Source organism: Delphinus delphis, chromosome 1 (assembly GCF_949987515.2).
Source record: "Delphinus delphis chromosome 1, mDelDel1.2, whole genome shotgun sequence".
Taxonomy (NCBI): domain Eukaryota; kingdom Metazoa; phylum Chordata; class Mammalia; order Artiodactyla; family Delphinidae; genus Delphinus; species Delphinus delphis.
This window is the reverse complement of record NC_082683.1, coordinates 47,041,321-47,183,174: the sequence shown is the minus strand read 5'-3', so window position 1 is coordinate 47,183,174 and position 141,854 is coordinate 47,041,321. Positions and strand designations below refer to the sequence as shown.

At 43.7% G+C, this 141,854-nt stretch overlaps 1 long non-coding RNA gene across 1 annotated transcript; it reads left to right on the top strand.

The window, feature by feature from the left end:
• The first annotated feature begins 20,443 nt into the window (after positions 1-20,443).
• On the top strand, positions 20,444-72,583 carry LOC132432385 (uncharacterized). The gene is made up of 3 exons (XR_009520888.1): positions 20,444-20,503; positions 70,428-70,628; positions 72,331-72,583. It is a non-coding gene; the product is annotated as an uncharacterized lncRNA (long non-coding RNA).
• The last annotated feature ends 69,271 nt before the right edge of the window (positions 72,584-141,854 follow it).

Sequence of the window (141,854 nt, the reverse complement as noted above, 5' to 3'; positions counted from 1 at the left end):
TCTATAACAAAGTGAATCAGCTATACATATACATATATCCCCATATCCCCTCCCTCTTGCGTCTCCCTCCCTCCCACCCTCCCTATCCCACCCCTCTAGGTGGACACAAGGCACCGAGGTGATCTCCTTGTGCTATGCGGCTGCTTCCCACTAGCTATCTATTTTACATTTGGTGGTGTATATATGTCCACGCCACTCTCTCACTTTGTCACAGCTTACCCTTCCCCCTCCCCATGTCCTCAAGTCCATTCTCTATGTCTGCATCTTTATTCCTGTCCTGCCCCTAGGTTCTTCAGAACCATTTTTTTTTTAGATTCCCTGTATATGTGTTAGCGTACGGGAGAGTCTAGAAATTCTATCCCTACTTTACAGTGAGGACACTGAACTTGGACGGACTTGTCCAGGGATCCACAACTGACACAGAGCTGAGGGGCAGTGGAGCCCGGATGTGGAGGCCCCTGGCTGGGCACCGTCACCCTCGGCTGCCACAGGGAGTGAGGTCGGTGTGCTTCAGCTCCGGCTGGATCTGTTCTGGGTGGGGGGAGCTGCAGAGCGAGTGGGATCCAGGGGCTTAGAGGCCTCAACTTTGGTCACTTTCCCTGAAAGTCTCTGAGTCACCTTTGGGATTTTCCAGGCTATAACCTCCTGAATGGTTGACAAAAAAGCCCAACGTGTCATAAGTTCTGAAACCAACTTGCAAGTACAAGTTCTGTTGGCACAGACATCCATCTGAGGAATACAGGATGGAAAGGGAGAGCCCCAGGCAGTGAGACCAGAGGGGAAATGAGCCTTTAATGTGCCAATGAAGAGTGACAATAGTAATTCACCTAAGGTTCATAAGAACATTTTTCCAGTTCTTATCCAGTGGCAAACGGTTCTCTAAGAATGCTCAGCGTGCTGCCTTTTGGTTGGCTGCATCTATGTCTTTTGTCCTTGTCGCTGGACATTCTCATTCAGCTTCTGAACCCTGGACCCCAGCTCAGACACACCAGAGGAGCCCCAGACGTGACTGTGGATTGATACGAGAATGGGTCTAGTTTTCTTGGTCCTCACATAACTCTGTTTTACAGATAAGGAAACTGAGATTCAGAGGGGTTAAATGCTTTGACCAAGGTGACACCATTAATAAAGGGAAAGACTGGAGTGTTGAGGCATTTCCCCCAGGAGGTGTAATGGAGAGCAGCCACCAGACCAGGGTTCATAGTCCCAATCTGCCAGCTGCCTGCTGTGTGATTTTGTATAACTGACTAAACCTCTCTGAGCCTCAGGGGGCTGTGTTGGTGAAATGGACACGGTAGTAGTAAATACTTTATTGAGTTGTTGTAAGGATTAACACAATGCGTGCAAAGGGAACTGCAAATTGGCACAAAGAACTCCGTAAGTGTTGATTACTGTATTTGTTCTTATCGTCCTTTTTAATTGCTATTATTTCTTACTATTATGTAAAAAAAAAATACTGCAGTGTTAGTTCCTTTTATCATTGAATACATGCCTGGTATACAGCTGAACTGCAACAAATTAGTTTCTTTCCTTTCTGGGGGTTAGTCTATGGTAGCCTCTACCCTAACCGGCCCCAGGACTGAAAGTTTGCAGGGGGTTCACGAAGCCTGACTCTGACACAGGTTGGGGGGCATAGACAAGGGTGAAGAGATTGAGGGTGATGACCTCGGAGTACCTTTGCTGTAGGCAGGTGGATAGAGCCCCCTCCTTCTAAGCGAGCGTGGAATCACTTCACATAAGCCCCAGCTCACCTGCGCTTTTCCTGCCCTGCTTGCGTGATGTGACTATGAGAGCCCTTGCAGGGGCTTTCCAAGGTTTTCTTGAAGCTTCTTACTTCTCCCAAACACTCCCACACCCCCATCCCACTCCCAGCCTCTCCCTAGTGACCGACATAAACTCTTTTGGTGTCTTCTTAGATGTTTTCCCTCTACAAAGACAGCTCAAGGACAAGCTACTTAAACAATATTTATTTATAATCCAACCAGGAGCCAGGTCATCTCTCCAACACAGAGAAACTATTCTGAGGGGCCTCTGTTGTCTCACATTTATAAACCTGGGAGGCCTTTTCATGATGCAGAAGGGGAAACTGACGTTGAGAGAGGCAAGTGGTTTGCCCCCAACCACACACCAGTTAGTGGCAGGGTGAGGAAGAGACCCAGACTTTGGGGCTCATTGTCACCGAGGGGTGTAGGGGAGTGGGGAGCGAGCCTGGGCTGTGGCCCGGTTCTGCTACTTACTGCCTTATGGCCTTGGCAAACACTCTGATACCTGGAACCTCTGTTTTCTTACCTCTGAAATGGGCATAATTATATCTTTCTCACAGGAACGATAGAAGGAACAGAGACGATCCTGGAAAGGAAGTCACCTAGCACAGTGCTTGGCATAAAATAAGTCCCCTTTCCCTCCTGCCTCCCCCTTCCTTCTGGAAATGAGCAAAGGCTTTGGAATCAGACAGTCTTGGGCTCAAGTTATGTGTGGACTTGGGGAAAGTATTAACTTCGGGGGTCTTGATTTTTCTTGTTTATAAGATGGCAACAGGAGTGACCATACTGAAGGGTCTTTGAGGAATTCAAAGGGATGATAGATGTAACATAGGAGCCCCTTCTAGACAAAGCTGCTCTCTTCCTTCCACCTTCCTCCAGGACTCCCTCCACAGCGTCACAGATTTGGGTCCCCTGGCCCTAAGCTACAGGGGCAGGAGAGAGTGGGTAATTCCTGCATCCCCTTCCTCCAGGCGAGAGCAAGGCAGCGTCAGGCTCGGGGTTCAGCCAGCAGAGCTGATGTTTCTGGGGACAGCAATGCTCCCTCCCTCCCAGCCCTCGGGCCACTTCAGGACATGGATCCCTTGCGGGAGGGGGCATCAAACCCAAAGAGGGTCACTGAAGCAGCTTGCAAAGGGGGTGTTGGGGACTGGGACATGTAAATAACCCCGGGGCAACAGCCCCTTGGCACCCCTTCCTGGTCAGGAGTAAACATTACGTTATTAAGAGAGACACTTAGGCTTCAAACCACTTCATATTTAATCAGCAATCATGTTCCATTCCAGGAAAAACATCAGTTGAGTTTTTGACAAGAAACAAAGCTTTCTGAAAACTTGCGCGTGCAGCCCAGGCCTCGAGGGACAAACTCGTGGCCCTGTTTTGAGCCAATGGTGGCGCCAACCTAGGACACTGGGGCCCACGCAGTGCACATCTGTCTAGTGTTCCCGCTGTCCTGAGGAGCAGAGGTGGAAGGTTCAGGAACAGAGGGGCAGACGTGGGCTGTGAAGACGTTAGGCCTCTGTTTGAATCCCACATCTTCCTTCCATGCCTGTGTGTCCTTCATCAAGACGCGTGACCCCTGAGAGCCTCGTGTTCTTAAATGTAAACCAGGAATGATTATGCCTACCTGGAAGGTTGTGCTGAGGTTTCCATCAACGACACCGATGGATGAGGTTGAACCATATGAAACTGCCACTTCTGAAGGTCATAAAGGGTTGAATACTGACAGTTTCAGACGCTTCGTGCTACCGTGTAAAGTACGTGGCACATTTGAATAGCGCCCAAATTGGGTTAAACATTTACACAGTGAGTCTCAAAACTTAGTAAGCGTAGGAGGTGGGGAGCGGGCATGAGGAGTGCGTGCAGAATGTCTGATTCTGAAGATCTGTGCGGGGCCTAGGACTCCGCATTTGAACAAACTTGCAATCCCTCACTCCAGGTGATTTGGATGCCGTGACGCTTAGCGCTCAGCTGAGCTAAGCTTTGAAAAGAAAAAAACCAGGAGAGGAGGGAAAGGACAGGCTAGAAAATGGCAATTCCCTCTCCCAAGCCCTTGTCGTCTTCTTCCTCTTTTTGTCCAGGTAGGTAACGGGATTACCTTGGGGGGTGTGTGTGTGTAAAAGAGAGTGGGAGAGGGGTTGAGACCCTTCTGATTATATTAAAACCCTAATCCTAACACTGGGGTCCTGTCTCCCCTTTTGAATTACCAATGTCCTACATCTTTGCACCATTCTGACGTGGGTGGTTAGTCCACATGAGTTTTACCCTCAGTAGCTGCCTCTAATATTCTAAAATTCTGGACACAGTTTCAGCTATTTTCAAAATGTCCTTAAAAATTGGAGCAACAGGAGTTAGCCAGTGGAGACATGTGGACATCAGACTTGCAAGTATGCTGTGAGTTCCCCGATCCAGCCTCCTCCCATGGCAGGCGAGGGAGACGGCACCTCTCAAGGTCATGCGATGTGAGTCTGGGCAGTGGCGGAACTTGAACTTGAGTCCTTGAGGGCTAAACATTTGCTCTCCTGGGAATTCGTAACTAACTTTTTTTTTTTTTTTTTTTTTTTGCGGTACGCGGGCCTCTCACGGTTGTGGTCTCTCCCGTTGCGGACCACAGGCTCCGGACACGCAGGCTCAGCGGCCATGGTTCACAGGCCCAGCTGCTCCGCGGCACGTGGGATCCTCCCGGACCGGGGCACGAACCCGTGTCCCCTGCATCGGCAGGTGGACTCTCAACCACTGCGCTACCAGGGAAGCCCCGTAACTAACGTTTTACTTTCGTCTCCTTATTGCTGTTGTGACTTCAACCCAGGCCAGCAGATTCTGAGTTGCATCAACGTGAACCTACATGACTTGTCCTAAGTGCTCCTTCCTGGTTCAACTGATACCGCACACACACTGCTGCCAGGGAAAGCAGTCCTATTAATTCATCTGTTCATCCAGTACCTAGAAATCAGCCACACTGAGGATGCAGTGATAAGCACATTAGACACACGTCCTGCCCACGTGAACTCCTCAGCGTCCGTGTTCCCACTGTGTATAATTATAAGAACTAGAAGGAAAATGCAGTGGCACTTTGAGAACATATAATAAGGAGGCCAGCTCTGGTCGAGGCTGGTGGGACTTGCCTGCTCCTTACTTTCTGATGGGAACCTGGTGACGAGTCCAGGCTCCAAAAAATATGTGCAAATTTCTGTGAAATCCGTACTAGGTCCAGACACCATGCTGGTCTCCATGGCTATAGCTATTGTTCTAGAAGAAAGGATGGTGAAGCCGGGGAGAGTACCGACGCTCAAGCCGAGGTGATGTTGGCAACTGCAAACACCTCACAGTGTTTGGGCGGAGTCCTCCTACTTCCTTGGGGAAGCATTCCTCGGTCCCCATTTCACCCACAAGGAACGGAGCTCAGAGACTCTGCCTGTGTTGCTTGATCTTGGGTTCTGTCCCCACAACTGCAAAATGGAGACAGTAAGAATCTCTACCTCACAGGTGTCGTGAGAATTAACAGGAATAACATACGGAGGTGCCCAGCAGCAAGCCTCATCTTGTAGCGCCTGAGGAATATTGACTTGTTTCTTCCAGGAAATTTGGTCCACACCACTTAGGCACTACATGGCATGGGCCGGGCTTGCGCTAGGTGTGTGTGACTCCTAGAGGCTGGAGCCGCGCCCCCATCCCCCCGTACCATGAGCTTTCCTTGGGATCAGTGGTGGAAAATTCTAGAAGACCTTAACTTTGTAAACGTCATTCAAGACCCTGAATTTGAACTTCATTTGGGAGATATGAGGAATCCACTCAAGTTCTTTGAGCTGGGAGTCGTCGTATGACAAAGCTGCTTTTAGGTGATGAAAGAACAGGGTAAATATGGTGCTCGAGGATGGAATGAGGAATAGAGGTCGAGTCTATTTTGGCTCCTCTGTGAGTTCAGTCCTAGAGGAATGCTCCACTCCTGAACGGGGCAGGGAGAGGCTGGGCAGGACAGATGGGAGAGTGGTCATCTCCCCCACCAAAGCATTTGGCGGTTGCCTGTGTAATACGAGCCTGGCTCTGATTGAACCTATGTGGCCCACGTGCTGCCTTCCCAGCATCTACCTCTGTGTCTGCTTGCCGCAGAGCTGGCTGGCGATTACACCGTTCCACCCTTTGAAGAGGCGGTGGCTTCAGATGCCAAGTTTAAATCACTACCATTCCAAATTAAAGTAGGAATCATGCTGCCAGTCGCCCACCAGGAATAATGTCATAGTTGCTCTTCATGCTAGGAACTTTCCAGATAGTATCTCTCATTTTCCCAGCTACCCTGAAGAATGGGTGTTATTATTTGTACTTTATAGAAAAGGGAGCTGAAGCTGTGAGGTTCCCTTAAATAACATGCCAAGGAAACACAGTTTACTACGTGCAAGACGTAGATAATGAACCTAGCCTGCTCTGAGTGTGAAACCTATTCCTTTCTTTTTAATCACTTTTTTATAGATGATCCATTTTTTCCAGATGAGGAGACTGATGCTCAAAAGAGCTATGTGAGTTGCCCAAGATCATGCAACTACTACAACAGTTAAGGAACAGCTAATTACAGAATGTTCACTATGGCCCAGACAGTGGACTAAGGGTCTACTATACACTATCTCATTTAATCTACGTAACAGCTTGCCTTATGTCACAAACAAATGCCAAATGTATTTGTGATCGCGTCTACCTGCCTTCAGAGCTTTCAACTGCCCAGTTCTGCTGTAAGGAGACTGATGGGGGTTGATATAAATCCCAAGACTTCAATGGAGGAAAGGTAATGTTGGCTAAGAAGACACCTAATCAGAATTTCTGGGGTGTAGCTGCTACAAGCCACCTCTTCCTCTGAATGCAAGTCCTGTCTATTCCTAAGTGACGGATAGAAGCCTGAGCACCAAGGATCAGGAATGTCTGGCCTCACATAATGGGCATTTGAGTGAAGGGCGCCAGTCACTTGCTACAACCAATGAAGAAGTTAAACCCCAAAGACACCTGGGGTGGCTGATATTAGATGGATGAATGCAGGCTGCGTCTCTGGGATCTTTCTTTCCCAAGGAAATTGATGGAACATATGTCGGGCCTAGCTCACAGCATTCCAGCCCAAAGCAGCAGCTGTCCAAAGCCCGCGCGTGTCCCACACCCAGAGGTGAGGCGGCTGGGGAAGGGTCCTGACGGCCTCTGACCTAGTCCTGGAGACGAGGTACTGTCTGCTCTGTAAATACCACAGACATTCCTGGGGGATGAAAGACATGTCCACAGGCAGCATCGTAAGCCCCTCCAAACTCCAGACGTGCACTGGTCATCCTGGCTGGCTCCCTCTTTAAACAGCATTGGAAGATAAAGGTATGGCTGTGAAGGGTGTGGAGGCTGGAAGCCAGCAGGTGTTTTGGGGCCGTGCTGAGCAGCTTGCGGGATCCTAGTTCCCTGACCAGGGATTGAACCCGGGCCCCCAGCTGTGGGAGCGCGGAGTCCTAACCCCTGGACCGCCAGGGAATTCCCCCAGCAGCTTTATCAGGAGCACAGTTTATTTTCTTCATGCAACCCCAGGAGAGCCACTGCATTGTGGAGTTGGAAAGATAATCATAAAATGAATGGACTTTAGTGGAAATTTTTGGAGTTATATCGAGTGCTTGCATATCAATAATCTCTTTTCTCTCTTCTAACAGCCCAGTGAGGAGTGCGGTGTTACTCCCATTTTTACGAACGAGGTGACTGAGGCCCGGAAAATGTAAGTCCTTATGCCTCAGCTCCTAAGTAATGGAGCAAGGTCTTGGGTCCAGGGCTCCTAACTCTGGCTCACATTTTTCTTACCATGTAACTCAGAGACCACCTGGTTTAACCTTGCTGCCTCCACTAACCATTGGGCAGATGGATATCTCACCTCTGCCTGAACATCCAGCATGGCCCGTTCCGTGCTGGACAGTCGAAATTTAGTGTTAACAAAATAGTGACCGTTTTTGAGCCCCTGCTGTGCACCAAACTATATACTAAATGCACGTCACCTCTGATCCTCAGATCAACCTCACATGGTTTAAATTTGTGGGATCTGAGTTTCACAGAACACAAGTGACTTGCCCAAGTTCATACAACCAGTAAGTAACAGAGCAAGGATTCAAAGTGAAGCCCATCTTATGTCAAACTCATGGCATCACACTTTCTTCTTATATTGAATGGAAATCATCTTGAATTCCCATATAGATGTTTTAGTTCTGCCTTCTGTGGCTGCCCAGGACAAGCTTGCTTGCTTTTTCACCAATCGGCCATCCTGACCGATGCTGGATGACATCTTTGCTTTCTAGGTCTTAGCTCCTCTAGGTGTAGAATTCCTGGGTCCTCCGACTCTTCCTGATGGGACCTGGCTGTCACATGGTTCATGTGTCTGTTGTTCACCTTGTGATATCAATCACAGGGGAGTAGAAAGAGCATTGGGCTTGAGGTCTAAAGAAGTGGGCTCTGTTTCAGTCTGGATTTACTAGCTGTGTTTCATCTCTGGCCTCATCTATTACATGCAAATACTACCCAATTCTCAGGGTTCTTTTAAGAACACAGAATATGAACTAAGGATGTGATATGTCAGTAAAAGGTAGATAAAGTACTTGGATGTCCAAGGCAGCATTATTTATAACAGCCCAACCTATAAAAGAAAAGCCATTCATAATAAAACAGACAATAGTATACCTACTTAAACACTCACCACAGGAGAATGGGTAAGTAACAGTGATACATCAGTTTAGTGGAATGTTATGCAGACATTAAATTTTTCTTGAAAAAAATGTCTATGATAAAATGCTAATTAAAACAAGCAAGATATGCCAATTATACATCAATAAAGCTGAAAAAAGCAAACAAGATATAAAACTTTATGTCTAGTATGATCTTAATTCCACAAGAAGTAAGATTGGAGTAAAATACACCCCAACACTAAGAACAATTATCTCAACGATTATCTTAAGATGATGGGCTTATGGGTTGTGTGTGTGTGTGTGTGTGTGTGTGTGTGTGTGTGTGTGTGTGCATGCTTCTTTACCTTTTTCTGTTTTCCACATTTTCTGTAGCGAGCATGGGTCACTTTGAAAATCAGTGCAAAATACAGGGCTCAGAATGGAGCACAAAAAGCTACCCCCAAATAGGGCCTCACCGGCCTAAAGATCAATTAGTACCTTTTCAAAACCCTTTTTTTTTTTTTTCCTGCTGTGCCAAAGTGCCACTTCAGCATCTGTCCTCTGCTCACTCATCTCTTTTGGCATCACTATCTTGATACGACTGGACTCAAAGAGGAAGCAAATACAATAGACTAAACCCAGTCTGTAGGAACTGCCCGGGCTCACGTTGCAAATAGGATATGCTGAGACAGTCTTTACAAAACAACCCAAACCAACAACTTCTTTAGTGTCTCATTGAACAACCACATGGTGGGAAAGCTACTTGAAAGATGATATTCTGGCCTTGTCAGCTGCTCCTGGAGGGTCAGCTGTCCTGGACATGCCAGGGCCAGACAGGGCAGGGGAGGGTGCCAGATGAATGAATCTGGCCTGAGATACCATCGGGTGACCTGGGCACCATTGAGTCCTATCAGGACAGCTCCCTAAGTTATGTCTTCAGAGCCTGATAATATTGTAACTGATGGCCTCTAGGAAAAATGCTGTCTCTCGCTTTCTGGGGAGGGCGGTAGGGGAGAGGTAAGGCAGAGAATGTTTTCTGGAGGTGCTTCAACTAGATGTTCAGAGCAGCAGCAAGACGCTAAGTTCTCTGTGAGCGTTGGTGTGGCTCGTTCTGAAAATGGCAGGAGCTTAGCCTCTTTCCTGCCCTACTGTTGGAGTGGCAGGAGCTGGAGACTTCATTTCTCTCTATTTATACAACAGAAATATGTGAGAAGGAAAGGGATGTAGACATTAGGGGGTGCATCCTCTATGCTAGTACCAAGGTCTTGCCAAGGTCGTCCAGGCAGCAAGGCAGGATTAGAACCTAGGGTGCCTCATGGCCCACTTTGTCCATTAAAGCACATGAGAGAGAGCTGGTGGTCTTTTACCCCACAATTCTCCCCCGTGATACTGATGCCCATGATTCCTGACATCTAGTCAGTGTCTGCTATGTGCCAGGCATCATGCAGACATTTAGAAACATTATTCTATCTGTCATGGGCTGAATTGTATTCCCCCCAAATTTATAAATAAATAAATAAATAAATATATATATATATATATATATTTTTTTTTTTTGCGGTACACGGGCCTCTCACTGTTGTGGCCTCTCCCGTTGCGGAGCACAGGCTCCGGACGCGCAGGCTCAGCAGCCATGGCTCACGGGCCCAGCCGCTCCGCGACATGTGGGATCCTCCCAGGCCGGGGCACGAACCCGTGTCCCCTGTGTCGGCAGGCAGACTCTCGACCACTGCGCCACCAGGGAAGCCCCCGCAAATTTACATTTTGACGTTCCCCCCCGCCCCCCCCCCCCCCGGTACCTCAGAATGTAACTAATTGGAGATAGGGCCTTTAAAGAGATAATAAGTTAAAGTGAGGTCATTCGGGTGGGCCCTAATCCCATAAGACTGGTGTCCTTATAAGAAGAGGAAATTAGCACAGAGGGAAGACCATGTGAAGACACAGGGAGAAGATGCCCATCTACCAGCCAAGGAGAGAGGCCTCAGAAGAAACCAATTCTGTTGACACCTTAGTCTCAGACATCTAGCTTCTAGAACTTCCAGAAAAAGTTTCTGTTGTTAAAGCCAGTCAGTCTCTGGTACTTTGTAATGGCAACCTGAGGTGACTGATAATAAAGACACCATCCTAACTATAACCCTGCCAACAGGGAGCCTTGGTTCCAAGCGACAAATGAGGAAATTCAAGCTCGGAGTAGAAAAATAACTTGTCTAAGGTCACAGTTAATAAGACTTGATTAGAACCCAGTCTCACCGAAACCTAGGGCTTGACCATTGCTCTTAGAAGAAATGGGGCCATTTTTGCGACAGTGCTTTGCTAACTGTACGTGGTTGTTGAATGAACACAGCATTAGGAGGCATCACTATTACTTTTGCTATGGTGAGGGACAGTCCCTTCATAGGAAATTTCAGATCGAGCCTGGTCCTCCGGGGGGCCACTTCCTGGGGATGCTTTGCTCTTCAATCCCAGGGCCCCTCCTTTGGGCTGGAGAAGGGTCTCCCCGATCTGTCTCACAGTTGCAGGGCATTGTGAGGTAGCAGACTTGGAGCTGGGGCCCTGGGGCTCCATCTCTCTCCATCTGCTAGAGTCCTGGGGGTGACCTTGGGAAAAGTACACAGCCTCTCTGACGTCCACATGTTCCGATTGCTCTGCCGACTCCTGCTGCCAGGTTCTCTGTGGGCAGTTTAGGGTGGAGGCATTGATATTTTCCCATAGGCAACCCAATCATAGCAAATTTTTAGTCTTTCTGCCTCCTGCCTCTTGCTTCCTAATGCTGGCTCAAACCTTAGATCTTGGCTCAGCTGTCCTTTACTCAGGGAAGCCTTCCCAGCCTGGACTAGTTTCTCCTGTTATTAGCTAGGTTATCTCCATAGTGGACACATAGTTCCCTGATGTATCCCTCCCAGAGCCAAGACCTCTGCTGGGCATACAGACAGACATTGATGCACAGGTTAATATGCTCTTTTATTGCCCTGCCCTGTGCTTTCCCTTATTAACACTTATCATCATTTTAGATTATGTACTTGATTAATGTCTGTCTCCCTGGCCCTGGCCACAGACTGAAACTCCATGAGGGCAGGGGTTTTGTTTCGCTGACCGTTCCAGTCTCAGTACCCAGCCATGCCCTGAATGGAGGAGGCACTTTAAGAATATTAGTTGCATAAAATTCAGTGAAGGAGATCCAGAGGTCAGAGAGGTTTTGATTCATTCAAAAGACATGGTCCCAAAGTGAATTTCCAGGCCTTAGGAGAGCTCACTCTACACCATTCATTGCTTTATTCATTCAACCAACGTTTACCCCTCCGTCTCCTCTAGGGCTAGGCAATGCATTTACAAAATCGGTAAGAAATTGTCTGGGCCTCCATGTGGTCACAGCCTGCGGGGGGGAGGTCGTATTGACAGTGGTCGTAATAATTCAATGTAAGCAGTGCTGGAACTAGAGGCGGGAATTGGGTTGGTGCAAGCCCACAGCAGGGTGTGATGGACCCAGGCCTCAAAGGGTCACGGAGGGCAGAGAGGAGGCAGCTTGTGAGCTGAAACGCTGAAGCCTGAGTCAGTGCACTTAAGGGGAAAGGAGGAGATGAGCATGTTAGAGGAAAAGCTTGAGGGAAGGCCTAGAACGGACAAGAACATGGCTGGCTTGGGGGAGGGCAGTTAGGCTGCATTCCTGGAGCTGTGCAAGGTGGGGGGGAGGCAGGGAGCTGGGGGGTGAGGCTGGAAGGTGGGGTGGGCCCCTAAGGATCTACACGCACGCCCCCAGACCTTTGTAACCGGAGGAGGAGGAGAGCTGGCTGTCATTCTTATCAAGCTGGGGCTCAGCTTTTGTCCCCAGTCCAGGCCCAGCTCTCTTTGATCCCAGCAAGGCCATTGTTTCCCCAGCGCTGGCCTCTCTGCTTCGTAGGGGAAAATGTGATCTTTGTTCTCCTGAGACTTTGTATCCAAGTCCTGCCCTGGTGGGGACAAGCCGGGAGGGGCTCCATGCGAGGATCTAGTCCCCGCGGCTGAGGGACAAGGGCCACCCCTGTCTCCTGGCCTCCGCCTCGTGTGGGTTGCACTCGGCTCCCAGAACCCTCTCACTGGCACAGGTCATGCTGTGTTGGGGGTGGAGAGGGAACACTGGGCAGTTTCAGCTTCTTTATTTTTAAAAATTGTCTTTGTTGGCATTTCCAGCGTGATCTTAATATAAATCAAATGCAGTGAGGCATTTGGTGAAAACCTGGATTTGAATCTTAGCTCAACTATTTACTTGGTGTGTCAGCCTGGGTAAGACACTTCATCTCTTGGGGTCTCAGTTGTCTTCTCTGCAAAATCAGGAAAATGAAAATATTTATCCTACAGTATTGCCGTGAGGTTTTATTCATTCATTGAATGAATAAGCACCTACATGGAATCTGTTAAGCACCTACTCTTCACCAGGCACTGTGGTCTGTGCTAATGAGACAGACTTGATCAAATCACTCCTGAAGCTTGCCAGAGAAGAAAGACATCCAACTGACATACGTGTGAGTTCTACAAGAAGAAATGCAGATTGCTAAGCGAGTGTGTACCAGGGCTTCACTGAGTCTTGGGGGTCAAGAGAAGAGCCCCCAGAAAAGTAACGCTAATGCAGAGATTTGATGCATATAAAAGGAGCCTGGGATGTGGGATGTGGTTGAAAACATTAGTTCCTGCCCCCTCTGCCTGGGATCAGATCCCTCACCAACACCTGCTGGGTTTGAGTGGGTTTAAGAAACTCCCCCTCCCGTCTAGGGAACGTACTCAGCTGAAAAGAAATGGACTCTGGGAACTGCTTCCAGGGGCCTGGAAATTGATGAAGACGTATACAAGGTTACAAACACAGGGCCAGCTGTGACATTTTCTGTGTGCCTTAGTGAGAAGTGCTGGGGCTCTTCTACTGGAAGCTGAACTCTTGGCCCAGCTCGCCCGCTGGAGGAGAAAGGGGAGGAGCTGGCAGACTGCAGTGCTTTGTGAGGGGAAAACAAATGGGTCTGTAACTTGATCGAGGTGGCCAGGGGAGGCTGCCAGAGCTGTGGGGATGAAGAATAGCTTCTCAGACGAGTGTCAGGGGGAGGAGGTAAACTCCTCCCCTCAAGTGAGGGGATGTGCAGAGCAGGGCTGACTCTTCAAGTGGCCTCAAACCCCCGTGGGCGGGGCAGGGGTGGCGGTGCCACTCTGGGCATCCTTGAGCTGCAGTGCTCACCTGTACGGAGGACTTTCTATAGGGCAGGGACATGTACAGAAAAAATGAGGTTGTCCTTGCAGCAAACCCATCTGATGGGGAGTATTTTTACCCCAGACAGCTGAGGCTCAGAGAAGTGAAGTAACTTGCCTGAAGCCACACAGCCAGTAAGTGGTGAGGGTGAGGTTTATATCCATTTCTGTATGTTTTTAAATTCATATTTCTTCCTCTATCCTGCTGCCAGACAATTTTTTCAGACAAGGTTTCCTTCTAGATTTTCCACATCTAATAATGATAGTAAGAATCCCTTTTATGTAATGTTTTATAAAGAGTACTCTTGCAAATACCATTTCACAGGGTTTTTATAGTGCCTGCCCTTTAAGATGAAGTGTTGTTATTCTCTTATTTGAGATGAGGAAATAGAAGGTCAGCCAGGCAGGTGGCTCCCCTAAATGCCACTCAGAAATGCAGTCCGGGAGCCGAGCCAGGAGATGCCAGATCCCATGCAGTTTCCACCATTGTCTTGAGACCCAGGTCAGCTCCTCAGGTATCTGCTGATATCCAAACCATCTCCTAATCCTTCAAATGAAAAGCCCAAGCACAAACAGTTTGTTTTTCTAACAAGCTCAGAGCCTTGACTGTGTTTCTAACTCTTGATAAAGCCTGCAGCGAAAATCTGCTTTCCTGGGGCCCCTCCTCCTGAGAAAGGGATGATTGGCCATGTGTATTTTTCACTGGGGTTCCCACAAAGAATGTTGCGTGTAATATGAAACATGTGTCACTGGAGTTTGCTGGAGTGCCCCACCCTAGGCCCTTCCCTGCACAGTGGGAGCCCCTCGTGCAGCAGCTGGTGCAGGGGATGGGGTGGGGGACAGAACCCTACACACCTTGAGGGGTTCCCCCCAGAACTGGAACTGCCCCCTCCTGCAGGCAGAGTGGGAACTGAGCTCTGTCAGCTCTCCTGTCTCGCTTCCCCATCTGCCTCCTCGCCTCACCATGTTTCCATTCCTGACTCACCACACTCAGGTGTGTCTGAGTTCAAGCTGGAAACGTACACGACATGGGCTCAGGAACATCTGTGGGGTCAATTACAGAGTGAATAGGGGAAGAACCATTCTGCTTTCCATCTCCATGCCGTCAGTGTGCTGGGATGTTGCTGAAGGAAGGAATAAGTGCTCTGTGATGGGGACCTTCATGTGGATGTGTTTCTAGAGAACTCTGCAGCTAAAGGAAGAATATCACTACTTCATCCTTTCTCTTCTCAGAAGCCAGGATTGCTGGAAGCGCTGGTTTTTGAACTTGAGTGTGTGTTAGAATCACCTGGAGTCCTGTTAAAGCAGATTGCTGGGCCCACCCCCATGGGTGAATTTGCATTTTTAACAAGTTCCCAGTTGATGTGATTGTGCTGGTTCAGAGAATTGGGAGCCCAGGTGGTCCTTGTTCCAGTGGGGTGAGATGAAGCCAAAAAAAAAAAACAGAAGAAAGAGAGTGACTATCTTGTGGTGTGGTTGTCTGGAGACATTCTGAGGGCACGGGATCAGTGTAGACTAGAGCCATCAGGATGGGCTTCCTGGGCGGGTGGTTGTGATGCATGGGGAGGATTTGGAAGGTAGAAGGAAGAAGGGCGAGCTTTGGGTGAAGGCAGGCACAGCGGCAGGTGAGGACGCCAGCCTGCAGAGATATTGAGGCGCAAACAACCTTCCTCATCAGGGTTGCCTGCAGTTTACGCTCTACAACCCCTCTGCACGCAGCCCGAACACACAGCCCAAACAGCCTGGCGGGGCAGAGGTCACCTTCTCATCTCCAGGGAGAAAACCAGCGTAGGGGGTCATGGGAATTGCAGGAGGGAGGACCCAGGGCCGCAAGGTTTGGCAGTTTATTCTCTTGCAAGGGGTTGACCTTTGCCCTGCTTTAACAGCTCTTTGCAGCTGCTTTACCAGGGGTGAACAATGCAGGATACTCCTTGGCAGCATACTGGTTTCTCTCACCTGATTTTTTCCTGTTCCCGTTTGCACTTAAAAGTATCAACACAGGGGCTTCCCTGGTGGCGCAGTGATTGAGAGTCTGCCTGCCGATGCAGGGGACACGGGTTCGTGCCCCGGTCCGGGAGGATCCCACATGCCGCGGAGAGGCTGGGCCCGTGAGCCATGGCCGCTGAGCCTGCGCGTCCGGAGCCTGTGCTCTGCAACGGCAGAGGCCACAACAGTGAGAGGCCCGCGTACCGCAAAAAAACAAAAAAAAGTATCAACACAGAAACCACTCTTGCCCTCCTTAAGCCATTGGCCAGTGGCTGTCTCCTCTTCCTGGTTCCCTGAGACCTATGCGGTTCACCCCACAGCCCTGCGGAAGAGGAGAGGAGGAAAAAATCTGGACTGAAAACTCACCGTGTTTCAGGGCCACGCTGGGCACGTCTATACACGAGATCTCAGTGCATAGCACTGAGGGCTAAGGGCGTGTATAGACAAAGATGCTGAGGGTGAAGCTCAGGTTCAAGATGAAGCCCCTGGCCTGAGAGCATGTTATTAGATGGTGGAGCTGAAATCCAACCTCCAATCTGTTTGAATTCAAATGAACTAAATAAACAGCACTAGCTCATTAAAAGAGCTCAGAAACCAGAGCCCTACCTGAGGGTCAGTGGACAGCAGGAAAATGTTTCCAAAACACCATGTGCTCTTTTGCAGGTTCATATCTATGCACAGGCTGGCCTCCTTCCTGTACTTTCCAACCTCCTCTGCCCACAAGCTCCTGTTCATCCCTGAAGCATCCCCATGATGCCTCTGAGATCCCCTACCTGCAGCAGGTGCCCCTCTTCGAACCTCCCCTTTCTTTGCATTTATCCTTAACATGGCATTTAGCACAATCGATCATGATGGATGTTTTCCTGGGCTTTTTTCCATTGATTATAAACTCCCACAATTTATGACTCTCTGAATCCTCAATGCCTAGCACAGCACTTGGCACACAGAAGGTGTGTCAGGAGATTCTTGTTGAATAAATGAATGAACAGCTGAAAGAATGAATCTTGCCCTCAGATTCATTTCACCACAGTTAATCTAGTAGTCCCACCTCCATCTTAGACCAAACGAGATTCAGAGAGATGAAGTGACATGCCGGAAATCCCATGGGTAGCCAGATGGAAGCCTATAAAAACTAAACAAAGTGACAGCCGCCCAAGGTCCCCTGTCCTCCAATGCTTTGCAATGATCAACTGCCCAGGCCTTTTACCCAGAACTCGTGTTACTCTCTGATGATTAGCCCTGGAATTGTAGCCGAGATTGCTAGCTGCCTGTCCCAATACTCATTCTCTTTATCTTGCTTACTAATTTAAGTGAATTGGGGGTTTCAATATGCCTAGTTAAAAAGGACATTTCCCAGCTTCTTTAGCTGCAAAGTTTGGCCCTGTGACCAAGTTCTGGCCAATGAGATATAAGAAGAAGTTTTGGGGTGGGATGTGGGGAAAACTCCTTAAAAAGGGAAGGAGGTATGGGTATGACAGGTAGAGGTCTTTTTTTTTTTTAAATTTTCCCTTTTCCTTTTAGAATGACATGATGATAGAATTGCAGAAGCAATCTTGGACTATGAAATAACTTTGAAGGTGGACATATACTGAGGATGGAGGAGCAGAAAGACAGAAGGCACTTGGGTTCCTATAGGCCATGGAGCCCCGAGTTGCTTGCTTCTAGACCTCTTACATGAGAAAAAAATAGACTTCTATTTTGTTTCAGTCGCTCTTATCAGTTTCTGTTTATTTATGGGAAGATGCAGCAAGGAAAGTAAGGGGTCATCCATTCTGGGGCTGGTGGGCTAGGCTGTTTTCAGAAACAGAGTCCAGAAAGCTGCCAGAGGTGCCACCAGGCTGCATGGGTGGGCAGAGGGCAGTTCCCAGCTGTGGGGTCCTGGTTCTCTTGCAGCACCACCTCCCGCCCAGCTCCACCCAGTAGGGACAGGGTAGGACTTGGAAGCTGGGAAGGGGGCTCGTAGCCACCTTGGGCTGATCTCAGCGTTGCACTTGGGGGCTTGAATGGACTTTGGGGATCCAGAGTCTGTGTCAGACCTGAGGGACGTCTGCCTGGCAGCCATTTTCATGACGGTTTTGTTGTCAGAACATGGATTTTGTTGCTCGATATGGTAATTCCTTTTACTTTTTCCTGACTTGTTTAGATAAGGGACATGAGATCACCCTCCTGCCCCTGCCCCCCGTCATGAAATACAAGCGGCAGGTCTGGGAAAGTCTTCCATATCCTTTTCTTAAGAAGAAGCCCAGGACAAACACTGATCTTGTCTTGCCTTTGGGCATCATTAAATAAGGGTGTGAAGCCTGGAGCCACAGGAGTCATCCTGACACCATTAAAAAATCACAGGGACACTGGTTTGTGGCCCTGACACCTTAGAGGCACTGTAACACCCAACTTGGGATGCCCACATCTGGACTTCTTGCTATGTGAGATAACAGATAACGTTACTGATTATCCCTTTTTTCCTTGCAGCCATACGTATCCTAATTTAAATAGAATCCGACCTCTTTATTTGACAAAGGGGGAGGATGAGGCTCAGAGAGGGAAAGCAACTACAAGAGTGGCCACCTAGAATCCTATCTTCCTCTCTGATGATGGAAAGATTTTTTTTCCTGCACAACACATGGAGTTACCTCAAGAATAAAGTGAGATTCCACACGTGTTGGGAATACATGGAGACCATCTCCATGGTTCTGTTCTTTCTTTCTAGAGCTGGAGGAACAGACATAGGACAAGTCCAGTTCTACGACAATGAGCATAGTCCCTCATGACAACAAAAAGAATAATTGTTCTTCAAATTTACAGAGCACTTTATCATTTATATAGCATGGCAACACTTGCCAAAGTCTTTCACATCCATAATTTCATCAGCTTCTCACAACACTGGGGGGTGGGCCAGACAGGGATAATTATTCCCATTTTACAGATGAGGACTCCAAGAGTCAGAGAAGGCTACCTGATCTGCTTGAGTAAACTAGACCTTGAAACACATGTGAGTGGTTAACGTGCAGGCCTACAGCCAAGAGTTACAATGTCAGTGCTCTTTACTGTTTGCAGTGCCCTGCTTTCCTCCAGTGGTCTAGGTTAAGACCCACAGGGACTTTGCAAGGTAGGCCAAGTGAGTGTCTATCCCCATTTTACAGATGAGGAAGTAGAGACTTGGAGAGGTAGATGATGTGTTTAAGGTCACAGAGCCAGGTCATTTTGCTGATAAGCTGTCATCTTTCCACGACTCCATAGCCTTTTCTGTTATCATTCCCAATACAGGTATCTGACCTTGTGATGAGTAGGGCAGATATGGCCACCCTATGAAAGTAACATGTCACAGGGCAGAGAGAAGTCGAGTGACTTGACTGAGATGACGGTGCTCAAAGCAAAGATCTGAATCTGGGCTTCCTGACTCCCTGTCCATTGCTCCTCCTTCCTTCCTACTTCCACGGCCTTACTAATAAGGTGATAATGGCTTATGTCACCTCTCCAAGGAATCATATACCAAGGAATATGCTTGTCTTATCCACTGCTGTACGCTAGTTCCTGGAACAGTATCTGACTCAATAAATATTTGCTGAATGAACAAATGAATCTATGAATAATTCCAAGCAAATATTTATGGATGGCCTGATGGGCCTTGGAAAGAGGTGAAAGGGCAAACTCAGCAGTAACAAAACACATTTTGGAGTCCACCTTTTAGTTTTCGCTGTCCCCACTGTTCTATGTCCTCATGGGCCCGTGTGATATCCTAGGCATGGCTCAGACCTGAGTTGCTCTGGGCAGCCCCAACTCTAGCCCTTGCGGGGCTTAGAATAGGCATGGCTGTCAAGGTAGCCTAGAAGTCTACTAACTCAGTTTATTAACTCATGTGTTCATTCATTCCATCCATTCATTCACTCATGCAACAAGCAGACCTGGTCTTGGATCTGGGGGATGCTAAGAGTTTCTGCCCATGAGTTGCTTACCATCGGTAGGGCCACAGGTAATGAGCAGATATCAAAACAGTGAGGTAAATGGCAGCTACAGGTGGCTACGTGTAAGGCACCGTGTCTTTACACGGTGCTCTAGGAGTATAGAGGAGGGGCAGCTAAGCCAGTCTGGGGTCCACGGAAGACATGACTACAGCTGCCATAATTGAGAGCTTCCCACACACCAAGTTCTGTGCCAAGCTCTTTACATTCATCAACCAGTTTACTTCTCAGAACAACTCCCTGAAGAAGGTGTCCACACTCCTATTTCACAGATGAGCAAACTGAGGTTCAGATATGGGAGGTGACTTTCCTGAAGTCACACAGCTCACTTGTGCGAGTGCCGAGGTTCAACTCTAACGTCTGGGCTCACCACTCTTCCGCATGCTTCCTGTGTAGACTACCTCCCTCTCGTGAGGTCACACTTGAGTCAGATTTTGAAGGGTATGTATGAGTCAGCCACGCAAATTGGCTGTGGCAAGGCTGGTGGTTATAGGAGTCACAGAGTGTGAGGGTATGGTTTGGAGGATGGGCAAAGTCATTTCAGACAAAAGGGAACAGCACGGCAAAGATACGGAGGTTGAAAACAGCAGGCTGTGTCTAAGTGGGGAAAACGAAATGGGAGGTGGGTTGTCCCCACCCATCTTTAGGGAGAGTTTATACAGGGGATCTTCCTGCATATTGGAGTCAGGGATAGATTATCCCATGGCCCTGACAGTTCCATAGGAATCGGAATCTTTGGGTGATTGGTTGAGTCATTAAACATCATCCAGGAAAGTCCTGCTGGAAAGGAAGAAAACCGTAACTGGGCTTTGTAAATTTTGTAGAGTTTTCGTCAAGGAAGACTAAGAAAATATCTGGACCTTGTTCTCAGAGGGGGAAGCAAGAATATGAGCCTGCCTGGCACTGAGTGTGTAGCAAGATTTGCTTGGTGAGTTACTGCTGTCGGGGAGGGGGACCTGTTTCTTTCTCTCCCCTTCTCATTTTTCTTCTTGCTTTTCCCATGTACCCCCTGAAAATCCACTGTGTGTCTGGTTTGGTGCCATGGTAGCTACATGGATGAATCACACACCTAGTTGCTGCCCTCAGAGTATCTAGTCCAGGAGGGGAGGTGGGACACACGAGTGAATGATCCCAGGCGGGGCATCTGTTACAGAGTGTTTTTAGTTTGATAAACATTCCCAGGACCCCATGTGTGGCCAGGTGTGGGAAAGCGAAGATAAATAACCACAGAACCCCAGTTTCTGAGAAGCCACCGTTACAAGGAGAGAAACTTAAAGGACTGAGTGTTAAGATGGAAGCAGGTGCAGGACGCCGTGAAGGACAGAGAAAGGGGGGAGAGTGAGGGGAGCCACAAATGTGAGCTGACACAGGAGCCAGGCCTTCGCCCCAGCCAGGGGCAGTCGCATTCATGTTTCCTGCACGTTCTCTTTGAGGAAAAGAATGTGTGCGTTATCTCAGAATCCTTCAAGACTCTGTGAAATCTCTCCCACAAGCTCTGTTTCTCTGTTGAAGCAACTGAGGTTCAGAGAAGTGAAGTAACCGGCCCAATATCACACAGCTGGCAAGTGGCAGAGCTGGGGGCACAGCTAGACTTTTTGGCTCAGGATTTTTTTCAAGACACACTGCTGCCTCTACCAATAACACAAGGGAGAGAGTGACAAGTGTCATGTGCCCATGTGCCGTCTACTTTTAGTTTCTTCATTGGACGAAGGCCCACAGAGTGTCCCATTGTGTCCCACCTGTTCAAGGCTGCGGCTGGTCTGTGGGCTCGGGCTTAATCCAGTAGGAGGATTTAGTGACACAGGTTGCCTGGCCTCACAGTAGGAGAGCTGGTTAATCCTCCCAAACTCCCTGTTCCAGCTCCATCCTTCCGTCACACTGATGGGATGGGGCTCAGAGCCCCATCTTGGAGTCTTTGAAATGTCAAGGGCAGCGATCGCTCTGAAGCGCTCCCTGCAGATGTGTGGAAGTTCAGGTCATAAGTGGGGAGTGGGGCAGAGCCGCCTTGTCCCGGGCACTGAGGCAGGCAAAAGCGAATGGGGGGCTCTTTGAAGCCGTTGAAAGAAAAGGGAAGAAAACGCTGAGTTAGCACACTGGGCTAACTGTTTTGTATACATCTGAGAGGAAGAAGGCACTACTCAAAGCACCGAATGTTCTTGCAGCAAACTTTGAAGGCCAGTGTAGGTGACGTAGCCCCCACCTTGTCGGTTTTCCTGCTTGGGTAGCAATCGCTTTCGGATGACATAGGTAAAGGCATCCTGCCCTGCCCCACCTAGAGTCCTATTGCTCCTGTTTTGCAGATAAGAGCAAAGTGACCCAGAGAAGTCAAGCAGGGTCACAGACTGAGTCACTGGTGCAGCAGAGACTTAAATTTAGGTCTTGGACTCCAGGACAGCACGTTGGAAAAGGGAACCCTTCTAGGCAAGTTCAGCACCACTGAGCACCAAGGAGGAGTTTGGAGGTGTGACCTATCCATGGTCATGTTTGCTGAATGCATGAAATCCAGAAGAGACGGCTGGGGAGCAAAGAGGCTGGTGTTCCTGTCCCCAGGCCCTGAAAGCAGGCTCTCACAGACAGATGCCTGCAGCTCCACTCTTCCCAGAGGAGCTAGTGAGATCCTAGCTCGGGAGGGCAAAGGCCATTCCTCTGAGAGAATGATCTCTTTCTCTCCCGAAGCTGCTCCTTTCAGAACTGCGGCTACCCCAGCCCCAGACACTGAATGCAGCTGTACCAAGAAATCAATGCTTCTCACGGCCAGAGGGATGCTTCTACGCGGTTTAATTTGACATAATTATGTTTCCTCAATATGTTTTATGATGTGCATTGTTGTTTCAGCAAAAAATTGTTTGGACACAAAATTTTTTATCATTGAAAAGGAAAGGGAATTTTTTGCAAGTTCTTTATCATCCCTTCTGGCTGGTTCTCCCCTACATTCACACACTTCCATGATAGGCTCAGTCTGGGGTTGCTTTTTCCCTTTCTCTCATTTATGCTTTGGAGGGAGAGGGAAGCCTAAATTATATGGTATGATTCTAGAGGCTGTGAAGGCCAAGGGATGGCCGGGTCAATGGGGAAGGGGGGGAAGGGTGCCTCCTGGAAATGGAGATGACCTCAGGCTCCCTGAGCCAGGCTGTCTGTGGCCCAGGAACCTGGCACACAGACCACCCTGCAGCCCCCCGGGAGCACTGGCTTGGGAGTCTGCTCGTTCAGGACTCAAAGCCTGGATCTGTCACTTGCTATCTGTATGACATCAGACGAGTTGCTTAACCTTGTCCCTTCTATTCAGTTTGCTTCCCAAACTGAGGTTCAAAGATTCCTGGAAAGAGCATGTCACTGTACTGGGGTGGGGAGTAAAACCACCCAGCACAGAATTTCTTCATGAGCCACCAGTTTTTATCAAAATGGCTGTGTGTGTGTGTGTGTGTGTGTGTGTGTGTGTACTGCAGCAATAATAATATAATATTTATATAAAAACAAATACTGCTAAGTAGTGGAGGAGATATTCACATGCTCATGAATTTTAAGGCTGAACAGGGAACCTTGAAGATATTTAATATTTGTCTTGGCCGGCTTTTGTCTACCCATTCTCTCTTAGTTCTTACCCATTCTCTTTTTTGGCCTGTTTAAAGATACCTCAGAGAAAAGTGTGACAGACAGCCATTTCTCCCGTAAAATAGGTGTTATATTCCTTGCCTAAGAGCAGTGGTGTCATGATTACCTAAGAGAACTGTTTAAAACCATTCAAGCCTTGGTGCTGAGTTTCTAGACACAACACCAAAGGCATGGCCCATGAAAGAAAAAGCTGGTAAGTTGGACTTTATTAAAATTAAAAACTTCTGTTCTGTTCTGTTCTTTTGACTATTACGATAGTCAAAAGAGCCACGGAATGGGAGAAAATATTTTCTAAACGCATGTCTGACAAGAGATTTAAATTCAAAATATACAAGAACACTTAAAACTCAACAGTAAGAAAATGGGCGAAAGATCTAAATAGACTTCTCACCAAAGAAGATCTACAGAAGGTACATAATCACATGAAAAGATGATGCGCATCATTTGTCATTAGGAAAGTGCAAGTTAAAACTACAATAAGGTATCAGTACACACCACAAGAATGGCCCAGATTTGAAACACTGACACCACCAAATGCTGGTGAGGATGTGGAGCAACAGGAACTCTCGTTTATTGCTGGGGGGAATGTAAAATGGCATGACCACTTAAGGAGACAGGTGGGCAGTTTCGTACAAAGCTAACTATAGCCTCACCATATGATTCAGCAATTGTACTGCTAGACATTTCTCCAACTGATTTGAAAACTCATGTCCAAACAAACCCCTATACACTAGTGTTTAGAGAAGCTTTATTCATAATTGCCAAAACCCAGAAAGCCCCCACCCCCTCAAATACCCAAGATGTCCTTTGATAGATGGAGAAACTGTGGTACATATATGCAATGGAATATTATTCCACAATAAAAAATAGAGCTATTAAGCCATAGAAAGATATGGATGAATCTTAAATGCGTATTGCTAAGTGAAGGAAAGTAGTCTGAAAAGGCTGCATACTCTATGATTCTAATTATATTCCATTTTAGAAAAGGTAAAACTATAGTGGAGGTAAAAAGACCAGTAGTTGCCAGAGGACTGGGGGGGGGGGGGAGGGTTGAATACGTGAAGCATAGGGGATTTTTTTAGGGTGGTGAAACTATACTGTATGACACTGTAACTGTGGATACGTGACATTATGCATTTATCAAAACACATAGAACTTTAGAGCAGAGTGAACCTTAATGTATGCAAATTAAACAAATCATGTAGGAGGTCAAAGGATCCCAGGATGGAATACAGAATGTGACCAAATCATCTAACTGTATTACAAATGTATGAGGCAACTTTAAGTGAAGGGAGTGGAGGAAAAGATTGCTAACCTAAGTAACTTTGGAAATGAGTGGTGTTTGTAAAACTAAAGGCAAAAGAAACTGTATATGAGCACTGTACTCTAGTTAAAGGTTGCTTCCCATGGAATATGAGTTACCAATTCTGATACTGTTATACAAATATACTGGAGTTGAACAATTAATTAAATGGATGGTGGGAGCCAGCTTTCTTACTATTGGAGTGAGAGTACACACTTGAGCAAGAGGAGGAAGTTAGAATGATCCAGGAGGTAATGGATCAGAATGGGAGACATCAGTAAGAACTATGTTTAGCTTAATATAGATACAGATGGTTACATCCATATATATATATATATATATATATATATATATATATATGTGTATATATATATGTATATATATATATCCATCTATATATATCCATATATATATCCATATATATATATATATACATGGATCATTGGTTACTATATATACATATATTTCCTTGCTCTGTCAGCTGATGGGTATGTCAAAGCGATTCAGGAACCAACTGAAAGAACTCCCAAAGGCCAAAGCTGGAACAATCTGAGCAACAAAATTAATAAGCTAATATTCAATTATAACACAAAATATAAAATAAATATCCATGAATCCATGCTGATATAAACAAATGATTGAATAAATAAATCAACAAGGGAGAATATATAAGTTTCCCATCCAGCAGAACTCCAAATAATTTATGTAGATACCCTGCCATCAAGGAGGTGAAGCATATGTCCCCACCCAGGTTCAGACTTCACATAGTGGTTTCCTCCCAAAGAGTGCAGTATGAAAAGGGAGAAAAAAAGAGTAACTCTGCAGTGGAGAAATCTGACAAATACCGCCTTGGCCAGGTGATCACGGTCAACGTCAACAATGTTAAGTCATCTTTGATATGCTAAGACCAAAATGATACTTTACCTCTGTGGTCTTCCTTCCCAAACCTCAGTCTATCTAATCCTATGAAAAACATCCGACAAAGCCTAACTGAGGGACAGTCTACAAAATACCTGAGCAGTATTCCTCAAAACTGTCAAGGTCATCCAAAACAAGGAAAGTCTGAGAAACTGTCACAGCCAAGAGGAGCTCAGGAGAAAAGATAACTAAATAGAATGTGCTACCCTGGATGGGATCCTGGAACAGAAAAAAAGGACATTAGGTAAAAATTAAAGATATCTGAATAAATATGGACTTCAGCTATAATACTGGCATGTTAATTAAATAAATAATTAAAAATAAATAAATTAAATAAATTAAATAAAAAACAGACCACATTTACGAACCATGTTGATAACGGGGGAATCTTGAGTGTGAAATACTTGGGAGCTCCGTACCATCTTTGCAATTTTCGTGCAGAGCTAAAACTAATCAAAAATATGAAGTTTATTTAAAAAAGAATGGAATAATGCCATAAAAAGTCATTTGGTCAATGGTTGCTATTAAATGGTAATAAATGATAATAAGACAGAAATTTTTATCTGCTCAACGGCCTACAAGGAAAGCACTCAGAGGAATGCCCCCATAAGGGCTGTTCGTATAGAAACTGAAATTCCAAGGGCATGGATACTGGCTGACGCCAAGATTTCAGAGAAGGGGTACCATTATTCTTCATGAGACAAGGAAAGGTTTTTGTTTTTTTTCCTTCTGAAAGGGAGGAGGAAGCAGAAAAAACCAATAATGAACATTTATTTGGTACTGAACTATGTGCTATGTGCTTTATCTGTTCTAAGCGCTTTATCTCATTGAATCTTGGTGAGGTGGGTACCACTATTCCCCTGGATAGAGGGAAAAAGAGGAAAAACTGATGCCCAGAGAACCTGCCCTCCCCAATAACGTATGGCTAATAGGGGATAGAGCATATGAAGCAGGATTTGAACCCGGAAAGCTTGACTCCAGAGCCATCTCCATGAGGTTACTCGCCAGGAAATATGACCCTGTGACCACTCAAATCCACTGCAATGTTTCTAAATTCCTGGAACGTGCTGTGTGAGTGTATTTTCTGTAGAAACAAGAAAAGGACTGAATTTTCTATCTTGGATGACTTTGGACTGTCAAAGGCCAGTGAGAGTTTAGGTCAAGTTTACTTAGATCTCTGAGCATCAGGACAAAGGGGTGTGGTGGGAGCATAGTACTTAGCTGACACTGGAGAACACTATTATTATTACCACTGGTCATCCCCTTCCTGCCCTACTCCCTACTCACCCCTCGCTCCAATGCCCTAGAGGCTCCTTCAAGCTGAGCCACTTCCTCAGGGGAAACAGGATGTCTTCTATAGGCTTGGGCAAGGTCTCTGGCGTTCAGGGTGGGAAGAAGCTCTCTAACTGTTTAACACAGAGCTAGGCACCAGAGAGGAAGCAATGTTTCCGGGAGCTGAGGAAACTGCCGTTTCCTTCTCCAGCAGGAAGCGGCCTTGGCTATTCTCAGCACCCCGTGGCCGGGTGGAGCGATGGAAATCACAGCCTGACGGTGTCTTGGATTTGCCTCCTGCTGTTTAACCATCTCCCAGTCAAAATAAACTGGCTCCTGAAGTCTCCAGGGCATGGTTAAGGTAATAATTGAGAGAGAGAAGCCAGAGGTCTGGCTGTAGAGCAATGGCGTGGAGAGACTTTTAAAATATCAGGCTGGTATTGGCTGCTTGTGCCTCATTAAAGCGGTTTAATTAAAGCATTGTGTAGACAAACAAGTCCAGAGATTCAGTTATGGTTTCGCAAGCAGGCAGTCTCCACCTCTTGAGAATCTGGACTAACGGGGATAGGGGAGGTTGTCAATCCTTTAAGCATATATGTAGATAACTTTTCAACAGGAAAGCTGCATGATTCAGTAGAGAGGAACCTGGAACGTGAATCAGAGAGAACTGGGTTCGGATTTGAACTTCACCAGACATGCTATTTTGAGACGGTCATAATATGGCTGACCTATGCTTTCCTCATGCGGCAAAACCCACCCTGTTTACCTCACAAAGTTACTCTGAAATCAACCTGGATTCCTCTTTCCTTTATCTCCTCATGTCTACCAGTTCCAGAGCCTTGGAGATTCCATCCCCCATTCCTTCATTCCTTTCATAAAAGTTTACTGAGCACTTAATGTCTGGAAGTGGTCTTGCCTTTGGGGACTCAACAGGGAATGACATAGAGTTTACATTCGTTTGAGGAAGCAGATAACAGATCAGTAAACACAAATACATGAGATAATTTTGTATTATGATCAGGGTCACGAAAGAAATGAGCATATGCCTTGACAGAAAGTGGTCTGGGTTTGCAAGGCAGAAATAGAGACACAGACGTAGAGACCAAATGTATGGACACCAAGCGGGGAAAGCGGGGGTGGGATGAACTGGGAGACTGGGATTGATGTATATACACTAATATGTATAAAATAGATAACTAACAAGAACCTGCTGTATAGCACAGGGAACTCCACTTCGCTGTACGGTAGAAACTAACACGACGGACATTGTAAAACAACCATACCTGAATTAAAAAAAAAAAAAAAAGAAAAAGAAAAAGAAAAATTACAGAGGAAAAAAAAAAGAAAGTGGTGGTTTAGGGGGAGGGGTTACTCTACACGAGGGGGTTCACATTTGAAAGATGCCTCGTGAGGAGACTGAGCTGGCCCTTTAAGGGAGTGGGCCTCTGACTGGGTGGGACAGGGCAACTATTCATTCATTTATTGTGTATTTACTGGGGGATTCTTGATACCAGAGATGTAGTGGTGAGCTGACAGTCAAAGTCTGGTCTCATGGAGCTTATGTTTTAGAGAGGGGAACAGAGAAAAATAAAATCAGTTATTGGTAAACACTGCAGAGAATTAAGTCAAAACTTGGTCACAGAGACAGTAACTGGGTGATCAGGCAGAGGAAACAGCAGGGCAGAGGGTCTGAGGCCAGAGGGGGCCTGCTGGTTAGATAAGCAAAAGGAATGGACTGTTCCTCTGACCCACACCTGGGCATTCCCCATGCCCCACTGGTCACATTCATCACTGCCCAGATCACAGTGGCTCTGAGTCCCCTCCCAGTTTACTTGTGAGAATTCCAGCCTGTTCCAGAGGTTCTCCTTCTGGGCGAGTGCTTGCACACTCTGCAGTTTGGGCATTTGCTCGCCCAGAACTGCCGCGCCCCCCCTGGAGGTGATCTGCTTGACGACACTGATGGAGGAGCTGGATGTCTAATAAAAGTGCTGTCTAGCAAAATGCAGCCCACTGGCAGAGAGGTGGGTCCAGCATGTGATTCAGTGGGACCCCAGCAGGACTCCCTGACTCTGGGAAGCATATAATGTACTAGAGAGAGATCTGGGTTTACTTGTTAAAAAAAAAAAAAAAATTAGGGTGCCTGCTGTGTGTTAGATTGATGGAGGGACTGGTAATACCAAGGAAAATGAAAGTCTAGCCCTTGCCCTCGCCGCTCATTGATCTTAGAGGTTAGCAGGCCTTTAATACCAAGGTAGGGCATCTGGATGCCATTCAAAGTACGACGGGAGGTATCTGAATCACCCGGGAGACTTTCTGTGGCAAGTTCTAGAGGGCCTAACCCACGCTGGCATGGACAGTAAAGAGGCTTTTTTGGTTCACCATAACTGAAAGGTTGAAAGGTGCAGAGGTTTCAGATGTGGTCCTGCCAGGGCTACAGCTCTGGATCCCCGTGATTCCCCTGGCTCCATTCTCCTCTCACAGGCCAGCACCTTTGTCACACTGCTTTCTCTCCAGGTCACGAGATGGCTGCCAGCAGGCTCAGAGGCTGTGCTTTTTCATTCATCTTCTGGAAAGAGAGTGAGAGCAAGAATGATAGCAGAGTATTACTCCGCACCACCGCAAACAATATTCAATTCTGAGCTGATGACTTCTCCTTGTAGCCTGCCTAATGTCCGCAGCTCCATCTCTGTGGCCAAGAGAATGCAATGCCCAGATAACCAACTCCTGCGTCAGGGTCAATGGGACTCCCAGGATTGACCAAACCACAGGAAGATGGGTGGGCAGGATGGATGCTGGGAAATAGCAACAACACCTATCACCATGGAAAGATTTCAAGCAGAAGGTTGGTATAACCTGATTTACATTTTGAAAGATCACTCTGCATTGCAGGAGGGAAAAAAAAAGGAAGCAGGGAGATCCATTCTGGTGCTTCTGCAAAGAGTGATGATGGTGGCCGGGCCCAGGGTGGGAGGCAGGGGAGACAGAGCAAAAAGACCAGGTTGGACTCCTGTCTCTGTCACTTAGCAGTTAAGTGGCCATGGCATGTGCCTTAACTTCCTGCCATCATTTTCCAAATTCATAATATGGTTGTATACACTTTTAGCTTTCAGGATTAGAGAGGGACATTAAACCAGTCTGCTACAATGAAGGTCCTCAATAAGTGGCAGTATTAGTATTAATGTCCAAACTCCTTAGGGTAACATACAAGGTCCTTCATGTTCTGGACTCGGATACATCTGGGTGGGGCGTCTCTTGGATTCCACTGACACAGGTGCTCTTCCCATCACATGGTGGAACCTTCCATAATGGGATAAAGTTATCCTATAACCAGTCATGAAACTTCAGTTTTGTTCCCAGGGGATTTTGTCTCTAGTCCTATCAGTTAGTATCCACATCTTGACCAGTACAGAGGATGGTTTGTCATGGTTTTAGACCATAAATACTGGCAAAAGAATGAGAGTTGGCTCAATACACTTTCATGAGTAAGAAACAAACCATCTTGCTCAAACTTCCAGGAATTTTTCTTCCGAACTGAGCTGCAGTGTGGTTTTTGCCGCTCCCCAAAGCCCATGTCCTGAGCCCAGGAAAGCCCCCTGCTTATCACTGTCATTCCAGAATGTTTTCACCAGAATCAATGGGTTGAGTGTTTTCCCTGAGAACAATCATTTTGCAGAGTAAAACAGAGCCTCAGTCTGCAAGGGAGATATGAATTTCTGGCAGAAAGTGAGTCCACACATAATAGAGGGGCTGTAGCACACGTATGTTCGGGGTGGATTAGAGGGGGCCAGTGGGAGGGGATCTATTGGGTTGGAAGGGGGCCACACTATCTGTCTTCAGCTCAGTTTCAACTGGGGTGGTGGGAACCCATGAGTCTGGGGATTAGACTGACCTGAGTTTTAATCTCATCTCTGTCATTCATTAGCTGTGAGATTATTCATTCATTTAAAACAGTCCAGGTACTGGGGATAAAACCTCACAACTCACCCTAAGAAATGACTGTCTAACAATGGATACAGATTATAATGGAATATGGATGGGAAAAAAATGGAAGCAGAAGGTTATGAGAATGCGGAGAGGGGGCACCAAATCCGGTTTTGCAAAAGAATCATAGAAAAATAAAGCACTGGGAAGGAAGAGGTATCAACTTGGAGATGGAGAAGGGCAGTGGAGAGGTGAGCAGGGGTCAAATAAGGAAGGCCCTGAGAGTTACTTTTGTTTCAACTCTATCTAAGGACAAGGGGGAGCTATTGGTGGGTTTGAAACGGGGAAAGGTGTGGGCATACATGCATTTTAAAGCATTTTTGGCTGCTGGGTGAAGAATGGACTGAAGGGGAACAAAACAGGAAGCAGGGACGAGAGTGCTAAGGGTGTCATGCAGCCGAGGTGAGAGATGATGGAGCCTGGATTAAGGTTGTGGGTTGGAGAGAAAGAGTAATATATGGAATTAAGGGATATTTGGGATGTGGTTACTTGATCTCAGAGAATGAATGGGGTATTATGTGCCAGACACTCTAATTGCTTCATTCTATTTCTTGTAATGTCCCTGGGAAGGAAGTATGGTTCCAAGAGGTTAAGCAACTTATCCACAATAGTGACTGCAGAGGTAGAACGCAAACCCGGGTCTACCTCCCCCGAATGCCTCATTTTCCACCGCTAGATCAGACTGCTTCCTAAGTCAAATATAACGATGTGTTGCTTATCGTGTTTTAATTGACGACCGTACAAATTATACCAATTCTGAAGGATTTAAGTAGAGTGATATAAACGCAGACTGAAGAAAGTTGATGACCCGTATCTTTGGGGGTATCATGTGGACCGTCACCAGCCACCTTCATCTGTCAAAAACCCCACCCACCATCTTCGCTGGGAGTTTAACTAGGTCAGTTGCCACCTTCACTCAGAAACCTGCCAGGGTGGACCTCCTTCCCCAGCAGAATTGGTAGCACTCGTTACCTTCTCAACCTTGCCTGTTTGCAAGTCTGTTTTGCCCACTTGGCCTGGAAGCTCCTTGAGGGCACCGTGTTCTCATCACTGTGTTACTCCCAGCGCCCAGCTAAGGAGGGTAGACTCGTTCAAGATTGGATGAATGAATGATTGCAAGAAGGTCATGGTCGCAATGATAGAATCTGTTTTGATAGAATGTGTGAGTGACGGCTCAGTTGGTGTCCATTACGCCAAATGATTTGCCCTTCTTTATGCCAAGTGTGGTTTCTTCTCTTGTCCTATGAAACCATACTTTCTGTTTGTGTCCCCTCTTCCCCCTGTGGAGTCAAGACTGCGCTGCAGTGTCCCCTTTGTATGTATTCAGTGCAATTCTTCCTTAGCTGTTGTTCGCTTGGTCTTTTGGGCAAATTACATGTTTCTCCCAGCCTGGCTTTAATCATCACAATCCCGACTCCTTATCAAACTCTCTGCCCCATCTCAAACCAGTGCTTAAAGGATGCTCTTACCCTCAGAAGAAATGGTATAATTTTCATAAACACGGGTCATTCCCCCCTTGCATCAATGTCATATACCGAAAGCACCACTTAACAAGACGTAGCAGAAATGCCGAGTGTCTGAACGAAGTCTGAGGACAATAGTATTTTTTTTTTCTTTTTGTAGTTCTGTGAAATTGCTCTCCCAAAATATTCCTAATGTTTTATTTACTTCAGCTCTGGGTTTATTTTGGGAGGAACTTTCCTGAATCTGAGTCTTAGGATGTGATTCTTATCCTGGTCACATCCTGGGGAGTTGTTTTGTGACTGGTTTGAATGGGCTCTGGCTCTTTCAGGGAACCCCTGGCGCTGAGGAAGAGGCTGGAGGATGTCAACTCCTGAGGGCAGGACAGAGACAGAGACAGAGATGACAAACTCCCTGCTCAGGTAGAAGCACTCCCCAGAGGGAGGTCCACGTCCTGCACACTAAGGACAACGGTGAGAGAGAACCCAGCTCAGACTTTATCAATTATCTATTCCGGAGACTGGTGTGTCTCATAGTTTCCAACATGTGAGTGATTTGTGAATATTAGGAATTCAGACACTGGATGATTAAAACCACCAGTGCCGGGAATTTTCTCATTTCAGGAAATTTTGGTGGTGAGGCATGCTGGAACCTCACCAGCAGGCCGACCGAAGGGAAGTCCAGACAGGGGGTGGGAATGGGACTGTGGGAACTGACGAGAAGGCAGTGCAAGAACTTGGCTTTCTCTCCAGACAGATCTGTGTGGGCATCCTGCTTCCCTGAGCCTCAGTTTCTTCTCTGGCAGAACGGGGATGATAATATCTATCTCACGGGAGTGTTGTGAGAATTAAATTAGATACTGTCATGCTTGACACACAGTCAGGGCTCAGGACATGTGAGTTCCACTCAGTTTCTATAGGGGTGAGGTGGACAGAAGTGTCCACTCAGAAGTGACAGACGTGAACTGGCATTAGAAGCTTTTTAAACTGCGCTATGTGATGTGCTCTATCTAGCCTAGGGGAGGACATTGCCTAGAGGGTGAGGGACTGTCTGGGTCCAGGGGCAAGGCCTGGAGAGCTGGTGGACAGCACTGTCAGGCTGAGGTTCCCCTGCTGTTGGGCTTTCTTTTTTGCTTTTTAAGACTTGTGTGAGGACAGGTGGTGGTCAGCGGTCCATCTAAGCCAGAACCTGGGGTTCAAGGGACTGGATCTGACTCTCAGAGGTGGGGAAAGTGCTGGTCAAGGTCAAGCAGGTTGTCAGAATCACCAGGCTCAGGGCAGGGCTTTAATCCAAACTGATCCGCAAGGAAGCTCAAGGAGTTCCAGAGTATCAGCTAGCGCAGCAGTTCTCAAAGTGTGGTCCGAGTACCCCGCAGGAACCTGAGACACCGTCAGGGGTCCATGAGATCCAAATTATTTTTAGATAGCTACTGAGATTTTATTTCCCCTTTTCATTGAGTTAGTGTTTGAACTGATGGTGCAAAAGCAACAGTGGGTGATACTGCTGGTGCTGTAGTGCGAATCAAGGTGATGGTACCGAACTTTAGTCCTAACCATTGATTATTCACCACCACACATACAGGTAAAAAAAGAAAAAAAGAAAAAAGCCAGTTTCACTTAAGAATGTCCTTGATAAAGCAGTATAAATAATCAGTTTATTAAATTTCTACCCTTGAGTACCTGCCTTTTTTTTTTTTTTTTTTTCATTTTATTTTATTTTATTTTTATTATTATTATTATTTTTTGCGGTACGCGGGCCTCTCACTGTCGTGGCCTCTCCCGTTGCGGAGCACAGGCTCCAGATGCGCAGGCTCAGCGACCATGGCTCACGGGCCTAGCCGCTCTGCGGTATGTGGGATCTTCCCGGACCGGGGCACGAACCCGTGTCCCCTGCATCGGCAGGCGGACTCTCAACCACTGCGCCACCAGGGAAGCCCTAGTACCTGCCTTTTGAATGTTTTGGGTGGTGGGATGGGAGTGCGCCTCAAGCGTTTCTGCCAAAGCACAGTGGGACCCTTGAGGAAAAGCTCTGGCATTTTTTGGGTTGGGAGCTGGACCAGCCATCTTTCTCACAAAACACCATTTTCCCTCGAAAGAATGACTGATAAACATACTGTGGTTATTAAGACTTGGGTAATCAGTAGTTGGGACGCGCAGGCTCAGCGGCCAGCCGCTCCGTGGCATGTGGGATCTTCCCGGACCGGGACACGAACCCGTGTCCCCTGCATCGGCAGGCGGACTCTCAACCACTGCGCCACCAGGGAAGCCCGGTTTTTTTTTTGTTTTTCTTTTTTAATGATGGAGTCAGGGCTGTCACTTCACAGAAAACAAATGATGGTATTTGTTGCCAGTGATAAAATTTGAGAGTTCAGATGAAAAATGAGAATTCTGAAAAATTTGTATGCTCTACCGCGGGCTGTCAGATCCCACACTGCAGCTACCCTTTAAGAAATCACCCCTGTCAAGTTGTGGTGTAGCATCGAAGAAGAATCTCCACGATGACCCGAATAGGCTACTAAGATGGTCTTCCATGTTCCACGTCTGCGTGAGGCCAGATTTCTTCATATCTATCAACTGTTAAGGTATTCAACAAGGAAGCCATCAGACTGAGATGATTCTAATGCCTTAGCAGCCTATGCAAGCAAACAAAAACCTACGCTGTAAATGTCAGATTTAAGAAATCAAAACTCAAGGACAACCAATCACAAACAGCCAACTAGGCTTTCCCAAATGAGGCAACCACTTAAGCTGTTGCCAATCAGATGATTTCTTTGCTTCTGCATCTTCCCTATAAAAGTCTTGTCCCTGGCTCCTGTCCGTGGAGCGCTCCTAACCACTGCTATTTTGGTGCTGCCAGATTAGGATTGATTTTTGCTCAAATAAGCTCTTAAAAATTTTAATATGCCTCAGTTTACCTTTTAATACACCCAAATAACACATCACAATAGACAGTGCAAAAGATATGAGAATACACTTTATGCTAATAAATCAGACATTAAAGAGACTTGCAAATGTGAAACAATGTCATTCTTCTCACCAATATTGATGTTGATTGTTTTCATTTAAAAATATGTTATTTAGATTCACATGTAATGGGTTTATTATTATTTTAAAGAATTAATAAATAAATGTTTTGAAATGTTCTCAACTTAAATTTCGAATGCAGTCAATATCACTAGATCTGACCCACAGAAATGAAAGCTCTGTAGTGTCCTCAGTCATTTTTAAGAGTGTAAAGAAGATACAGTTCAAATCTTGATTCTGACATTTACCCACTGTGCTATCCTGGGCACGTTACTTAACTTCTCTGTGCCTCATTTTCTTGTCTCTTCCCAAATTGATATAATTTTAACCTACCCCATAAAGGGAGGTTGTAAGGATTAAATGAGGCATAACGTATAAAATGAGTAGAACAGCTCCTGGAATAGAACAAGTGCTATGTAAGTATTATAATAATAATAGTCACTATAACACAGCATTATAGTGTGATGGGCTGTGTTCCTACCAGTTTTCTCTTAGGCTGTGAGGCCCCCAGAGCGGCATATACCTCTGATTATCCCTATGTCCTAGCACAAAGCTTAGTATCCACTAGGTAGTCATAAAGCTTGGAAAGTGAATGAATGTGAAGCTAGGAGGAGGCAGGGTAGATCCCCGCGGGATTCCGGATAGACAACCAAATTCATGAACCAGGAGGCTCAAGTTCCAAGTGGTACGGGTGAGACATGAATGGGACCTGGATTGTGGTGGGAGCAGGTTAGGGACGAGAGAGGAGGGTCCTAAGTATTTTCAGTGCATGGTGGTGGGATAGCCTTCCACCAGCTGCTGTCAGGTGCTGGCCGGTGGATGTAGCCGGCCATATACAGAAAGAAGCAGGGTGGAGACCGGCCCCACCTGCTGATGGGGCTGAGTAACACAGCCTGCCTCATTCCACCTGGACTGCAGGACAGACTTGCTAACGGTGGGGATCTCTGTGTCTGCCTCTGCGTGGGGAGATCAGAGCTCAAAGAATTAAGCCTGGAACATTAAATATGAGTCTCTCCTAATTTTTCATACCTACATTTTACATGATTAGGTGCGTGTTTGATCATCTTGTCTTTGTGAATTGTTATTCTGAGGTATTTTTGGATATCCAGGAAGGAAGGGAAAAATGTCGTTCCATGCGTACCCTATGCCAGGAGCTTTATTTGTGCTTCCTAATTTATTTCTCACAACTGCCTCATGAGGAAGGTGTTGGTCTTGCCATTTTGGATATGAGGAAACTGAGGCTCAGGGAGCGAGTGATGTCTCCATGGTCACACTGCTCATCAGTGGGCTAGCTGGAAGTTGAACCCAAGTCTGTATGGATACTATGTCCATACCCTTTAAAAACACACATTTCATTATATTTTCTATTACTTAAGTAATGCACGTTTATTTTCTGAAAGTGAGAAAATATGGATAAGTGCAAAATAAAAATCACCTGTAAATCCTACCATTCAAATATGAGTTATTATCACATTTATATGTCATTTTAGACTTCCCCCCATGCATATATTTGTAACCTGCTTTCCCGCTTAACAATATATTGTGAATGTCTTTCTGTCTATAACTGTTTCTGTATCATTTAAAAAGGCATATAGTATTTCACTATATGAATGTACCATTTATTTAACCAATCTTCTGTTGTTAAATATTTAGCTTACATCTAGTTTTTCACTAGTATTAAAAAAAGTTGCAATAAGCATCTTTGTAGCTTAATATTTGTGTATATCTTTACTTCCTTAGGATAAATTCCTAGGATTGGAATTGATGATTTAGAGTACATTTGGGTTTTAAAGATATTTCAATTTACTCTATTGCCAAATTATCCCCAGGGAAAGCTGTAAAAATTTGAATTCCCACCAGCAGTGGGTGAACATTCCTGTTTCCCTGCTCCCTCTAGAATCGAGCATACGAAGATCTTTACCAAACACAAAATACCATATTCTTTTAATTCTACCTTCTTGCTTCTTGATCCAGTTCGAGGGATGCTCTGTACTATAATCTGTTAGTTACCCAAGAAGACAATGTGCGTGTCCTGTCTGAGCTGTGTGGGGTGGCAGTAGCCAGGGAGCCAAACGGGAGGGGAGGTATGGGTCTGAGTCTGGCTGAAGAGGAATTGGGTACTGGTAATTATTCTCACCCATAGGGTGTTGGCTGGTGGTTAGAGTCTGGGCCAACTGTATGGGGGAAGGATGAGTCCTGCCAAGGTGTGCTCGCTCCCCAGGGACTGTGGTGGACAGTCCAGACTGAGAGCAGGTGCCAAGAAGTCCACCCAGGTGAGTGAGGTCTGTGGAGAGAGGGTTGGGCAGGCATCCCAATGGGGACAGACAGAAGGGAGTACAGACACCTGTGGGTGGCACAGGAAGAAGTGGAATTTCAAATATAGGAGAGAGTACTCTTCTTGGAAGCTATACATCCTACACAATGAGCCCAAATGGCTTAGCTGCCACAGGGTCTCACAATTTGTCACCCACTCCTTTGATGAACTCTCCATAATCCCGTGGGCTTTTAGCTGTAGACATCTGCACTTTGAGGTCTCTGGCAGCCTATTTGTGACTCAGGGGTAGACGCAGACCCCTTGAAGGTCTCAGAAGCCAAGTTGTTTCTTATGTAACTTGCTAAACCAAGGTTATAGGGATGGAATGCTCCCGTTGGCAATAACAAGCTCATGCTTTCCCTGAGAGCAGACCTACTGGCAAAACAAAACCCTATATGCAAGGTTGTGTGATAAGCCTGAAATAGGAACGAGGAGAAATACGTACATGAAATGTTTAATGACATCTTGATAAGACTTCTCGATCATTTATCACATGGTAGGGATGGTCCTTGCCACCTGGCTGTGAAGACTACAAGTGATTTGGTTCAGTCTTCTCCATAGGCAGGGACCCTTGGTTTGACTTTGTGACCTTCTCTTTTTTTCAATTCATGTGGTTGGCTGGCTCTCCTGCAGTGTGACTCAGCTTCCTTTGGAAGTCATGGGGCTTTTCAGCCTCTCCTGCCTGGGAGCCCTTCCAGGTCCTTCAGGTGACTTTGCATATCTCTCTTCTCACCCACTGATGGGGCCACTCTGTGCTCCTCTCCTGCCCCAGCTGGAGGCCTTGGGGTTGACACAGGACTCTGGGCTCTAGGATGTGGTCTGACAAGAGCAGAGGCCTAGTCCTGGAGGAACTTGGGGACTGGGTAGGAAATCTCAGCAGAGGGCAGGCCCAGGGACAGGTGGGGCACCTACTGACCTGTGACCTGCCAGGAGCACCTTCACCGAAATTGAGGCCACCCTCCCAGTGGGCTCAGCAGGCTGGCCTGCTTGTTTCCCCAAACTCTGACTGCCCACATCAGGCTTCTTCAGTGCAGCCAATTCACCTACCTTCCTGAACCTATAGGTAGAGTGGGAGGGGACAGTTGGTCCACTGCAGGAATGAGAGGGCTTAAAATGCAGGGGCCTCACAAAACATGAGGACTGAAAGTAGTCATTAGCCAAGCAGTGTCTAAACTTGGCCTGTCTGCACTTAAGTAGGGGTGAGGTAGGGAACAGGCACGTGCTGTGAATTATTCACTCATCCTCTACCTTGCCATAGAACACACGAAGGCAGCTTACTTACAAACATATGCTCAAAAGACCAAGATAAAGAACATTTCAAGACAAGTGGTGCAGCAAAGAAAAGATCCAGGTAGAAAAGAAGGAAGAAGCTGTGGGCAGGTGAGGTAAATGCACACTCCACAGATGTTGCGAAGTCCTTTGTATATGTGATGGGGAGCCACACACTTGGATCAGGTTTCCTAGTAGTCAAGGAAAAAAAGGGAGACTCTCAAACCCATTTTTCAAAGCCAAGCCCCTGTGTCTCACCTCCTCCAAGAAATCTCTATTGACTATATATGCGTAGACGACACCTTCTTTTAGATGTCAACATAACTTCTCTCAAAGACTTGAGTTTGCTTAAAGCAAAGACCACATATGTGTCTTATTTTACTTTGGAAGCATGAGACTTGGGAGATGTGATTTGAGAATTAGGCAGAACCGGGTTCCATCTGTGCTCTGGACATTAGCTGTGTGATGCTGGCAAGCTGTTGAACCTCTCTGAGCTTTAGGGGGGGTGCTGAGAAGACTCAAGGGGGAGTAGTTTTGCTCTGGTTTTTATGGATGAAGAACCCAGCACTCAGAAAATCATCACTTCTCTGGTTCTCTAGTTGCCACACATGTGGCAGATTCACATCTGCCTGATTTCATAGACTCTTGGCAAAGGAGGCTCAGAACATTTCAACGACTTGTCAAAAATCTCACAGACAGTTGCAGAGACCTAAACCTGGTCCTTCTGGTTTCACAATCCTTGCTCTTTCCATTGTACACATGCCTCTCCCCACCACCCTCGTTTCAGCTGCCTGCCAGGGAAGTTTCCTTTTACAAAGGGTCCCAAGTTAGCAGAAATGTCATCGGGTTGACAAAACAAGTGGCTGCTTGTCCTTGGGGGTGGTTCTGACCTTTGCTTCATGCCTCCATTTCTGGACTATTTTGAGCCTTGGAAATGTAAGGAGGGTCTACGACGGGAAGCCGTGCTACCAGCGCTTTAAACTGCTGAGATCCATTGAGAGAAGTCTTGACTTGAAGCCTGCTGAGTGCATAGAAGGATCCTGGCTTTGCTGGACAGCAGAGGGTCCCCTCTGGGGAGAAAACTTGAAAGTAGAAAACTTTTCCATGAGGCATTCTGGAATGAAGTCAAGTGAGAATAGGAGCTAGACTGGGCTCCAGGAGACCTCATTGTTGTGGAACGTGGAAGAGGAAGTGGGCGTCGGACGGCTGGGCTTTGGGGAGTAGACAGGGTGGGCTTGGTGCTGGGGTGGCGTCCATGGGGATTCAAGTTCCTGTGGAAGCGGACATTCCCTTGCCCTCGGGATCTCTCGGGGCTATCTGGGTGTGTGGGTTCAGACTAGAAAAACATCTCCTTGGCTGCAAGCTCCCAGTGGCTACTGGCTGTTTTCCACTTCTCCAACCAGGGCAGGCTTGGTATTCAAGAACCTCAGCCTTGTAGACCATGACTGTGGAGGGAGGCCAGTCGCACAATCCCTCAGGATGCTTTGGCAAGGTACAGGGCCACTGAGGTTCTGCACCTGAAAACACAGTGAAGTCACTTAATTTTTCCCCTTACAGAAAGATGAGAAGTTACATAAACGGGATTAGATCCCAATTAGGAGCACTTTGTCCATGATATTAATCAATCAATAAGTGGATACAATCTACCAGGTGTCGGGTGTGACTCTTGGTGATGGGGATACAGCAACGAAGAAGACATAGGCCCTGCCGCAAGAGTCTTGTGATGCAAACAGATAGCTAATCAGGCCTGGTCCTGCAGGGCCGTGTGTCCTGACCCAGGTCACGCTGTACTTCAGTGGTGGCATAGGAAACTGCTGATGGGTTCCCAGCAGGCAGGTGGCAATGTCTCTGGCTGCTTTCAAGGGTGAAATCGAGTGGCACAAGTCTGGAAGCAGGGAGACCCCCAGATTTCAGAAACATTCAGGAACTTCAGAAAGTATGCAGATACAGGCAACATAATCCCGGAAGCCTTAATAGACAATCGACTTTAACAAGAACCCGCATTGACTTTTCACTGGACATCTTATGAAATGTATTTACAGCTCTTCTGAGCCTCCTGAAACTCCCTTTTGGCATCACTGGGGTCTCCCCGTTAGTCTACTAGTATGGGGTTCAGATTCTATTCCTGCGAGGTTTATAGTGCTTTCTCCCCAAGTGCGATCGGAGTGGGGGAGGTTTCTCCCCTCGTGAAGGAGGGGAACCTTGCTGTTCCTTCCACATTTCCCTGAGATTTCGCCTCAGCTCTCCTTACTCTTTTCCTGTTCGTGAGTTTGGGTGGTGTCACCTGCCTATAACTGAAGGGGGTGAGGTCAATGACTGTGTGAGGCCCTCGGGGCACAGCCAAACCCATAGAGAACCCCAAATGGTTCGGGCTGGGAGAAGAGAATCAGAATGGTGTTAGCTGGGAGGTGATCTCAATATCTGTAGCTGGGACGGGGCGGGGGGAGGGTCAAGTTCACTAGGCAAGGTGAAGATGTAAATGGAAAATGGGCCATGAAGTCGGAATGTCAGAGCACCATAGGAGCAAGGCGCAGTGAGGTGGGAGGAAAAGCTAAGGAGAAATAGTCCAGGACTCAAGGAACCAAAAACAAGATCGTGCTGGGCGCCCCCTTTTGGTGGTTCTAGGTACTAAAGATTCCGACTCAACAGACCGATGAAGCCAAACAGCAATTTGAAAAGGAATCTAAGTCTAATAGTGCTGTAGACAAAGACAAAAGCAGCACAAGTAATCAAAGAAAAAGAGGTGTCTAGCAAAAAAGCAGGAAAAAAAGGCGCAAGCAGGGTTTACACCCACTTGTGGTAGTGAGCTCTAGCAGCTGAGAATACATGGCTCTTACATAATTTTAAACACCAAACCTCTGCTCAGATTATACAGACACAGTCATGGAAGGAACGGCAACTACAGGCCTAATACAGGAAAGGAGAGCTGGTGGGGATTTGGTGAAAATGTGTAAATTCAAACCAGCCAGCTTGAAGCTTCTAAAAACTGTGTTTTTTCTGGAGGGTGCAGAAGTTGCCAGTTAAGTATGTCAGTATGAGCATCTTCGGGACTCTCTCCTCCGCCTACCTCCATGGCTTTCTGGATGGCAAGAGATCATTCTGGGTAACTCTTTTAACCTGGATGGGGATGAGAGCTGGGGTGACCCTCCTTGCCTCTTGCTATCACCAAGGCTGGTTGACATCACCCTGAGGTCTCTATACTTGGCACAGATTTACCTTGTTCTTAAAGGGTCCATTGTGACCCAGGGCCACCATGAAGGTAGTGAAGGTGTTCCCTGAGCAAGGATGCCTGGCTGAGGGGGAGACATGCAGCCCATGCTCCGCTTGCTAAGCCACGTGCTCTGACATAGAAGAAGGGATGCCTTTTTCTAATTTACATAAAAACACTGTACATGTAACAGGTGGCCTGGTCCTGACCTAACGTATGATATCTCAGACAATCACATTTGCAATTTATAGCAACCTAGAGAATCAGAAGGACACAGATGGTTATGGTCGCCAGTATCAGATGAGGAGAAGGAAGGGCGGAGAGCGTCACTGGCTGATTTGGGCTCGTCTCTCCATTTGTTAGTGTCATGAGTTGAATCCATTGAGTCTTGATCATAAACCCAACGCTCTTTCCACTGTACCTCTCACAAGCACCTTTTCCTCTTCAGATCCCCGTCACTGGAATCCCCAGCAAACAAACCTGGGACTCAGAGGGCCTACCAGGACAGGGATCCTAGCTCAGCAGCACACAGCCTGCGAAAAATGCTTCTTTCTTGGACCCACGGTGCCAGGCCCCTATCGGTGCCTGCCGGGAAGGCCTCGCTGAGCATCTGACTCCATCTGCTTCAAATTCTGTGTCAACCTTTCTTTAGCAATTTTAGGCTTTTCCCTTGTAGGGTGAAGATAGGCAAGGGGTGTAGCAGGGTGGGGATAGGGTGAGTTTTGCAAAACATTAATGAATGTAATCTGTGCCTTTTCCCTGACCCAGTTTCACCAGCTGCACTGGTCTGAAATTCCACATTCCATTGTTCTTCTAGGAAAACAGAACTGGCTCTATTTAGCCCTAGGAATTGTCTATGTAGACTTGTTTAAGAGAATTTACAAACCAGATGGGTTTACTGTGTACTGTCTCCTCTAGCTCAAGGGGAAAATATTTCTGAAGGCCACCAGCTACATGTTTCGAAAGTTTCCCCAACTATAGTTCGCGTTCTGGTCGCTATGCTGGCTTTCTCACTTCTTACCTACTTGTAAGGTAAGAAATGCATGCACATTTCTCGCACCCCAGCCATAGTGGTTATTTTATTTATTTATTTATTTATTTACTTTTTGCGGTACGCGGGCCTCTCACTGTTGTGGCCTCTCCCGTTGCGGAGCATAGGCTCCAGACGCGCAGGCTCAGCGGCCATGGCTCACGGGCCCAGCTGCTCCGCGGCATGTGTGATCTTCCCGGACCGGGGCACGAACCCGTGTCCCCTGCATCGGCAGGCGGACTCTCAACCACTGCGTCACCAGGGAAGCCCCATAGTGGTTATTTTACTGCCCAGTTCCTTTCTGTGCAAACTACCCTTCTCTGTCAATCTACAGGACATGGTTACAGTGATGGGGCCCTGGTAGCCACTTTGTACAATGCCCCCCACATCACTGTCCTGGTCACAGATGACTAGACCAGGAATGTGCATCCCACTCAAACAAGTCTTTGGAATTCAGGTCTGGCACAGTGAGAAAGTCAGTCTTTCTCTGGGCTGCTGGCTCTTCATGGCATAACCTTGGACGATGCTGCTAGCCTTGTGGTCTATCGCTGGACAGGAGGGCAGATTCAGAAGCTAGTATAAATAGGAGAAGAATAAAGCCAATTTCGAAGAGAAGCCAAGATGAAAGCTGGAGATAGAGGCCTGTCTCTGGTTCTAGACCTATTTGAGACCCAGTTATGTTCCTTCTCTTGGATGAAAGGACATGTCCCTCTATCTGTGTGATAAAATGCTCCTTTTTGTCTCAGATTACCTCCAGTTGGTTTATACTAACTACAATTAAGAGTCCTTTCTGATACTCCAGCCAAATGTTTCTCAAAGTGTAATCCCCAGACCGGCATCAGTATCTTCCTGGGAGACTTGTTAGAAATATAGATTCTCAGGCCCCACCCCATTCTGACTGAAATTTGGAGGTGAAGCCCAGCAACCTCGGTTTTAACAATGCCTCCAGCCACTCTCAAGTTTGAGAACCACTGACTTAGTCATCTGCAGTAATGGGTGGGAAAAGCATGGACTTAGACTGGCCTGGATTTGAACCCTAGATCCACGAACTAGTGATGTGATTCTGGGCAGGTCAACTCACCTCCTGGAGACCCAGCTTTCTCAGTGGTAAAATGGAGGATAATGATGTTTACATTATACAGCAACTGAAAGAAAAACACACACCTCTGAGCACTTGAAAACCATCAGTTCTTGTCTCTGTGGACTTTGTTCTGACATAAGAAGAGAAGTAGCAGTGACTCAGGTCATTCACTGCGGAGACACAATGTGAGCTTTTAAAAAACAACCCATCGCCTTAACAAACAGGTTGCTGTTCAGAGGTCACATCCCACCTGTGCACCCAGCTCTTAGCACTGGGTCCAGGTTCTCCTAGGCTATCACTGGGCAGTTGGGAATTAAACCCAATAAACCTGAAACTCATATTGATTCCCCTGGTTTAATTGACCTGTTTCTCTGCTGTGCTGTGAAAATCATACAGTCTGGGCCATCCTAGAATAAAACAAGGAAATCAACTAATTTATATTTGTGGAAGGAAAACACAGGCTTCTGTTTATTAGTTATTAATTTACTTATTCATTCACTGACTCATTCATTCATCCACTTAACACTCAATGAGCTACTTCTAGATACCATGCTAGATGCTTGGGATCTATAGATAAGGGCCTTGTGTCCCCTCCCTCCCCTGACAATTGTTGACAGATAACAGTAGGAGCAAAGATGGACATGGAGGTGGGAAATAGTCATGGCCCGAGGGGTTTACAGTCAGCAGCTATATCATGCTGAAGCAAAAGATGGGTGTTAGGAAGTACTGAGGCATGAAGGTCAATGACGCTTAAAATGAAAAAGCTGGGAGTCAGAATCTGCTTTGGTTTCAATAGCGCACTGTTCTGTAATTAACAGAACAGATGTTTTGCAAGACCCTCCCAGTTCCTTGGGTCACATTTGAACTGATCCCGGATGGATGACCCTACGGTAGGTAGATGCATCTACCAAATGCTGTTCATACTGTTCATACTCTACAAGGGGTGGGCTGGTGAGCTCTCATTAAAGAAGAATCCTAATGTCTGCTACTACTTGACAGCTGAATCAATCTAACCCCAAGTGAACTCCTTCTGGTATCCAGAACGTCTGGCTACTTTCTGGATGACTCTCCCCCCAATTCTTGGCTTTCATAGCACTGGAACTTCCAGTTATATGCAAGATGGAGCAAAAACATCCAACCTCTCTCCAGACAGCTCTTCAGGAAATAAATCCAATTGGATGCTTCCTCAGATGTATCCTTTAGGGCAGTCTGGGACCAGTATTTCAGATGCAGAAGAGATGTGAACGGTCTGGGAGAGAAGACGGCTACTCAGTGTCTCAGTGTTAAATCCCGCATCATATTTGACAAATGGTTTTTCTATTTGTGTTGGTTACAGTCTGGCCGAATGAGAGTCAAGTTGTATCTTTCTTATTCCCAGACTTTATAGAAAAAAACAGAAATAATGACTAGCAAGTCGCATGGGTTTGATAGCATCCTTGACTTCACTTGACCCTTGTCACTACCCTAGAGGAGGAGTTATTAGCATTTCATTTCCAGATGAGGAGGTAGGGTTTATTTCATCCAAGTGTCTGAGCTTTTTCTTAATCCCACTTTCTTGACTGTAGATCTGATGCTCCTTCCACTCTACCAGGCTGTTCTCAAGGAAAACCATTGATGCCAGCACACAGGATTATAATGAACTTCCTGGGAGAACTCAGAAATATTGAAACAAGATTATCCTCTGAGAGTTAAACCTTCAGAGAGGCACAGAGGATTAGAGAGGAGACACGATGGCTCCCAGGGCTGTGAGAGTCAGCTGATCTTAATCAGACCACAGATCTCAAATATATCTGAAGAAGGAAGGAAAGCCGAGTCACAGAGGGAAGTTTTGGCACTCTGTCTAGGCCATCTTAATCGGGTGCTATTGGGTAGTTTATTCATCTAGTTTCTCTTGTGCTGACACCCAGCCCATCCAGCAACCTTCGGAGTATGACGTGACATCCCAAGCAGCGTGGCCCACGGGGAGAGAAGGCACTGGTTGCGCTGAGGTGTGGATGCCACCTCCATGAGGTGGTACCTCCTTGTTCTCTCTCTACAATAACACGTGAGCAACCTGGCTTCCAGGAGACTAGCTCTTGGTGTGCAGGAGAGAAGGATCGGCTCTTGGGGGCCCACAAGACCAGGTTTCAGAGCCTGTGGAACTGCAGGATAAATTCAAAACTTGGGCAAATTCAGTCAGGATATGAATAAAACGTTTCCGTCGAAGGCCTCTTGGAAGACTGAACCATCTGCCACCTTCCCTGGCTGTGCCTGTTCTCCAGCCTGAGTCAGGGGCTCACGCTGTTCCTGTAACCTTGGCCTTGTTCTTACTAGAGGCCCATGGGGCTGACACATCCAGGCCTTACGTCAATTCCTGCCCCAAATCATCGGCTGAACATCCAATCGATTTGAGAGCATCTCCTAGGAACTTGAAGGAAGGCAGGAGGAGTGAGACACAACCCCTCCAATTCAAGTGCCTAATCTTGCAGGAGAGAGAGCTTTGTGGATAAGTAACGTTAATAATTTCAGTAGTTTTCTGTGTTCCTCAAATTCATCAGCCAATATACAAATATATATATATATGTATATATGATTTTATTTATTTTTCACAAATAATCCATGAACAGATGCAAACATGCAGTCTCTAAAAGTGAAGTGGTTTGCTACATGTCACAGGGTTGGTACATGACAGAACACAGATTTGACCCCTGAGACACAAGCAGGAAAGGCTATCACTGGAGTTCCAAATAGAGGGGAGGAGAGAGCATGGGGCTGAAATTGTCCTCCTGCTAATTTCTCCTCACTTCCCTGGTTCTGTCCTGAGAGCTCATCAAAATCAGGGCCCATCTTGAAGAGCACCAGCTTCATCAGTACACAGATTTGGACAAATGGATCCCAATCAGGAGTTCGAATCTAATACGCACTGATAAAGAGGGTCTAAGAACCATTTTTGGTAGCAAAAATTATAATGGAAATTGTATCTTTATCTTAGGTAATGCTGTGCATACTGACTAAATTGTTTTGGCTGGAATTTTATCACCCCAGTCTAATTACACTGGGTATCCCATTACTCTTCTCAAGCTTGTTGAGTACCACTGAACTTCGATAAACACGTCTTGACTTCTTACCTACAGTGGATAGGGCGCTGAACTGTGTCCTGGAGAGTCAGAGACAAAGAAGACATTCTTCCTACTTCAAGAAACTTGCAGTCTAGGGAGGGAAGTGTATCTTAAAATATTTTCTTTCAAATTATTATAATAACATATTCTTATTGTATTGTATATTCTACAATTTGAACAGTAGAGAAGTAGGTATTTTTTAGATGCTGGAGAGCCATGGAAGGATTTTACGAATACAGTGAGACTGGCATTTGGAAAGATGCTCCTGGCTATCGTGTGGAGGCTGGCCTAGAGCTGGGCCAGGCTGGAGGCAGGAGGCCTGGAAGACACCCAAAGAGGCCATGGAGCGATTGTACCTGGAGATGAGGGGCCTGACCCAGGGCAGAGGCTGCTGAGGTGGGTTTGAGAGATCACTGGTTGGAAATGTGTTGGGGGACTGAAGAATAGGGAAAGTAAAGCCACTTTGACTTAAGAAATGGACCTTGCTAGACAACGCTTTTCACAAGCTGCTCTCCTGGAAAGGGCCATGAAAACACAGCTAACCAAACAAGCATCTCTCCCGGGCAAAGGCTCCCCACCAGGTGATGGTCTGCCATATTTCCGATTCTGGAAACTGGCTGGAATAACACTTATGCAATGGGAACACATGAGGCCCACGTCCCAGAGCCTGGCTGCTGGAGAACTTGGCAAGGCTGGGGTCCTCTGTGCAGTGGAAAGTTCTGCTGTCTGCCACGAGTGGACTTCCCCTGGGTTGCTGACTCGGGAAGTCAGAGCTGGCTGTGTGGAGGCTGCAGGGAGGGATGTTTGGGCCTGGAACCTCTGACATGGAGGAGCTGGGGGCAGGCAGAGGGGGTGGGTCACCCTGCACGGCCACTTCTCTGGTGGAACAAGCAGAGGACAGCGGCCAGGTAGGAAGTGCTGCTGTCTCTCCCTTGCAGTGGGTAGAGTGAGGCCTTAGGAGCCCAAATAGCCTACTCTGTCACTTCGGCACTGTGGGACCCTGGGCAAGTCACTTAACCTCTTTGATCATCGGCGTCCTTGTGTGTGAGATGGGGATAAGCGTAGCAGTCATCACCTAGGATTGTTGCAAGAATATGGAAAAATGGGTGATAACTGCTAGTACTATGCCCAGCACCTTGCTGCAAGTAAATAAATGATACTTACTGGTCGAAGGGTCATGACTCTACACAGAGCTCCTAGGCGGTTTGGGGGGGAGGACGTGGAGAGAGGCAGAAGGCCATCTGTCAAATCAGAGGACAAGTAAAGAATAAACTTATAATAATAAAGGCATTCTCTCTCTATGCATCTGGAATAACTAGGCTCCTGAATATTTGTTTGTAACCCAAACGTATGTAAATCAAATCATTCTCAAATCCTCAAGGAGGTTTCTTGCATACAGGTATCCTAGTGGGAGTCTTTGTAAAACTGCTACTGCTGGGCTTCCCTGGTGGTGCAGTGGTTAAGAATCCACCTGCCAATGCAGGGGACACGTGTTCGTGCCCGGGTCCAGGAAGATCCCACATGCCTCGGAGCAACTAAGCCCGTGTGTCACAACTACTGAGCCTGAGCTCTAGAGCCCGTGAGCCACAACTACTGAGCCCACGTGCCACAACTACTGAAACCCGTGCGCCTAGAGCCCGTGCTCCGCAACCAGAGAAGCCACTGCAATGAGAAGCCCACGTACCACAACGAAGAGTAGCCCCCCGCTCACTGCAACTAGAGAAAGTCCGCGCACAGCAACGAAGACCAAATGCAGCCATAAATAAATAAATTAATTAAAATATATAAAAAAAAACAACCAACAAACAAAAACTGCTACTGCTGCTGATTACAGTACAGGGCGACTGCCTCGCCAGGAGCAGTTAGAGGAAAGAAACAATTTCTCTGTGTAACTTCAGCACCTCTTTGGTGCAGGACCTCTTGGTCCTTTCTCTTTTTTATTAAACCAAATTGTTTGTTGAGTCTCATTTATTTAGTGTTCTTGTAGCAATCCAGAATTGTAGATTAAGGTTAGATTCAAGTCTCTGTTTTATTTATTTATTTATAAAAAGTTTTATTTGAAGTATAATTGATCTACAATGTTGTGTTAGTTTCAGGTGTCCAGCAAAGTATTTCAGTGATAGATATATCTATTCATTTTCAGATTCTTTTCCATTGTAGGTTATTATAAGATATTTGAGTATAGCTCCCTGTGCTATGCAGTAGAACCTTGTTGTTTAACTATTTTTTTGGGGGGGGGTAGGAGTTTATTAATTAATTTCTTTATTTTTGCTGTGTTGGGTCTTCGTTTCTGTGCGAGGGCTTTCTCTAGTTGTGGCAAGCGGGGGCCACTCTTCATCGCGGTGTGCGGACCTCTCACTATCGCGGCCTCTCGTTGCGAATCACAGGCTCCAGATGCGCAGGCTCAGTAGTTGTGGCTCACGGGCCTAGTCGCTCCGCGGCATGTGGGATCTTCCCGGACCGGGGCATGAACCCGTGTCCTCTGCATCGGCAGGCGGACTCTCAACCACTGCGCCACCAGGGAAGCCCTGTTTAACTATTTCATATATAGTAATGTGTATATGTTAACCCCCCTTTGGTAACCACATAGTTTGTTTTCTACATCTGTGAGTCTATTTCTGTTTTGTAAAGAAGTTCACTTGTATCATTTTTTAAGATTCCATATATAAGTGATACCACATATTTGTCTTTCTCTGTCTGGCTTATCAAGTCTCTGTTTGACAGGTGAGGAAACAGAAGCTCAGAGGGATCCCACGGTTTCCCTAAATTCACTCATCTGGGAAGGGGTGGATTTAGAATCCAAACCCATGTCTTCTGGGTCTCAGGCCAGTGTTTATGCTTCTCAGCTATTAGCTCTTTCCAGGGATGTGAGGAGCCCTGCCTCTCCTGCACACATGCAAAAGGCACGGCACAGAGGACCCCGAGGTCGGGGCGGGGGGATTTCACCAGGGAGCATGCATGTCTTGTGCCTGAGGGCAAGTAGGTAGGAGAAATACTCATCCGGGCTGGGTGTGTGGGAGGGAATTCTGGGTCGCCAGCAGCACCACCACCATTAGAATATTGAGAACATATTCTTCAGGGAACAGCCTAAAAGACCTCCCACCAAACCATTACCAAGTTCTTGGTTTTAGACAAAGAGTTCTAGTGAGGATTAGCCAGAAAATTTCTCACAAACCTCCTCCACTAGCCTCTCCCAGCCTGGACACCTCTGTATTAGTGAACTTCACTGTTGGGTAGGAGCGTCCAGAAAACTCAGCTCCTGCCGCTGTTCCGCTCAGAAGCAGGATTCACTTTTACCCATCAAAGTAATACCCCATGTTAATGGTCATCAGAGGTGAGTGGTTTTCAGATTTGTGACAAGTGACTGGGAAATTCACTCGTATTTTGACCACAGAGGACTGAAAAGTAGTTTCCGCATTGCCCCTCAGAAGCAGGATGATCTAGCTTTGATTCTGGTGCTCTTGTCTCAGGGAAGTGGGGCTACTTGATTGAGGGTAGACAGGCAGGGCTCTTGGAGAAGGTGGCATCTGAGCTGAGACCTGAGTGGGGAGAAGAAGCTGGCATGTAAATCGATGGGGAAGCACATTCCAGAAGGAGGGGAGAGTGGGTGTCCAGGAGGTGCCAGGGCCTTGAGGTGGGAGTGATTTTGGAGAGTTCAAGGAACAGAAAGAAGGTTAGTGTAGCTGGAACCAAGCATGCACCTACCTCGTGAGGCATGGAGGTTATCCAAAGAGGCAGGAGAGGCCAATGTTGTAAGGCTTCAATGTTCTCATGCGCTAAGCGCAGTAACCTCTCTCCCACTAAGATACTAGTCAGGCGAGAGAACTTTGCAAACTGAGACATACTATTCCAAGTTTACGTCATATTCTCTTGATCCTATTTCTCCAAGGACTAGTGTGATACCCAAATACAAGACAGCTGTGGGCTGCAGTATTTTCCTGTCACCCGATAGGCAAGAGAGCAAATAGCAAGACCAGAAGCTTCTGGTTTGGCAGGAGCGCCCTTCTTGTGGCCATCTTATAATTAGTCTGCGGGCTTTGAGTGATGAGCACAGACGGGAATGCCATCCCTGCCATCTCCAGCACTATTATCTTAAAATTCAAAGAGTCAGAGAAAGGGGCTGAGAGCAGCCACCCCGAGACCCAAGACCTTTTTCCGAGTGCCCTCCTTTCCCTGCTGTCTTTAGATGGTTCGCCATTATTCTTTCAGCATTTTGTGACACAGCGCGTACTCTGGCCAATGTGAAGCTCACTTAGCTCTGTTCAATGTTTCAAAAGCCCATAGTGATCTTTTTCTGACAATAGGTTCCAGGGAAGGTAGAGGGGAAGACCTAAACCTTATTTGCCCTGTAAGGCCGACAGTGGACTGAACTGTCTCAGATGAAAAGTACCAGTGGAGTCAGGCAGTTATCTTTGAGCTTTGGTTCATAGGCTAGTGCACGTGGCACACTCAATAATTAAAGGCACATTTCAGAAACATGCTGTTTCCCCTGCAGTGTCACTAAGCCCAGTCATGTCCCAGGTGCTGCTTGAAGGGGAAACTCACTGCTTCCTCCTCGGGGAAAGCTTCTGAGACATGGTGTTAGGGCCCGTTCTGTGCTCTTTTTCGTACTACATTTGGTCCATGCTGCTTTCAAGTCCATTGCTTCTGCTTTAATTACTGGACTCGTCTTGCTGTTTGACCATGATAATCGGCTTTATTTATTCCACCACCATTGGGGCTCCCTCTCCACTCTGAATTCTAATCCTCTAGGGTTTCATTTGTGCCTGGGAACCCAACAACTTGGTATTTTCCTCCAGTGGACAGTCCCACGGGGCCCCTGGGGACCCCACGAGCTAGAAATAACATACGGAATTACCCAAAGGCTGCCTGGTCTGCCCCATGACCCATTCCATTCATGCTCCAGGGTGTAGTATCTTCCGCTAGCTCCAAGGGAATGTATTCACCCAACAGCCACGCTTACTTTCTAGCACTTATAGGGTATCCAGGACTGTGTTGGGTTAACATTATAAGGAAAGGAGGGGGGTTTGTTATAACAGAGAAGAAACAGACTTCAGGAGCTGCTGAATGAATGGCAGCTAGGTACAAATGCAGGCATGCCCACAGATGCACTGGCATATTTTGAAAAGAAAAAAAGTAAAGCATTAGCCTCAAGTCTTGAGAAATTACCTAATGTTTCTCCCACTTCTTTTTCCCTGTTCCGTCTTCTCCCTTCTCCCTACCTGCTAGCACATGACCAGGTGTGCTTCTCAAATGAGGCAAATTAATGATGGTATTGTTAATGTATTTGTAAACAAGCTTCCTAAAATAGGGATCCAGTGTGCTGCCTTGTAAGTGCCACTACAAAAGAGCACTGAGCGCATCTGTGGGTGTGTGTGCTTGTGTGTGTATGTGTGTGTGTGTGAGACAAAACTAAGTGCGGTCTGTGTGCGATGCTATGCAGGGCCTTTCATATGTATTCTCCTATTTGCACTTATTTTTAAAATTGTGGTAAAAATATTTGTTTGGCCAAAAAGTTCTTTTGGGTTTATGGAAAGACCCGAATGAACTTTTTGGCCAACCCAACAGAAAACAGAAAATTTACCATCTTAACCATTCCTAAGTGCGCAGTTCAGTTGTGTTAAATATATTCACCTTGTTGTGTAACCCAAATCCAGGACTTTCTCACCTTGCAAAACTGAAACTCGATAACCCATTAAATATCTCCCCATTTTCCCCTCCTTCCAACTTCTGGAAACCACCTTTCTACTTTCTGTCTCTATGAGTTTGACTCCTGTGGGTACCTCATATAAGTGGAATCATACAGTATTTGTCTTTTTGGCTGGTTGATGTATTCTCTTATTTAACCTTTAAAACCAGCCTCTGGGAAATGCTTTATTATTATTTCTACCAGATGGATGAGGAAGTAAAGTCTCCAGGACATTAAAAAATTTGTTCAACGTCCAGATAGCATGTGATCCAGGCAGGATTCAAACTCAGGTCTCTGTGGTCACATTGGACCCCCCAGGCACATATACATAAGAATGTACTGGAAAATAGTGCAGAGAAATAGATAAGTATGCTTTCATGTACACATTTAAATCTCTCCCTATATACAGTCATGGATTTATAAATATATACCTATATGTGGCATTATCTTAAAGAGGAAAGAACTGTTTGTCTCCACGTCTGTCTTGTATGGTTGTTGTGAGACTCAGAAATAGGAATATAACATTGTCCTTGGAGACTGCCACGTTTTGAACTTTATTTTGGGAAACCTGTGTAGTTAATGGAAAGAGTTCAGGCTGGGGAGTAAGGAGAATGGGCTTCAACATTTACCAGCTGGGGAGCTCAGGTTGGTCAGTCCGCTTTCAGACGAGAATACCTACTCCCCAGGATGGTCCGGAGGGTCCACAGACGTGGTGTGTGTGAGGGTTCAGCTCTGGCTCTACACCATTCCCGCCTCCACAGCCCACCCATCTAGGGAAGCTCCTTCCTGCCTGTCTCTGTGCCCTGAGTTCTAACAGAGGTTTGTTTTTCCCCTTCTCCTCCCTCCCTCCCTCCCTCTCTTCCTCATTCTCTCCCTCCTTCCTTCCTCCCTCCCTCCTTTCCTTTTCTCTTCCATCTCTCCTTCTCTTCCAGACTGTCCCACCTCTAAAGGGTCCTGCCCATGGAGGAATTCACTAAGAAACTAAATTCCATGTTCAGGCTGACTGCAGAACTCCCACTGCTGTCAGGGAGATTTCTGGGCCTTTAATGAGGGGAGAATTTGATCCTAAGACTCCTTGTTAAGATAAAGACCTGGCTGGTTTATTAACTCTATCCAGCTGGGGTACAGACTCAGAAATAATTAAACCCTCCCTGCCTAAGACTGGTCAGAGTCTCAGAGAAAACCTGGCCTGGATCTTGTGAGAAAGGGGGAATCCTTCACCCCTTTCAGGAATCATTTCATGAGAGCCTAAAGCTGGTGAGAATTCTCTTCCTCTCCCTTCCACATACCTGGACTTTATCTTAAAGTAGCAGAGTTTATTCATTTGACAAATGTTTATTGAATACCTACTATGTGCCAGACACTATGCTGAGTTTGGGGTAAGAATGCGGGTACTTAGAGGACATTCAACTCATTAATACCATTTTATATAGAAAGAAATTGAGGCCCAGAAAGAAGTAACTTATCTAGGATAACAGATTCAGTCAGGACCTGATCCCACTCTCACTGACATAAAATACTTTCTCATGCCAAGCAGCTCTGACCCCTCTCTCCACCTTTGGCCCTCCTTGATCTCTGCTAGGACTTTGACCCTGTTTGTAGTTGGCACCTCAGAGATTCAGCTGCTAGATGGTAAGCACCCCGTAGGTGGAACTACCCCGACCGCCTCTTGGCTGCCCCATAGCCAGTATCTCAGTACTCTGTTGACTGCAGGTAAACCATCTATTAAAATACACTGTAGATGGAAGTCAATGATGAAGGCATTTCTTTATTGTGAGAGGAAGTATTTAAATTGTCTTAGAAGAAGGAATAGTATTCAGGAGAGAGATGAAGCATTAGATGGGGCATATGTGTGTGTGTGTGTGCACGTGCTCACGTGTGTGGGGAATGGGTGCGTGTGGTTGTATAGGCCGTTCTGGACCCAATAACCTAAGTGGGTCCTGTATGAAACATGGTATATTTGCAGAATGGTAATTTTGAAGGCCTGCCCTGGAAGGTGTATTCATGAGGCAGGCATGTGGGGAGGAAGCAGAAGGAGACAGGCCCTGGGTTGGGATGTGTGTGTGTGGGGGGGGATGGAGTTCAGATCTCCATTCTATAACTTACTAACTCTGTGAGTTTGGGCAAGTCCCTTATCTCAGCTGGTTTCCTCTTCTGTGAAATGATCATAACACTGACTGCAGCAAGGTGATTGTAAGTATTAAGTGTAATCGGGCATGTCAACAGCACGTGGCCCAGGGCCAGTTTGTTTTAGGTGTGCAGGATCAATTAGTACTGTCTTTCAACAGAGGAAAGGGCTGTTTTGTGGTTGGTGATGAAAGGTCTAGAAGGAAGCTTAGGGCTGATCATGAAGCACAGAATCACAGACTGAAGAGTTTGAATAGTGTCCTTGAGCCGGGAGACGTTGGAGGTTTGTGAGAAATGATGTAGACAAATCATCTTTTTGTTTGCTTTTGTCTGTTTGTTTTTAAAAAATTGTGCTCAAGACAGGAACAGAGGAGTCTGGAGGCAGATCGAGTAGGGAGTTGTCTAAAGGATCTAAGTGAGAAGAGAAATTCCCTAGAATAATGTGGTAAGAGAAGAATGGAGAGTCAAGATAGGGACAAATTATCAAAGAACAACAACAAAAATAGCATGCATTGAGCACTTGCTATGTACCAGGTATTGTTCTAAGCACGTTAAAGACTTAGCTTATTTAATGTGTCAAATGTATTCACTTGTCCAATAGTCACAACACAATTGAGATGAAACTCTTCTTAACACTATTTAGAGGTAAGGAAACTGAGAAGTTAATGTGCAAAGAAGATACTTCCACCCCAATTCATTTAGAATGGATTAAAAACAAATTCTTAAAGAAGCATGCCCACATTCTAGAAAATTCAAAAGGTTTTCATTTTCTACCCCTCTTTTGCGTCCAATATGAGTATGCTGGTATGTTTCCTTTGAGAATGTTTTAGCCTATTTTCTCCACGACTTACTTGGAACTGTAATAGTGGTGTGCCTTTATAGGTATCACGAGCATATTGCCCCTGTCTTCATGATGGTTATGTTTAGTGGCGGTTTCATAGTTTGAGTGGATATACCAGAGCTATTTTTTTCTGCTACTATGAGCATTTTGGGACATAAATCTTTGACAGTACCTCTTATTATGTTTTAAAGATACATTTCCTCATGTTGAATTACTGGATGAAACGGAGCAACCAGTTTCATGGCTCTTGCTTCATGTTGCCAATTTGCTTTTCTCACAGGGTTGAACATATTCACAACGTCCTCAACAATGTAGGAGGCTATCAATTTCACAGCACCCTTGCCGGCATTGGCATTATTATTACTGGTAAAGTTATTAGGAGAAATACGGTTAATGACTGTAATTCTAATTTGCATCTCTTTACCTAGTATTTGGGTTGACCATATCCTTTCCCATGGGACTGATATTTGCAGTTTCTCTTTAATTATTATTAGCTTTGTGAAGGCCAATTTTTCAAAGCAAAAACTTGTGTGTTAGAATGAGTGAAGCATACGCTAGGGTGAGGAGAAGGGTAAAGTTGGGGACCCAGGAGCTTTTGAGCCTAGTAAACTGGGAGAAAGTCCATGTCCTGACCTCCGCCAACACAGGAGAGGCCGGACTCACTGGTGGACTGCTTGGAACCGGTGTCCGTGCTGTCTGGGAAGAGGTGAGGCTTGCGGTCTATCTTCTGGCTAATATCTTCTTTTTCCCTCTTACTACCCAAATGGAATATGTCCACTGCAGAAAAAAATAAAGGACAAAAGAGATAAAAATCACACATATATTCCCACTCTTCAGAGATAAGTCCTTTGACGTTTTGTTATATGTGCTTACAGAATCTCCCTCTCTTTATATACAAAACATTATATGATGTGTATACTACACACACTCTCCCATCTCTGTGTAATAGTATCTATCTTGAGCTTTTTTCCTCCCAACCATGTGCTTCTAGCTCTTCCTACCGTCTCTTCTTCTTTTGCTCTCATCATTTCAATGCCTTTGATTTTACTGTTTGTTCTTCCTGGTTCAGAATTGCTTAAGAGGCCTGAGACCTGGGGTCACATCTTCAAGGTCCTTGGGGAACCTCGTATCTGTGAGTCTGAACCTAATGACACAGTTGGCTGTGGTTATTTCTGTTTTTTTTTGTGCATGTGTGACCTGATTCTATTTGTTGCCATGTTCCTTTGACTGACAGAGGGCAAGGTTTGGAAGTAGAAACATGGGATAAATCTTATGTGTGTGCTCATGTACATAATCACTTTGGTGTAGCTCTGGTAGATTTTCTCCAAAGAAGTGTTGGAAAGGTTCATGCCTGGCTGACCTAATTTACCTCTGTGATGAAAGAATTAAAGTTTTAAGGGCGGATTTCTTCATAGGCCCAATTTATGGAAGAGGACACCACTCTGTGCTTACAGTTCTTTCTTGTCTTCTCAGCCTTTTGAAATCTGGCCTATAGGGATAGCTGGGTTCTAAGGAGGCTCAGAGGCCAGCAGGTCCTAAATTCCCAGTCAAAGGCAGAACTTGGGATGGAGGAGTCATCACCCTTGTGTAACATACCTAATATATGACAAGCTCTTTTATACACAGGTAATCTAAATTTTCTAACCTCTCCAGACCTCAGCTACTGCAGCTGTGAAACTAGAAATAATAAAAATATCTATTTTATAGGTTTTCTTAAATGATATAAAAAAGGTAAAAGCTTAGTACACAAATGGGAAGAAGTGAAAGGTCACTCTTTTTTTTTTTTTAGATGTTGGGGGTAGGAGTTTATTAACTAATTAATTTATTTTTGCTGTGTTGGATCTTCATTTCTGTGCGTAGGGTTTTCTCTAGTTGTGGCAAGTGGAGACCACTCTTCATCGCGGTGCGCGGGCCTCTCACTATCGCGGCCTCTCTTGTTGTGGATCACAGGCTCCAGACGCGCAGGCTCAGTAGTTGTGGCTCACAAGCCCAGTTGCTCCGCGCCATGTGGGATCCTCCCAGACCAGGGCTCGAATCCGTGTCCCCTGCATTAGCAGGCAGACTCTCAACCGCTGGTCACTCTTATTGTATAAAGGGGCTGGAATGGTGTTTTTACTCTGTCACTTTCCATGACCTACAGTCATGTTGGAAGCTCCACCGGGAGAAGGGTCACCTACAGACAATATGCAGGATGATTTACACACACCATCCCATTCAATCCCTCCATCATCCTAGTAGGTAAACTATTAACCTCCATTGTATTCATTTATTCATTCAACAAATATTTATAAACACCTTCTATGGGCCAAGCACTATTCTAGATGCTGGGGACACAGTGGTGAACAGAGTAAAGTCCTTGCTCTCAGGAAACATACAATTGAATGAATATTTTAGGTGGCAGTAATATGACAAGGGAGAATAAAGCAGAATATGGAGGATGATGGCTCAGGAGAGGATGAAGTTGCTGTCATACAGGAGGATAAGGGAAGGCCTCTCTGATAGTGTGACATTGAGCAGAAAAAAGGGAGAGAGCAGGTCACGTGGATAACCAGGGAAAGCACGTTTCAGGCAGAGGGAACAGCATCTGCAAGAGCCCTCATGTCCCCTGAGGCAGGAACGTGCTTGCTGGAGGACAGCAAGGGGAGTGGTGTGGGATGGATTAGGGTGGCTTGAATGACAGGGAGTGTGGTGGGAGGACGTGAGAGAAGTATGGGCTGTGGAAGAGAAGGAAATATATATATATATATTTTAATTGAATTATAGTTGACTTATAATGTGTTAATTACTGTTGTACAGCAAAGTAATTCAGTTATACATATATATTATATATACATACATATGTGTATATATATATATATATATATATATATATATACATTCTTTTTTAATATTCTTTTCCATTATGGTTTGTCATAGGATATTGAATATAGTTCCCTGTGCTGTACAGTAGGACCTTGTTGTTTATCCATTCTCTATATAAAAGCTTACATCTGCTAACCCCAACCTCCTAGCCCATCCATCCCCCAACCCCCACCCCTTGGCAACCAACAGGCTTTTCTCTATGTCTGTGATTGTTTCTGTTTCATGGATAGGTTCATTTGTGTCATATTTTAGATTCCACATATAAGTGATATCATGTGGTATTTGTCTCTCTCTTTCTGACTTACTTCACTTAGTATGATCATCTCTAGTTCCATCCATGGTGCTACAAATGGCATTATTTCATTCTTTTCTATGGCTGAGTAATATTCCTTTGAATATATGTACCACATCTTCTTCATCCATTCAGCTGTTGGTGGACATTTAGTTTGTTTCCATGTCTTGGCTATTGTGAATAGTGCTGCTATGAACGTAGGGGGTTCATGTATCTTTTTGAATTATAGTTTTGTCTGAATATATGCCCAGGAGTGGGATTGTTGGATCATACGATAGTTTTATTTTTAGTTTTCTGAGGAACTTCCATACTGCTTTCCACAGTGGCTGCACCAACTTACATTCCCACCAACAGTGTAGGAGGGTTCCCTTTTCGGGGAGATATTTTATAGAGACTTGTAGGACATTGTAAGGATGTTAGCTTCTACTGAGTGAAATAGGAGGTTGTTGATTTAAGTAAAGAGGTGACACATGATCTGATTTTATAAAGTATCACTATGGCTGCTGAGGGGCAGCCATATAAGGGGCAAGAGTGGAAGCTGGGAAATCTTCCAAGGAGGTGACTGCTGTAATAATCCGAGCAAGGGATAATTACCACTTGGATCTCAGTGGTAATGGGGTGGGTAATGAGAAGGAGTGGGATTGCAGAACGCAGACCAGGCAGGCTTTGCTGGTGGATCAGAAGTGGGGTGTGAAAGTCCAATGTGACTCGAACGTCTTATACCCAAGAACCTGCTAGAATGGAGTTGCCACTTACTAAACATAAGGAAGATAGGGTGCAGCAGGAATCAAGAGGTTGGTTTGGGGCATATTAAGTTTGAGATGCTCATAACATGGCCCAGCTGAGATGTTAGGTATGTAGATCATTATCTGGGCCTGGGGTTTTGATGAGAGGTCTGGGATAGAAAAACATTTAAGAGACTTTGGCATATACACAGTATTAAAAGGCAGGGGTAAGACCATCACGGAAATGAGTATAGCTGAACAAGAGAATCTGCCAGAGGACTGAGCCGTCCAGCATCTCAAAGTGGCGCAGGTGAGCGGAACCCACTGCACACGAGGAAATCAAAGCTTGGAGAGTCAAGTCAAGCAATTTGCTTCATGGTGAGAGGCAGAGATGGAAATCCAAGCTCATGGGTCTGACTCTGAAGTCTGTGTTATTAACCCCTTAGCAATATTCCAAAGGCTGGAGCCAAAAAGTCTTTTCCTGGAGACATGAATCATGGGTGGCTTCCCCTCTAACTACGCTGGGATGGCAAGCTGGGCCCTCAGGTTTGAGCAAATAAGACACTTCACTTTTGCTGGTAGAACCAGATGACACATCCATCAGCTACACCTGGTGTAGTACTCAAGGATCTCAAGGGAGCAAGAAAGGTCTGGTAATTAAGAAAGATTCATTTCCTGAGCTGCAGTGGGTCACAGTGACTGTCAGGGTTAAGAGATTGATGGCTTCATAAAGACCACCTGAAAAGGCAATTGACCAGCGAGGGAAAAAAAATCATTGCCACCCACCCACTACTGCAGCCTCTGCATTCAGAGACCCACCGTGAAAGCAGAGCTGCTTGGAACTGTCTGCACTAGATACCACTTGGCCCCATTTTATTGTCGTGAACAATCCCCAACAACCATAGGATGCATTCCCGCATTCACTGATCAACAGTACTATCTGCCCGGTTCCTTGACTGGGTATGTAGATGAATAAGACTCAGTTCCCTTGCTCTCAGGAGTTCAGAGTATCATGGAGGCCATGACTGCACTCAAGATTCTCAACAAGCCTAGTATTCCATTTTATAACACTGCATGTATTGTATCTAAAAAATTCACTTCTCTAGTGGTGTGTGAATTAGAGCCCAGCATGTAGTAAATGCTCAATAAGTTATTCACAGAAGGGTGTGTGGAGTCTTAGAGAAAGGGCCCAGGATTGAGAATGAGGACCAACCTTGCAGTTACAGCTTTGCTCAAACAATAGCTTCATGACTTCCGATAAGTCACTCTTCTCTGCATCTTAGCTTGCCCATCTGTCGAAAAGGGGGTTGGATGAAGTCATCCTTGGAGATTTTTATTGATTGATTGATTTTTTTTTTTTTTTTTTTGCGGTACGTGGGCCTCTCACTGCTGTGGTCTCTCCCGTTGCGGAGCACAGGCTCCGGACGCGCAGGCTCAGCGGCCATGGCTCACGGGCCCAGCCGCTCGGCGGCATGTGGGATCTTCCCGGACCGGGACACGAACCCGTGTCCCCTGCATCGGCAGGCGGACTCTCAACCACTGCACCACCAGGGAAGCCCTGATTGATTGATTTTTAAATTGAAGTATAGTTGATATGCAATATTACATAAATTACAAGTGTACAATATAGTGATTCACAATTTTTAAAGGTTATACTCCATTTACAGTTATTATAGAATATTGGCTATATTCTTTGTGTTGTACAATATATCCTTGTAGCTTATTTTATACCTAATAATTTGTACCTCTTACTCCCCTACCCCTGTATTGCCCCTTCCCCTTCCCTCTCCCCACTGGTAACCACTAATTTGTTCTCTATACCTGTGAGTCTGTTTCCTTTTTTGTTATATTCACTAATTTGTTGTATTTTTTAGATTCCACATATAAGTGATCTCATACAGTATTTGTCTTTCTCTGTCTGACTTATTTCACTTAGCATATTACCCTCCAAGCCCACCCATGTTGTTGCAAATGGTAAAATTTCCTTCTTTTTTATGGCTGAATAATATTCCACTGTATATATGTACCACATCTTCTTTATCCATTCATGTGTTGATGGACACTTAAGTTGGCAATTGTATCTTGGCAATTGTAAATAACGCTGTTATTAACATTGGGGTGCACGTATCTTTTCAAACGAGTGTTTTTGTTTCTTTCTGATAAATACCCAGGAGTGGGATTGCTGGGTCATATGGTGGTTCTATTTTTAGTTTTTTTGAGAAACTTCCATACTGTTTTCTGCAGTGGCTGCACCAATTTACATTCCCACAAACAGTGTACAAAGGTTCCCTTGGAGATCTTTTAGATCGAAGACTAGGATTTATTAAAAAGTATGAAAATCCCCAGTAAAAACTCCCTTCCTAAAATGCTGTTAGATGCCACGATCTGTCTTTCATAGGACAGGCGTTCTAGAGGCTTTAAGAAAAGGAAGCAGCTGCATGCCTCCTGTGTGCAATTGGCCTTTGTCTTTGTTGAGCCACCCCCTTTCCCAATATTCCTCAGATCCCAATTTCTCAGGAGTTCAGCCCAATGGGAGACTTGGCTGGGCAGGTTGTCATAGGGTAGCTCAACAGTAGAAGGTGGAAAATATGTGAGTTACCTCTGCCTTTTTTTAGTGCCTGCCAGCATCAGTGCATGTGTTGACCAGAGATATGGCTACCATAGAGTTTCCTCATGTCTTGAGCCAAATGGCTCCCCAACCCAGAATTCAGGCAGATGGAAGGCATGTTGCAAAGCAGAAAGTCACTCTTTTATTTTTTAAAATTGAAGTATAATTGATTTACAATGTCGTGTTATTTTCACATACACTGCAAAGTGATTCAGTTATACATACACATATCTATTTTTTTTCAGATTCTTTTCCCTTATAGTTTATTACAAAATATCGGGTATACTTCCCTGTGCTATACAATAGATCCTGTTTGTTATCTATTGGGTTGGCCTAAAAGTGCCTTCAGTTTTTAAGTAAAAATAAAAGACACATTTTTCATTTTCACCAAGACCTTTATTGAACAATGTATTCACCCTTTTGTTCCACTACCTTCTGCCATTTTTTCAGGCAACTTCATAATTCTATCTTCCCAAAACTTTTAATCTTTTTGAGCAAAGAACTGTTCCAGGTGCCTTTTATAGTCTTCCAGGGAACTGAAATTTTTTCCATTAAGAGAATTTTGTAAAGACCGAAATAAATGGAAATATGAAGGTGCAATATCTGGTGAATACTGCGAGTGAATCAGAACTTCCCAGCCAAGCTGTAACAGTTTTTGCCCGGTTGTCAAAGAAATATACGGTCTTGCGTTATCCTGATGGGAGATTATGCGTTTTCTGTTGACTAATTCTGGACACTTTTCATCAAGTGCTGCTTTCAGTTGGTCTAATTGGGAGCAGTACTTGTTGGAATTAATCGTTTGCTTTTCCAGAAGGAGCTCATAATAGAGGACTCCCTTCCAATCCCACCATATACACAACATAACCTTCTTTTTTTTTTTTTTTTTTCGGTACGCGGGCCTCTCACTGTTGTGGCCTCTCCCATTGCAGAACACAGGCTCCAGACGCGCAGGCTCAGCGGCCGTGGCTCATGGGCCTAGCTGCTCAGTGGCATGTGGGATCTTCCCGGACCAGGGCACGAACCCGTGTACCCTGCATCGGCAGGTGGGCTCTCAACCACTGCGCCACCAGGGAGGCCCAACATCACCTTCTTTGGATGAAGACCAGCCTTTGGTGTGGTTGGTGGTAGTTCATTTCACTTGCCCCACGATCTCTTCCATTCCACATTGTTGTACAGCATCCACTTTTCGTCACCCGTCACAATTTGTTTTAAAAACGGAAAGTTTTTCATTACATATAAGTAGAGAATCCCATGCGGAAATACGGTCATGAAGGTTTTTTTGCTTAACTTATGTGGAACCCAAACATCAAAGCGATTCACATAACCAAGCTGGTGCAAATGATTTTCAATGCTTGATTTGGCTGTTTTGAATATGTCGGCTATCTCCCGCGTGGTATAACGTTGATTGTGCTCAGTTAATGTCTCGATTTTATCGCTATCAATTTCAAGTGGTCTACCCGACCATGGAGCATTGTCCAGTGAGAAATCTCCAGCACGAAACTTCGCAAACCACTTTTGACACGTTCCTTCAGTCACAGCACCTTCTCCATACACTGCACAAATCTTTTTTTGCATTTCAGTTGCATTTTTACGTTTCTTGAAATAATAAAACATAATATGCTGAAAATGCTGCTTTTTTCTTCCATCTTCAGTATTAAAATGGCTACACAAAAATTCACCAATTTTGATAACTTTTTAAAAAATGCACGCTGATATGACAGCTGTCACATACAATCTAACTAAATGGTCTTGAATGAAGTTAAAGACAACTAAGTGCTACTAGAGCCATCTTACAGAAAAAACTGAACGGACCTATTGGCCAACCAGTATTTTATATAGAGTAGTGTGTATATGTTAATGCCAAACTCCTATTTTATCCTTCCCCACCTCCCCTTTGGTAACCATAAGTTTGTTTTCTATGTCTGTGGGTTTATTTCTGTGTTGTATCATTTTTTATTTTTTTAGATTCCACATACAAGCCATATCCTATGATATTTGTCTTTGGCTTACTTCACTTAGTATAGTAATCTCTAGGTCCATCCATGTTGCTGCAAATGGCATTATTTTGTTCTTTTTTATGGCTGAGTAATATTCCATTGTATATATGTACCACATCTTCTTTATCCATTCATCTGTCAATGGACATTCAGGTTGCTTCCATGTCCTGGCTATTGTAAATAGTGCTGCTATGAACATTGGGGTGCATGTATATTTTCAAATTATGGTTTTCTTTGGATATGTGCCCAGGAGTAAAATTGCAGGATCATATGGTAGCTCTATTTTTGGTTTTTTAAGGGATCTCCATACCGTTTTCCATGGTGGCTGCACCAATTTACATTCCCACCAACAGTGTAGGAGGGATTGGAAAGGTACTCTTTTCAATAAATAGGTCCTGAAAGAGAACTTGCTGTATATTCAGCTTAAGTAGAGGAAGCTGCTCTTTGGGGGCTCCTAGTATGGTGTTTTCCTAAGGGACCTTCTCTTGAGGCTGCTCCCTCCATCCTTATTGCCATCACGTTAGTTCTGGCCTGGCTTCTTTTCTCAACAGAACAATTTCTGAGCCTCCAGGGAGGATCTGTCTCCAATCTCCTTCCAATCCATTTTTTAATTAAGGAAGCGGAGTCATGTATTTGGAAAAAAATAAAAGGGAAAAGAAAATACTCCAACCAAACTAGGTCACGCCAGCCTCCTGCTCTGGAGTCTCCAAAAGGCTCCCCTGCACTTAGCATCAAGACAAACACCCACTGTGGACTGCAGGACCCAGGCAGTGTGGCCCGTCTAGCCCTCCAATCTGTTCTTGTCAAATTATGTCACTGTCCTTTCACTCAGTAATTCCACCCACCTTGGGTTTCTTGAATTTACCACGTTACCTCCCACCTCGGGGGTTTTGCCTAGTCTTCCCTCTCAGCTTGGGGTTCTCTCCTCTCTCCCCTTTTCTTCCTTCTCGGATTAAGTTCACCTCCTTGGGGAGCCTTTCCCTATTCATTTTACCGGAAGTTTAAGCCCTCACTCTTTTTCTGGCTCAGCGAATTGTCTGTTACCATGTGCAGATATTTTTTTCATTTGTTTGTTTGTGTTTTCCCCACCGCTCCTACTAAACTGTGAACTGTAAACCCCAGGGGAGCAGAAACCATTTCCGTGTTGTTTATGGTGGTCTGCATCTCCAGGGCCTGCCTCAGTGTCCAGCTGGCGCTCCATCAATGTTTGCCAAATGACCCGTCCGGTTCTGTTCATGTTCCTCGCGAGATCCTCCACTCCAACCCACTTCTCCTACCGTATCAGAGTACCATCCCCTAAGGGCGGTATTCTTCTATCCTCTGTTCCTGTGCCTGCCCTGTGCCTTCTGCCTGAAATACCCTTCTCCCCTATTTTCCTTCTGAAAAATGAACTCAGCCTTCCAGACTCAGCTCAAATATCATCTCCTCTTTGATGCCTGTCCCCATCCCTCCTGGCAAAATGGAAAGCATCTGCTCCACGGTTTGTGCACATCTGAATCACAGCTTTTGTCACTCTGTATTGTCCTCACACATTTGTGTACCTACTTTCCCCACTAGACGGACCTCTTGGGAGCAAGGAAGAGATCTAATTCATCTTACATTTCCACTTCTTAAAAATAGTTGTCACATAGAAAGGGTACAATAAATGCTTGTGGACGGGATTTACATTACATTATTTACATTAGTGAATAAAGGAACTTCCTTGGTGAAATTTCCCTGTGTGGAGTCTTCCTCTCTGCGAAGTCCCTATGTACCTACCTCCTGTTTGGATATTACCTCTCAGAAGTTTTCTCTGGGGTTCCTGGTGCACAGAGAACATCTCTCTGTTTTTTGTCTTCTAGGATTAGGCAGCCGGTTTGGTTTAGAACACAGTGTTTGCTCTTGCCTGTTTTAAAAGGAACCTGGTGGTTAATACAGGTCTCGTGGCAGGTAGAATAATAAGAGGCCAATCCTCCCAAATATCTGGTTTATTACCTGCCCTAGTCCAATAGGACTGGTTGTTAAGGATTCATTCACTCACTCTCTATCTGTTGTTCTGCTGTGTGCCTGACACTGTTTTGGTGCTGTGTTCACAGCTATGCAAGAGGTCCTGTTCCTAAAGTATTTTTTTTTTTTGGACGGGGTAGCACAGGCAGACAGACAGACAGTATAGTGTGATCAGTGCTCTGATGTAGTGTGTGTTTGCAGAGTCATGTGGGAGCAGGGGAAAAAAGGGCTTTCATCCATCTGGGGTGGGGATGGGAGGTGTTAAGGAAGTCTTCCGAGTACAGAGGCTCTTTATGTGGACTTTTGATAGATAAGTAGAACTGTTTGATGGGACAGGGACATGAGAAAGGGAGGAAAAGAAAACTAGGGAAGGGAGAGGGAACGGCACTCACGAAGGCAAGCAAGAGGTAGTAGGTGTGCTTTGAAATCATGAGGAGTTCACTGAAGTCCAGAACTTTGCTGCCCAGTTTGGTGTGTGGACCGGCAGTGCTGGCATCACCTGGGAACTTGCTAGAATAGCAGAATTTTGAGCTCCACCCTGGACCAACTAAATCAGAATCTACATTTTACCAAGATCCCCAGGTGGTTCTTGCCCACACTGAGGTTTAAGAAAAAGTAGGTAAAGAGGTATTTTTTCAAGTGATCGCCTGCATCAAAATCATCTGGAAGGTTTACTGAAAAACCGGATCTCTGGGTCTCACCTTAGAGTTTCTGAATTAGTAGCTCTGGGTGAGGCCTGAGAATTTTCATTTCTCAAAAGATCCTGGATGATGTTGGTGCGGCTGGTTCAGGGATCACACTCTGAGAACCAGTAGGGTGGAGTATAGTGGGAAGGGTAATTTCTGGGAAGTGAGCTTGGACAGGTAGCAGGATTCAAATCCCGAAGGGCCTTGATAGGGAGGAGTGGACTTTATCCTGGAGTGTTGCAGATATCTGCAGAGTTCTTATGCAGGAGAGTGATGCGATCAGACTTTTCTGCGGGGAAGATCACTCTGGCAGCACGTGGCAGATGAGCTGGAGAGTGACAGGATGACACACTGTCAGTATATTCCAGGTGAGACTGATGAATTCTGAACCAAGGCAGTGGAGATGCCTTCAAGATAAATTTGGGGGTCAGAGTTCTGGGGAGTCAGTGGGAGTGATTGAATGTAGGGGTGAGAATTACAAACCTCCCTCCATGCCTGGAACTTGGAGGCACATCAGAGCCTGTGGCTCTTTCCCTGCCTGTGGCTGTTGCCTTTTCATGCTCAGAAAGCTGCCATTGTATCTGCCTTCTCTTCACAAGCCTGCCTCTGGCCTCATCTGACAGGTTTCAGCCTGCAGTGTTTGCAGAAAGGGGTGCAGTGCAGTAAACTATTCAGAAATAGGATTTATTAATGGGAGGCATGTAATTACTGCCAGACGCAGCAACCTGAAGAGATTATGGCCTAAGTGTTTGGTGTCATGCGTTAAAACAAAGTGGGCTCTTGGCATGGACGCTGTCCCCCTGTGACCAGACCTGTCTGTTTCTGTGATAGCCCCTCCCCCACCCCTGCGTCTGCGGGTTGAGCCCGGCTAGAGAGGCAAAGACGGATAAATCACCAGGGCGGGGGCCTGGCTCTGTGGACGATGGCCCTCGCCTGGACCCCTTGGAGGGGCCAGTCCTGGTTCCAGAGCAGGGCTCCTGGAGGGGATTGTGGCCTGTCTGCTTTTTGTCTCCAGGCCTCCTGATTCCACAGTAACGTGTCAGCAGACCCTCTGTGAAGGGCAATCCTGTGCACTTATGTCTTCTTCAAAATCTTGTTCCCACCGATTTCACATCTCAGCAGACCCTCGCAGAACCCTGGGATGAAGGCAGCAGGGCTTAGCATCGCCTTGTGACAAATGGAGGCCCAGAGGTTTGGTGAGTCTCCCAAAGTCCTCAGGCTGAGAGAACAAGCTTGTGCTGAGACCCCACGAAGCCATCCCACCTCTCCACCAGGCAGGCCGGGCTGTCCCGGCTCCAGGATGAAAGCACTGTTTTGTTTTGAGGACAGCAGGCTTGGCTGTCAGAGGCACTGGCTCCTGCTAGACTTGGGTGCAAGCCCAGGACTTCTCTTGCCTAGTCCTGTGTTCTTGGGAGAGATGCTCTAAGCCTCAGTTTCCTCAAATAGAAAACAAGAGAAGGAACGAGGTCAGCTCCTTTCCAGGGCCCTCTGAGGAGTAAATGGCCTTGCAGGGGTTGGCACTGGCCGGCCCCCTTTCCCCTGACTTGTCACCATCTCCGGGCCTCACAAAAGAAACCCTGTAACTACTTGAGACAGGGATGCTGAGCTCAGATGAGATAATAGAGGGAATATGCTTTGGAAAATTCAAGCACACCCTTCAAATGTGAGGTAATTATAGGAACAACAGATCTGCCAGAACCCTGCCAAAAAATCCAGCAACTTTTTTTTTTTCTAACATCTGTATTGGAGTATAATTGCTTTACAATGATGTGTTAGTTTCTGCTGCATAACAAAGTGAATCAGCTATACATATACATATATCCCCATATCTCCTCCCCCTTGCATCTCCCTCCCACCCTCCCTATCCCACCCCTCTAGGTGGTCACAAAGCACTGAGCTGATCTCCCTGTGCTATGCAGCTGCTTCCCACTAGCGATCTATTTTATATTTGAAAACCAGTAAATTTTGAGACAGAAAGTAGACCTGGATTCTAGAATCCTCGTCATCATGATTGGTTTTGGACAGAGGGACTTTTCTGCCCTTTTGAACATCTATCTCAAAACGTTATTTTTATTTTGCGGCCTGGAGAGGACGTGCATAAAGCACAAGCTGGGGGGTCGTAGCAGGGAATGCATAGCTGGCAGGTGCTTGTGCTAATTAGGAGGCTGCAGTGACCGGAGCTCTTCCAGGGACCGCCACCTTATATATCTGTGTGTTCCCTAGGGCCCAGCACAGGGTCTGGCATAGGTAGGTACTCAGCGATTATTTATTAAATGGAACCAAGTTGGATTCTGTCCTATTCCGTGGGTTCTTTGAAGGCAGGGCCTGTGTTTTACTCATTTCTCTCTTTCCAGAGCCAAGCCTAGCGTCTGGCACAGAGTAGGTGCTTAGTCAGTTCAGGCTGGATCGAAATTAAGCCCCGTGAAAAATAAGGCAGACGTATCTAGTGTCTGCCCTGAACCACGGGGGAACCCGGGGCTCCAGGTAGGAAAGGAGTCTGGGATTTGCAGCGTGAGTAGGTACCGGTCAGATGACAGGCTCACTTCAAAGGCATGCGGTGGGGAGGAGAGAGGTGATGTGGTTTCTGCAGTGCCTCTGTGGCTGCGTGGGAGCCTCAGCTGGCGGCAGAGGCGGGGAGGGGAGGTTGGCAGCACAGTGGAGGCCTCAGCCGGGACTTCGGGGATGGAACGAATGAGCCAGAGGAGAGGAAGCAACTCAGATGTAGACGAAGAAACGCACTCAAAATCTCCCTCCCCTCTCTGCTTCCGTGGGAACAGACGTGGCAGCAGCGCGCGCGCGCGCGCGCGCGCGCGCGTGTGTGTGTGTGTGTGTGTGTGTGTGTGTGTGTGTGTGTGTTGGAAGGAAAACAGGCTTTACAGCCAAATAAACCTGCGCGCCGATCCCCTCAGTGCAAAGCCGGGATTGTGGGATTTTGAGCATGCTTTATTTTTTTCTGAGTCTCCATTTTCTCGTCTTAAAAAATGGCATCAGTGATTCTTACTGTCCGGGGTGGCTGTGGCTATCCAGAGTGTTTTGTCAGCAATAAAACAGCCATTTATGAAGCACCTGCTCTCTGCTAGGCACTGAGCCTAGCAGCTGGATGGATTTAATCTGTAATCCCCTTAATCATCCTGCAAGGCGGTGATTATTATCTCCAGTCTCCACTTCAGAGCAGAGGAAACTGAAGTTAGGAGGCAAGGAGCAATTTGCTCAAGGGAGAGTGCTGGAAATTCAACTAGGTTCTCTTTGTAAAGATTACATTATGGAAACGTACAGGATGATTATATTTCGTGAATCTTAGTCAAGTCTAAAACTCTCCCACAGCGGCAGTCTTCCTTTATTGTCAGCGCTTTTCCTCCCTCCATTTCCCTTTGGTAAAAAAGCAAAACCTTTGGCTAACCTGGCTGTCTGTGGAAGAAGGGTGAGCTCTGCTCAGTGATTTCAATGTGATTTGATTCTCTTTGTCTAGGTGCTTTTTGGTTTCCATGGGATGGAGATCAGGAAATTATTTCTAGGTGTTTATATGAGGGAAGAGGAAAAGCTGCTGAGACTTAAACTTCTGGACGATCCAACAACATCTGAAATATCAGAAACTACCCTTCCAAAAGAAAACTATCAACCCTTTTGACATTCTGAGGAGTCTTTCTCTGAAGCTTCAGCTGAATATGAGGTAAGTGTGGAAGGTCAGGAAAGCCAATTCACTTGTATTACAATTTACGACGTGCCTATGTCTGGATGTTCCTCATGGTCACACTGTACAGCAGGTGTCGTTAGATCGTTGCCACCTAGGGATGCTCAGAAAGGTAAACATTCGTCTGAGATCACACAGGCATGAAGCGTTAAAGCCAAGATTCAGAACTTAACCCAAAGCACAGGCTCTTTTTTCTGCTACTCCCTGCTTCTGAGTCTGCAAGTCTACTGATGGAAACTGCTGCTTCCTCTGAACTCCTTTTTTTTAGGAGGCTGTCCCTTTGCTCTGGATTGCCCCAGGCAGATCCGGAGAAAACTGCATACCTGCAGTTTCAGAAGAAAAAGTACTTTAGCTTTGAGACTGCAGGAGACCACCAAAAGTCGGCACCAGCCAACACAGATGATCCCAACTTTTGGAAGATGCTCTTTGTGAAATGGACACCAGTTGGATGTTTCTAATTTTGGCTGTGAACTCAGGCATCAGGAACTGGCTGTATCTTTTTTTTTTTTTTTTTTGGCAGGGTGGGTTGGGCTTCAGAGAGGAGGAAGAGAGAAGCAGGGAAGGGGAGGTCCCTGTAGTTCATCCAATTCAAAGCGAGTATCACAGATTTAAATCACATACTTGCTGATCCCATTATTGAGTGGTTTTACTTAGATCCAAGCCACTGTGGGGGGAAGATGTCCTACCTGTCCCTCCTTATTTAATTTTTAATGAAAAAGAAATCTGGAAAAAAATCAAAACAAGCTACCAAACACTTGGTTTGCACATCATTCTCGGGGTTCTTTCTAGGGAAGTGGGAAGCTCACAGATGTTGGAGTTCATGAGATGTGGGTTCTACCTGCAGCCATGTCACTCATCTGCATGGCTTTGGGTAAGTCATCAAGCACCTCTGACCTCAGTTTCTTCATCTGTAAAATGAATATAATAATGCCTGCTTTAGAAGGTTGTCAGGGGGTAGAGTGCTTTGTACTTAGCAGACACTCATTAAATGTTAGTTCCTTTTTCCTCCCTGTATCACAAGGGCAAATTCTTCATCTATATGCTCTTAGGTAGAGAGGTGGACATGAGTAATGACCTGTAATTTTTAGGACAACTCAGATCCACCCAGATTGTTGGCAGGGACCATCAGCCATGGTTTAAGACTTAAGCCAATGCCCATGATGTTATTATGGAGCCTGCAGAAGTGATTACTAATGTTACTTTTCCATTTCACTGTGGAGCAGAGGGGAGAGTCTTTCACACTGCTGGTGTTTTTTTGGAGCACGATGATACAAATCACAGATGGCTTCCTCGGCAGATGTAGCTCTGTAGAACCAAAGTGGGGGTTTACAAGGGGTTTAATGAAAACCTGGCACCCTTCCAGGCTTGAATCAGTCCTCTGGGGTTGTCAGCTCATGTACCTACAGGCCAATCTACAAATGTCCACTCTGTTGATGGTGTGGGGAATACTAGGTTGAAAAGTTTTTACCTGGGAAACAAAGCCAAACCTATCTGGCTGAGTTCACAGGCTTGGGGCCTGGGAGGTGGAACAGTGACATGGAAGGGAAGTTGGTAGGAGGAGGGAGGCCTACATCTGGAAGATGTTCAGATGACTGCCGCCTGGCTGGGGCTGATCTGGGCCCAGGACAGAGCAATGGCTTTCCCAGCTGCTTGGGGCTCACGCTCTTTTCTTCTTCGCCAGGGGTTAGGCTAAATGGAGCGACCAGGATCCACAAATGAGGGATATGGAATAAAAACATTTCAATTTAGTAGACGATATAAATTGAAACTGGATTGGACTATCGTTGCCTCTGCTCGAAATGCGATCTTCAAATGGCCAGCTTGCTATTTTTCATCTATTTTATTTTGACTTCCATGTCATCTCCTTGGAGAAGCCTTCTTTGATTGCCTCCCTGAAAGAGAACCTCCAAGCTCTTTGCCATATTCTATCTTAGCTGTGTATTTGTTTCATAACATATCAGAATTTATTTGCCTGTTTGCTTTCTGTTTTGGACCCTTAGTAAAACATATCACTCCTTGAAAGAAAGACCTCTTGACCAATGTAGCTCAGTGCCCAGTGGAATACCTGGCACATAGTGGACATTCAATAAATATTGTTGGAAGAACGAATTCATTTCAGGACAAGAATAAGATGTATCAGTGTTTGCAGCTTAATGCCACCATTGATAAGCTGTAAAACTGTCCAAATTGCATAACCTTAGTCTGGGATACTTCATCTGCAAAAGGGAAAAAAATACAATAGAGGGTAGCTGTTTATGCAGTGTCTAATACATAAGAAATATTCAATAAATCAAAGCTATTATTATTCAGTCATTGAAGAACTAAGTTAACCACCAAGAAATATTTACCAGTATTTCTATTCAGCTAACATCTACTGAGATCTAGCACATGCCATGCCACACACGAAGCACTTTTACATGCATTATCTTATGTGATTCGTGACAACGACCATGGGAGAGATCCTTTCCATTTAGAACAAAAGAAACAGAGACTCAGGGAGGTTAAGCGGCTTGACCAAGCTTACACAGCTATTGAGTGGTAGAGGCAGTATTAACTCCATTTCTATTTTTAAAGCCATAATTTCCCCCCATAATTCCAGGCTGCTTCCTATTAACACTTGCTCTGGATAAATAAACATAAGGAAGCCACATTCTCTGTCCTCTGGGGGCTCTGGTTTAGGTGATAAGACATATGTAAGAGTAAAACGAGCACTAATAAAAACCAATGTTTTTTCATGCTGCTTTGAAGTTTACAAAGCATGTCCCAATATTTACAACACATTCAAGTTTTAGGATATATAAATAATTCAAACAAGTCAATGAGAAAAAGACAAACAACTCAATGAAAAAATTGACCGATTGTGAACAGGCCTTTCAAATGGCCAATAATCACATGAAAAGATGTTTGGCATTATTGGTCATGGGGAAATTCAAATGAGAACAATGATATACCATTTCCCACCCATTGGATTGTCAAAAAGAACAGAGAATACCAAGGACTGATGAGGGTCAAGTTGCATGGGAACCATCGTAACATGCTAGCTATGCTAGAAATCGGTAAAATCAGTTTGGGAAGCAACTGGAAATACTTAACAGAGGTGACTATGAACATGCCCTTGGAACCAGGGCTGCCTCTAGGAAGCAAAAAATACTCTAGAGAAACCCTTGCCTATGTGCAGAAGGAGAGACACAAAAATGTTCAGTTTCAGCATTTTATATAATAGTGAAATATTGGCAACAATCTAAAAGTACATTAACAGGGGAATGGATAAACTGGTCATTTGTGGATGAAATATGAAACAGCAGGTGAAGGAATAAATTAGAGCTCCACTTAGTGACAGGGATAAATCACAGATACACATTGTTAAATAAAAGCAGCAAGTTGCAGAAAGGAAGACAAGATGATAGCCTTTATGCACATTAAAGAAAACAGGTAAAGCAGCCCTGTATGTTTAAAGTGAACTCTCTTTATGTACCATAAAGAGCTGGTCGGGGAAAATACACGCCACTCACAATAGTAATTGCTTCTGGGGAGGAAGATAGGGACTGAGGTCAGGGAGGCTTGCAAAGAGGACTTCTACTGAACCTTCAACTAAATGTTTTAATTAAAAAAAAAAACATCTGAAGCAAATACGGCAAACTGTTAACATTGTTAGATCAGGTGGTGGGTTCAGCTGTTTTTGAACTGTTCTGTGTGTATGGTTTTTTTTTTTTTTTTTTTTTTTTTGTGGTATGCGGACCTCTCACTGCTGTGGCCTCTCCTGTTGCGGAGCACAGGCTCCGGACGCACAGGCTCAGCGGCCATGGCTCACGGGCCCAGCCGCTCCGCGGCATGTGGGATCTTCCCGGACCGGGGCACGAACCCGTGTCCTCTGCATCGGCAGGCGGACTGTCAACCACTGCGCCACCGGGGAAGCCCGGGATATCTTATAAAGCAAGCAAAAGACTCACTAATCCACACCTTGTTCCCTAACCTCATCCAATGTGCCCCACATTAAGCTCTGGAGGCAGTGATGGAAGAGAAGTTACCCATTCTGCAGAGTTCAGTCCTTCCTCTCCTAGCACCTGCCTTTTTTATTTTATTTTATTTTTTGCGTGGATGGGGGTAAAGTAAACTGCTGGGCAGGTGGAGAAGAGACTAACTGATTTTCTTTAGGAAGGGGCTGCAGCCCTGGTGGCGGCAGGGATGGGGGGCAGAAAAAACAGGGAGAGGACAAGGAGAGCAAGGGGTGCTGAGGTTTTGAGAAAAGCCTGGAGAAACTGAGGTGTAGAGATGGGAAGTAATTTATCCAAGGTCATTCAGAGGCAGAGCTGGAATCTGCCCCTGGTTACCTATCCCCACATTCAGACCACAGGCAAGTGTGTGCTGGGGGCAGGAGCTGGGACACAGGTCTACGTCAAATCCCAGCTCTGCTATTTAGTAGCAGTGAGGCCTTGGGCACGCCACCTGACTCTCTGAGCTTAAGTCACTATTACCTTTCTTAGAATGACCTTGGGAGGAACTCATAATAATGTGTATAAAAGGGCTAGTGGGATAGTACTGTGTCTAACTCTTAGTATTCACTCCATAAACAGTTACTATCACCATCTGCATCATCATTCCAATTTGTTTCAACCATTCCTTAATAACTTCAATAACTATTACTCTCCCCCCACACCTTCCCCCCTCCCCCGAACCAATATCAGAGCAGTTTCCTTGAGGGCAAATATCCAGTTTATCTGTGTCCAAGGATTGGTCTGTCAGCAATGAAGTCTGTCAAATATTCTCTTCCTCCTAGTAGCAACTATTCCTAAAAACAGCTCCCTCCCTGCCTCCATGCAACTTTTTATTTTGTTATTATCATGGTCTTACAGGTTTTTCTCTTTAATTGTTGTTGAGTGTGCTATAAATCATTACCAGCATTATTTGTTTTGATTTCTCAATTGATTTGTCCAGTGGAAATTCCTTTAAACCAGTGTCTGTCCTTTTTATATGTCTCCAATGATCTTTGAGTACTTCCTCATTCTCTGTGTTCCAGATGTTCCAGACTTACCTTGTACTTTCCTTGCTCTAGGGCCAGAATCAACTACTTCTCCAAGGAGTACTGGTTCTTTATAGTGGAGAATGGTATTTAGAAACCAAGATTTGGACATTATATGTGCTCTGTATTACTGGGGTATTATTGCTTTGGGGCCCTTTCAGTACAGAGGTAAAATAAATAAATGGATATGTGTGTGTATCTGTTTCTATCTCTACCTCTGTTGAAGTCTGTGATGGTTAATTTAAACGTCAGCTTGGCTGGACACACATTATTATAGGTGTTTCTATGAGGCTGTTTTTGAACGAGATTAACATTTAAATAAGTGGACTTTGAATAAAGCAGATTGCACTTGGTAATGTGGGTGGGCCTCACTGAATTAGTGGAAGGCCTGACTAGGAAAAAGAATGATTTCCTTCGAGCAAGAGGGAATTCTGCATCAGACAGCCCTTTGATTTGAAACCCATATTCGCTCTCCTTTGCGTCTCCAGCATGCTGGCCCACCCTGCAGAGTTTGGATTTGCCAGCTTCCATAACTGTGTGAGCCAATTCCTTAAATCAATAACACTCCCCCCGCCAACTACACACACTATTGGTTCTGTTTCTCTGGAGAACCCTAATACAAAGTCTAATATTCCTAGCTCAAATCCAATACCATTGGGTTCTTGTTCAGCTAACTCATTCATATTTGTATCTCCCATCTTTTACAGTTAGAATCCTGGTTTCCACAAAAAAATATTTACTCATTTGTTCTAACCCCAAAACACATAACAAGTCAACTACCATGGACTCTTCAAAAATGTCAATGCCGCGAAAGAAAGAAAGAAAGAAAGAAAAGAGTATAAGGAATATTGTATATTAGATAAACTAAAGAGACATGACATCCAAGTGCAGTGTGTGGTACATGTTTGGATTCCAGATTGGAAAAAAGAAAGAACAGCTTTCAAGGACCTTACTGGGAAACTTTGAATGTGGAATGTATGTTCGATAATATTTTATAAATATTAAATTTGGGAGGCATGATAATGATGTCATATGAGAGAATACAACTGTAAGAGGATAGGAGATACATGTTGAATTATTTAGAGGTGTAGTGTTTTGATGTTGGCAAGTTATGTTCAAATGGTTCACAAACTATATACGTATTTATATATGTATGTAAATATCTATATCTATCTATCTATCTATCTAAATATATGTATATATATATAGAGAGAGAGATTGACTGATAGGGAGAGACAAAGAGAGAGAGAGAGAGAGGGAGAGAGAGAGTGTGTGTGTGTGTGAGAGAGAGAGAGAGAGAGAGACAGAGAAGGAAAGAGCAAATGTGGCAAAATATTGACAGTTGGTAAACTTGCATAGAACAAAAAAGAATTAATTGGACTATTATATTAACTTTTCTGTTGAAATTTCTCTGTAACATTTCAAAATTAAAAGTTGGGTGAAATAGTAGCAGGTATTACATATCAAGTATTGGTATTATATATCTATATCTACTAGCAAGAGTATTACATATCAACTACCACATGCTAGTAGCAAGTATTATAAATCAGGTACTACTTTGTGCTGGGCTTGTGTTAAGTGCTTTACATACATCATTAATTTATTTAATCCTCATCACAATCCTCTAAGATAGCTAACACTTTTTTTTTTACAGTTGAGGTATCTGAGGCTCAGAGAGGCACAGAAACTTGCTTAAAGTCACCCAGCTAGCAGGGAAGGGAACTGAGGCTCCAAGAGAGGAGCGACCTCCCCAGACCATCAGCTGAATAGTGGTCCTGTTGGGGTTAGGACTGAGGTGTCTGATTCTTACTCTGGGGCTTGGTCTGTTGTATCAAAAAAGTTATTCCTCCTTGTTTTCTTGCCCAGTGGGACTCCATTTAGAGAAAGATTTCTGCCAGCTCTATTAGACTCATTCCGAAGAAAAAAAATTCCGTTTTTCCATTCCACTTTGAAAAGATAAGACATCCAGCTTCCTGTCCTGTGGCTCTTACCCAGACTTTTGTACTTGTTCTCAGCAATGCATGTTCTCCCTGGTTATTGGGTCACAACTTTATCAGATTTCAGAGATGGGAAAACCCAAGCAGGCAGCAGTGGCTTCGGACTAAGCGCAAGCAATCTCATTCATTAACAGAGGGACAGTGATTCTTTGTCTGCTTCTGACTATTCGCACGCTATTCACTTTAAACACAAGCACAGAGTTAGTCTGGTACAGTGTTCTGCAGACTGAGGGTCATGACCTTTAGTGGGTCTTGAAATCAACTTAGATGGTGGCTGTCAGCATGTAGAAAGTGATTTTTAAGATAAACAACAAGGACCTACTGTATAGTCCAGGGAACTATATTCAATATCTTGTAATAACTTATAATGGAAAAGAATCTGAAAAAGAATATATATATATATATATACACACATATATATGTATATATATATAACTGAATCACTTTGCTGTACATCTGAAACACTGTAAATCAACTGTATTTCAATAAAAAAGAAAGTGATTTTTAGAATCAAATTGGATAGAATAGAAAATATGGTGTGTACTCACTATGAAGGTAGGTATTATTTTGTGAATGTACACACACACACATATGTTTGTTCTGGGTGATGGTGTAAATTTTATTTCTTATTATGAGTCACAGTTAAAACAATTCCAAAGCTACTGGTTTGGGACAGGGGGTCAGCAAATGCCTGTTTTGGGGAACAAAATTTATTGGAACACAGCCTAGCCACTAGCACATACATTGTCTTTGGCTGCTGTCGCAGTACAGTGGCTAAGTTGAGAAGTTGTGACACACTGAATGGCCTGCAAAGCCTAAAATATTTACTATTCGGCCCTTCATAGAAAAATCTGCTGGCCCCAATGGTCTAAGATATTGAAGCAAAAACTTCTAATTCAAATAAAGCTTCCATTGTATATAATCTCCAGAATTTCTCTCTCTAGTATTTCTCCCCCACTGACTACCTAAGTTGTAGTATTCACATATAGATTCATGTAAATGCATATCTAACTATGGAAAAGTAGGCACAGCAAAAGCAATTATCGCCTAAACTCTGTGTTTCTAACATAATACCAGGAGTATTCAGAGGCAAGTTCCTGCTAGCACATGGCAAACAGGATGACCTTTCCATCCTAGGAAAACATGTCCATGTTTAACCTCATTGCACTCAACCAGACGTTTCCTTGCACAAATTTTCAAGTGAAATATTTCAATCCTGCATTCAGCTTGGGGGCCACATGTCTTATCCAAGTTAAATATTTCCAGAAAATAAATGTCTAGACACCGTCTCATATAAATTAAGCACCCGGTTTTTAAAAGATTTCTAGCAGACCTCCTTTTCGGTGTGTGGGTGAGTATAATTTGACTCCTGTGAAAAATTCTGGGCCACATCTGATGTGCCTAAGTCTGTGCACCTGCATATGGTTAATAAGTGCTGTTGAGTCATAGTGGGCAGTGCTGGGGGGGGAGGGGAGGCGGGGTGGGAAGCTAGGACTCTGAAGGATATTCCATAGAAGAGCAAAGCGATCTCTTTTCTTGGAGGTCTTGGTTTCCAAGAATCTTGGATGAAGAAGTCCTTGTATGTTGAAATCTACCTTAGGGAGGCTTGCCATATTTGTTAATCCTGTCATCGGAGAATAAAGAACATGTGACTGTACATGAAGATAAAATTCTACTGTATCTCTGACTTTCCATTTCATTTATGTTTGAGGTTTTTCAAGTCATGGCTTTGTTTAATTCAAGTGAGCTATTTCTAATGCTTTTGATATTTATAGCATTTTCTTGGATATACACTTCTGTGTCACAGTGTTATAAATTAGTTTTTTTCCACTATTTAGAAATGAAATCTTTAAGAGAGATCAGATACTTAAAAGAAAGCTTAAAGTGGTTTTTTAAGCTACTCATTATATTTTATAAAATATATTTGTATTTTACATTTTACATAAATATTATATTTATATGGTAGAAATTTTATATTATATAAATGTTATAAAATGTTTTATAAATATTATAAATATATTCAATATATTTACATAAATATAAATATTTTATTTATAAATAAATTATAATATTATTATATATTCTTAGCTACACTTAAAAAGAAAAAAATTCTATATGAGGGAATTTATAATGGAATATATGGAACCACCTGAAATTCTATGGGGAGGTAATTCAAGAAGTAGTTATTATATTTTGCTTCTCTAGATTTTTGCACAATTGTGCACAGCCCTCTTTTGTGCATCATATTCAATATTTATTTTTTAAAAAGGAGAAAATTTGGGAGTGGGTTCAGGAAGTGGAGAGATGAAAAGAAGGAAGTTTACATTTCGTTGAGATATATGTAAACATTCTTTATTCTCCTTACCCCAAATCCCTCAAACAAGAAACAAAAAGATTTCTGGGTATGGCACCATTTTCCACTTCTTCATTCGATGACTGTTTGATGGATGTGTACTGTGTGCCAGGCACTGGGCTAGGTTTCAGAGAACAGAAAGAGCAAAGTCTAGGCTCTAATGACACTTACCATGCAGAAGCAGTGAGACAGGGAGAAGACACAGGAAATAAACAAGTCAACAAAATAATTTCAGATATTAGGAAATACCAGATAATGTGTGGAAAGAGTGGACACTTTAGCTTGGGTAATCTGGGAAGTTTTCTCCCAAAATGTATTGATTGAACTGAGCCCTGAATGGAGAGAAAGTCATCCTTGGAAAGATCTGTGGGAAGAGTGTTGAAAGCAGAGAAAAGAGCTGGTACAAAAGTCCTGAAGAGGGACTTGGGAAAGATTTCATTTTGAGGTCACATCTTATATGAATGATCTCTGGATTACTATATTTAAAAGTAGGCTTGAGGGTTACCTGTCTCTGACGAATCTCAAGGACAATGGTTCGGTGGTCAAATGACTTTGGAAATTGGGCGGTGCTAATGATGATGCATTTTTGCTGAACTGGCTTTTTTTTTCTTAGCCAACTCCATAGTGAGATGATTGGGTTCAACTGCTGGGAGTTCTCTGGATTCTGAATATGAGGTTCTGTGGCGGGTTGCATTTTCCAACGATGGCCACAGCAATATCTCCCATCCCACGTGCTCTTCTTACAATATAACCTTGATATTCACGATTTTAATTGTGGGAGTCTAGTTTCTTCCCCTTGAATCAGGATGGGCTTGTGACTATACTAGTAGTGACTCTATTTGACCTCAGAGACCAGGTCATAAAAGGTACATAGCTTCCATTTGGTTCTGTTAGGGTGGTAACTCTTGGACCCAGCTGCCATGCTGTGAGGAAGTACAGGCAGCCACGTGGAGAGGTTTCCTACAGGTGTTCTAATTGACAGCCTCAGAGGCAGTTCTCAACAACAGTCAGCATCATCCCCAGATGTGTGAGTAAAGGAGTCTTCAGATGATCCCCGCTCCCACCTGTCAAGTCACTCCAGCCTAGAATCTTCCAGCTGGGTCCCTAGACATTGTAGTGCAGAGAGCAGATGTACCTACCATGCCCTTTCCCAATTCCTGACTCACAGAATCTGGGATCACAATAAAATAATTGCTGCTTTACACTCTCAAGTTTGGGGTGGTTTATCTCACAGCAGTAGACAAGTGGACAGATCCTTAGTGCCTTTATTGTCCGCTGTGGGCACTGGTGGTCTCTTCAGGCAAGAGAGGATGTTACTCAGGTTCTAGTACCATTGTACTAAAAAGTCAACATTGTGGAATCCAGAGCTCAAATCCTTTACCCGCAAGATGGACCAGCAGGCTAGACTATTCAGGCAGGCCACGCTGGGCCCAAAAGAGGTGATGCTCCACTCCTGTACATCCTTGCTGGTAGAAAGCCAGACACCATCTGAGTCCCTGCACCCTCTACCCACTGACTTTCATTCTGCCCTCCAGAATGACGCCACTCTTCCACATGACCTTTTCACAGAGCCAAAGACAAGCATCATCTTCTTATGGACCAATCAAATTAAATCATTTGCCATTCTTTGAGGGTGGTCTACAAAGTTCCACCTCAAAGGATTTGTTCAAATATTCCTTTCCTGCCTTAGAGTCTGCATGCAAATACAGCCTCGTCAGCTGGGAACAATTCTATTATTTACCTCCTTCACAGTTTATAGCATACGGTTTAATAAGACAGCCTCTGGAAGTATTCTGCCTGATTCAAGTCCTTGCTCTTAGTAGATCTTAGTAGATCATGAGCATGTTACTTAAAATGTCTAAGAGTCAGTTTCCTAATCTGTAAAATGTGGATGATGATAATAGTACAGGTTTCATGGAGATAGTGTGAGAATTAAATGAGTTAATTTATGAGACCATTTTTTTTTTGCGGTACACAGGCCTCTCACTGTTGTGGCCTCTCCAGTTGCGGAGCACAGGCTCCGGATGCGCAGGCTCAGTGGCCATGGTTCACGGGCCCAGCCGCTCTGCGGCATGTGGGATCCTCCCGGACCAGGGCACGAACCCATGTCCCCCGCATCGACAGGCAGACTCTCAACCACTGCGCCACCAGGGAAGCCCTATGAGACCATTTTTAAAAGGGCCTGGCTCATAGTAAATATTATAGTAAATATATACATATAAAATATATACTCATACATATAGGAAGTATGTAGGCTATATATAGGATAGGTATACAAATGTATATATAATATATGCATATATAGTAGATACATATATTTATTTAAAATATATGATGTATATACATATATATTCCTTAAAGTCCTTGCTACCTTCAACATTGTATTAATTATATCATGGTCATGTGGTTATACATATTCCTCACCTACGAACACTGCAAACTCATTGATATGAGTGAACGAGTCTTAGTCATGGTCGTTTCATCTTGGCATAATGCTCTGTCTTCTCCAGGGTATATACCTTATTCAGTTCTGTGACCTCAGAATCCAGCACAACCTCGACCATTGTAAGAGCTCTATCAGTGTTGCTTGAATTAATGAATGGCAAAGTGATCCATGTGGGATGTGTCAGTGGGAGGTGCAGCCTAACAGTATGATGTTGAAAAAAATCAGTGTCTTCTTCCAAGAGCTCTCTGACCATCCATTGCCTCAAGTGGTGGAAGGTCTGAGACAAGTCCCAGTGATCTGACATGTCAGCCTCAGAGGGAGCCGAGGTCAGAGAAATCTGAGTCAGTCCTGAACCACGAAGGGAGGGCTAAAGCAACGAGAGCTTTTACTGTGCTGTGACATCATCTCCCATCCATTTATAAGGGTGAAAGGGGTTTACCAGTGGTTCAGCGAATTTAAAAAGAAAAAGCACCTCAACCTTCTCCCTACATTTAAGAATGTAAACGGCCCCAGGAAATGACTTGGGTGCTGAGGTAATTTCCTAGATGGGCTTGCAAAATTCATTTGTCATCAATTTCAAGGCCAGTGCAAAGAAACTGGAAACACGGATGTGGATGGTTCTGGAAAGTGTGTGTTTTGGGGGGGCAGACACCATACTTACCACCCATGATCTGAGCAGGAACTTTTGAAACATGACACCCTAAGCCTAAAACCAGAGCAGGCTGCAACGATCAGACGTTTTAATGTGGAATATGGAGGGAGGAGGGGAAACCAATGGAGGACACACCAGCCCAGTGCCATGAGGGAGTGTGGAGTTACGTGCATTTAAATATTTTTTTAGTTGACAGTGCTAAGTACACAGATATCAATATGATCTCTGTCCTCATGAAATTGATGATCTAACATGAAGGACCAGCATATAAGGAGATGTGTACTAAGTGTGGTGAGAGAGGGAAGTAGAGGAGATGTGAAAGCAGAGAGGAGGAGCCCAGATACACCTGCCAACATGAGTAGGTACTACCAGTGGTGGAGGGAACCCTTGACTTATGATTCCCACATGCCTGTCAGGGTGAGCTTTCTAAACTGCTAATGTGACCATATTATTTCCTTCTTATAACACCTTTTTATAGTGGTAATTTCCACAGACTGAATCTTTTTGCCCCTCCCAAATTCACATCTTGAAGTCCTAATCCCCAGTGTGATGGTATTTGGAGACAGGACCTTTGAGAGGTACTTAAGTTTAGATGAGGTCTTGAGGGTGGATCCCCCATGATGGGATTAGTGCCTTTATAAGAAGAGACTAGAGAGCTGTCTCACTGTCTCTGTCTCTCTCTGTCATGTGAGCATATGACAAGGAGGTGGCCATTTGTAAGCCAGAGAGACAGCTCTCACCAGAGCCTGACTGTGCTGGCACCCTTGATCTGAGACCTCCAGCCTCTCAGATTGTGACATGTAAATTTCTGTTGTTTATTTCACCCAGTCTATGGTATTTATTGTAACAGCCTGGACTAAGACAATAATTAAAAATAATAATAGCTAACATTTGCTAAGGACTTACTGTGTGTGAAGCTCTGTTCTGAGTGTTTTTTTTTTCCTCTAAATTTGTGCTGACATTACATCCACAACTCTCTATTGTTTATAAGAGAAATCTCAGTTTCCTTGGCAAACAATTCAAGGCTCTCCACAATCTTCCCCTGACCTTGGTTTTCTAGTTTAATTTTCTACTTCTCCCTCATCTGAACCTTGAACCACAGGCATGATCAAATGCTTGCAGTGTCTTCCAAAGAAGGCTCATGCTTTGGCATCTGTTCTGGTGGTGCCTTTCTGCACCTTGTCCATGAGGTCTGTCCTAGTCATACTTCAAGTCTCAGTTGACTGGTTGCTTCCTCTGGGAAGATTTCCCTCTCTCTCACAGCCCTGCCCTGTGGGCCTTTGCAGATGCTGCTGCAGTGGCCTGGAATGCTCTTCTTCTGGTTATTAACTTATCTTTCAAAACCTATCTCTCTAATTACGTGACACGACAGAGGTGTTAGCGAATGCTAGGTTGTAATCACATTGCACTGTGTAAATGTATCAAAAGAACACATTGTGCACCTTAAAGTTACACATTGTTATATGACAATTACATCTTAATTTAAAAAAATCGATCTCCAGAATCACCCCAGGTCTGAAGACTTCTAGGACTCACCTGAGAGAACTGGCTGTACTCTCCTGAGTATGCTCCCACTCAGCATCCTTCTGTTGTTCCACTTGTGACACTGGACTGTGAGCTCCTTGAACACAGGGACTGTGGTTCTGTCTCCATGTCTTCAACCTTTGGTAAATGTTTGGTAAATGAATGCATTCATCACATCCCATTGTAGTTAACCTGCTTATACTGTATGTCATGAGCCCCTTGAAGGCAGGGATTTCTTCCTCTCATCTATTCTATATTCTCTTAGTTCATTTTTCTTTCTCTAGCAATCTTATTTGCACTAAGTCAGAGGCAATGTTTGTTAGATGAGTGAGTGAAGACTCAGAAGACTCTTCTGTCTCCATTTGGGTTATTTTTTAACCTTAAGCAAAGTAAAGTGACACAATTACGAGTCTAGAGTGGAGTCGAAAGAACACCTTACAAGAAGCCCTAAGCTCTGGGTTCTGGACCTAGAATCTTTATGATGACCTTGACCAGTCACTTACTCACTTTGAATCTGTTTCCTGGGAATGATTTGTCAGCTAGAGTAATAATATCCAACACACAAAGTAGTTCTGAGGACCAAACAAGACAGTATACATAAAATGCCTGGCTCAACCAACTGTTAATTTCCTCTCACTTGGTTAGTGTCACAACATGGCTTAGATTCGGTTAGTTCCTTAAAAGCAAAATTCTGTAGGTCTTTGAGCATTATAGACAGTCTAATTATGTCCCTCGTCAGCTAGATGTCATATGGTGCCCTTGAAACCTGACACTGGACTTGGCCAGGAAGATATTAGCCTACTCCCAACTTATACTATTTTGAGATTTGATGGCTTTGGAAAGAAGATAACAGCTGACTTTTATGCAGATAGAGGATGGCTGTGCTTTGGACGAAAGTGCCAAAACCTCAACTAATGCCACTTGGAAAGAATTCAGCAAGCTCTGAAATTGGGCATTCAAAGGCTATTATTTCCATGCCAACATAAGAGTTTATTTAGGAAGTTGCAAGAAAATTTCAAATCTCATAGTAGTGAACTCCAAGGGAACTGGAAAATTCTCTAACTCTGCTGCTTATACACGTTCAACAGTCAGGAAGATGAGAAGAAGGGTACATTTGTCAGGATAGTCTTGTTTATGCTGTAGTTACAAATAACTTGAACATTTCAGTGATTTAAAACAGCAAAAAAGCAGGTTTTTAAAAATTAATGCCATTGATACATGTTGATTATGTGGAAGCAAGTTTCTGTTGTTCTCATTCCAGAATCAAGGCTGATGGACCCTCTACCAGATGTACTGTTGTCATTCCTTGTGGCAGGGCTGTAGGTCATGGTGAATCATGCACTGAGTCTTACAACTTCTGCCTGGTGGTGACATATGTTACATCTGCACACATTTCATTGGCCAAGTAAGTCATAAGGCCTTACCAACATCATGAAATGAGGAGGTGAGCCCTGAAAGAGGAGCACCAGAAATACCAGTGAATCACAAGGGAACAGAGCGAGTAGATTCAAGACGTAATTGGGGAGTAGAATTAACAGGATTCAGATAAAGGATAAAAGGGAAAGGAAGAAGTTTAGGGTGATACTTTCATTTCTGGTTTAGATAACCGTGTAAAGATGGTGCAATTTACTGAAAAAGATATGCTAGTTTGGGACATGTTGCGTTTGCTCTGGCTGAAGACAACCAGGAGATGGTAAATAGGGAGTTGAGTATGTGGATCTGGAGTTTAGGAGAAACATATCAGCTGGAGGTCAATGTCTGGTGGTCATCAGCTCAGAAGTGGTGATGAAACTAAGGGAGAATGGATAGAATAAAAAATAGCTTTGGAAAGTATGACAATATCAGGTGTCGGTGAGGATGTCGAACAACTGGAATATTTATGCAATGATGATGGAAGTGTAAGCTGATACAACCATTCTAAAAAACCATTTTTACCTAGGAAAAATGTGCAAGCCTTCTCATCCAGCAATACCAGTCCTGATTCTATAGCCTAGACAACTTCAGAGATGATATAGAAAAATAGTTCATAGCAGTATTGTTGTACTAGCAAAAAAACTAGGAAACAGCCCAAATATCCATGAGCAGGAGAAAGGCTGAATAAATCCCGGAGTATTCATACAATGGAATGATGAAGCAATAAAAAATAATGAAACAGAACCTCAGAAACATGGATGAACCTCAAGAACATAATGTTAAGTGGAAAAAAGAAAGTTACAGAAGAGAACATCCAGTATGGTTCTTTTTATGCAAAGTACAGATGCTTGCAAAACTAAACGATCGTGGAGAAACTTTAAAAATAAGTGAGGAAATGATAAACACAAAAATCAGGAAACGGTTGTCTCTGGGGGGAAAGGGTAGGGGATAGATCCCCAAAAGTGCACACAGGGGGTTTCAAAGATGATTGTAATATTCTATTTCTTCAGAAAGGTGGTAGGAACAGGGGTGTAAGTTGTCCTTATTTCCTTTTTAACTTACCTCTATTTCACAAATATTTTTTTGTTTCTACTCAATACTTTTTAATACTTTGTCTTTTAAAGTAGTAATCTAAAATGTAAAAACGAAAAACAAAATAAAGGAGGCTTGAGTCATGGGGCACAGTACATCTCAAAGGATAGTTAGAAAAAAAGGAGCCTTTAAGAGAGACTCACCTAATGGCCAGAGACAGTCAGGTGAAAATAACGTCATAGAAATTAGAAGAAAGGTAATAATCAAGGCTTTTATTTATGAAGTGCCTTTAAGTGCCAGATACTTGGTTAAGCACTTTATGAATTGATTTCATTTACTCTTTCAACAATACTGTGAGGTTGATATTATCATGTTCTTTTAACAGATGAAGAAAATGAGACTCAAGGAAATCAAGTAATTAGTCCAAGTTCTTATATCTATATAAGTGGCAGAACTTGGATTAGAACAAGGTCTCTTTGACTAAAAGTCTGTCCTCTTAACCACAATGTTTTGTTTTCTCTCCTCCAAGGGGATGCAGATTTGACAAGGAGGAAGGAGTCAGCAATATCAGATGCTGCAGAAAAATCAAAGAAAATGGAGCAGAAGAGCTTCCTTTGAATTTGAGAATAAGGAGATTATTGGTATCTATCCACAGTATCAGCTATGGCAGTGGAATGATGCTAGTGAAATTCAAATTGCATTAGATCAAAGCATGAATGGGAAGTGAGAAAGTAAAAACACAGAGTATAGAATATTCCTTAAAGGAGAAAAACAGCCTTAGGCAAAAGTTGCCTTAGTTTGGTGGTAACTGGCACTTTGGGTAAGTAGGAGAATTATAAGTGGGTTGCAGAATCAGGGTCCTGATTTGAATCAGGAAAGAGAGGATGGGAGTATGTGAGCAAGAGGGTCAGCAAGGAAAAGACCAGGGTAGGAGATTTCTACTTTCAACCAGGATGAAGTAACCATGAATGAACTTCACCTCCTCATAAACAATAAACAAGAAGACAAAATATCGGAAAGACCTGTTCTCCAATATTGGACAACAGGCAGTGCAGGACTGTGATCCATGAAAAAAGGTAAACAAATAAGATGAGTCCAAATCTCTGAACCGTAGGCTCAGGAAGGAAGAACCTGAATGAGCTTGGAGACCTCACTAAGTTGAGGACAAGAGCAAAGACGAGGAAGTTGTGGTATTAGGATCTTTTAGGGTAGAGTTACAGAAAGAAGGGAGCTATGCAGAAAAATATCTCCAAAAATCTGCATAGGGTCCCCTGGAATCTTTGCTGAGTAAAAGGTCACACATGTTTGGAGTGAAGAAAGGCCAGACAAAGAATGACCAGGAGTTGTAATCAGAACAATTCCCAGAACTCGTAAAACTCAGGGAAACATTCAACCTCCAGAAAGTCAAATTCAAAAGCCTTGGTGATTACCTGGGGCATTCAGTGAAAACTCTGGAGGCATCATTCCTTATCGGGAGCTGAACAATTCCTCTAGTAAAGCCTATTCTGGAACTGCCTTAGAAAAACTTAAAAACAGGTCTCCAAGGAGTCGAACGAATCCACAAGTAATTTAACTACCTGCAAAAACAGTTGTTTTCAGAAACACATTATGACTGGAGAAGAAAACTATCTCAGATCAAAACATTGTGTGCTTATTAATAAAATTAAGATAAAGATCACAGGATCGGGCTTCCCTGGTGGCGCAGTGGTTGAGAGTCCGCCTGCCGATGCAGGGGACGCGGGTTCGTGCCCCGGTCTGGGAAGATCCCACATGCCGCGGAGCGGCTGGGCCCGTGAGCCACGGCCGCTGAGCCTGCTCGTCCGGAGCCTGTGCTCCGCAACGGGAGAGGCCGCAACAGTGAGAGGCCCACGTACCGCAAAAAAAAAAAAAAAAAAAAAGATCACAGGATCCTCTCAGTAGATGCAGAAAAGGCATTTGACAAAATACAACATCCTTTGAGGATAAAAACCCTTGACAGAATGGGTATACAAGGAATATACCTCAACATAATAAAGGCCATATACGACAAACCCACAGCTAACATTATACTCAACGGAGAAAAATTGAAAGCTTTTCCTCTAAGATCAGGAGCAAGACAAGGATGCCCACTTTCACCATTCTTATTCCATATGGTACTGGAAGTCTAGCCACAGTAATCAGGCAAGACAAAGAAATAAAAAGGCATCCAAATTGAAAAGAAAGACATAAAAATGTTGCTATTTGAAGATGATATGATTTTGTTTATAGAAAATCTCAAAGACTCAACCAAAAAACTGTTGGAAATAATCAACGATTTCAGTAAAGTTGCAGGATACAAAATCAACTTACAGAAACGAGTTGCATTTCTACACACTAATGATCTGGCTTCTTAGATCCTTCATGATCCACCCCTTGCCATTCTGTCCAGTCTCATCCCTCACCACTTCTCTCACCAGGCTTTAAACTTGTGGTCTTCCATTCCTGGAACTCTTGTCAACCTATGCCTAGTTTCCACTGTTCCTACTCCCTGGAATATCCTTTCTTCATGTATTAACTAGGCTAAGCCATACTTGACTTTCAAGACTTAAGTTACCTGAGAACTCTTCCTAGAAGAACTTCTGACTTTCCCCTTCCTGTACTCCTTCACCCCATGGCTGTGCTATGCTATATAAGGTTTGTCTGGGTTCCCATACAGCCTACATAGACCTTGATCAAATAGATATTTGATCATATGGAGCGACTTCCTTCTAACCTTTCATCTTGAGGGCATGGATTGTTCATCTCTCTCTCTCTTCTCTCTCTCTCTTTTTTTTTCCACACCCAGAGCATTGGTTGGTATCTAGTGGGTATCACTAAATATTTGTTGAATGGGCAGACCTGAGAATCACACAATTCATAGTGTATGAAAAGAAACTCTTCTTCAATAGAATGAGATATTCCTCTAAACCCTCATCTCCAATGCTTAGTGCAGAGCCTTGAACAAAGAAGGGATTTAATCCATGTTGACAGCTTTTTTGAAATGTGCATTTAAGAGAGGCTGCCTTTAATACTTCCTTTTATCTTAAAATCAAAGACTTTAGTTCTAGTTTAGTTCAAGTTTTGTTTACCTTGTGAACTTGGATATTCACTTTTTCTTCTCTTGGCTTCACTTCCTGCATCTAAATAATGAGAATGATAATAAAACTTACCACATAGGATTATTCTGAGAATGAAGTGAGATGTCATCTAGATCAAGAACTCTTTGTTGCATTTGAAATTATCAAGTAGGTTTTCCCAAAGGGTGATAACCACAGTTATCCAGAGGGATTCAAGTCTGGATAACCTGGGAACACTATTTCAGAAAAGTTTCATAGGATATAAAACAGTTTTGAGGCTGAGAAATAACCTTGAAATACAACATGGATTGTGGCTTAGCAAGGAGAGGCCATATCTTTTTTCCCCTCTTTCTTCCTTCTGTCACATCTGGCTCAGGTCATCAGGTAAAATTAATTTGTTAGTTTCACCCTGTTGACATATGTCTCTGTCAGTGCAAGCCCTAGGCAGCTTGGGTGCAAATCAGCACAAGTGTTAACCTTCTCCCCGAAGAAGTTCAGAAATTACGCCTGGATCAGGAAGGAGATTTGGGGATGAGGGAAAAGCAATTTCATGATATTGTCTGGGAATATTTTGGGTGCACTAAATGAAAAAACTTGAGCAAGGGCTACCTCTGGGTTTTATAATAGGCTTTAAATCTCTCTCTTACAAATAGTAACACAACAACAGCAAAACAAAAACAACTGCTTTAGTTCCTTTCTTGTTCAAAGTAGAAAAGGTTGGCTAAGAAAATATCAATGATAATAAGTATTGTATTTTAAAGCACACAGTATTTTTCTCTGTGAAATAACTATTCATGATTCATTTGAATCTCACAGCAACTTCTTGGGGTAGATAGGGCAGGTATTACTACCCTATTTTATAGCCAAGGAAAGAAAGATTCAAATCCCAAAGGTTAAGTGATCTGTCCAAGGTCATCAGCTAAGGAGTAGGAGGCTTGACTTGAACTCTAGTCTTAGATTACAAATCCTCTTTGAAGGCACAAGGTTGTTTCTCTCTTCCGTGCTTTGGCTCATCTTGTCCCCTCTGCCTGAAGCAACATAAAGGGAAGGAAGAGCTTTCAAATGGCCACATTTTCCAAAGAAGGAGTGAAGTAATGAGCTCCTCATTGCTGGAGAAGAGTAAGCGGGGTGTTGTAGGTGAGATTCAAGTACTGAATGGAAGATTGGGCTTGACAGCCAGAAGGTCCTTTCCAAACTACGATTCCATATCATTAACCTGAAAGCACTAAAACTGGCAATATAATCCATGGACCTGGAAGCCAGGCTGGGAGAGCAGAAGTGTGAATATGGACTCTAAACCAGAAGAGAGCCTTCAGTTCATAGAATCCCAGAGCATCATAACCAGAGGGGCCCTTGGCCCAGCTCCCTGCACCAACTGTAAAACTCTCTTTCCCCTTTTACTACCTGCTGATTAGGAAAGCCCCAGCAATTTGAAAAAGAAGAACCTCAAGGTCTGTTCTGGCTCTGAGAATCCAGGAAAAGGCGCATCTTGATGGGTCCTGGAGTGGACCAGACCTGGAGCAGATCCTAGGAAGGACTCTCACAGATTCCACCTGGACTAGATCTCCTCATGACAGTTAGGACCAAAGACAATTGTTCTGAAGATTTAGCCTGGTAATTTAACAGGACTCCAGGTGAAATGCATGGAGAGAAATAATTGACTTCAAAAATTAACCAGTGAAAAATATATACATATTACCAACAGGTAAATAGTGGGCCAAACCAACTCCAGTTACTGATTTCTGCAGCAGAGTTCAAGTGGATGAGGCATGGATGGATACACTTTAGAGTTGAAGTAGAAATTCTGGTTTTGTCATTGAGTAGAAATTCTAGTTTTGAGTAGAAATTCTGGTTTTGTCACTGACTTGAGGTGACTCGGCAAGTCAGTCACCTGTCTTTCCCTGTATCCTTACCTATAACTTGGGAAATATTCACGCCCACTTCTCCGAGGATTAAAATGACCGATGGACGTGGCACATAGTAAGTGTTCAACAAATTCCAACACATTTTCCCCTTCCCAAAAGTAACAAAATGTCCAATTATTGAAAAGCAAACTGTTGTATGACATCAAGAATACATCAAAATACTACAGAAGAAATTTAGGAAATTGTCTACTGCTTTTCTTAGACGATTTGAGTGAGGACCAAGGGCTAATGTTTATCATCCATCATTTAGTGCAATTTGAAGCAAAAATGGGAAGCTGTGGGTCATTAATCTGGCTTAAGGGGTTCACCCTGCTCAAGGCCAGACCAGTTGTTCTTCACAGCTTTGTCCTGTGCTGGGTTTTCCCCTGTGCCCTGGGAGCCCTTCCCCCACCCCTCGTCCCCTGTCAGCATGACTGATGAATTCAATATCCCCCTCTCCCCAGCTGACAGCCCAGAGAGCTGACTCCAATCAGCAGGCCCCCTGGCTGCCTGACTCAGGCCTCCCCAGTCAGAGGCAGGGTCTGCCGTGGACAGACAGACAGGTCTGGAGAGGCTGGTAAGTGAGAACTCCCCGAGGGCCTCCACCAAGAACCCATTTGATGAAGCTGCCATTCACCCTGTCAGGCTGAGCGTGGGATTCATCAGGACCCAGCCAGGCTCCCCTTCACCCCCCATCAATGTGACCTAAAAGATCGTTCCTTAGGCTTGATTGCTCCGAGGGCGTTGGTAAATCCACCAGTTTGTGATCCATCCATGCCTGACAGTCTGTTATTCTAGAAGCACTTATGCTTTGAACCAGAAGAGTAGGAAAAGGCTTCTTGGTTCCATCATGAGACAGAGGTTCACTGGTTTATGGATGCATCCCACAACTCAGCCAGCTGGTGAACTATGGAGATTAACTAATGGGGGGACGTTTGCTGGTGGGCCTCCCTATAAAGAAATCCCACTCAATGTAATGGAACCCAGAAATTTAGACTGAAGGACTATGAGTATTGAATTACTATTGAACATATGCGTCAGGCATGTTGCATATATCACTGAATCGACTCTGTAGTGTCCCTGTATGTAATACTGCTACTGTATCTCATTTTATAGGTGAGGAAACTGAGGCTCAGAGGCACTCGGTGACTTATTTGAGTCCCATAGACAGAAAGAGTTAGAAATGGGGTCCAAGCTAGTCTGGCTTCAAACCCCATGATCTTACCCATTTTTGCGACCTTGCCTGTTCCCACTTCTTTTCTTAGCTGTTGGTAGGATAAAAGGAAGACAAAGCTGTTTATGGACGCACTTCGCAAAAATATAAATCTCTCCGCTGTAAGAGAATAATATTCTTTTGGAGGCATCTCGAATTGCGCTGGGTGTCTCTCAGTGGACAACGGAATGTTTGGGTCGACTGACCTCTCCTCCAAGTTCAGGAGGCCTCTCAGGTTACAGCCATCAAGGCTGCTTTGGAGCCCTGGGATTCTGAACTATTTCCTGGTGTGCTGCTCCCGAGCTGAGGCTCCCGAGTGTGGCCTGAACCTGGTGGCACTCTGCTGCCCACAGAGAAATGAGGTCGGCTGGGACGCTGCCCTGGGGTTTTTATCCAAATAACCACTGGAATAGGCTATGTTCAACCTGGTGAAAATGTTTATTTCTCATACTGATTTGAAGTAAGCTTCCTTTCCTGAATCTCCCCACTAAAACAGGAAGTAAAGAGGGCTTTTCTATGTTCAGAGAGATTTCTCTTGCATTTCTTAACTACTTGCTGTAGAGGTTGAGTCCTTCGGTCCAGAAGACATGGAGATAGAGTGTTAAGAGACAATGTGGCACAACAGAAAAGGCACTGAGCTAAGGATCGGAGTCCCATGTCCTGCATGATTCACTCACTGTATACCTTTGGGCAAGTTGCTTAACTTCTCTGTTTCCATTTCTCCATCTACAAATGGAGGGTGATCATACTTTTTCATCTTACAGAGATTGTGCAGGACGAATGTGACAATAATTTCATTTATCCATTCTTTCATTCATTCACTAACTGCTAGAAAAGAGATATAGTGATAAATTAGACAGTCATGGCCTATGCCTATGGTCTAGTGGGAGAGAGAGGCATAAGTCAAAATTAATAGAGATTATTTTTGAATGAAACGTTGAGGGAAGTGTTAGGAGAAAGGAATTTAGGGTGCTGTGAGGGCCTGTGGCTGAAGATGTCACTTGAGGTGAGCCCTGAAGGATGAATAATAGGTGGTTGAGTGAAGAGGGTGCGGAAGGGCATTTTGGCGAAGTAAATCAGCATGAATAAAGTTGCAAAGGAGTTTGGCACAGACCAAGAATGGAGAGGAGAGAAGACCAATGTGTAGGTGACCATAGGCCCCTGTTTGCTGGGGACAGTCCCTTTTAAGGCTCAGGGTACTCCTTCATAGAGCCTTCGTGCCCTCTCCAAAGCATCTCTGTTTGGATGAGAAATTATACAGCCATCTCACTAACGTGGCTGCTGGGTAGTAAGCAAAGTAGAGTTTTAGGCTAGATGGGTACAGAGCCAGGCTCAGGTTTTGTGGTCACATTAAAGAGTTTGGTCTTTACCCCAAGGGCAGTAGGTACGAATTGGAGGGTAAAAAGTTGTTAATAAAAATTAACATTTATTCAGAATGTCTAAAAGCCTGAATGATGCTCTCAGCCTTAGAAGATGTAGGTAGATATGCTTTCTAACCCCATGTTATACACGAGGAGACTGAACCTTATAGAGATCAAGGAATTGCCCAGGGCCACGTGGCTGGTTAGTGGCAGAGTGCAGATTTGAAGCCAGGCCTCATTCCAAAGGCTGGGTCTTTAACCACTCTGACACTGCCTCCCAAAAAAGAAAGTCTTTGGCTATAAATGTATTCTGTTCAAGAGCTTCTGGTTTTCTGCACACCTAGTTGACTTTAGTAAGTATATGTTGGAATGAATTGAAGTCTCGACAGCAACACCTCTTTACTTTATGGGATGAATGGTAGAACTGAGTGTTAGCATGACATCAAAATAGTAGCAGTACTATCCACTGTGGCATTAAGATTCAGGATGAAGGCCCTGGTCTGCCAGCTGTGACCTGAGCAAAGCCCAGTCACAGAGCCAGTTACTTCTCAGAGCCCAGTCTTCAACTCTCCAACAGGACACAGCCTGCTCCTTCACCAAGCTGTGTCCAAGGACACGGCAAATGTGAAAGGGTTCTGTAGGCTGGAAAACACAACAGTGAGAACAAAACCAAACACATGGCAAGCAATTGTTGTGAGCTTCCTTATTACCAAAGAACTGGGTTAAATAATTTATGTAACTTTTTTTTCTTTTACTCCTCAAAATTACCCCCTGACGTAGATACTATTATTATTACCATTTAGCACATGAGTAAGTTGAGGCCCAGAGACTTAAGTAACTTGTTCAAAGTCACAAGGCTGGTACTCAAAGTCAGCCGAGTGGCCTACAAGCCAGGGCTCCTAGCCATTATGTAAACCATTAAACAATGGTATCCACTCCAAAGAGGACAACATACCATAAATGGCACTGAACCATTTTTCCTGGAGGCTCAAGAACCCCAAGATAGGGTGAGGATATTTAAGAGGAAATGAAGTGGAAGGTGGGAGGTCACTGGCTTGTGGGGCTCTGTCCAGGAAGAGACAAGTGCACTCAGGTCAACGCTCCCGCACAAGTCATTGAGGGGGTTATGAGATGGCCAGACAGGGCTGGAGAAGCATCAGTGATGAGACCTGAATTTGTTAGGATGCAAATGGTGGGTTTTGTTTTGAAAATAGGTCTCTTTCTTGGTCCCAGTGGCATGGTGAGTGAGAACAGGACTGCCATCCGGGGAGTTCTCAGGTGGATTATATTAGAGCTGTCACATGCTTTGTTTCCATCATCAGTCAGTCAACAAACACTGCATAAGCCAAGACTCAACTAACATGATAACTCTTATATCCGAGACTTGATTACACATCAACCATTATTCCATATTCCTTATGCACATTCCTCAAATTAGTCTTCACATCAGGCTTTACTATTCCTGTTTTGCAGATGAAGAAACCGAGCACAGAGAGATGAAATCCTAAGCCCAACTCCCCCGAGCTAGCATGTGGGTTTGAATCGTTTGCTGTGACTACAGAATTTGTCCTCTCAATCGCCAGGCAAGGTGGCCTCCACTGACACAACACCACAAGGGGTTGTCTCAACTCATATTTATAGAATACCTGCTCTATGCCGGATGAGTTATTTAACCCTCCTGGGCTTCCTCATCTGTAACATGGGAATATTAATAGTGCTTACCTCAGAGGGCTGATGTGGGGAATAGATGAACTAGAGAATGCAAAGCACTCAATATAGAATCTGATGAGGAACAAGTAAGCCGTCAAAAAGTGTTTGCTAAATGAATAATCTCCACAACTTTCTTGTTAGGTACTTACTTTATTTCATTATTCCTATTTTAGCTTGGGATTAGATGTCCTGAAGAAGTTAGCCTTTGCCTCTGGGGTGATGTAGGAGAGCTACTTTTAGCATCATAGCCACATTTCTTCTCTCTTTCTTCCTCCTACTTCTTCTTCACATACAATAAACTGCACATATTTCAAGTGTACAATTTGGTAAGTGTATGTACCTACCTATGAAACCATCAACCTAATCAAAATAGTTAATACATCCATCACCCCCCATCACCCCCATGTATTTCCTCCTGCCCTTCAGAATCCTTTCTTCCCGCCCTTACCTGCCACCCTCCCCAGCCCCCTCTCCAGGCAATCATGGATCTGCTTTTTGTTACCACAGAGTAGTATATATAAGCAGGATCATATAGTATATAAACTATATAAACAGAATCATAAAGTATTCTTTAAAAATTTCACTTCTTTTACTCAGCGTCATTATTTTGAGGCTTACCATGTTATTCCCTGCATGCACAACTATTCCTTTTTATTGCCAAGTCCATTGTAAATAGGTACCATAATTTATCCCTTCACCTGTTGATGAACATTTGGTTTATTTCCAGGTTTGACTATGAGAGAGAAAGCTGCCAAGAACATGAGTCTTATTAAACTCTTAGAAGTAAAATGGTTGAGTCACATGATAGATGTGTGTTTAACTTTTCACAAAGCCGCCAAACTGTTTTCCAACATGGTTGCAACATTTACATTTCCACTGGGAATGTATGAGAGTTCCACTTGCTCTGTGTCCTCACCGACACTTGGTATGCCGGTCTTTTAGAATTTTAGACATTCCAAGAGGTGAGTAATGTATTTTATTGTGGTTTTAATTTGCATTTCTCTAATAACCAGTGATGTTGAACATCTTTTCATGTGCTTTTTTGCCATCCATATATCTTTTTTGGTAGAATGTCTGTTCAAATCTTTTGTCTATTTTTTTAATTGAGTTGTTTTTTTTTAATATCTTTATTGCAGTATAATTGCTTTGTAGTGTTGTGTTAGTTTCTTCTGTACAACAAAGTGAATCAGCTATACGTATACATATATCCCCATATCTCCTCCCCCTTGAGCCTCCCTTCCACCCTCCCTAGCCCATCCCTCTAGGTGGTCACAAAGCATCGAGCTGATCTCCCTGTGCTATGCAGCAGCTTCCATTTTACATTTGGTAGTGTATATACATCATTGCTACTCTCTCACTTCGTCCCAGTTTCCCCTTCCTCGCCCTGTGTCCTCAAGTCCATTCTCTACGTCTGTGTCTTTATTCCTGCCCGGCCACTAGGTTCATCAGTACCATTTTATTAGATTCCATATATGTGCGTTAGCATATGGTATTTGTTTTCCTCTTTCTGTGTTTTTTTTCTTATTGCTGAGTTTTGAGAATTCTTTATACATTCTGGATACCAGTCCTTTATCAAATATATGATTAGAAAATAACTTCTCCCAGTGTGTGTTTTGTCTTCACATTTTCTAAGTAGGGTCCTCCCTAAGATCACGTATCTGTTCATTGCTTTTTCCAGTCTTTTTTCCTTTCTGTAGACAGCCTTCATGCTCACTATTTTCTGCAATGTCAAATCTGCCATTAATCCCGTCCAATTCAATTTTTATCTCAGATATTATATAATTCAGTTTGGGTCTTTCTTACTTCTTTCACATCTCTACTTAACATGTTCGATCCTCTAGCTTCTTGAACGTACGGAATACCATTATAATAATGTTTTAATGTCCTTGTCTACTAATTATATCATCATATCTCTCTTTCTAGTACACTGCCATCTTGGCCTCCCCAGACTCTTAGTTTTGCCTCTGCAAATCAAGAAGTCCACTGACCTCCACGTGGGTTCCCCATTCTGTGCTGTGACCTAGAAACTCACTTAAGAATGTAAAGGGGCGATTATAAGACTCACCTCACTTGTTCCTAGCCCTCAGGGATCATGGTCCTTCATTACCTAAACATCCAATGTCTTGAGAACCATTGATTTTTTTGTTTGTTTTTAATTGTTTCGGGTGGGAGAGTAAATCTGGTCTCTATTGCTCCATCTTGGCCAGAAGTAGGAATCTTCATAGTTTCTTTAGGCATAAGGAACCCTTATTGTCTATTGTCAAACTTCTCATATTACAGAATAGGAAACTGAGAAACTGCACACATATTAGCTATAGAAGGTAGTTTGGGGGTTAAAAGTTATAATGTGCAGTATTTGGTGTGGGGTTGAGGAGATGAATGCTGTTAAGGCTGAAGGGGTAGGCAGAGCTAGATTGTAAAGGATGCTGAATTCCATGCAAGGGCAAGGGAGTATCTTGTGGTTGGTGAAGGGGAAATTGAACAATCACTTTAAGTTTAGGAACCCCGTAGTCAGGCTTGATAGCCTAATTAATATTTACACATCTCTCTCTCTTTTTTAAGCACATTTGAATTATATTCACCATTAATTCTGGAAAGGGGGTTGGTAGAGATGAGTAGAAGAGTTTGCTGAGCTCTGGACCACATTCTGATCCTGTCTGTATGACTCTGGACAAATCAGTTCATTACTCTTGGGCCTCAGTTTCCACAACTTTAAAATGGGAATTCTAACACCTATATCCTCATCCACTGATTGTAGTGAGGATTAGATGAGATAACATGTGCTTGACAATAGACTATCAGTGCCCAGAACAGTGGCTGGCATATAATAAGCCCTCAATAAAGATGAACAATTATTAATTGAGAAAACAGCCTCAATAAGGCTGTTCTAATTGTGGTATCAGAACAAGTAAAGGGCAGTACAAAGCTTCCAAAGCAGCTCTCTGACAGTTTTCCATGCCTATGATCCTTGAAAGCAGGATTTGATCCAAAGGAAGTAATAACAATTGGTTGAAGCAAATACCAAAAGGGCCACAAAGATATACATGGTGGTGGTAGAAGAGTCTTCCCTGCCCAAGGGCACTCTCTGACCCAGAAGTTAGAGCCCAGCCTGAAATGATTTTCTGAGCAGTGAATGTTGGAAGCAGTTGGATTTCAGCCACACAGAGGGTTACATTTCACCAGCTAGAATAAAGAATCAGAGCTAGACTGTGGTATGCAATGGTTTGTGGTCATGTGTTTTAATATAATGTTTTGGGCAAAATTAAACTGTAGGAGGCTCAATCATGAAACGAAAGCTTTTATTTATGTATGTTCTCTCATGTTGCCAAACATTTGTACAGGCTGTTCTCATGACCTAAGATGCAGTGTCTTGTATATTCAATATTCCGTACGTGTCTGATTGCAGAAAAGTCCTCTTCCTTCAGCTCTCAGCTCAGATACTATTAAGCCTTCCCTGACATCCCCAGGCAGATGGTATATTCTTTCTCTTTTGATTCCTCTGCATTTTGCAAATACTGTCATTTTCATGATTGCCTTGTTTCATTTAATCTCTCTCTTTGTTTGTGTCTCCAACTAGACTGGGACCTCCTTTGTGTCTCTGGAACCTCGGACAATGCCTAGAACTGTTAGCGTTCAATAAATATTTCTAGAAAAATGAATGAATAAATGGACACTGGGAATATAAGGTAAGGTCATGTACATAAAGATTCTTACACATAGTGGGAGCTCCATTTTTTTCGTTTTCCTCCGTTGTATTAGCCTGGGCTTTAGGGGCATATGTGATGTCTTGCTTACCCCTCTCTATACCCTTATTTACTGTCACAGAACATAGAAGAGGCTCAACAAATGTTATATGAGTGAACAAATAAGTCTTGAGCCTTAGTTGCTTTATCTGTTGCATGAAATGGTTGGATGAGATAGCCTAGTCATTTAACCAATATTTCCTGTACATCTACCATGTGCCAGGCACAGCATCAGTCATGATCAATGCTCTTAAGAAGCCTGTAGACCAATAGAATTGAGCCGGGGACTATAATGCAAGGTGGAAAGTGAGAGGTCACATCTTGGAATGTAGCTGAGACTGATGGGGAGTGAATGAGACTTCAACCCAGAGCTGTCCTGTAGGATGGGGCAGGGTCTCAGGGGTTGACTGGGCCATGGGGTGCCCTGACATTTGGTCAAACATTATTCTGGGTGTGTCTGTTGGGGTTTTCTGGGATGAGGTTTATATTTTTGAACTGCTAGACTGAGTGAAGCAGATTGCCCTCCCTAACGTGGGTGGACCTCATCCAGTCAATTGAACAAAAAAGCTGAGTAAGAGGGAACTCCTCCTGCCTGACTACTGAGCTGAAGCATCAGTCATTGCCTGTCTTCAGACACAAACTGAAAAATCAGTTCTTCTTGGATCTCAAGCCTGCTGGCTTTTTGTCTGGACCTATGCAATCAGCTCTTCTGGTTCTCAGGCCTTTAGACTTGGACTGGAACCACACCAGGGTCTCTTCTGGGTCTCCAGCTTACCAACTGCAGGTCTTGGGACTTCTAGCCTCCATAATTGCCTGAGCCAATTCCTTACAATCAATCCCTTTATCTATCTATCTATCATCTATCTATCATCTATCTATCTGTCATCTATCTCATATTGGCTCTGTTTTACTGGAGAACCTTGAGTAATACAAGAGATTTAGAAGGAAACTACTCTTTCTTGAGCCTGTAGATGCTCTATATCCATTACCTCATTCCTTTCACATAACACCCCTCTGAGGATGGATGCAATTTCCAGTTTACAGATGAGAACACTGAAGCTCAGAGAGGTGAAGCAACAGAACTAGGTCACATAACTAGCAAATGACAAAATTGGGCTAAAAATCTCATTCCCTTTAGCTCTATAGCCCGTTCTATTTCTCCTCCACTCAACCCCATCCTTCTCTGCATGTTTTGTCTCTCTGAGATACTAAGTTCTTTGTGAGCAGAAACCAGGTCTTATCATTTCTCTGCTACTCCTTGAAATCCTAGGCCTGGTGCACTATCTGGTCCATGGTCGTGAGGGTGGGGTGGGGAGTGGCTTCTGGTCACTTGGGTCATGGGACTTCTCTGTAGGGGAGGACTTTGGAGAGCACTTAGCCCTACCCATCCCTCCTTCTACCCTTGTTTCTAGTCCAATTCCCTTCCTCTACCTGCTGTTGTTAATGACTATATGACCATATGTTCCCCACAGGAATTCCAGGGTGTCCTGAAGTTTAGTCACCTAAAGCCGAGGAGCACAACTCATGGGGAAGGGCTTCCCCGGGGCCCCTTTTGGAACTCTGACTCAGTTGTGCCACCTGGCCTGGAGCCAGGTCTGCAGCTGGGCTGGAGCAGGGAGGGGGGAGTGTGTGCTGGAGAGGACCCTGACAGGCCTGCTGGGCCCCTGCTGGTTGAACTCTGGCTATAAATAGAAGGAATACTAAGCAGAATGTCTTTTTAATATGCACATGGAATTCATTTATTTAATGAAAAATTTTCCTGGAAGAAAGCTGAGCTGTCAGAGCTGGGCTATTTTTTAGTAGGATGTGAAAGAAAAACTCGAGAGAATGATATGCTTTTTTGATTTCTGCTATTAGAAGAGGTCACAATAAAAAACAACACTATAGGGTCAGAAATAGGATCAGTGTTTGCTGGGGGACTACAGGTGAGGGCAAGGGATTGCCTGGAAAGGGGCACGATGGAACTTTTTGGAGTGATGGCCCCATTCTATATCTTATTGTGGTGATAGTTACCTGGCAGCATATATTTGTCAAAGCTCATAGAACTCTTCACCTCAAATGAATGAATTTTACTGTATGTAAATTGCATCTCAATTGCAATCATTGTTGCTTTTGTTGTGGTCATCCATTTACAATGTTTGGTGTCAGTTTATTTATCTCTTGTAAAAATAAAATACAGTGTGTGTGTGTGTGTGTGTGAAAAAAATAAATAAATTATACCTCAGCAACCTTGACTTACAAACAAGTCACAATGTTCCTTTTGACGGAGAAGAGGAAGCAGTGGGGAAAGAACATTTTCAAACACCTACTTTGGATAGGGTTCTCTGTAGTTTCTTTAGATAAATTTATCTAGTTTAATACTTGCAAAACCACAACGAGTTAGAGATTATTGTCCACATTTCACACTCACGGTTGAAATGCCCAAGGTTGGGAGAGCCTCCATTAGTTACCCAAGGTCACACTAAGCTCCTCCTGGGCTTCATGAGGAGGTTTCAGAATTCCATAGTGACCTCTCTCCACCTACCTGGATGTTCAGGAAGATGAAGCCAAGAGTCTTTGGGAATAGGCAGAACTGAGCTTTCGCTCCTTATGTAAAACGCATCAGGTAGCTCCGTGCTTTCTCTCCAGACCTTTCCTCCATTCTGTATTCATTGGCTGTTTCTGGCTGCATCTGGGAAAAGGTCTTAAAAGGTGCTCATGGTCTTCAAGAGCTTTATTTAGTACCCCTGGACCTCCCTTTTTATCAAGTGTGCTTGATTTGGGGCAGACTTTGATGTCTGAAAGGGGGGGAGATACACTCTGTAGGGCCTGCCATCATCCCTGGATCCCGTCCCTGTGGTTGAGGTCATTAATCAATTACGATACTCTATGAACCCTGACTTGCTCTTACGGTCCTTCAGAACGCAGTCCTCTGGACAGTAATCACTAACTGCTGTCAGCTGGCCCTCAAAATCAGAAACTTATTTGCCATTCTACCGGTGTTGGTAGACCTAATTTAGGTGCATTTATAAATTGAGGGTGAAAGCTTAGCCTTTCCTCTCCTGGAACCTGGAAGCCTGAGAAAAGTTGATGTCTGGATCTAGAGGCAAAAGTAGGGGGAAAGTGGATTAGAGTCGGATTTTGATATCAGCTCTGTACCACTTCCCTCCATCTCACCTACAACACTCATTTTTCCCTCTGTGGTATGGAGATAATAATACTAACAGCTATCCGAACGTGTTATGGTGAAGCTTAAGTCAAATGGCATAGCACATAGGAAACAAAACTCACTATGTCCGAGGCTCTGTGCTGAGGACTTTTACATGCATTATCGTGTTCAACCCTTACAACAAAGTGTTGCATAAGAAGAACAGTTTTAATCTACATTTTATAGACAATACGTAATTTGTTCAAGTCACACAGTAAACGGTGAGGACTCCAAATCTCATATTGTTCATCACAAGCTACACTGCCTCTCTTTTCAGGCATGGGCCAGACAGTATTTGGAATGATGCATCCTTTATTGCAGGACTGAGTGGATTGGCTCTTCCATTAGACTGGTGCAGGCACTGAAGAGAGGAAGAAGTCATCCAGGGTAGGGAAATCCGGGAGTGGAGACAAGTACCACTACCCTTTTCAGGATCCTGCTGGTCTATATGGTACCTTTGGTCAAAATAGAAAAAAGTGCCCCCTCTGGGCAGATGAATCACAAAAGTCTCTTCCTTTGGGAAGACACAGGATGCAAAGCTTAGAGTGTTTGGATGAAAAAAATGGAGCCCCTGCCTCTGGGCAGAGGATTAGTATGGGGTGGAATCTCAGCAAATGTTCCATCTTTTGACTGGTGTCTTTGTGCAGTGCACAACCTGTACAACAATGCAAAGTGGTCTGTACCTTGACAGGTGGCAAAGGCACAGTCTCAGGGGACTTGGGAACAGGTGAAAGGTGAATGTCTAGATAAATAATTTTGTCAGGCAGATCCTATCATTGGCCTGAGTGAGTGTTAGACTCCAGCTGTGGATGATTCCAAAGCCAGTGTCACTGATCGTAAGAATCACTCGGGGATGGGGTTAGGGGTGGACTCTCGGTAAAAAAGCAGATTACTAGGCCCTTCCCCAGATTACTCCAACTCAACAGATCTAGAGTGGGTAATTCCTATGATTAGAAAATTTTAGGAAATACTGCTATCTCCCCTGCTCATCACACTGTATCGCAGTCGTCTCTATTATCAGCCATGGCAACCATCTGGCTTACTGGACAGACTCTTGAGGGCAGGGCCACATTGGATTCAAGTCAATATCCATAATGTATAGAGCAAGTGTGGTACATACAATGAAAAAAAAGAGTCAACAGAGAAACCATCCATCTATGGAATGGCTTCACAGAACATCAAAAACTCTGGCTTACTCCTCATGCTATTACTCTCTGTGCCAAGGTAACTGCAACTATGTGTATTCCTTCCTTGCTTCCTCCCTTCTTCCTATTCCCCTTATCACTACCTGTTCCTCAACCTTCCCCCACAGGACAGGCCCCACCATTCTGGGAGCTCCTTTTAGACTTATCTAGAGAGTGGCATGTTTCCTGATATCTACACCTACTTTTGGGTCTGGGCTGTGCTTCCAACTCATTGTCTGTTGTTGTGCGTCTTTAGGCCTTATTTCTTTCTCTATAAAATGGAATGGCTTTATAATGTGACTTCTGAGGTCTCTGCCAACTCTAACATGCTAGAATTCTCTGACTGGAATCTACAATTTCTGGTAAATCCTGTAAGATGAGATGGCCTTATTTGAGGCCTACATATTGGCATCGTATAGCCTGTTGGTTGGAGCCTGGGCGATGAGCAGCTGTAATCAGGGATTTTCCTGAGGTCTGCTTTGCTGGTGGGAGGTTTTCTTTAATGGGCATACTCCAGCAGGCTCTGGTCACCTCCACGGGCAACTCGATAAGTACTGGCTGCCTGATGGATCTGTTGAACTGGAAGGTAACTGGAAGAGGGATATGTGAGGAGCTCTGGAAAACATAGCAGTTCAAAGGCAGAGGGCTGTGCTGAGTAGGCTTCCAAATGCACTCACTCTCCCAGGCTTTGAATGCAAGTTCCATTGGAAAAACACGAGTGTCTGATTCCAAGGGAATGGCTTCTAGTAAAAATAATAATAAAAAGGGACTTTGAAGGCTTCTTGGAAATCAGCTTCTATAAAATAGTGTTTGAGAAATTGAATGCAAGTCAAGCAGAAACATGGACTGAAATATTCCCTTTGCATACTCATTCTTTCAGAATATTTTATTTTTAAATATGAAAATAATGTGTGCATATGGTTAAAGAATCCAAACGGTACAGAAAATTACAAAATACAAAGCAAAAATCTCCCGTCCTCCCTCTCTTCTCATTTCCTGTCCCATGAGGTAACGATTTATTTCTTTTTTTGTCTGTGATTACTATGTGAGTTTATAAAAATTAAAAAAAAATATTGTGGTAAAATATGCATAACAAAATTTACCAGTTTTAACCATTTTTAAATGTATAGTTCAGTGGCATTAAGCACATTCACATTGTTGTGCAGCCATCATCACGTTCTATCTCCTTTTTTAATTGAAATATAGTTGATTTACAATATTATATTAGTTTCAAGTGCACAACATACTGATTCAATATTTTTATAGATTATACTCCATTTAAAGTTATTACAAAAAAATGGCTATATCCAACTTCCCTGTGCTGTACAATATATCCTTGTTGCTTATTTGTTTTATATATAATAGTTTGTGTCTTTTAATCCCATACCCCTATTTTGCCCCTCCCCCATCCCCTCTCCCCGCTGGTAACCACTAGTTTGTTCTCTATATCTGTGAGTCTGTTTCTGGTTTGTTATATATGTTCATTTGCTTTATTTTTTAGATTACACATGTAAGTGATAACAGAGTATTTGTCTTTCTCTGTTTGATTTATTTCACTTAATACTCTCTAGGTCTGTCCATACTGTTGCAAATGGCAGAATTTCATTCTTTTTTTATGGCTGAATAGTACTCTATTGTGTGTGTGGATATATATATATATATCCACACACACACCACATTTTCTTTATGCATTCATCTGTTGATGGGCACTTAGGTTGATTCCATATCTTGGCTATCATAAATAATGCTACTATGAGCATTGAGGTGCATGTATCTTTTCAAATTAGTGTTTTCATTTTCTGTGGCTATATTCCCAGGAGTGGAATTTCTGGATCATATGGTAGTTTTATTTTTAGATTTTTGAGGAAGCTCCATACTGTTTTCCATAGTGACTGTACCAATTTACAGTTCCACCAATAGTGTACTAGCGTCCCCTTTTCTCCACATCTTCACCAAAATTTATTTGTAGACTTTTTGATGATAGACATTTGGACAGGTGTGAGGTGATATCTCATTGTAGTTTTGATTTGCATTTCTCTGATGATTAGTAATGTTGAGCATTTTTTTTCATTTGCCTGTTGGCCATCTGTATACCTTCTTTGGAAAAATAACTAGTCAGGTCTTCCGCCATTTTTTTTTGATATTGAATTGTATGAACTGTTTACATATTTTGTAGATTAACCCCTTCCACCTTCTATCTTTACAACTTTTTTCATCTTCCCAAAGTGAAACTCTGTACCCACTAAACAGTAACTCCCCATCCCCCCTCCACTAAACAGTAACTTCCCATCCCCCCTCCTCTCAGCCCCTAACAGGCACTCTTCTTTCTACTTCTATGAATTTGACTACTCTGCTACTTTGAGGTTCCTCATGTAAGTGGAATCATACAAACTTTGTCCTTTTGTGACTGGCTTATTTCACTTAGTATAAACAATTTCTTTTTTACTATTTTTAATCTTAGGTAGGTTACTTTTATAACTCTAATTTATATACTTATATGATATTATTTAATCTTTCAAATTTAAACAGTACTTTTTGATTCCTTGCAATGAAAGATTTAACATCCTTGCTCCACTTCCAAAATCCCTTCACACTATCCATCTCTCATGTTACTATTTTTATTTCTTTAAGTTATTTTTAGTTCTTCAAGTTATTTTCAGTTCTTCAAGTAGGCGGTTCTCTTTACTGAACTCTAGACTCATACTCAAGTGTCTACTTGATCTTTCCACTTGGATGTCTAACAAACACCTCAAGTTTAAAATATCCCAAACTAAATTCATGGTCTTTGGCCCCGCCCCATTCTGACCCCCCTCCACAGTCTTCCTTACTCAGTAAAGGCCAACTTCATCTTTGTAGTTGTTTGGACCCCAAATCTTGTAATCATACCCCATTCCTTTTTGTCCCACTCATGCCTCACTCAAGCCATTAGTGCCTGAAGAGAAATGTTCTTGCTATCAAGGGTTAGTGAATGATCTTTTCTAATTCTCTGTCAATTGCTTAAAGTCATGTGTGTTTGGATCATGACTTACATATACAACTTCTGATTTCTCACAAAGCTCTTAATTAACCTCTTTTTAAAAAATTCATAGAATATACAAAAGTTTTCATCATATATTTAAGATCATTGGGCTTCTTCGTCTTATAATTTTGCAATGGAACTCGTTTTCTCCTTTAAGATTTTTTTCACAAAACCTTCTGGCTTCCTACTCTAATTTTGATAGAATACTTCCTGGATTTCTTGCATAGCTGTAAATCTGGTCTCTTTACATTTTACTTCTGAAATAGTTCCATTGTTTCTTGCATCACGTATATTTCTCTTTCTTCGCTTCCTTTTCCATTTTGCTATAGTACATCCTCAAGTACTTTTCAGAAGAGAAAAGTGAGAGGTAACATAAAGTTTCCTGCTGCTACTGTAACATATCACCACAAACTTAGTGATGTAAAATAGTACAGATGTGTTACTTTAACGGTCCTGTAGGCTAGATGTGCCACATGGGTATCACGAGGGTAAAATCAAAATATCAGCAGGGCTGGATTCCTTTCTGTAGATACTCAGGGAAATCTGTTTCTTTGCCGTTTCCAGCTTCTAGGAGTCACTTGCATTCTTTGGCTCATGGCTCTGTTCCTCCCTCTTCAAAGTCAGCACTGTGACATCTCTCTGACCATTCTTCTGTGGTCACATCTCCCACTGACCACGAAGGAAAAGGTTTTCCACTTTTAACGATCCATGTCAAGCTCTTCATTATTTTATTTTATTTTATTTTATTTTTTAAACATCTTTATTGGAGTATAATTGCTTTACAATGTTGTGTTAGTTTCTGCTTTATAACAGTGAATCAGCTATACATATACGTATATCCCCATATCTCCTCCCTCTTGCGTCTCCCTCCCACCCTCCCTATCCCACCCCTCTACGTGGTCACAAACACCCAGTGATCTCCCTGTGCTATGCAGCTGCTTCCCACTAGCTATCTATTCTACATTTGGTAGTGTATATATGTCCATGCCACTCTCTCACTTCGTCCCAGCTTACCCTTCCCCCTCCCCGTGTCCTCAAGTCCATTCTCTACGTCTGTGTCTTTATTCCTGTCCTGCCCCTAGGTTCTTCAGAACCATTTTTTTTTTTTAGATTCCATATGTTTTTTTTTTTTTTTTTTTTTTTTTTTTGCCCGTGCCGTGTGGCACGTGGGATGTGGGATCTTAGTTCCCTGACCAGGGATCAAACCCGTGTCCCCTGCATTGGGAGCGCAGAGTCTTATCCGCTGGACCACCAGGGAAGTCCCTAGATTCCATATGTATGTGTTAGCATATAGTATTTGTTTTTCTTGTTTCTGACTTACTTCACTCTGTGACAGCCTCTAGGTCCATCCACCTCACTATAAATAGCTTAATTTCATTTCTTTTTATGGTTGAGTAATATTCCACTATATATATGTGCCACATCTTCTTTATCCATTCATCTGTCGATGGACACTTAAGTTGCTTCTGCTATTGTGCATAGAGGTGCAGTGAACATTATGGTACATGACTCTTTTTGAATTATGGTTTTCTCAGGGTATATGCCCAGTAGTGGGATTGCTGGGTCATGTGGTAGTTCTATTTGTAGTTTTTTAAGGAACCTCTATACTGTTCTCCATAGTGGCTGTATCAATTTACATTCCCACAAACAGTGCAAGAGGGTTCCCTTTTCTCCACACCCTCTCCAGCATTTATTGTTTGTAGATATTTTGATGATGGCCATTCTGACTGGTGTGAGCTGGTAACTCATTGTAGCTTTGATTTGCATTTCCCTACTGATTAGTGATGTTGAGCATCCTTTCATGTTTTTGTTGGCATCTGTATATCTACTATGAAGAAATGTCTATTTCGGTCTTCTGCCCATTTTTGGATTGGGTTGTTTGTTTTTTTGATATTGAGCTGCAAGAGCTGCTTGTAAATTTTGGAGATTAATCCTTTGTCAGTTGCTTCATTTGCAAATATTTCCTCCCATTCTGAGGATTGTCTTTTCATCTTGTTTATGGTTTCCTTGGCTATGCAAAAGCTTTTAAGTTTCATTAGGTCCCATTTGTTTGTTTTTATTTCCATTTCTCTAGGAGGTAGGTCAAAAAGGATCTTACTGTGATTTATGCCATAGAGTGTTCTGCCTATGTCTTCCCCTAAGAGTTTGATAGTTTCTGGCCTTACATTTAGGTTTTTAATCCATTTTGAGTTTATTTTTGTGTATGGTGTTAGGGAGTGTTCTAATTTCATTCTTTTACATATAGCTGTCCAGTTTTCACAGCACCACTTATTGAAGAGGCTGTCTTTTCTCCATTGTATATTCTTGCCTCCTTTATCAAAAATAAGGTGACCATATGTGTGTGGGTTTATCTCTGGACTTTCTATCCTGTTCCATTGATCTATCTTTCTGTTTCTGCACCAGTACCATGCTGTCTTGATTACTGTAGCTTTATAGTATAGTTTGAAGTCAGGGAGCCTGATTCCTGCAGCTCCATTTTTCTTTCTCAAGATTGCTTTGGCTATTCGGGGCCTTTTGTGTTTCCATACAAATTGTGAAATTTTTTGTTACTGTTCTGTGAAAAATGGCATTGGTAGTTTGATACAGATTGCATTGAATCTGTAGATTGCTTTGGGTAATAGAGTCGTTTTCACAGTGTTGATTCTTCCAATCCAAGAACATGGTATATCTCTCCATCTGTTTGTATCATCTTTAATTTCTTTCATCTGTGTCTTATAGTTTTCTGCATACAGGTCTTTTGTCTCCTTAGGTTAGTTTATTCCTAGGTATTTTATTCTTTTTGTTGCCATGGTAAATGGGAGTGTTTTGTTAATTTCTCTTTCAGATTTTTCATCATTAGTGTATAGGAATGCCAGAGATTTCTGTGCATTAATTTAGTATCCTGCTACTTTACCAAGTTCATTGATTAGCTCTAGTAGTTTTCTGGTAGCATCTTTAGGATTCTCTATGTATAGTATCATGTCATCTGCAAACAGTGACAGCTTTACTTCTTTTCTGATTTGGATTTCTTTTATTTCTTTTTCTTCTCTGATTGCTGTGGCTAAAAATTCCAAAACTATGTTGAATAATAGTGGTGAAAGTGGACAACCTTGTCATATTCCTGATCTTAGAGGAAATGGTCTCAGTTTTTCACCATTGAGAACAATGTTGGCTGTGGGTTTGTCATACATGACCTTTATTATGTTGAGATAACTTCCCTCTATGCCTACTTTCTGGAGGGTTTTTATCATAAATGGTGTTGAATTTTGTTGAAGGCTTTTTCTGCATCTATTGAGATGATCATATGGTTTTTCTCCTTCAATTTGTTAATATGGTTTATCACATTGATCAAGCTCTTTAATTTGGTTACATTTTCAAGTCTCTTTTGTCATGTAAGGTAACATATTCATAGGTTTCTGGAATTAGGATGTGGACACCTTTGGGAGGAGGTCATTCTTTTGCTTATCACATAAACTTTTAGTGTCTTCCCAAATCCTGAAATTTCTTAAGTTAGCTTCACACTGATTATAGAGTTATAGTTTCAAAAATACATGTCTTCATAACTTTGGAGACATCCTTCCACATTATCTGGAGTCAGTGATTATTGACACAAGATCCGAGTACCTTCTGATTCTTTGTTTTTTTAAGGCATATTTACTGCCACATGCCTTGGCATCTTTTAATATTTTTCTCCTTGAAACTTCACCAGATAATGACTGGGAGTGGATTTTTGTTTTGTGTGTTTGTTTGCTTTGTTTATAACCACACGATTTACACTGAAATGATCCTTTCAACTTGAATCTCTATTTAAAGACAAGAAATTTTTTTCTCTGTGCTTTCTTCAATATCTGCACCCTCCCCCTCTCCATAGCCTTCACTAATATCTGCAACATTCTCTCCATGTCTGAATTCCCCATTAGAAGAATGTTGAGCCTTCTGGATGTATTCTCCCTTTAGTTTAACTTTTAATTTTCTCCTATTTTTCTTCTCCCCATTTTTGCCAAATGTTTCATGAGCTTTCCTTGACTTCATCTTCCAGATTACTAATATGGACTTTAACCATGACCAATCCACAGCATTTTAAAAATGTGGACAAAATAGTTCACATTTCCAGGAAACTTGGCTGCCTATCTCTCATAGTAACAATAACTTTTCAAATTTCTCTGAGTTTCCTGATTGAGTTTATTTTGAAAATCCTCTTCTATTTCTTGCTATTCCCTTTAGTGTTGCTGTTTGCATTTTTTAATCTTGAGCTTTCTCTTTCTCATCAGTTTTCCTCAAATGGTGACTGAATTGCTTTACTTTTATTTGTTAGTCTCTTGTCTGGCAGCATAGGTAGCTGGCATATTTTCCCTCAGTAATCCAACAGGTCCCTTTACCCCAAAGGCCTCTTTCTCCACACAGGAGGGCAGAGGGAGAGCTCTGTGTGGATGAGCAGGTCTTGATGAATGGCAGGCTTGTCTTTATTGTGCATAAAGACCAGTTTGCTTGAACCTCTATAATTTCTACAGTGAAAATGAGTTCACTGAAGCACATTTTTCTCCTCCTGAATGGAAGCATTTTTCCTCCTTTTCTTCTGGTCAAGGGAGAAATGTGGGTTTACCTTGAACTCTTCTCTGACTCCATCTCCAGGCTCCACTCAGACTACGGGCCTCCCCAGGCTAGTCTTGATTCCCTCATGATGGCCATCCCATAGCCCTCTCTGCCTCCCCAAACCTGCTCCATCAGGTTACACACTCACTGCAGTCTTCTCTCTGGGTTTTGTACTGACCTCTTATGCTCTAGCTTATGCTTCAGTGATCCCATTTTCTTTCTACTAATCAGAGATTTGTGTGTAGATAGCACTCTCTCTTTTAAAAAAATCCAAACCAACAAAAATATGTATTCTATCCTGTACATCTTTGTTATCTGTTCAGTGAGGTCTTATCTAGGAGGGATGCCCACTCTGCCATCTTGCACCATAAACCTGCAATTCTAAAAGTCTAAACACAGTTCAAATTTAAAGGAAATACCTTGTGTCATCTCCTTCTAGAATCATTTTTCTCCCTCTCCCTTTCCTCTCCACCTCCCAGATTGTTCAGAGCCTTTCCTTGGGACTCCAAGAAGAGTATCTTGTGCTTCCTTCTACCGTGTCACATTGTATTATTATTTGCCTCTATGTATTGTTTATGCCTTCAGGCTGTAGGGTCTTTGAGTGTAGGGTACATGTTCATCCCTAGGTTCCCAGTGATACACACATAGTAGATGTTCAGGTGGTATCAAAGCTTTCCAGAAACAAAAGAGAAGTCCAAAGTCACTTATGGCTTGTTACAGAGTATAAAGAGGGCAGTAGCAGAGGAAGGAATCTGAAAAGACAGGCAGCGGCCAGAATGTGCTGTCAGTGACCAAACTAAGCATTTTGTACCGAGCCACTGGAAGGTTTTAAGCACGTGGCAGTAGTATGCATCTATTGACATATTATAAAGGTTTTGACTGCAATATGGAGGATGCACTGGCAGAGTCCTGATGATTTGAGGCATGATTGCAATAGTCTAGGTGAGAAGTGACGAGGACTTGACTGGGGGAATAGAAGCTGGCATAAAGTTAAAGAGACAGGTTTGGGAAATGGCAAGAGGATAGAACTGGTGAGATTTGGTGACTGTCGCATGTGAGGGGCTGATGGAGATGGAAGAGGCAAGGTTTTCGAGGGCCCTTCCAGTGCTGCGGTTCCAGGATCCAACGACTGTAGGAAAGGACATGAGCTCTTTTGTTTTTTGGTAAATCTCAAGAGAGAGGCAAAAAGGCTGTGAAAGGAGTAATTTATGAGATTCAACTGGGCTGTTTAAATCCTTTCTGAAACTGCAGATTCCAGCTGAAATGGGGAAAAGATGTGTCTTTAGCTCTGTTTTGGACAGCCAGGCTACCCTTTTCCCTCCCAGGAAATCAAGTGGGAGCAGGATGTTCTGGTAAGATACATGAGATCAGCTTCTTTTCAAGTTTGGATTAATTTTAAAAAAATTGGATTAGCATCCAACTGAAATGGATGTCAACTGCTTGGAATGCATCTTTGGATCTGAGTGATTTTGATATGAACCAAATGTGATTGCCTAGTAAAGTTTTTATTTATGGAGAACCATCTTGATGTCTCAACTACATCCCAAGTTTAACTCTTAGGGACCCTTCAAAGGAAGGAATAGGTTTCACCTGTTTTGCCCTTATGCCTTTTAACTTTTAAAAAAAAATCAGGCTCCTTACCTGCTCTTAATCATGACAGCACAACTCAGAAACATTCAGGAAAAGGGAGGGAGTAGGTTTTACCACATACCAAGAACCTTCTCTGTGTTAGGCATGTCCAATGATGCAGTAATGCACAGACCTTAACAACCACATTGAACATAAGAAGTATTATCCCCATTTGACAGATGTGGAAGTTAGACCTTAAAGAGATCTCTAAGTTAGTAAAAGGGAGAGGGGATTCAAATGCAGACCCATCTGATGTATCAAGTACCTATCATGGCCTGACATAATTGCATTATTCCATTTAAGCCTCACAGCAATGTAAAAGTATAGAGACTTAGAGAGGCTTAATAAAAAGAGGCTTAGCAAGATTAAATAACCCCTGCAAGGTCGCTCATCAGAGAGACCTGAGATTTTGTTTTCCTTCTTTACTTGCAGGCCAAAAGTACACATTATATGCCTAAGGGTGTTAAGAAGTATATGGGCGATATTATATGTCATTGTTAGGAAAACTTTCCACGATGCTATTCAGATAGAAATCTCTTTGGAAAGCTCTGTTTGCCTGATGGCCATTCCCAAAGCCTTTGGAAGGGGGGAGGGGAGTGACTGATTCCTAGTCCTGCCCTGGAATGTGCCATATGCCACACCTAATTCTAATACTCCAAATAACACTTTGGTGGTGGCGTAATGATTGCTGTTTCACAGATGAAGAAACTGAAGTCCAAAAAGGTTAAGTAAAGGTTAAATAACTTGCCCAAGGTTCATACCCATGTCCAGCTGACCCCCAGACCACAGGTGTTCAGGATAATGCTAACCCACTTTGAGGGCAGACATTTAGAGAAATATGTAAGAAGGAAGAGAACGATCAGAACGTGAGCTCTGCTGTTGGTGTGGCCCACCAAGTTTCTCTGGGTAGGTGGTGGGTGGATAAACGCCCTTTGATGAAATTTGCAGATGACTCTAAATCGGGCCCTCGGTAAACACGAGCAATACAAAAAAGCGACACATGTGATCCCAAATGAGGGAGGTTAGAAGTGCAGGCAGGAAATAACAAGATGAGACTGATTACCACATGGGAAATTCTGAATTAAAACATCTGGGCAGGCCGACGTGACTAACATAAGCACCTTTCAGTAGCTCAGAACTCTGCAATTGGAAGGGTGTGAGTGGTCACTGTATCCAGTTTCTTCATCTACAGATGATGAAGCTCAGACTCAGACAGGAGAAGGAAATTATCCAAGGCCACGGTCAAACTAATGGCAGAGCTGGGATAAACCCCAGGTCTCCTCTCTCCTAATGGACTTTACCTTCCATTACGGCTATGGGTTTTGGAATCAAAGGTATTTAAGTCTAACTGTACCGTTTATATGCTGTGTGTCTTTAGGCATGTTACTTAACCTGATTGAAACTCAGTTTTCTTATCTGGAAAAGTGGTAAAGTAATAAATATTCCTTAGGGTTACTTTGGAAAATAATTGAAAATAAGGATTGGTACTTGATATATAGGGGTTCAAGGAAGATTAATTCCCTTTTATTTATAGCAGAGAAATGCTTTAAGGGCAATAGCTATGGTGCAGGGTATGTTGTATCCATGATGCCATGCTTGATTGGGTGCTGAAGGCTCTTTTAGGAAGATTGCCAGTGGATACAGTGGGAATAGGTAATGAGATACAGCTGCAGTTCATGGTATCTTCAGATACATCCATCACAGATCAATTACAGAGGGCCTTGGACATGCAAGGTAGGCTTTGTGCCACATTGTGGCTCTGACAGCAAGAGACGTCACCATCTGTTGAGACCGTTGGGGAATACAGCCTGAGAGATGTGGGACTAGAGCTGGAAAGAATCCTTTTCAGAGGAAAGGTTCCACCTAAGGGCTAATTTGGGAATGAGTTCTACATTGTACCGGCTAATGTGAAAATTGGGACATACTTAATGTGTGTATGGTAGGCTATTCAGGGGGAAGTTGGCCATGGTGCCAAGATACCTTAAAAGCTGCTTTCACCTGGTGTGGAATTTACAAAGGAGAGAGCCCCAAATTGAGTCTGTGGCCCTTGGATTCTACATCCACATTGAGGACATAAAATATTGGAGATAAATCAAGAAATTGAAGGTTAAAAGAGGGTTTGAGAGGAAACTGTCTTTGACATGAGCTGTGTTTTGAATCCCACATCCCCAGGGAAGGGATGGGGTAAGGGCACATCCCCCTTCCTTCAAAACAAGAGTGAGTGCCTCCACAGGGCCACTTGGAGAGTCTGGTAAGGGTCCTCTGAAGTTGGGGTGACTCAGTGGGCTGGCTCTGCCTTCTGCCCAAGAGAGCTGGCAGCAGAGGCAGCCTGGTGAGCTGCCGATGGCTGGAAGGAGGGAGAGGCCGAAGCACTGGATTAGCCTGCCTCCCAGAGTCTGTCAGGTCAAAGATTTGCATATTTCCTGAAGACCAGACATGGACCATGTGGGAGAAAGCAGGCCTAGAGGCACTGAAATCCTACCCAAGAAACCTACTGGGGAGGGATAACTAAATAGAGAGTCTATGTGAACCAGACTGCTGGGCAAAAGGGGACTGGGCATGGGAAGGGGACAGCTAGCTTAAGGGAGACCCATCACCCACTCCCCGGTAGCGTTATTAAATGCTTTCAGTGAGGAATTTGCAAAGGCCACAAATCCTGTCCCCTCTTCCACCCTTAATCATCTTTTTATATTTTTTTAAATTGAAGTATAGTTGATGTACAATACTATATAAGTTACAGGTGTACAGTATGGTGATTCGCAATTTTTAAAGTTTATACTCCGTTTATAATTATTATAAAATATTGGCTATATTCTCCATGTTGTATAATATATCCTGTAGCTTACCTTATACCTAACAGTTTGTACCTCTTAATCCCCTACCCCTGTATTTCCCCTCCCACCTTCCCTCTCCCCACTGGTGACTACTAGTTTGTGCTCTATTATATCTGTGAGTCGGTTTCTTTTTGTTACATTCATTAGTTTGTTGTATTTTTTAGATTCCACATATAAGTGATATCATACAGTATTTGTCTTTTTTTGTCTGACTTACTTCACTTAGCAAAATACCCTCCAAATCCATCCATGTTATTGCAAATCATATTATTGCATTCTTCTTCATGGTTGAGTAATACTGGGTTTTATACACACACACACACACACACACACACACACACACACACACACACCCCATAGCTTCTTTATCCATTCATCCATTGATGGACACTTAGGTTGTTTCCATATCTTGGCTATTGTAAATAATGCTGCTGTGAACATTGGGACGCATGTACCTTTTTGAATTACTCCTCTTTAGTCAGGTGCCAGGACCAGAGTAGCCAGTGCTAGTTTATGACAATACATGTGAAGTAAAAGCTCTCCCACTCTGCCCATTACCATTTTCTCTTCTCTCTTTGTCCCTCTACCAGTCCAATTCCAGGATGTTCTCACAGACCAGAGTCAACCAGTAGTGGCAGGAAGAACTTGGATATTAAAGGAAGAAGACACTGTCTATAACCCTCCCCTGGAGTACAATAGGCCAGAGGTGGAGGAGGAAGAAGTACTCATCCTAAATGAGCTTGGAGGTTTTGGTTATTATATTGACTCTACTGAACTGAGACTCTATTTAAGGATTTTAAATGACTACCAAACTTTTGATTACCTAAGAGTAAATAAGGAAGTCAGGGGGCCTACCTCAACTTTCATCCAGGAGTATAGGAAGGACTACCCCCATCAACCAGGTTAGAAGGGCAGTGAGAGACACATAAATTGCAGCCCGTGTGTCCCACATGAGCACTGGTTCAATTTGCATATTTCATTGGAATGTACTCTTTATGTTAGCTTGTTTGGATTCCTACTTTGTGCTGAATTTTTTGGTGCAGTCAGATTTATGGTTGCAAACCTTGTGACAAGCACACAATACGTGCTGTGGACTGAGATACATAGAGGAAAAGTTACATGTATGATTAGCAGGGCAGAGACTACCCTCCAGATGCTGGTCTTTCCACTTGGTCATCCAAGTTTCATCCCAGCCCTTTCATCCATTCAATGAGCACTTATTGAATGCCTATTATGTCATTCCCCAAATAATCTTTTCTCTGGGTCACAAGTGAGTGAGTATGACGCCATTCTAACCAACTCAGCTTTGGGACTCATTTTGAATGGACTTATATATTCTCATCTTCTACCATTATTTGTCTTTGTATGGCTGTCTCAGGGTCAAGACAGCATCGTACATATCTCTGATTCCCAAGCACAGTGTCCGACACATAGAAACTGCTCAATAAGTATGGACAAAGTGTTGAATGCACAAATCTAAAATCCCCATGAAACTCTGGACATCAGGTCTACTGAACCAGAAAGAAAGATAATTCCAATACTGCCCTGACTATTTTTGAATATAGTTTATGCAAGGATTAAGATTACGAGCCATGGGGGCTTCCCTGGTGGTGCAGTGGTTAAGAATCTGCTTGCCAGTGCAGGAGACACGGGTTCAAGCCCTGGTCCAGGAATATCCCACATGCCATGGAACAACTAAGCCTGTGTGCCGCAACTACTGAGCCTGCGCTCTAGAGACTGCGAGCCACAACTACTGAGCCTGTGTGCCACAACTACTGAGCCTGTGCTCTAGAGCCCGTGAGCCACAAGTACTGAAGCCTGCACACCCAAAGCCTGTGCTCCCAACAAGAGAAGCCACCACGATGAGAAGCCTGCACACCACAACCAAGAGTAGGCCCTGCTCACTGCAACTAGAGAAAGCCCGCGCGCAGCAACAAAGACACAACACAGCCAAAAAAAAAAAAAAAAAAAAGATTAGGAGCCATGACTCAGAAGGACAGACTGAATCCCAGATCCACCAGTTGCCTAGGAAATGTACACTTTTTTTGTAAGCCTTAGTTTTGGGCATAATAATGAGGGCAATTATACTCACAGTTAAGTGAGGCATGAACGTCTAGTAAAAGCATCTCTAGTTTGGTGCCTGGTAAATGACAGGTCTTCTCTCTGTCCCTGTCTGTCTCTGCCTCTGTCTCTGTTTCTCTGTGTCTCTGTCTCTGTCTGTCTGTCTCTCTCTATATAAATTTATATACATATCATTTTTAACACCCTCTTCCTCCTTATCCCCTGTACTTGAAAACCAAGCAGCATCTGGGGGTGGGAGTCACAGAAAAATTTAGTATAATAGTAACGGTCAAGATTGAAGATATGATCATGCTGGAGGACAGTTGAATAAAACAGCATTATCTGGTAACATGGTATAAAGAACATGGGAATTGGAGGGAGAAGATTTGGGTTTGAGGTGGAGCCCTGTCCCTGTCACATACATTGTGACATTGGCAAGTCAATGAATTTTCTGAGCCTCTTTTCATTCACTGTTAAATAAGGTCAACAAGATGCCTCTGTGCTTCTTGAGGGCAGAATCTGTGTCTTATTCATCTGTGTCCTTAGCACCTACCGAAGCATCTGGCATATGATAATAGTAACAATATAAATCAAAGTAAAGACTCTTTTCTAAATATTTGAATGCACTCATTCTTACAGCAACACAATGAGGTCAACGTTCTTAAATTTTAGTGAATACTCAAGGAATGAAATTTCATTAATTTATCAGTAAATTAAATCTAAAGCAACAATGTCAAGCAAAAGTAACATGTTAGCTTCAAGTGCTGTAAAAATATGAGATAGCATTTTCGTTCTTCTATTTCTCTACTTTGATCTAGGAGACATGCTGCTGGGATTATCGTAAAAAAGGGAGGGGAATCGTTTATAGAGATTTTACGAACAGTGCCCTTTATATATGCTATTCCATTAAATCTTTGCTTCAGCTCTTTGAGGAAGATATAATTATAGATTTGGAAACTGAAGCTCAAGTAAATTAAGTAACTTAGAGACTTGCTCAACAGCTACCCTATTCATTGGCAGAGTTATGATCCAAATCGAAGTTGGCCGTCTCTGAAGCCCAGGCACTTCTAGCGATGGCTAGGGAAGGGAGGTGGTGGCGGAGAGGAGGCTGCAGATGAGTGTGCAGTGGGTTAAAACAGAGGTTAAAAACATCAAAGGAAGAACTGAAGCCTAGCAACCCCCCTGCCTCCAGCCCACTTCAAATGTTTTTCTTATTCTGATGGTCAGAAGTAGGTGTCCCCATGTACCTCTGTTCCCAGGGAAAGGCCAAGGATAACTCTGCTGGGAATTGCAAAGGACAAGGAGATTCTGTTATTTCCAGAGAAATCGGAGAGGGCAGGAGGAGGTTGGACGGTGGAGATGTGTGTCTGTGGGCTCTTTCACATGTGAACATGATTGTTCTGGTTGGGTTATGCTTTTAACTCTGTTCCCAAGTGCTGGGGAGGCAGCCCAGGGTGGGTAAGGGGTGGGGAGGGGGAAGAACGCTGGGCTAGAACTTAGATGAGAGCCCCGGGTCCGGAACCTTGCTGCAACGTGCTTTGGGTCCTTCCCCTGCACCTCATTTTCCCCAACTGAGTAAGAGTGGGCTGGGACAGCTAACATTAAAGGCCCTTCCAGTTCTATATTCTGTGGTCTGAATTTACTATTTTTTTATTCTAACTTCCCACACCCTCGGGAGGGTGATGCAGGCCTAACTTTGGGAGAGGAGAGACATTACATCCTAATATTTCTAAAGTATAAATGAAATCATGTCACCTGTACACTTAGCCCTGTAGTAAGGTCCTTTTGCAGATTTCCCAGCTAAGGAACCCACTTGTTCTAGGCACTGTTTTAAATACATCAGACACTTATATGTTATTTAATGAGGTGGTGTGCACGTGCCTGTTTGTGTGTTGTGTGTGTGGGTGTGTGTTTACCTAAAAGGTAGAGCCCCTGTTTGTAATCCCAGGTCCACCCAGAACTAACTATGAAATCTTAAACAAGGCATCAACCTTTCTAGGTTTCTGTTTCATCCTCTGTAAAGAGAGCAATAATAGCAGTTACCTGGTTGGGTTGTTAGGAGCGGTGAGTCCATTTCTTTTTTTTGCGGTACGCGGGCCTCTCACTGTTGTGGCCTCTCCTGTTGCGGAGCACAGGCTCCGGACGCGCAGGCTCAGCGCCCATGGCTCACGGGTCCAGCCGCTCCGCGGCATGTGGGATCTTCGCGGACCGGGGCACGAACCCGTGTCCCCTGCATCGGCAGGCGGACTCTCAAGCACTGCGCCACCAGGGAAGCCCTATTTCTGTAAAGCACTGAGAAGAGTGCCTGACTCGCAGAGAACACTTGTGATGTCAGTTATTTTTATGAAGTCTCACTAACTCTTAACTCTTATTTTACACATGAGAAAATGGACCCTAAGAAAGTTTAAGCGACTTGCTCAAGGTTCTACAATATGCTAGGAAGAAGAGTGAGAACTTTAGGATGTTATAACTGTATTTCAACGTGGGACCCAGAAACACCTGGAATGTGCCCAGCTGCTCACTGCCCCTTCCTAACCGTGGTCAGTTTCCACCCTGAGGGAGGTGGGCAAGGAAGGAAGCAAGGCACACATGTGCAGGCCCTGAAGATACAGCTCCCGATGCAAGAGCAACATGCTCCGTGACTAACCTGAGACCTGACCTCAGACTAATGATTCTTCTCAGGATCCAGGCAACTGGGGAGCAGACAAGTGGAAGCATGGGAAGAGGTGGGCAGGGGGGCTTTCCTCAACAGCACTTATAATATAACTGCATCTTAGTTGTGTTCAAGGCCATTGACAAACTGTCCCCATTCTCACCTTTCAAGCTCATCTCCACGCTGTTTGATTTCAGCCTCATTTGAATACTCTGTATCCTGGGTCCTCTACACACTAGCCTGTTCCAGGAAACAGGGTGTCTTGACATCCTCCCCCCATCCTAATCCTTCCTGCTGTGACAAACAAAAACCTGATTAAAATTTTCTATCTTGTTAATTTGGATTAAGCCTGACCAAAGCATCACTATGTGTTGGTTTCATCTGAAACTGCAAAATCTTTCCTGGGGCACATTGAACTTAGATGAAGCAATCACCACAAAATAAAATCGACAAGAACTCAACTGCATATGCTAATCTCTGTTATCAAACCCAGAAAGAAAAAAAAGTGATGAAAGAATCAAAGTTTCTTGTCAAAATTGGATCTGTATTCTTTGATGTGAGAAATAGGATTTGATTAAAATAATAACCAGAAAATAAAATATGCAATGACAGAAGCTACAATTAATAAAATAAGGTAAAGACAGTGAAATGAATCAGTGAATCAAATCTATGTATGATTGAAATGAAGATTTCATTTTGAAGAACATAAAAGTGAAAATAGAGAAATTAAGCACAATTTAACTTTAATTAGTAATGATTTAAGTGTCTTCTTCCATAAGTAATGTACATCCTTGGGATAAGTAGGGTCAGAATATCTGATGAATCAAAAGTCAACATCTGAAGGGTCAAAATAAATTCCACTTTTCCCAGCACAGTGGTTTGTATGAAATATTAGATGACACATTTCTCTAGAAGCTAATACGATCCTCCTGGATGTACCATTTTACATCCTCATGAAGTGGTCATGCAGCTCTTAATGAATTTACCCTCTGCTGGATGGGATGACCTGTATTTACCTGAAATGATAAGGTCTTTTTCAGTGCTGTGAGCAAAGTGAATAGAATGCAAACACAAAGTGAGCACAGGCTCTTCTGCGTGCTCCAACTCCCAAAGCGTGTGGGCCAAGTCATTCTTCCTGGCACTTTTGCTTTAGAGGCCAAAGGAAGTAGCTTTAACTACTAAAGGTGCTGAAAGTACCTAAATCTCATATATATAAAATCGGCCCATAAAGCTTCCTTCTAGAAAACACCTCCTTTTGTGTGTGTGTGTGTTTGTATGTGTGCGTGTTGTCTTTTCACTTTTTTTTAAATTTTATTTTAGTTTCTATTGGAGTATAGTTGATTAACAATGTTGTGTTAGTTTCAGGTGTATAGGAAAGTGATTCAGTAATACATATACACGTATCTATTCTTTTTCAAATTCTTTTCCCATTTAGGTTATTACAGAGTATTGAGCAGAGTTCCCTGTGCTATACAGTAGATCCTTGTTGGTTATCTATTTTAAATATAGGTGTGTACATGTCAGTCCCAAAGTCCCAATCTATCCCTCCCCCACACCCTTCACCCCTGGTAACCAGAAGTTCATTCTCTAAGTCTGTGAATCTGAAAACACCTCCTTTGAATGTCCTTTGGTGACTGTAATCATTTGTCAATCATTGACTAAGTAGGACACTGGAGATTAGATGTGATTCATGCCTCCAAAGAAGACAAGACGCAGTCATTCCCACACATATAGTGCAATGTGCTAAGTTTAGTAATAACCTCTACCTAATATGCAGAGGCTGTGGTAATCAGCTTTGCCAGAAAAGTGTCAGAAGGGGGTGATACTTAAGCAAAATTGTCAGCCAAAGGGATGAATGCATCCAATATGTTGAATAGCATGGACGGCGTGGAGAGGAAATGACTTTGAGTAGCTGGGGGGTTGGCAGATGGAGAACAGGGTCTGGAGATGAGGGCTTGTGGGAATTATGGTGGTGACCATGACCTCTCCTTCCCAGATCACAGTGAGCTCATGTGCCCCAGTCCAGCCCTGAGGCCCAGGCAGGGGTACTCTCACAGGTTGGGTACCCACTGGTTCCCTGAGAGCTAAGGGGTGTTTTAAGATATTGCAGAACTCTCTGAATAGCCTCTCAGGGTCGCCGAGTGATTTGGAGTTTGAACTTGAGGCACAAGTGGGCATAGATCACATTCTCTCCATGACCGTCTCGACAGCTGGTGGTCAAGTGTCCAGGCTCAGGAAGGCATGGCCTTAACTCAGACCTCAGGCTGGTGGTCTTCAATCTGAGGTTTATACCCCCTTGGAGGTACCTACAGACTTCTCAAGAGATGTGCAGGCATAGATAGTTCTAGAGGAATCAATGTCTAGCACTGCCATTTCCATGTGTGTTCTTTCCCCGCATTGATCTTCCCAAGGGCATCCGTACTGGCAAAGATTCTCCCCACTTTCCTAACTCCCTTTTCATAATCTCCATTCCCAACCCCCATTTAAACACCTATTGCCTTACGGTTTCAGGAAACTAAATCAACTAAAAAAATTACACACACACACTCGACAGAGTACTGGATGGTTGATAAAAGACTAGATTCTAGCATAAGAATCTAATACATTGGGATAAAATTCTGTGGGAGAAGTGAAATAGAAGGAAACAGGAGTTTGAGTTTTTCAAAAAGAAACAAAGAGTAATGTAAAATTTCCAACTGTTAAAGGAAAGCATGTTTATATATTTTTCAGATGGATTGTGGTGGGTTTGAAGTCACTACGGTATTTAGACTAAACTGGGTACATGCAAAAAGCATAATGTAAGAGTTTTATTTTAAAATGTCAATATTTATAACATGTTGTTTAAAATTTTGATGAAAAATTTCAGATGTCAACTTAAAATGTGTGAGGGGGTACAGAACTTTTATAAAATTGTTTTAAGGGTACAGGAGGAAAAAGTTTGCAGACCACTGCTCTACCCAGCCTGCCTGGCAAGGCATTCCTGGCCTGGGGACTGGACTTCGTTCTGCAGGCCAGCGGTGTTCCACTCATTCTCAATTACCCTCAGGAGCAGGATCCAGAAGCTGGGATTCAGAGCCTCATTCCGGGTCCCTTCCCCCGTCTCCTTCCTGGGGATTGGTTCCCACATTCTCAGGAAACTTCACACACAAAAGCCTTCATTCTGCATGTTTTCTCCCATTATCATGTTCAAAGCCCATTAGAAAGAGATCAGTGGTTCCTTTGACTAGATCCCAAATCCTTAGCAGCAAACCTTTAGGTAGAGAAAGCTACCTCTTTATGTCTTTAGGAATAAAACATAACAGTGGCCTTGATTATTGCTTTGAAGAGAGAAAAAATGCTTTTATTTCTTTAAGAAGTGTTACCTTCATTCCTCCTCACAAGGGTTGGATATAGTGTTCTAACTAAGTGCAAATAGCAGATGCAATAAGAAGGTCCCTGCAGGCCACTGCTGGGTAGAGAAAGAGAGTACTCTGTGATGCCACCCACCACTTCAGGGCTGTGTGATCTCAGGCAGCTGTCTTAACCTTTCTGAGTTACAGTTTCACATCTGTAAAGTGAGATCATAATGTGATCCTCTTATGATTTTTGTAAACGTTACCTGAGATATTTATGAAAGGTGTGAAATGTAGTAGGTGGCTAATAATGATTTTGAGGTTTGAAGTGCTCTTCCTTATACTGCATGTGGGGAAACAAAGCGGAAGAGGATAAGAGCACATTCTCAAGAAATTTGCAATCTAGTGAGTCACGCGAGCCTAGCAGGCAGTTAGAGCAGAGCAGTGGTGCTTACAGGGGCAGAGGCACACGGGGGCTTTGATGGCAGAATATGAAGGGGATTGCAGATCTGGCATTCGGGTAGGAGATGGCTTCTTAGAGATCCTGATGTCTAAGTGAGGAACGGAAGGGCAAGAAGGAGCTGACTAGGCACAGAAGGAGAAGGGCCAGTGTGGGCACAGGGGAGTCCCGAGCAAAGGCCTGGAGGCAGAGACTTTGGTGTGGGTTGGGATGGGGTGTGGCGATCAGGCTGGAGAGGCTGCTGAGAAGGGGCCAACCGCCATGCCAAGGTGCTAAGACTTACTTTCTCTTCCTAAGAAGGAGTCATTGCAGGGTTTAATCTAGCCTGATTTGTGGTTTACAAACCTCCCGCTTTAGGGAGGAGTAGGTAACTGGGTGTCAGTCTGGAGATCAGGGAGACTGGGAATTCTTCTCGTCCACAAGCCTTTCAAGCACACAGAGAATGTTTTCCATACCTTTGTAAATTCAGGGCCCAGGACAGTTCCTGTCATGGAGTAAGAGTTTGATGAAATGCTTGTTGAATGAACTAGTCAATGATTCTGTGAACTAATGTCCCCAGTTTTATATTAACTAGGCCAAAAAGTACTGCTGAATGTAGTTTCTCATCAATGTCCACTTTGATTGTCCCCTCAATGCTCTCAGCACATTCAGGCCTGTAAACATGACAGCAGATAAAAGTGATCAAACTGCCTGCTAGTTAGCTCAGAAATTGCCCTAAGCATCCCATGCCCACTCGAACATTGAACCGGCACTGACCTCTGGTCTCTGTCTTCTTCGTCCTCATAATTTCTTTGCTGAGCTCTATTTAGATTGATGGCCACCTTCCATGGTCTGATTTACCTGCCTCCATTCTGGTACTTGCGGAAGGTGCCTTTCTCTTCTTGCAAGGCCATTCCCACTTACCCAAGGAAGGTGATCAGACCAACAGCACACAGTTTGTAACATGAACAGGACAGACTGATAAAACGCCAGCCAAAATGGAGACAACAAAAATCCCTTTTCATTTCATTTAGTGTGGCGACCCTATTATGGGTACAATATGATTTCTTTGAAGCTTTGTGCAATTTTGAGAGTTAGGACCCCCTGAGCTACTCCACTTTGGGGAATTTTATCTCGGACTTCCTTCAAAAGTCTAGACTTCAGGGCTTGTAATTATACTGCAGGACAGTGGGAAAGCAGTTGAGGAGGAGAAATCAATGAAAAGGATTCTTATCATAAGCTCCTTCTCTAATTTGGGGAAACAGAAATCTCTGCATGTTTTCTCAATAAGCACTCCATCAGAAGCCTTCTTATCCTGACAGGCTTCACTCTTTCATAAACACAACAAGAATAACCCCTGCACGCGGGCCTATCATAGTCAAGTATGAAAATGTGAATTCCACGGGTCACTGTTTTTGCAGCCGCCAGATGTGGATGAAAGGAGAAGGGTGTTTTATTGTGTTTTCTCAAGAAACAGAGAAAGGTCTGTCCTGAGATGGGCCTGCTTTCCTCCCACACAAGTGGCCACCATGTGGCCAGAGGACAGCTAGCTAATTTGCAAGATTAAGCTTTTCCAAATATTTGGAATTGGTCTATTCTGTCTTCAGCTAATAAAATGGATTTCTGCTCCAAAATGGATTTAGGAAGCAGACACAAGAACTTCTAAGGGCTTGTTGGCAAGTTACCTGTTAACAGGGTCCATATGTCAAGTGGATGTACAATGGGTAGGCCTTATATGGGTCGTCTCCTACTTGCCCTCCCAAGGATGCCCACCTTCATGCAGAGGTTCTACGGAGGGCAAAGGGAAGCCAGTGCCAGCTGATGCTGAGAGTTGCTCAGGACATAAGCTTCTGCCCTCTGTCACACACCCACCCTAGAAGTGCATAAAGAACAAGTATACATTAAAAAAACCAAACACCTACCCACCAAATGAGAAATCTAAATTAACTGCAAATATCTTTATTTGATTCTATGATTCATTCTTTCACTTAATATTGAGTGCCTACAGTGTGCCAGAGATTCTGTTAGGTTCTAAGGAAATAGGTGAGGTAAGACTGTGTCTTACTGCCTTAAGGGAGGTGGTAGTTTATGGTGATAAACATCTATAATATAAAGTACTATAAAATATAAGCTGTTAAAGGAGTTTTTGGAGAAGGAGGTCAAGAGTTTTTTGAGAGAGGCAGGGAAATTCACTGTGTAAGTAGCCCTTACTTACACAGTGTTTAACACAGAGTTTGTGTTAAAGAATGAGGAGGAGGTTTCCAGCTGGGGAAGTGTGTTCAAGGCAAGAGGATAACCTCTTTAGAAAGAATGCTGTGTTTGGGGAGTGACATGTTCACGTGGTAGATTGTGAAGTAGGAGGAAAGTGAGAGGTGGTCCTGAGGAAGTGAGAAAGGCCAGAGCCCTGTCACCAGGAACATTAGTCATGCTTATGCATTTATAGTTGGCTCTGCAGGCAATGGGGCGGGAGCACGGTGGGACACTGAAGAGTGCTGAGTAGGAGAGCACGATGGCCATTTCATAGGGTAGAATTGGTTTGGAACTGAGTTAGATAATATGTATTCAGTCCAGGGAATGAAGCATACCTATTGACAGTGAACTGTAATAAAGGATAATGAACTTTCATATGGTAAGATGGGGTTCTTCCCTTTGCCTCTCATATCTACTCTGCATCCTTCTCCTCCATACTCTGTGCCCCAAGGCGCTGACCTATATAGACCATATCAGTGGTTTCCTAGTCCTCTGGTTCTAGCTGGGTTTTGCTAATGCAAGTCCAGGCAAGATGTGGAAAGGAGAGAGTAGAGTGAAGTCAAGCGGACTTATTCTCCTGGCTCCCTCTCTTTGGGGTTACCTTGGGCTGATTTGTCCCTTGATGGAAGTCACAGTTTCTCTCCACGTGACCCTTTCCTACCAAGATCCGGTAATCTCTCCGTGTCCTCACTCCTTCAGGTGTATGGATGTTAAAAGCCTGTTGGCCCTTGGGTATGTGTTAGTCTTTATAGCTTCTCCACAACCTGCCCACACCTTCCTAAATAATTCCTTCATTAATTTCTCCTTGAATTACCCAAAATTGAGTGAGTCATCAGTTTTGTCGTGGGACTCTGACTGCTACTGTACTAGGTAGCACAGCAGTAGAAGGGACAGAACAGTTAGCTCTGTCCAGGGCAGGGAAAAGGGAACCAAGAAGGCTTCAGAGAAGAGGTAGGATTTGAGCCCTGTCTTGAAAGAGGAGCTTGAGTTTCCCAGGTATCAAGAGTGTGAAAGACATCTGGACTGAAAAAATAGAATAAACAAATGAGTGGCCGAATGAAAGAGCAGGGTGTACAAAGGGAACCATGGTTGATTGGAGGGGAGGGTGCCTGGAAAGTGAGGTGAGATGCAGCAGATGAGGAGACGAAGATAAAGGGGGTCAGAGTGGATGAACTTTGAATGCTAGCTTAGAAGCGTATGCTTTGATCCCAGAGAAAAGGGACAAGAATGGTGGTAGCCCTGGGAATTGAATTAGATGAAGAGTGATAGAAGGATCTGAGAGTGTTTAGTTTGGAGAAAAGACTAGGGAGTGTGATTATTGTCTTCAAATATGTGAAGGATCTGGATAAAAATATGCCAATATGAATCATGGGTTTGTATATTTTTGGCCCAGTAATTCTATGTCTAGGGATTTAGCCGAAGGAAAGAATCCAAAATTTTGCTGTATTATTTATAATAATCAAGAATTGAAAACAAACTAAATGATAAGTAAAAAGAGGGTTGTTAAATAAATTATGGCAGATCTTTACAATAGAATAACATGTGATTGCTAGTGTCTAAAAAATTTAAAAGCATGGGAACATACCTTTAACATCATGTTAAGTAGAAACGTAGGGTATAAAATATTTATACAGAATGATCTCAGGGACATAAAAATATATGAACAAAATGAAGATGTAAAAATCTTACCCATAGTTATTGCTGTTGATGAGTTTGTGGATGATAGATATTCTCAGGTGTTCCAAAGATCATATCTTAATAGGATTTGGAAGTTGGTAGTAACACTGAGATATACACATAGCCTCTAGAGTGAAAAGCATTGAATGAGACCCTCATTTAAACACACATGTTATGCTGACTGTTCACTACTACCTCCATCTAATTTATTGAGCATGTAATGTGTACTAGGCATGTTTTCCTTCTACATCATGTCTCTTCATCCTCTCAGCTCTGTAAGGTAGGCTTTATTTTAACTCACATTAATCAAATGAGGAAACCAGCTTAGGGATAAGGTCAAGCAACTTCTCTAGGGTCAATTGGCAAGTACGTTTCCGAGTTGGGATTTGAACCCAGGCTCCCTGACTCCCAACTGTTATGTTATCCTGCTGGTCCATTACTTTCACATAGTCCTATCACTATATGTAGTCATATATCATTGGCCAGAAGGTTTTTTTGCAATAATGATCTACAATGCTCACAATGGTACATCTTCTTGCTAATGCCTTATAAGTGTTGACTGCATTTAAAGGAGTTGACCCAAAGGGATAAAGTCCCATAGGAAGAGAAGGGGTCAGAGTAAATGCAGTAAAAACTTGTTTAATAAAAATGTATAGCTAATATTCATTGAGACCTTATCTTGTGCCAAGCAATGTTCTAAGCGTTCTACATGTATTAAGTAATTTAATTCTTATAAACACCCTATGAGTTCAGTAGTATTATAATCTTAATTCTGCATACGAGGACACCAAGTTTAAATAACTTGCCAAGGCCACACAGCTAGACAAGATATACAGCAACAAGACAGGATATATAGCCCACTATATTCCTTACTACTGTGCAATACTGCCTCTGTATATGTGTGTAATGAAGTAAATTAAAAAAAAAAAATCTTAATAGCCATCACCAGAATTCCTCTCAGGGAGATAACTGTCTTTCTTATGAAAATATCTTGATAAACTACTTGGGAATAAAGGTGTTATGAGGAACTTAAGCAAGAAAAGAACAGGCAATCTTCTCCACCTCAGAAAGTAAGAGGTATTTGTTTTGCTCTAGAAAAAGAGAAGGGAGGGGGAGGTGCAGAGATTCGGTTCCCTTTATCTTTTCCACTTTGCATTGCTATGAATATTGATACTCAGTGAGACATAGCACCTTTCCATATCTTAATGACACTTTGTCTCTTCCTTTATAACTTGCCCTTTCATTCCTTTCCCTTTTGATTTTGGATTTGATTCTTATTTAAATGTAAAATAGAGTTCTCTCATGGCCATGAAGAGGGGTGATTATCCAAATATCTTAGCATCTCACCCATATAATAACTGTCTTTGGCTCCCCCATCTAAAAAGATAGGGAGAAAGTGAGTGAGAGAAATCATGACAGACAGTAGTGTTTGCCAAATTGTTTTCTGGAAAAATAATTCTAAGGGAAGTTAATGGATGGAGTAAAGGGCTCAAATGAGTTGGAAAATGCTGCATTAAATAAAAAAATTGCATCTAAGCTACAGGATTTTTTATAGCATTTTTGGTGTTAATAGGGAATTAAACCTTCTCTAGAAAGGGGAAGAGGGAGTTAGATAACGTTTCCCAAATACCTGGGACCCCATGCCCTTTGGACAACCCTGGTGGGGAGAAAAGAATATAGGCCAGGATGGCTAGAGGCGTGCTCTCTTAGTTTGCCACTAATGTGTTTTATGACCTTGGGTAAATTCCAGCCATTCAACCATTGGTAAAATAAACAAGGATATGTTTGAGATTAGGGTTGAAGGGTGCCTAAGATTTTGATAGGAGCAAGGACTTTCCAGGTTGAGGTAATTGAATGGGCAAAGTACAAGGCACTTTCCTACCCAGTGATAGGAAACCAAATAATTCTGGCCCTGTTTTGTAACAACTCTACCATGTGAGGAGGAAAGGCGACAGACGTATTTACTTCTGAGAAATGGACTTTCAACAAGTTCTTTTTATTTCTGTTTCAAAGCCCAAAAACCCACCTGCCTTTTCCTAAGTGATCCTGCCCACATAGGTAGACCACATCATAAAAATTCACATATGAAATAAGAAACCTCACTACTTCAGTCACTTTGACAGCCAGACTTTGGGCTTATGGAGAAATTACAGATGAATGTCTTTAAAATCCAGTGAAGGAATTTTATGATCCGTTACTTGAATGGCAGGTCTAGAGTTTTCATACATGGCTTATTTTAATTATATAATACAACCAGGAAAACTTATTAGAAAAGAATTTGTTTTATTAAGAAAAACTTGTATGAATCAGAACATTATTTAGATTGCTAATTGTAAAATAAGTTACTCACTTACAAAAATATCTTGAATTTGCAGCCAATTTACATTTCAACTAACTCCAGTTTCCTCTCGTTTGTATCTGGAGCAGCGTCAGGGCTGCAGAAGTGGGTAATGAAGTCCTTGCGCTATCAAGGCGCTCACAGTTTATGTGGGGACAGACTAGAACGTAGCTCAAGATACTAACACAGTGCCCCCAAAGCTCCTTTAGTGTCCATAACAAAAAAACTGCAGATCCCAAAGGAAAGAATGTCTTGCTTGGCCGAGATGCAGATGACTTCACAGAGATATCTGAGCTGCCTTGTAAAGCTGAATGGGACTTTGTCCTTAAAAGGAAGGACATAAAGCCATTACTAAGTCCAAGAGCCTTCCCTGACCTCCATAACTAAATCAATTTCTTCTACTATGACTCTCATAAACAATATTCTGCCCCACTGTAGCACGTACAACCTCGGACATTTCCATTTTGTGTACCACTTTTTAGTTAATGTCTACCTAGTTAATCTAGTTAATCTTAGACTACATGCCTACAAAGGCAGGGACCACGTCTTTCCTTTTTTTCACTGTTCAGAACCCAGGCCTGAGAGGCTCCTGTTCAGTAAATGTTTTTCTTTTTAACGTCTTTATTGGAGTATAATTGTTTTACAATGTTCTGTTAGTTTCTGCTGTAAAACAAAGTGAATCAGTTATATGTATACATATATCCCCATATCCCATATCCCCTCCCTCTTGCGCCTCCCTCCCACCCTCCCTATCCCACCCCTCTAGGTGGTCACAAAGCACTGAGCTGACCTTCTGCTATGCAGCTGCTTCCCACTAGCTATCTATTTTACATTTGGTAGTGTATGTATGTTAATGCTGCTCTCTCACTTCGTCCCAGCTTACCCTTCCCCCACCCCATGTCCTCAAGTCTGTTCTCTATATCTTCATCTTTATTCCTGTCCTGCCCCTAGGTTCATCAGAACCATTTTTTTTTCTTTTTTTTGGATTCCATATATATGGGTTAGTATATGGTGTTTGTTTTTCTCTTTCTGACTTACTTCACTCTGTATGACAGACTCTAGGTCCATTCACCTCACTACAAATAGCTCAATTTCATTTCTTTTTATGGCTGAGTAATGTTCCATTGTATATATGTGCCACATCTTCTTTATCCATTCCTTCTTGGATTGGAAGAATCAATGTTGTGAAAATGACTACACTACCCAAAGCAATCTACAGATTCCATGCAATCCCTATCAAACTACCAATGGCACTTTTCACAGAACTAGAACAAAAAATTTTACAATTTGTATGGGAACACAAAAGACCCAGAATAGCCAAGACAATCTTGAGAAAGAAAAACAGAGCTGGAGGGATCAGGTTCCCTGACTTCAGGCTATACTACAAAGCTATAGTAATCAATACAGTATGGTACTGGAACAAAAACAGAAAGATAGATCAATGGAACAGGATAGAAAGCCCAGAGATAAACCCACACACATATGGTCACCTTATCTTTGATAAAGGAGGCAAGAATATACAATGGAGAAAAGACAGTCTCTTCAATAAGTGGTGCTGGGAAAACTGGACAGCTACATGTAAAAGAATGAAATTAGAACACTTCCTAACACCATACACAAAAATAAACTCAAAATGGATTAAAGACCTAAATGTAAGTCCAGACACTATCAAACTCTTAAAGGAAAACATAGACAGAACACTCTATGGCATAAATCACAGTAAGATCCTTTTTGACCCACCTCCTAGAGAAATGTAAATAAAAACAAAAATAAACAAATGGGACCTAGTAAATGTTTGTTGAATGAATGAACAACATGAACAAAGACATAGAAGATGAGGGCATTTTAGGAGACTGAAGAGTGGTTCATTTAGCATGGCTGGAGTAGGATGCAGAGTGGGACAGGAGAATGGAAAAAACTTCAGCAAAAATTTATGAGTTCTTAGCTACCAGTTTGGAACTAAAGTAACCAGGTGAAAGTGAAAGTTAGCCAACCAGCATTTCTTAATACCCAGTAGGATTCTTTCCCCTCCAACTCCTCCCCCAACCCTCCATTAATCTATTGCTCTGTATGTCCTTTGTTTAAAAGTCATTGTTTACTCTGAAGGCAGGTGAACAGGCCTCTGAGCCTTTTTTGGATTTTTTTAAAACTCCTTTTGGATCAAAGACATCTCATTTGGTGGCCTACTCATTCAAAGTAAAAAGGAGCTTTGGGGTAACAAAATCCTTTTCAACCTTCAAAGTGAAGTTCATATACTGCCTCATAGCATCCTTGAACCTCAGGGCTCTAAAAGGGACATGAGCTGAAGAAATTGAGGCTCAGGTTGAGGAAGTGATTTGTCAGGGGCCACATAGTCAGGAAGGAGCCACGCTGAGACTGGAACCCAGATGTGTCTGACTCGACTCCATCTCATCAGCCCCTACTTTTCTGAAGCCACTTGTCTTTCATTCAGCAAACTTCTGCACTTCCAGTCTTCCTGCCCCAGAAGAGTTTCCTGTTTCACCTCCAAAGCCATCAGCAGCCCTTAGGGCCCTGCCAAACATCTGGCACTTGACAGGGATGTTCCCTGCTTCCCCCTCTCTGCAGGGTGCTGAAGGGGGTGGGTCATGAATTATGCCTTGATTCTCTCCAGCCACGCAGAGTGTAAATAAACAGGAGCGGGGAAAGCACATGTGTAGATGGATGGTGAACCTTATGTGTCCCTCTCTGAGCGGCTATCTGCAGGAGAGCCCGGGCAGCTTTTCTCTGTAGGAGCCTCAGACATCACCTCTCTCCTTGGTGGGGATTCCTTGAGCCTCTGCCACACTCTGTGCCCTCAGTTTCTACCCCTCAGAAACCTTCTCTTAACCCTCCTATGATATGGAACTGCTTATGCCTCCCCTAACATGCCTGTCATGTTATAGCATGACATGTTCTGTCATATGCCACGTTTTCCTTTCTGCTATGTCCCTTGTTGGGAATTTTCTCTTTTGATTTGTGGGCCTTTAAGAAAGCTCAGTTTAAGAGAAACCTCCTCTGTGAAGTGTCCTTGATTCCTTCAAACTTAAGGGCTCCTTTGCTTGTTCTCATTCTGCCCTTTCAACCAGTTTATACTTCTATTATAGCATTTATCTTATTAGATTATACCTGTCCATCTCCCCCACGAGGAATAGAATAGCTAAATTACAATTTATTAAGCACTGACAGTGTGCTAGGAACTGTGTTAAAAATTTCACTCATGTTGCCACAGTTAGTCTTTGGAATAACCTTGCGAATTTGGTACTCTAATTTGGGTTCCACTTAAAGTGAAGCCTGATACAAGGATCTGGGGACTGGTACAGGGATCCCAAGAAGAAAGAGTGAGGGAACAGGGAGAGGGAGACAGGGAAGGAGGAAAAGGCAAAATGAGTGTGTGTGTGTTTTTTTTTTTTTGCAATACGCAGGCCTCTCTCCGTTGTGGCCTCTCCTGTTGCGGAGCACAGGCTCTGGAAGTGCAGGCTCAGCGGCCATGGCTCATGGGCCCAGCCGCTCCGTGGCATGTGGGATCTTCCTGGACCGGGGCACGAACCCATGTCCCCTGCATCGGCAGGTGGACTCTCAACCACTGCACCACCAGGGAAGCCCGAGTGTGTGTTTTGAGGTCATGCCTGTAGGCATTGGGGGTTCAATTCTGTCTCCTAGAAAAGTGGGAGGTTGGGACATTTACCCACCAGCCACCATGCCTTGTGGATTGGGAGCAGTCCTAGAATCTGGCGGTCATAGGTGCTCCTACACCCTGGGCTGAGTTTACCTACACAGGTAATTAAATTAAGGCAATATTGGAGAAAGCTCTGGGGGAGGATGCTGAAAGATGGGAAATACTTGCTTGAGGTAGGAAGCTGACAGTACAAGATGATTCTGAGCTTGCATGGAAATACCCATTACAGTTGCAACTGAAATTAGGGGTAGATCAACAGAACATGATGAAAGTACTAGAGACATCTGTTATAGCCTATAGTCACATTTTACAAATGAGAGAACCAAGGCCCCTGACTCTGAAGCTGGGGCTCTTCACTGGTATACTAGACTCTGAGTGCCCTCAGGGTATGGAGTATGTCTCTTTAATCTCTGCAGCTTCGATGCCTAGCAAAGTCCTGGCACCCTCTGGAGGCTTAGTACATGATAGCTGAATAAATAAGTGCATTGACAGGGTAGTAATTTTGGGATTTGTAGAGTTGGTTCTTACCTCAAACATTCATCCAACTTATGATAAGCAACTCAAGGATCATATAGCCAGTTAGGAAAGGCAGGCAGTAAACAAGTGTTTTTCAAAAATCTAATGAGTGTCTTAAAAGTAGAACTAGGTGTTATGGGAGCATAGAGAAGGGGTTCCCCTAGTTTATGGGTCAGGAAGGCCTTTGGGAGGAAATGAAGTTTAAGCTAATACTCTAAGAATAGAGAAGTTATGGGGGAGGTGGGTGGGAGGAGGAAGAACATGCAAAGAAAGTTCGAGAAGCATGGAGGGATTGAGGAACCAAGAGAAGACAATATGGCTGTAGTTGTAATAACCAAGCCTGGAGAAGTCAGTGGGGTCAAATTGTGGGGGACTACTTTGTAAGTAAAATTAGGAAAGACCATTCTGTTTATGATAGGAAAAAGTGATTGGAGGAAAGCAAGACTGGAAGTGGGAAGACCAGGTATGGGGCTGTTGCAAATTTCAAGTGGAAAGATGAGAGTAACTTGGTTTCGTGCCACAGGCATGGCAGGGTTGGCGAAGGGGATGGATTTTGGAGATATGTACAGTCATCCCTCAGTATCTGTGAAGACTTGGTTCCAGGAGCTCCCTGAATATCAAAATCTGCAGATGCTCAAGTCCCTTACATAAAATGGCATAGTACAATGAGTACAGTAGGTCCTTTGTATGTGGGGGTTTTGCATCTGTGGTTGTGGAGGGCTGACTAAACGAAGTTGAATGGTTAGGACTTGGTGATTGTCTAGAGGGAGGTGAAGACAGGGTGACACCAACGATGATTCCCAAGAATCTTTCTTGAGCACATAGATAGGTTGTAGGTGGTAGTGTCACAGGGAGCGTTGAAGGACAAGGTTGGGAAGTGGTAGGTGACAGGATCTATCTTAACCATGCTTGAACTTAAGCAGCCTAAGAAATATCCTGGTAGATAGATGGCCAGTACACAGGCTTGAAGGTCAGGGGTCAGGACTAGAGTTAGGAAGCAAAATTTAAGGAGGCATTCACTCTCAGGTTCCGACTAGTGCAGGGTCAGTACTTGAGAATGAGTGTTTCCTTAGATTTTTCAGGAAATTAAAAATTTCCTGGGCTTCTTGCTTGTGTCACTCTGGTCCTATCCCTGTCTGAGTCAAAGGAGAGAGGTTTGGGCTGGAATTATGAGTTTGAATGATATAAGTATATAGGTGATGGAGTGGACATTTACCATTGTTTAGCTTCCCAGCATTGATTTCCACTTCCTTACAGGACTTAATTTCATTTTGGGGAATTAGTTTCCTCCGTGTATCTTGGACTTTGTGGGAAACAGGTATTTGTCTCCCACAGTAGAAACCCAAGAGAGCTCTGAAGGAGCATGGTCTGAATATTAGAGCTGGATTCTAAAATCCACAGTACTTGGTGTAAGTCCTAAGCTAATGGCTCTAGCTAAACAGTTAAGCAAGATGTGCAAAGAAGAAAATGAGTGAGTGTCGGCCTTTTAAGTTTATTAGCTTATCTGTCTGTCCTTTAGTGTCCCTCTTGCCAATTCATGATACTAAGAGTAGAAAATATTCCTCTTCTCTACAGTGTGCTGTGTGAGGATTTGAGGTCAGTACTGGCTGCAGAAATTTTTGATAGTATCAGAGAAGTCCCTGGAGCTGTTTTAGGGCTGGGGGTCTAGGGACCAATTATGGGAGGGGGTCAGGCAGAGTCTGAGAATAAGACAGACACCATTGGAAGCAGAACAGAGACAATGAAAGAAACCAGGTTCTTGGTGACATTGTTGGAAACTGCTGAATCAAGTCTCACCTGAAATTAATTGTGTTAGTAAGTTGGCGGCTAGGCTGCTATTATATAGACTCTCCAGCAAAAGGATTTAAACAATATAGAAGTTTATTTCTCTCTCACGTAACACCCCAGAGGTAAGTGGTCTAGGGCTGCCAGAGTAGCTCTGCCATTCTCAACATGTGGCTTCCATTTCTAGGTCCCAAGTGATTGCTTCAGTTGACCCATTTCTTAACCCAGAGGAAGAGCACAAGAAGATACGTAGAGAGATCAGCTTCATTTTTAAGAAAGTGACCTGAGAACTGTACTCATCTCCTTCATTTACATTCCACTGCACAGTCAGCCTCTGGAGTGTGTGTGGGACAGACCGTCACAACCTTTCCGTCAAGGGAGACAGGGAGTTCTATTACTAAAGAGAAGGATGGGAGAATAGATCTTGGGAGTATTGATCAGTTTCGCCAAAGCAATTAACTATTTCCCCCCCCCCCCCGAAGCCAATTTGAGTTGGGGTTTCTGTTCTTTGCAATAAAAATTTGTATTTTATGAGATAGGATCTGTCTCTGAGCCTTTGTCCTCCCCATCATACTGTTTCTCTGTGCCCTTGAAGGGACATTCCGGTACTGTGCTTCTTTGAATGCAATTGAGTTTAATTTGTTAAGGGAGGCAGAGGAAAGGAAATCACCTGGAATTACACTCTGTGTGAGCTACTGTTCTTGGTTATTTACACACTTTATATACTTTAGTCCTTTCATTTTCTTTCTTTCTTTTTTTTTTTTTGCGGTACGCGGGCCTCTCACCGTTGTGGCCTCTCCCATTGCGGAGCACAGGCTCCGGACGCGCAGGCTCAGCGGCCATGGCTCACGGGCCCATCCATCCCGCGGCATGTGGGATCTTCCCGGACCGGGTCACGAACCCGCGTCCCTTGCATCGGCAGGTGGACTCTCAACCACTGTGCCACCAGGGAAGCCCTCTTTCATTTTCTTTATCTCCAGGTTGCTGGTGCAGAAACTGGGGCTGAGGAAGGTATATACACTGTACAAACAATACATAGGTACTAGTGTTGCAATATAGCCTCTGTCTGTAGGGTTTGAAAGCCTCTGTTCTTGCCACTCCATCCCACTGTGTCCCGTGGTGTTGAGGTGCATGACGGTATCAGAATTAGTGGGGACATGAGGGGTCAGGAAAGCTTGGCAGTGGGGAGTGATAATGGGGTGAGTACAGGGAATAAGAGGACCAGTGCTGTGTGTGCGCGCATGCGTGCCTTCATCTACAGAGATGGGGAAACAGTCAGGAGGGAGGTAAGTGTTGAAAGGACTGTGAGAGATCAGTCCCAAACAGCCCTCACTTTCCCAAGACCCCGTCCTTGTCAACCACACTCCTGATTCCTCTTTGACATGGCGGTGCTTGCTTGTCAACTGGGCATTTATTTGAGTGGGGTGTCTTGCAGACCCAGAGCCTTCCTTTCTCTGACAAGCTTGGGGAGGCTGGTGGAAACACGGTTGCATCAAATAAGGAGTCTGGAATTTAATGGAGAAAGTCGCTTAAGCCCATCCTGACTGCAAGGGCTGGTGGGAGTCTGCTGCATTAGCAGAGGAATGGGGGCTGGAAGTGCAGGGCTGCCAGAAGGGGTGGGATGAGGGTGGGGAGGCAATTCGCTAATAAGCTGGACTTCCAGGAAGGAAAGCCCACCCTCCACCCCCCACCCCCACCCCCCGCCAGGCTGAATTAAGGTTGCCTTGGGACAACTCATGCCTGAGAAATCTCTCTCAAAAGAATTCTATTGTCTGCCCTTCCAGAGGAAACTTGTTCCTTAGAGAGCACAATGAGGACACGGCGCCAAGGACACAGGGAGGAAGCAGGGAGTCCTTGAGTTCTCTAAGAACCTGCTGTAGACTGCCTTTTGGCAAGTGCTCAGTGGGTGGCTGGACACTTGACCCTGGTGGAGCAAACTGGGCCTTGGGAACGGTGGTGACATGAAGGAGTTAGCTTTCTGAGGGCTCTGCCCAGGCCAGTCCCTCTGCAGCCTAAGGTCACCTTGAGACTGTAATGGGGAATGTGCAGCCTCACTTCTGTGACTCCCCCGTGTGTTCTCTTCTCGGCCAGTCAAACTGCCCACTACTCCTGAATAAACATCCCACACTTTCCTCTTCCCAGGTTCACTCTAGTGTCCTTCTTTTCCCACCTATATCTGTTCATCCTTCAGGGCCTGATCAAATGCCACCTCTTCGGGGAAGCCTTCCTGGATTGCCCCAGGCAGTCATTCATTCCTACTTTCTGCAAGCCTGTATTATTTTCACCTGCATATCTTTACACCTAGCTTATTGTTTTACATTTTGTAGGCACTCAATAAGTATATGTTGGTAAATAAATAGCCCTAAATTTAATGTTGTTATTACTGATAAAGGTTATACATGAAATAATTAAACGATTGTACATGTACATGTTCACGGATGAAATTCAAAAGATCTCTTTTTTTTTCAGTGTCTGTGAGTCTGTTTCTGTTTTGTAAATAAGTTGATTTGTGTCATATTTTAGATTCTACATATAAATGTTATCATGTGGTATTTTTCTTTCTCTGTCTGACTTACTTCACTTAGTGTGATAATCTCTACGTCCATCCATGTTGCTGCAAATGGCATTATTTCATTCTTTTTTATGACTGAGTAGTATTCCATTGTGTATGTATACCACATCTTTATCCATTCACCTGTCGATGGACATTTAAGTGGTTTCCATGTCTTGGCTATTGTGAATAGTGCTGCTGTGAATATAAGAGTGCATGTATCTTTTTGAATTATAGTTTCCTCTGGATATATACCCATGAGTGGGATTGCTGCATCATACGGAGACTCTATTTTTAGTGTTTTGAGGCATCTCCAAACTGTTCTCCACCATGGCTGCACTCATTCACATTCCCACCAACAATGTAGGAGGGTTCCTTTTCTCCACACCCTCTCTGGCAGTTGTTATCTGTAGACTTTCTAATGATGGCCATTCTGACTGGTGTGAGGCAGTATCTCATTGTAGTGTTAATTTGCATTTCTCTAATAATTACCAATGTTCAGGATCTCTTCATATACCTATTGGCCATCTGTATGTCTTCTTTGGAGAGATGTCTGTTTAGGTCTTCTGCCCATTTTTTGATTGGTTTGTTTGTTTTTTTGTTATTGAGTTGTATGGGCTGTTTGTATATTTCAGAAATTAGTCCTTTGTCAGTCATATCATTTGCAAATATTTTCTCTCAGTCTTTTTGTTTTGTTTATGGTTTCCTTTGCTATGCAAAAGTTTATAAGTTTGATTAGGTCCCATTTGTTTATTTTTGCTTTTAATTCTATTGCCTTGGGAGACTGACCTAAGAAGACATTGGTACGATTTATGTCAGAGAATGTTTTGCCTATGTTCTCTTCTGGAAGTTTTCTGGTGTTGTATCTTCTATTTAAGTCCTTAAGCAATTTTGAATTTATTTTTGTGTATGGTGCACTGCTCGCAATCTTTCTATGTCTCCCTTGTGTCAAGAAGATAAAGCCAAAGCTTTTTTTTAAATTTTATTTTACATCTTTATTGGAGTATAATTGCTTTACAATGGTGTGTTAGTTTCTGCTTTATAACAAAGTGAATCAGTTATACATATACATATGTTCCCATATGTCTCCCTCCCTCCCACCCTCCCTATCCCACCCCTCCAGGCGGTCACAAAGCACCGAGCTGATCTCCCTGTGCTATGCGGCTGCTTCCCACTAGCTATCTATTTTACATTTGGTAGTGTATATATGTCCATGCCTCTCTCTCGCTTTATCACAGCTTACTCTTCCCCCACCCCATATCCTCAAGTCCATTCTCTAGTAGGTCTGTGTCTTTATTCCTGTCTTACCCCTAGGTTCTTCATGACATTAATTTTTTCTTAAATTCCATATATATGTGTTAGCATATGGTATTTGTCTTTCTCTTTCTGACTTACTTTACTCCGTATGACAGACTCTAGGTCCATCCACCTCACTATAAGTAACTCAATTTCGTTTCTTTTTATGGCTGAATAATATTCCATTGTATATATGTACCACATCTTCTTTATCCATTCATCCAATGATGGACACTTAGGTTGTTTTCATCTCCGGGCTATTGTAACTAGAGCTGCAATGAACATTTTGGTACATGACTTTTTCTGAATTTCGGTTTTCTCAGCGTATATGCCCAGTAGTGGGATTGCTGGGACATAGGGTAGTTCTATTTGTAGTTTTTTAAGGAACCTCCATACTGTTCTCCATAGTGGCTGTACCAATTCACATTCCCACCAGCAGTGCAAGAGTGTTCCCTTTTCTCCACAACCACTCCAGCATTTATTGTTTGTAGATTTTTTGATGATGGCCATTCTGACTGCTGTGAGATGATACCTCATTGTAGTTTTGATTTGCATTTCTCTAATGATTAATGATGTTGAGCATTCTTTCATGTGTTTGTTAGCAGTCTGTATATCTTCTTTGGAGAAACGTCTATTTAGATCTTCTGCCCATTTTTGGATTGGGTTGTTTGTTTTTTTGTTATTGAGCTGCATGAGCTGCTTATAAATTTTGGAGATTAATCCTTTGTCAGTTGCTTCATTTGCAAATATTTTCTCCCATTCTG